Genomic DNA, 144,179 nt, shown 5'->3' with positions numbered 1-144,179 from the left:
GAACTCGTCCACCCATATAAACAAGCTTATCTTACAAAACTGAAAAAAGGAACAAACAATTTTTGAAACGTCAAAAAAATACATCGTAATCAAATTAGTTTTTAATTATTTCAACATTCCAACACAATAGTTCTTGTGTGTTTTCACAAGTTTCGAAAAGAAAAACTATGTTGTCTTATGCAAGGCAGACAGAACTCGTGCGAACTAGGTACGTGCTAAAACTTCCAAACAATAGTCTCTATCGCAAATAGCTTGAGTCCAGTGAAAATCGTCTTTAGACAATCAATTTAACGCAAGATTTTATAATGACGGGTTACTTTACATTCTAAACATGTTGCTGTTGCCAAGTAATTTCTGATTCTCTAGCATTATTAGTATAGTGAACTAATGCTTGAATACAAATGAATTTTGAAGAAGGAAAATGAAAACTTAATGTACTTTACATTGAATGCGGTCTTCTTTCTTCTAAAATGTATAATACATTAAAACTTTGGAACGATATATATACTTTAGACCTGCCAAAGAGGGATTGAAGAAATGTCCATCCACTAAATAACGCAAAGCAGTCTTGGATTCCGGTTTGAAGGGTGGGGCAACTGCTATATGATGAAATTAAAATTTCGACCTCATGTCTCAAGGTGGGTGGCGGTACTTACTTTTGTTGTCTATGATTTCTTTCAAGAAGTAGTTCCACTTAACCCTAGGCGGACTGTACTTCCCATATTTCCCATAAATTATTAAAATTAATAAAATTAATGACCTCAATATACATGTAGATATTAAAGAGCCATAAAAATTTGTAGGTTTGTATGTCACGTACTTCTGGGACCGAAATATTTGTGGCCCGAGGCGCTATGAGCTCATTACGAAAATCATGCAAATATGTCAGGCTTGTTGCGTAAGTATTAGCACGGGCATGAATTTTAATGCGAATACCTCTCATTGCGACAGGTTTAAATGTGCCTGATTTTGACATATAGATGATGTTAGCATAGTATTATTTTAGTAGTATGATCTTTTTTTTTTTTGTTTTCCTTACTTAAGCTATTGGTCTTGAGAGATCATATCAGCGTCACCGGGCGAGTAGTTGAGCTCACGGGGCTCAAACCTAACGTTGTTGCTAACACAAACCCTAGCAAGAGCCATGCTTCGAAATCTACCACCGGATTGGAAACGCGGCCCACTGAGAAGATCCGGCAAGAAACTCCTTGGGCTGTGTCTGTGGGTTAATTTACTCGCCGAGCCCTTCGTCGCAAGCGACGGGTTCGACGAGAACGATGACCGGTGCTTGGGGTACCTAAAAGCTCCGTTAGTGGATCAGAAGGATCCGAAATGATATGAGTATGATCTGTGGCGTTAGTAATATATGGTCTGTGATCGAAATACAATTAATTCACAGAAAATAATGAGTCCTTTGATTTTATTCTGGCTCAACGACAACATACACTGCGTCAGGGTACCCTTCGAATGATATAATCCTTTTACCTGTTACGATTAATACTAAAAGAATGTTAGATAGCCGTCGTGAAAATCTACAGAAAGACGCAAATACGGCACGTGGACGTCGAGTTGCCTAAATTAACCAATTTTGAAAATTCAATACACAATAGAGAGAAGATAAATTTTTTTTATACCTATTAATTGTCAGTCAATGCGTAGGTTTAGTAAGCGGGCCATTTGTGCCTTTAAAAAATCCCTTATTAAAAGATAGTAATTAGTAATAAGGTTCATTGATACTTGTAGCTTTCGACTAAAATGTAATTTTTAGTTTTTTGAATTATTTAATTTTGTAGAAAAATTTATCTCTCTGAGCTCATGTAAATAAATAATTATTTTTATAGTGTTTATTTAAAGTCAACAAGATATATCCAAGTATATGATTCTATAGTTAGAAACGTGTGGTAATCCTATTCCTTATTTTCCAAATGTAATTTTTTTGAAACAAAAATTCAAAGCTCTTAATAATTGTAACGATATGCAAGTAGTAGCATTGCAATTGCAGTTATACCGATGCAGCAAGTGAAAATCAGTGAAAGCTTAAAACTAGCTTTCTAGGGCTAGAGCTTAAAGCTTTCAAATTGCAAACAATCGCGATACGATAATAGCACTCATTTACATATACAATCAGTTATATGAAATGACTACAATTTTCATTTGTTTTTCTTTCTAGTTAAAACGGTATACGTTTGCGAGAAAGATTTTGAATAAAAAACAAATCGGCATATTTTCGTGAGCATATGTGTAGTATTCAAAAGGCTAATAGTAAGTTGCTGTTGCAGTAGCTGGCATAACCTGGATCAATTAACTAAAATTAAATTATTATTTTTTGGTATTCAATTATAGATAAATAAAATTCATAATAGTCGAGAAGGTCGCTGTATTAACACAAAATCGATAACGACTGATCATGTGTCACTCGGGAATAATCGATATCGTTACACAAAATTGCAATATCGTTACTAGCGTGACGTCACAGCTGCAGCCCGTAGTGTGGAAACTTCGATATCACACTTTGACAACTATCGCGATCCGTCGATGAAAACGTATCGGGCGGATCGTCATCTTTCGGCGTACCTTAAATATTTGAAAATACTACGTACCTACGCCGAGAGCGGCCGCTAGCACTAATAAACACCTCGAATTCATATTGCGAACTAAGTCCTGGCACGAGAGTAGTGGACACTGTAACGTTCTAGCACACACTGCGAGCGGGTGAATGGGCGGCTCAAGCTTTTATATCGGGTGATCGGACGCGTCGCTTCGACGGTGAAAAGCGACGTCGCCGCCCGCGCACGCCGCGCTCTGTGAGACACCCTCGCGGGAAGAATTACCCTTGTACCGGGTTAACCTCAAAAGTAATTTTAATTAAACTTTTTTTTAATGTTTAGATGGGTGGACGAGCTCACAGCTCACCTGGTGTTAAGTAGTTACTGGAGCCCATAGACATCTACAACATGAATGTGCCACACACGTGCTTGCGGTAGGCAGTGGCTTGGCTCTGCCCCTGGTATTGCTGAAGTCCATGGGCGACGGTAACCACTCACCATCAGGTGGGCCGTATGCTCGTCTGCCTACAAGGGAAAAAAACACACACCTTAAGATATAAGTTCTAATGTCTCAAGTATAGTTGAGCGTTGAAGAGCTAACGTAACCTACTTGCACGAAATGATACATACTGGCCATCAATAAGCGTTTGTTTTTAAAAGCATGTCTGTCATTAGTATTCCATTGTATTTATTTTAATATGAACGTAATGTCTTATAAAAATTGTAATGGTTGAATGTAAATAAAACAATATTATTTTACAGATCATTTTAATTCATATAGTTACAGTATAGTTGAAATCACTTAGTCTTGAACTGTACTTCAATACAGCAAAAGCTCTTTATGCGGGATATATGTTCCGTAAATATGCCGCGCACACCGAAACCGTGAATATATACAAGCCCGTTGGATACCTACATATTGAAATCCTTTTTATCAATATGTATGTACCGATGAACCGATTAGATGCGCGAATGAAGAAATCTTTAGCCGCGAACACAGGAATTGGGTCGCATTTTTTTAATCCGCGGATAGTGAAAACGCGAATGAAGGAAACGCGAATAAAGAGCTCTTACTGTACTTCTATATGACATTATGATAGCATTTAAGCAATCCATTTCTCTCGTCATTCAAACGAATTAACATCTAATCAATCCTGGTACTTCAATGTCATTTAATTTTGAATTTATTTCATTAATCACTAAAAATGATTCTCATTAATCTTTTAATGTTTTTTTTTTTTTCCACAGGAGAAAATCGCCGGATTCCCACCCGCACGGCAGGTGGGGTATGTGGGAGTCGAACCTCACCAAAAACTCCTGCCGCTCACAGCCGGCGAATCTTTTAATGTTAGTGAACTTTAGTTTGACATTTCCAAACCTTATTGTGTGTGTATTTTATGTAATAGACGCGTGCGTTCGTAAACAATGGAAAAGTCTTTCGAATATTTTTTTTAGAATTCCGTGAAATTGACTATTATGTGAAATGTAAATGCATTTCTTTTAAATACTGCAATATTTTTCTTGATATGAATCAATTATGGACGGTTAAGAAATATTCAGTGTTAAGTTATTAAGATAATTTTGTATATCTCGTATAAAAATCTAGTTAAGTTAGGTTATAAGGTTTTAATCATTTTCTTAAATAGGAGTTTTATATTGTAAGACTTGTACACAAAATTATGAGTATTTTGACCTGCAAGTTGTACTAAGTGTACCTATATTCATGATTTATTCATCTAGTTACATATAGCTTTTCATTTATTAGTACTTTCAAACGTATTTTAATAACGATTATCAAACGGTGCATATGATGGCTTCGTGGTAAGAATAAACAGAACGGCAGTACAGACTCGTGCGGAATCACAGCTGAGGTCCTAACTAAATGGCTTTGTAAATACTGCGGATTTCATTTTTATAAGTTGAACTATTTTCCCTTCTTAATGAAAGTCATTCCTGAATACATGTAAGTTCAAAATTATTTGGTATTTTCTTTTCTTTTTTTTTATTACTACGATGGGTGGACGAGCTCGAAGCCCAACGGTGTTAAGTGGTTACTGGAACCCATAGACATCTACAACGTAAATGCGCCACCCACCTTGAGATATAAGTTCTAAGGTCTCAGTATAGTTACCCTTCAAACCGAAACGCATTACTGCTTCACAGCAGAAATAGGCAGGGTGGTGGTACTTACCGCCTTACCACCAGTTACCACTTACCTTGTGCGGACTCATAAGAGCTCCTACCACCAGTAATTTACATCATCATCATCATCAGGTCCACTGCGGGACAAAGGCTTCTCCAACTGCACGCCACTGAGCACAACCCTCGGCTTCTCTCATCCAGATCTTGCCAGCTTCTTTACTAATTACGAATGACAAGTTGAATACATATTAATGATCAATTAATTTATAGTATATTATGTGAAACAAATATAGACTAATATATCCATAAATTGAAAAAAGTTCACGGTCATGAACCATTTGAAATGACAAGTATAAAAGTCAAACACAAATGTTGCCATCCTGTTAAATGTGTACCGATCTATTATTTGAAATTATAATTACAAAGAAAAATTTAATTTGGTAATTAAATACTCAATACATGACCCTCATATTAAACATCTATTATTTAGCATAATATATTTAGGATGGTTACAAAAACTGAAAAGATTTTTTGGATTGTTCGTGTAGGTGGGCGAACAAACGGCTCATCTGATGGTGAGTGGTTACCGTCGCTCATGGACATCAGCAATTCCAGGGGCAGAACCAAGCCTCTAGCGAAAGAGAATATAGCCCACCTGGTGGCGAATGGAGCCCTCGTGAATATCAACAATGCGAAAGGTACAAACAAGCTACTGTGTATCTACTGCTGGGGACTCTTTGGAAATTAACTCTAAAGAATGTTATTTCATAATGCTCTGGGAGCAACGAAGGTGGATATTACTTGGTAAAAAAAGGTAAAGCAGTTGAAAGTAAAGGCATAGCAAATTGAATGCTACGACTCTAACATTAAATATGAAGTTTGCTCCTCTGACGAAACAATAGTAAACTGGATATTATAGAATTTTGTCAATCAATCACAGATGTACATTTGAAAATAAATTAAATAAAATAAATGATTTTCTTCAGTTTTTTTTTAATTTCTAAAACTTTCAACTATTATTTTTTACAGATGCTGAACTCTGAACCGCCCTTAGAAAGGTATCCTCTAATGCCCATAATCAGTCATACAAGACAAGATCCTGAGTTGTTATCTTCATCTTTAACAGAGATATTGACTCGATACCATAAAAGTACCCAGATATCGTGCTATAGCAGTTTATACTACAATAAGGTTATTGATAACGAAAATTAGCTGATATATCACTATTTTTTTCCTAATATACCATTAATATCCTCATTCAAGAGCCCCCGAAATATACGGCAAGTATAAATGGCATCATTATGCAGAGGCTAGCTCGCAAATAAATTCACTTTCGCTACAAACCTTGATGTCTAGTTCATCATCGTTTGGCAGAACACGCAGTGCTTAAAACTCAGCCGGTCGCTATTCTTGTCAAACACGTTTTTCGTGTAGACAAGTTTATCACCTGTGCCGCTGAAAACGAAAGTGATGAGATGATTCATGCGTTATGTGATCAAGGCAGCATTTTTTATATTTTCAACGAAGACAGTACAGTACGACCTGCAGTAGAGTGCATTTATGGTGTAGATGATTTTCCGGTCGCAGCCCTTCGCATCCGTGATCATCGTTGCTATGAGGGATCTTTTGTGTTATTTCCCAGGATTCCAACTGCTCCATACCGAATCTCATAAAAATCGGTTCTATCGCATAAGCGTGAAAACGTAACGGATAGATATACAGAGCTACTTCTGTTACAACTAATCTTACTATTACTATTATCACCCAACTATAAAGTACATGTATCACGTATGTAATAACGTAATAAAAAAGGTTTTTCGGTCTAAAGCTCATAGCAAAAACTTGAGAAAACATGTTAAACTGCCAAGACAAGTGCCACTGTTGCATTTAATATCCACATTTAAAAAAAAATTAGCTGTCAAATTCGAATTTTAGAATAAACGATATTTTCACTGTAGACATCATTCAAGTTGCAATGTTCTTAATAGGTGGATCGTGAGATCATGCGTCTACAATAGTCAATTACAATAAAACCTTAAACCTTACTAAACGAAGACTTGTAGGCGGCAATGTGGCTGTGCCTCTGGCACTACTGACATCCATGAGCAACGGTAATCAGTCACCATAAGGCTTTTTTTTATTGCTTAGATGGGTGGACGAGCTCACAGCCCACCGGTTACTGGAAACTATAGACATCTACAACGTAAATGCCGCCACCCACCTTGAGATTTGAGTTTTAAGGTCTCAGTATAGTTCAACGGCTGCTTCACCCTTCAAACCGAAACGCATTACTGCTTCACGGCAGAAATAGGCAGAGTGACGGTACCTATCCGTGCGGACTCACAAGAGGTCCTACCACCAGTAATTACGCAAATTATAATTTAGCGGGTTTAATTTTTATTATACGATGTTACTCCGATGAAGTCGTCGTGGCCTAAAGGATAAGACGTCCGGTGCATTCGTTGTTGCGATGCACCGGTGTTCGAATCTCGCAGGCGGGTACCAATTTTTCGAATGAAATACGTACTTAACAAATGTTCACGATTGACTTCCACGGTGAAGGAATAACATCGTGTAATAAAAATCAAACCCGCAAAATTATAATTTGCGTAATCACTGGTGGTAGGACCTATTGTGAGTCCGCACGGGTAGGTACCACCGCCCTGCCTATTTCTGCCGTGAAGCAGTAATGCGTTTCGGTTTGAAGGGTGGGGTAGCCGTTGTAACTATACTGAGACCTTAGAACTTATATCTCAAGGTGGGTGGCGCATTTACGTTGTAGATGTCTATGGGCTCCAGTAACCACTTAACACCAGGTGGGCTGTGAGCTCGTCCACCCATCTAAGCAATAAAAAAAAAAAAAAAAAAAAACTCCTTCACCGTGGAAGTCAATCGTGAACATTTGTTAAGTACATATTTCATTACAAAAATTGCTACCCGCCAGCGAGATTCGAACACCGTTGCGTCGCTCAACACGAATGCACCGGACGTTTTATCCTTTAGGCCACGACGACTTCAGGACCGACGACTTTAGGTGGACCATATGCTCGTCTGCCTACATGGGCAATAAAAAAAAACGAGTCCACGGCCTACTTGATCTCTACAGAAGTAAATGCCCCCACCGACCTTTAATTAAAAGGTCGACATCTGAATTGCATTGTATAATGACTAGCATTTCTTTCTACCTACTTCGCGGCAGAAACAGGATAGTAATATCTATGTTTTTTTTTCTACCTATTCTAGTGATCTCAAGGGGGCTTTAACCTGGGACACTGCTAACACTATCCCTAGCAAGAGAAGTGCTTCGCAGAATCTACCCCCGACCATGCTACCTACTAAAAATATGCGGCGAGAAACTCAGTGCCTGAGCGTTTAATATCTATCAGTGTGGGTTCACAATACAGAAGCAATACAGGAGTAACACTAACTTATCATACAATAACCCACAAACAAATCTTACAAAGAGATTTAATAGAGAGACGTTTCAAATTATTAATTGTTCTCTTCAAAGGAAATTCCCATAACACCAGCTCCTGTACTAGGCCTCAATCAAGGCTTTGTATTGTTTAGAAAAATACAGAAAGTATACAACTGCATGGAAATCATAAACGGATGTATAAAATAATTTATCATGAAATCACGTCTCCATAGCAGAACACTGTCATAGAATCGATAGAGACCTTTGATTTTCAATTCAATTCCCTTTAATTCCCTTTTATTACTTTCTCGTGCATTGTTTTAACTTCTTTTTACTCCAATAATAATTAATGACCCCGTTAAAGAGGTATTACCGGAATATGCAGACACCGCGCTCCTCAAAGAAAATGGAATCTAATCGTAGGCCATCAGGAATCTAATTCCGTTTTTCATCATTCAGTTTTTCCATAACAATCTCATTTGCAGCGTAACGGTATGTTTTTAGACCAAAAATATCCAAATAAATCCAACCAATTTCGTTCTTAATCAATGCAATATCTAACGAAAAGCATTTAATTTACTGTTAATTTATATATATTCTGGATCTGGTTATACTCATCTTATGACTTTATCTCGTTTTTTTTTCCTACGCTTTTCTTACATTTTTTCCTTTCAAATTGTTTTCTAGTTCCTCTTTAATTGATACTGCGTGATACGAGATTTTCTCCATTTATAAAAAAAATCTGAATTATGACACTTTTCCTCTTTAGTAATTAATTTAAATAAAATTTCTCATAATTGATTTCGATATACTTCAGACTTGTAAATCCTTGGAATGAGGTACGCTTCGTTCCGTGTATATACATAATAATATGTGGGACAAGGTGTAAAGAGTTCGCGAGTCGACGACCGTCGTGAACCTTGAAGGCGCGTCGATTCCGAGACGCCAGACGTCAGATACAATACAAACGAGACAGCGATGTTCAAGAAATAATCCCTCAGTGTCATTGTTTTCGTAAAAATCGAATTTAAAGTAATAGCAATTAGGCGCAGTTCTTATTAAAAAATCGGTTGTCTGTAAAGTCGGTTTACTGACGATAGTTGAACATGACAACGTCATAAGAAAATACTGATGGAATGGTTTCATTTTTCAAAAGAAAATTTTAATTTTATTTGTTTGATAGATATTTTGTATGGACAATTGACACCACATTCACTTTTCACTGAACTTCATACTTGACGAAAACATGTAAATGTATTATTGTATAGCAGCTGTCTACGCGGATGCATCGCTCACTCAAGTAGGAGAGAGACAAATGTCGAACGCTGCCGAACGTGGAGGCCGATTTTGAGATTGCCTCTTTGTCGCTCGTTGCGCGCTCTCGCTTGCACTTCAATGGAACGCCTCAATGAGTCATGTTTTTTCGTGCATGCAGCCGGCTCCATCGAATTATAAGACGTTGTCACGTCAAAAACATATTTTATGTAATCCAAGATTGTTGTATGTAACGCTGTCTATGATCGACACCACCGCTTTCTGAAACAGGTCCTTTACGCAACTACATAAAAAAAACCTTCTTAAAGTACTGATCGTATTCTGATATTACCCCGATAATAGATACACGCAGTACAGTGATAGTTGATTCAATACGCCAAAGTGCTATGTTGATGATGTATCTTGTGAACCAAGTCTTTGACATTTTGCCAATTTATCCGTTTCTGCCTTCAATGGACTCTCGTCATGAAGAATAGTTATATCCATCAATACTAACATTTGATATTTAACAAACAAATACACAGTACTAAACTTGAACTATTCTGAAGTGCTTTTGCTCACATTCATATTTACAACATAAATCGCTACTGTATTGTTAAATTTCATTGTAATCTCATGTAAAATATTGTTTAAAAATAAAATGTCACCACATATTCAATCAACTTATTGTTCACGACTTTTCTGAAGAATTACACAAAAGCATAATGAAGCAATAGCTTAATTTATTTAAAGCTGTCGTCGTGATGCTATCCGCCCAGTTCTGGCGCAAAACCCGTGGCACGCGGAAGAAGACAGTGCCACTAAATAAAATTCTGCGGTCGATTTTTATTAAGAAATTGATCGTTAAGATGTTTCTCCATATAAAATGCGGATGCCTGTAGTCTGCTGAAGTTAATTACGTTTTACAGTTGTACGTTTTTTCCACAAGGACGATGTGAAAATTATAATAGTAAAGGCTGATTCAATCTAGTTTCGTTGAACTGCGCATTCAAATTAGACTTGAAAGAAACGTAAACCAATTTATTTTTATTTTATTGCTTAGATGGATGGATGAGCTCACAGCCCACCTGGTGTTAAGTGGTTACTGGAGCCCATAGACATATACAACGTAAATGCGCCACCCACCTCGAGATATAAGCTCTAAGGTCTCAGTATAGTTACAACGGCTACCCCACCCTTCGAACCGAAACGCATTACTGCTTCACGGCGGAAATAGGCGGGGTGGTGGTACCTACCCGCGCGGACTCCCAAGAGGTCCTACCACCAGTGATTACGCAAATTATAATTTTGCGGGTTTGGTTTTTATTACACGATGCTCTTCCTTCACCGTGGAAGTCAATCGTGAACATTTGTTGAGTACGTATTTCATTAGAAAAATTGGTACCCGCCTGCGCGATTCGAACATCGGTGCATCGCTACATACGAATGCACCGGACGTGTTATCCTTTAGGCCACGACGACTTCGACGACGAATAAAGTTTATCATATCTCAAACCATCATACAGTCGATAATAATTCAATATACCGCAAATATGTCAAATCAATTTATGATACACATTAAATGTATCGTAAATTTAAAAACGTACAGACATAAATTATCGATTTATTCATCCGTACACAACTTAAATTCAATACAGTTACTTATTCGTAACTTGCCAACCTAATAAGTTGAAACAAAACGGTACATTACATTTAATATTCATGAACAATGGCAGCCGCGTACAAAATATAGACAACTTCCTTGTAACAATCTCAGACGGTGTTATCACTTGCGTTTAAAACAAACTTATACATTTCCATGACTTGATCAGATCAGATAAGATCCAGACAAATAACAAGAATCGTCATTTCAGTTAAATACTCAACAGTATAATTATGTAGTATACCCATATGTAGTCTTTAAATTATCCTATAATAAATCCAAGGCCAAGAAAAGTTGACTTTAGGTAGGCCGAAATGAAATGATAAGCAATCCTTAAATGACATATTCCAATGTCGACTTCATCCACATTAACTTAGATAGTTTGCAGAAAAATCATTTATTACAATATAACTTTTATAGTTTAAGCTCGTTTTTATTGTTATCCTACCTTTCGAATACTTTAGAGCTTTAATTGTTTCCGATTTGCGAATACTGAAGAAAATACTATAATTGATATAGATGGATATTCTGAGGAATTGTTCAAGATGATTCCGGCATTTTCTTCACACCATTCCATCACCTACCGCCGGAGCAACGCTTAATCTACCTGGATCCATTGCGCATGTCGGCAATACTTTCCAATTTTTTTTTTTGCAACTTACCATACGGATCTGGAACGAACGGATCATCCACAGTGTTTCCTGGACGCTACGATATGTCATTCTTTGAACAAGATTTGAATAGAGTCCTAGATGATAGACACCGGCTCACCTTAATGCCGTAACAATTCGAGCGATCAGACTGCGTGAGTGTTCGAATACCGCAGGCGGGTACCAATTTTTCCAATGAAATACGAACTTAATAAAATGTTCACGAATGACTTCTATGGTGAAGGAATAACATCGTGGAATAAAAATTGAAGCAAAGAATTCGCGTAAATGCTGATGGTAGAGTGTCTTGAGAGCCCGCACGGGTAGCTACCACCACTTTTCCTATTTCTACCGCGAAGCAGTTGCGTTTTTGTTTGACAGACGGGGCAGCCATTGAACTGTAAAACTGAGATTTAGAACTTATGTCACAAGGTGGATATCTGGCTATGGGCTCCGATAACCATTTAACACCTAATAGCAAGTGAGCCAGTCCCTCCATTTAATCAGTAAAAAATAAATAAATAAACCGGTCATTATGATATTTTGCTCACACATGGTGAGCGACACAAAAAGGACATAAAAAGGAGAACCTTTAACCGTACAGAATAATTAAATAGAGAAAAGAAAAAGAGACCTATGTTATTGCGAAATAAAGGCGAAAACTTAGAAATGGTGTAGAACTTATACATACATATATACAACACGTTTACTTGAACCAACTGCTTATTAAATTACAATGAAACACATAACATAATATGGAGCAGCCTTCTAAAATATATGCCTGTTCTATGCCTCAATCGATTGACAAAATCTACATTATCGTGTTCGAAGTCTTAACTAAAAGCTAATATTATTGTATAGCAATGATATGCACACAACGACATAATGACTTATATTACATAAGTGAAGAATTGAAATCGATTGCGCCAAAATAATTACTCAAGTGTTGGCATTTGCTGGAGATGCGACCTCAGTGAAAGGTCGTCGGTACCATGAGCGTACTTTACCTCTGGTTAGTGACCCCAAAAGCTTAGGATTTACATGTATGTTGACATTTTTGTTACATACACAATTTGTTTTCAGATTCATTAATATTATATTATCACATAGATACTCGTACTTATATTAGATTTCATTTTTTTATTTATTTTTTATTTATTACACTTCATGTAAAATTTACATTGGCTGACTTAATGCCTAAGGCATTCTCTACCAGTCAACCAAACCATTTTTGTCAGTCACATAGATATACAGTAGGTGATACAACATCATTTAAATAAAAACATTGTCCAAATATATGCAAGCCAAATATACACTACATTTAATCTGTATACGGAAAATTACACAAATATTTAAATCATAAAGTTTATTTATTACTAGTGGTCCCGTGGTAGTCGAAATTCGACTATAATTAATTGAAATTATAAGTTTGAACATTATTACGGTTTTATTGTCAAATATACTATGACTATATACTTCTATAATCACAGATTTCGCCAACACTACACTTTAGACAAATATTAACAAAGACAAACAATATTTAATCTATTCTCAATTTAACCATAGACTTTATGCAATAAGAAAAGTTTGACAATAAACAATAAATAGTATGCATGTGTGTGTGTGTGTGTGTCAAATACATGGTAGTGTGTGTAATGTTTTCTTTATTGATTTAATGCATCTTTTATGAATTACTTAAAAAAAAAATTAGCATTGTGCACTCCTTCTCTATCTTCTCTATAAGTGTGGGAAATTTCATACTCCGTCCGCACAATTTTTGTATAAAGGGATACAAAGTTTTTGCTTCACGTATTAATATATAGATATTACTAATACAAATTACATTTGTTTCGGAGACTCGCAGCTCAGCGGATGTTAAGTGATGAATGGACATCTATCGTAAAATGAATACTACACATTTCACCCATTTTAGTAAATAAAAACCTTTTTGTGTCTAGAGGTTGTCTAGAGTAGTTAAAATCTATGCTAAATACTTACCTATGCCAACAAACGAAAAATGTGGCGGAAATGTACATAGCGATGTATAGATAAGTCTGCCTTGGGCATATTAAGGCTATTTAATTCTAAAAGCAATTCGATTTTAGTGGAACGGAGTTCATTCCAGAGCCGAATAGTACCTACGTGGTAAAATTGGTTGCTGGAAACTCACTGTGCAAGAAGTGGCTCTAAGTAACTACAACTCTCCCCCAACAAACTTATCCTCACAAACGCATGGTGATCGAATAGTTAAAATTGAATCCCTCAAAGTATACTCATGGAATTATATTATTAAAAATATGATCGATACTTCTCTGAGTCGGTCTCTTCATTGCTGAATGTCGTGTCTAGTTGGAAATGTTGACCACTCGTTGCATTATACTTCCCCACGGCTTCTTGTCCTCGGTGGTCTTTATAGCCTTGGTTATTGGCAGGCCGGTAAGCGTCTTTACCAGATCAAACCAGCGGGTAGGTGAGCGTCCGCGTGACCAACTACCATCAGCTTCTCTAAGTTATCGGGGTCTCTACGAGCGTTGTGACCGAAGTATACGTTGGAAGCAGATAGCGAACAGCCTTGTAGTAATTGTGTGATCGATACTAAGTTATCTCTATAAGTGTGTATATATAAAAATGAATTGCTGTTCGTTAGTCTCACTAAAACTCGAGAACGGCTGGACCGATTTGGCTAATTTTGGTCTTGAATTATTTGTGGAAGTCCAGAGAAGGTTTAAAAGGTAAATAAATATGAAAATTTTGTTTTTCCTTTGATATGTCCCCCGTCGGACGGATTCCTTTTTTTGTTTTAAGTTTATTTTATACAAAAGTTTAGGTCTTTTATTTATCGATTGAAGCACTACGAAGTCTGCCGAGTCAGCTAGTTAAAAATAAAACATTTCACATAATTTTGAGACATGATTTAAATTAGCGTATAAATACTAAAACCCCTGCCCAATTAAAATAGTTAGCACAACAAACACTATTAAAATTCCACAAGAGAAAAAAACGAATTATTGTTAGTTAACAACGATTTTATTTTAATTCAAGATGGGCATACTAGCAATATTGAATTGCAATGAAAACTATGTAAGCTCTTACTCAGTGCATTTACTTTTGAAGCGATAGTAAATTAGTAAATAAATGGTTGATTGTTTGCTAATGTCACAAAGAACCATGGAATTAAAAAAAAAACCCTTCTTATTGGACTCAGACATCCTATCACAGTACCACAACTAACTAATTATTAATTTTAAATAAGTAGGTAGAATGTTTGATTTGCTTGCACACTACATGTTGTTTGATCAAGTCTAAAGTTTTATTAAAGAATGCAGCCGTAAACTACCAAAGAAATTAAGAGACCCAGACTATTTTCATTTTGAGAAAAAACTAAACGATATTCTTATTAGTGAAAATTAGTATCACATAAATGATTTTCTTAGGGACGACTTTCAAAATAAATTGATTTTTTAATTATTTGTTGAACTATGCATGATGAAAGGTAGATTATATAATATCATAATATCTTGCCCTGCACTAAAATTTACATGTCAAATAATGACAAAACATGCACGCTGTTTTTAATTTATGTAATAACTCATTTTCGCTATGCTTAGCGAATAAATGATTTCTTTCATTCTTGTAACTATACTGAGACCTTAGAACTCACATCTCAAGGTGGGTGACGGCATTTACGTTGTAGATGTCTATGGGCTCCGGTAACCACTTAACACCAGGTGGGCTATGAGTTAGTCCACCCATCTAAGCAATAAAAAAAAATTGGTTTAAGTTTCTTTCAAGTCTAATTTGAATGCGCAGTTCAACGAAACTAGATTGAATCATTTTCTAATATCATCTAATATCATTTTCACATCGTCTTTGTGGAAAAAACGTACAACTGTAAAACGTAATTAACTTCAGCAGACTACAGGCATCCGCATTTTATATGGAGAAACATCTTAACGATCAATTTCTTAATAAAAATCGACCGCAGAATTTTATTTAGTGGCACTGTCTTCAGTCAGTCCAGTCCAGACCAGACCAGTTCTAACCGTCCTACCGGTTGGTGGCTATTGTGGAAAATCCTTAATATACGCCAATTGTTGTAAGTAATTTATCATATTAGCATTTTCTTCGCTTTTCACGAAACATCATTAGAAATATTTTTACGGTTTAATCTCGCGTTTTTTGTGCGTGAAATTTTCGACAATGTTCAACTGTTAACGTATAAGATCTTAATTTTCCGTGCCCATAAAAACTGTAAAATATTCGAAGCTTCTAAATTATATAATGCAAATTTTAAAAAATCGAGACTATGCCGTATTAAAATAGTTTTAATTGTATCATCCCATTAAGTATTTTCACGTATGTAAATACAATTTTAAAATCTGCATATAATCAAAACTGGACATGAATTCTTGACCTTAAGCCACGCTCCGAGCAATGACGAGGTGAACATGCCCGATGATATTAATTATATGTAGCATGTAACCTCATTTCACAAATATCACAGATTGATTGCTATTCCGATATGTGCAGATTTATCGCTAAAGTTCATATAAATATAAGCAAACGCGCCGACTTAGGTCAATTACAACCATACACTGTAAGAGTCCACAACAAATGTTCGCGAAGAACCAATACACAAATTCATTTGCAAATCTTTGATTTAAAAAAAAACAAATATCACGTAATGACGAGGTGTAGAAGCACAGACGAAACCGCCGAAATTAAAGAAACAAAAATTTTATATACTACTAGCTGACCAGGCAAACTTCGTGGTGCCTCAATCGATAAACAAAAGACCTAAACTTTTGTATAAAATAAACTTAAAACAAACAAAATTGTTATTTTTATTTAATTCCGCGCATTTTCATATTTATCTACCTTTTAAACCTTCTCTGGACTTCCACAAATAATTCAAGACCAAAATTATGCAAATCGGTCCAGCCGTTCTCGAGTTTTAGCAAGACTAACGAACAGCAATTCATTTTTATATATATATATAGATTATTATATTGACAACTTTTAAATAAAAATGAATATAACCAACATCGCTTCCTGGAACAAAGTATCGGTCTTAACACGCGATTGGAAATCTGTGCTTTACAATAGGAAATACAGTAATATAATAAGATTTATTACTGTATTTCCTTGATCTTCTACAATACGTCAAATAGTTTCAAGTTTAATGAGTTTAAATTATTCAATAGGCATACTCAAAATAACAACATTTTTTGTCTACTCAGTGACGTGACAAAGACTACAGAACTCTTATTTGTGAAGTGTCGTTAGAAGTTATACTAAAAATAACGAAAATTGAACAAATTATAAGAAAAAAGTTTCCTAGAGATTTGTGCAAAAATGTTTACATTGAAAGAGGAAATTATTTTGTCGTTATGTTATTTTTTTATATAAGTGGGACCACTAAAATATATCAGCTGTTTACTAATTGCTTGCAATATCAAACATGTATTGTTTACAACCTTGTGCTCTGACCCTGTCAAGAGGCGGATCACTTTGATATTAGCACTTGCTTAGATCGATATATTTGTTATTATTGCTTGAATTTAAATATTTTTTTGAAATTCGAATTTTTATGTAACTTCGTGGTATTAATTATATAAAGAACCATACATATTGAGACTCTCCAATACCAACTTAATCGAAATGCTTGCACGGGTCATTTAGAACCTCACGGTCTACGGAGTCTTTGTTTTGCTTACATGTTACATGAATAATTCTGTAAATATTGTTTGCATTTCTCCTCTCCTGACAATTTTACTGTCGCACCATTTACCATCAAACCAGAAGTCATCAGGTGGGTCGATCTAAAAATAATTTATCTACCTCAATCATCAAAAAAAAATAATCATAAAGCGATTTTCTAGTACCCTTCTCTGTCCGAATTTATTTTTTTCTTTTCATAATTAAATTGATCTAGGAACAAGAAGCTAAATGTCACTGAACAAAAAATGCACCTTCAGACTTGTACGTTAATACATCCATGGCTTCAAGACCTTAAAGTAAGGTCAGCCGAATGTTATAAAACAACATCTTGTTTGCTACGGAAACAGATATTTATAAGATTTCATAAAATCAGGAAGATGTATCATTTATTGTGTGTTAAAATAATATTAACGATTTTATGTTTGAAGATTTGTCACAAGAATGTTTTTTCGTTACATCCGATTAATCGAACAGAAAAACTCATATCTTACACGATACCTGAAAAACGCGGGCTGAAAAAAGCCTTCGGGTATGATGAAGATACGTATCTGAATTTTACTGAATTAACCACAAAATACAATTACCCGAGTGAAGAGCACACAGTAACCACTGAAGACGGATACATACTCACGATATTTAGAATCTTAGCAAAGTGCAATGCACCTTCAAGACACTATCCAGTTCTTCTGATGCACGGTGTACTCGACAGCTCTGATGGATGGATAATTGCGGGCTCTGAAATAGGAATCGGCTTCGTTCTAGCACGCAACTGTTACGACGTATGGGCAGCCAATCACAGAGGAAACAGCTACTCTCGGAAACACGTGCGATTTGATGCAAACATAGACCCCGAGTATTGGGATTATACATTTGATGAACACGGAAACTATGATCTACCAGCCACTGTTGATTATGTTCTGCAAAATACCGGGAAAGCGAAGATCAATTTCATTGGACACTCTCAAGGAACGACAAATTTTTACGTAATGAATTCTTTAAAACCACATTATAATGAAATGATAAACTTATCCATTCATCTTGCTCCTGTGGCTTGGTTAAAAAATACCGAAAGTATTATCTCAATAATTGCAGCACAAGGCAGTGGTCTAATTAAACAATTTCTCTCCGACATAGGAATAAGAGAATTCCTCGGAAAGAATCACATCATTCACGTTGCTTTTGAAGCATTATGTCAACTTGTACCGGATGAAATATGTGGTACAATGCTAGCCCTTACTGTTGGCTATGTACAGGGGACTATAAACCCCAAACGCATTTCGGTTGTATTTGGGCACGTACTAAACGGAGTTTCAATTAAAAACGCCGATCATTTCGGTCAACTTATAAGGTCTGGTAAGTTTCAACGTTACGATGAAGGAATAAGCGGTAATCTGAAAAGATACGGTAGGCAACATCCTGCCAACTACAATATGTCCTTAGTGACCGCACCACTAGTGCTCGTCAGTGCCAAAAGTGATTGGTTGTCTTCCGTGAAAGATGTTAAAATTTTATGCTCGAAATTACCAAATTTGTTAGAAAATTACGAGATTCCTCTTGCTTATTGGAGTCACCACAATCATTTATGGGACGATAACATAAAAGAGTATCTTTTTCCGAAAATGTTTGAGTACTTAAATAAGTACAACTAATTAATATAATAAATTCATTTAAACAAATTTTATTTTAAGTTTTATGGTATTTTTAAAGACAAAATATAAAGTTTGCGTGGTATGGACATGTGATGCGTAGAGAGAGAATGCATGTGACTAGAAGATGTATGGAAATGGTAGTGCAAGGTTGAGGGGCAAGAGGTCGACCGAAGAAGACATGGATGCATTGTGTGAATGACGATATGAGATAGAGAGAGAGAGAGAGAGAGAGAGAGGAGTGAGTGTTGAGTTGACGGCTGATAGAAGAGAATGGAAGAGAAAATTTTGCTGTGCTGATAAGGTGAAGAAAAATAAGAAGAAAGCCAAAATATAAATGAAACCCGAAACAAAATTTTATCCTATAATTTGTCACGTCCTGCGTTTAGTTTTAATACCACATCTACGAGTATTGTTTTAAATTGTACTAAGTTCTTCTTGCCAATATTATCAACAATTTTAACTGAATATATATACAAAATAATGAATACATGAACTTTCCCGATTTACCATATTATTATATATCAAGAAAAAAATTAAATTCCTGACATCTTCCATTCAGACCATCCCCCTAAAGTCTGATCTACTGTAATAAGCTGATTTATTTTCAACTTTTTAATTATGAAATAGTCTATTGACGAAGTCCAATTTTCTTGTTTTTATTGATTATTTGAAAATAAAAAGTTAGTAAGGAGGATCAAGTCGTTCACCTTCTATTTACGTGTCTGTTATTCTAAATGAGTTTATTGTACATTGAGAATTCATTAAGTGTTTTGTTAGTTTATTAACCTTTACAATTGGCTCAGAAAATGAACTGTATAAGATACAAGCTATTCGAAATAATAATAAAATAATTTACAAGATAGTAAAACTGGACATTTCAGTAATAGAGGAGCTAACTGCACAAAAACACAGAAAAAATTCTGTCGCTGTCGTGCGATCATCATCATCATCTTAAAGATAGAATAGTCGCTACAGAATACATGAAACTTGGATCTGTATCTATAGGTGCTTAGCAGTAATTGTTAAGGATATTATGGGTTCCTATAATGAATATGAGGTATGCCATGACGTATACCGATAGGCTAGATGGTAGTGGAGCTCAGCCTTAAATTAAAAACATTACGACTTTAATCTTATGTTCCAAAGCAAACAGTTGTATTTAAGTTAAATGGTAATTATTTAACATGAGATGGGCCGTAATTTCATCTACTCGCTAATACATTAAAAAGCAGACTTCACCTATAGTTACAATCGAGACCTAACAATTTCTCCGGACTCTTCTCCGCCCGCTTTCAAAGATGAACATTCAATTAATATAATTTTTACTCTTACATACATCAAAAATCGTTAAAATATGTCCCAAACATACCTTGTAACCATGAGCTAACAGTATCGACTACACGCAGTGCATTTCATTAACGCAATAGTAAAAACTCTTTTTATTTTTTATTTGGTAAATTTGACTTCGACTTTCGAGGACTATTTCGATTCAGAGACGTGAGGGTGGAACTCAATAACTAAATTATAATTTTCAAATGATTAATTCTGAATTGTGAATGGGTCTAATGTATAATAGATACATATCTGTGGGATCATTTTAAGATGTCCTTTAATAACGAAATCTAAATAATATATGTTTTGGATTTTATGGATATAAGCTCTACCACAGGCTCAGCCATCCCTAGAGGAGGATTGTATTCCTGTGAGAAATGGTCGGGGATCCTGATATGATAGAAGCTTACACTTTGCGAATCTTGTAACTAGAAATATTCATAATGACAGGTAAAGTGGATAGAAAACGTTCCAGGAGTCGGAACGCGAAAAGATGTAGTAACCATGTCTCTGAGCACCTGGACACAAGACTGGCCGACTTCACTGTGTCACTGACCGACATAAGTGGCTGCAGATCACAGATGCATCATGATGCTCAACAATGAGCGAACAACTAGAGGAGGGGGATACTCTGCATAGTATATTCCTCAGAGCACTGTCCCACCCTGCTCTATATACGACCAAAGAGTCAACTGTAGAGCGGAGACTCCTAACAATTCTCTTCTGTAGAATCTCGGCCCTTAAATTTGTGTCACCGACACCTGACACCGCAATGAGTTTTTTTAATTTGATCAAGTGACCCAAACTAATTCGGTATGGGTCGATGTCACCCATTGTGTGATGTCCATAAGCGGACTGTCCTCGTTCTGACGACACACAAACTCCGTTCTACATAGGGTCCCGATGGGCAAAATGTCATAGTTATATCAGACTAGTGTAACGGAAGCGATGTGTGTGCGGTGCCTCACAACATCGCTAGCAATAACAATATGCACTTGACCTTGTATAACGGTTTTTTTTTTTTTTGATAAATTAAGATTAGGTAATTTATTTGAAAAAGTTCGAACAAAAAAGTTTTTACAAAAAAAAATCGTTATCGTAATTAGATTAAATTACCATTATTATAGGATAAGATAGGGTGTATTGTAACACACAAGAATAGTTACTGCTGTGCGTATTTTTCCTGCAGAGCGATTGATTCATGACTGAAGGTTCCTGATTGAAGGGTTAAATAGCCGTATTACAATAAAAGACACTACTCATATTTCAATACATTCGCGTTTTGATGTCTATGGGTTCGGATAACCACAAAGCACCACGTAGGCCGTGAGCTAGCTCACTCAACCAAGCGATAACAAATTTATTGTGTAGCAACATAGTTTCTGTGAAATGGGAAATATTATACCACATTATTTACGAATTTCTCATTATTAATTTGTTACGTATTCTTTTAACCCTATCTTAAACTAAAACAATGGTATAACAATATATTTACTAGATTTAGAAGCTTTTAAAATATCAGCTATAATTGTAATTTATGACATGCACGTTGTGGAAAATAGCCATTCCAAAATGTAAACTGAAAGATTTCTGAATATGAAATATTTTAACAAATAAAATGTTTTTTTAATATATAATCGTTACTTCGTTTTAATTTTCGTAACACTTTAGAGTACAAAATCATAGTTACATCAAACCCCTAATACAATAATAATAGCATGCAATACAATAAGTAAACCGTATTCAATCACTAAAAAAATTACTACGGATTTGTTAAAAAAATCAATTACAAATAATTACAGAATTATCTAGAAATTAATAAAACTTCAATTTTTGCAGTTAAAACCGAACCCATGTAATGGCGGCATTAACAGCAAAAAGTTATGCGATGAACAATCAAATATCATCCATTAGAAATTATTTGGCAATGTAAAATAATAATCTGTGAAACATTTAATAAGGCATCTATTACAATAATTTATTGTTAAAAATATTAAAATGTTATCGTCGCGTCCTGAATAACATCCACAATCTAGACATCAACCATTTCAATATCCAATTCTATTGTTGTAACTCTGTATTATCTGTGATGTCTCGGTGATTCATCTTGTGTCAGTCAGGAATCTTTAGGTGGGCTCAGTAAGAAACGCTTCTTGGCACCGACCTACGTAGATGTCACAAACATCTGTATTTTGTGTATATTGTTATTCAATAAAGGACTTGTTTACATCGAAAACATGTGTCGTGGTGCAATACTGCAATTAGGTAAGTTCTTGACGCATGCCGAGCGCATGACGTAATATGCCAAACTTTTACTTAATCTAACTTCCGTATTTGGTCAAATTATATTTTTGTCACATATAGATGTTCAACCACCTCTCGATCATCTTTTGTTCACATTAAAAGTAAACTCGTGATCCTAATAATGATAGAATGACGTTTTAGAAACCAATAACACTAATAGATAATTTTCTATGATTATTATAATATTATAATTAACTTATTCACTTTGGCAATGTTCGTACTAGTCCGCACAAGAGCAATAAAAAAACCTACAGTAACCCCTCACATACTGTGGGCGGTCTGCTTATAAAGAACATTAAAAAAATTAAAAACGTGATATGATCACAATATAGTCAATATAGTCGAAGCCATTTAATTATTAAGGATAAATCAAAAACTATTTGGTACTGTTAATATTTTAATGTCCCACATGAGAAGCACAAGCTTTTAAATAAGAAAAAAATCATCAAAATCGGTTGATTTACTGAAATGATCTGAGGTACAACAGAATAATAAAAACAGTCCAATCAATAACCTCATCTTTTTGTGAAGTCGGTTAAAAACGAGTAACATTAAACCATGTAATATTTCTTTTGAAAAATCCTTAATAATAATTCAACCACGCATCGCTTCATATTCGTGTATTTATTAATATAAGGAGGCGGGCCGCCGTAAAAAAAATGCAACAAAAGTAATGAAAATTTTCTGCAATGTTGCTAATCCATCAAAGGGTTGAACTATATATATTATATTTACATAGCCCTAGTAATTTTGCCCTGGTATTTGCATCGAGATATTTTAGTGGTAGGTAGCCCTATCATAGCCGTCGCTCATGCAGTATTGGCTGAGCTAAGCCACTTAAACCGACTACATAAATGTAATTCTTAGTTGAGAACTTGGTTTTCAAATATATATGTTTGTGGTCTACGACGATGGGCCTTATTAGAAAACTCAAAGTCGCTCAAAGAGCAATGAACAGGGCTTGGAGTTTTCCTGCGAAATAGAATCAGCAGGATAATTTCAGGAGAACCAAGATAACTGATATAGCCACAGCATATACATAGAAAGATTGAAGTGGCAGTGGGTGCTCGTAGAACACATGGCCGCTTGAGGCGATAGTACTCGCCTGGTAAAGCTGGCATAACCAACTAGATTACCAGCACAGGTAGCAAAAAAAAGGAGCCGAAAATTTCTCGAGAGGCGATCGCGTACCGTCAGTAAGACTGCCACGATTTGGACTGACGACCTGCTAGAGACCTCTGGAGTCCGCGGGAGTCCACTGGATCCAGGCTATCCAGGTTATTGAGGTGAATCTTGTGGGAGGTCTATGTCCATCAGTGGACGTTTGTGGGCTGTTAAAAAAGTGTGTGTATTAAAATAAAATAAAATAAAATAAAATAAAGTAAAATATAGCATTATTGGTATATGTGTGTGTTTGTATGTAACGGAATCTTTGAATGCCATTTTCAGCGACTTCAAGGCGTCCGATTAACTTCTTTGGACACTCATCAAGACAAACGACAATACTTTAATTTATAACTTTGCTCTTATATTATGGACATACTGTCCAAGGGGGTAAAAAAAGATAAAATTAATTGCTAGTGCTATTTGCTACGTAATCGTATTTCTTATGTATTTAAACTAAACAAATTTTGATTCGCTTTCAGTTTTCGTTCGATAAACACGTTCGTATAGGTCGGTGTAAGTACGGATCTTTTCCCAAATTCACTATTCACACATCTAAATAGTGTATTCCGTAAATAACTATGTTCTTGAAGTAATTCACTTTCACGTATCTGTGTGATATGAATAAATTTCTCGTAAAGATTCTGCCTGCGTACGTAATCGGAACGAAGACTGACGTGCCCGTGCAAAATGTCAACTGGTTTTAATGCGATTTCTTTTGTAGTTTTAGAGAAAAATATGATCGTACGTGATTATTCAATAAATACTAAGCGTACCTATGATTGAAATAAGTGGACGCCGAAGCTATACAATATGTATAATAACATAATATATTTTTGTTTCTTAATCGGTTTAAATTGAATGGTTTATACGGAGTCATTGCATATTGATTTCAGTTAATTTCAATTTAACATTGAAAATATTTTTTTTTATTGAAAACGATCGATAAAGTACTCTAACATACTATTTATGTTATTATACATCAGAACTATTACACAATAGCAGAAAATATTTTAATCAATTTTAATCAATTGAGATGAAATTAAAAAAACGAGATGAATTGGAATAAAAAAGTCTCAGTAAAACGGTGGTGGCTTACTGATTATTTTTTTGTGAACTTTTTAGAAAAACTCGAGAAGTTACGTCCAGCTGATTTGTTTGATATTCCCGCATTTGTGCACTTTCACTGATGCTAAAGAGTCAATGAACCACTGTTATTACACACTTAAAACTATAAAAAAACTAAATTAACAAAATAAAAAAGTTCACAAAATTTCGATGATGTTTTGACGTGTGGCAACATTTTGCGTTTCATTCATTCTTTCAATCTATTATCAGGTCTCAAGCTGACTGTACATTATGGTATTTCTCAGGTGAATCGCTTTTGGGAAAAAAGAAAAATAACTTCTTCGGTACTCCATTTTTCATATTTTGACTTCGATTATACTATTAATTACCGACAATTCGCATCTATTACATTCCACTGAATTTCTAACTATTAATTAAAAAAATTAAAACTACTAATCAAAGTAATGTCATGTCCAAATCAACTTGAATATCATTTTAAGAACCCGTATGTAAACTAATTCCAGCGACAATTTTCACAAAAATCGTGAAACTATTTTATTATGAACGCCTTTTTTATTTTTGCGAAGTGGAATCACCAATTTATATTCAGATGTTTTGATATAAAATCAGATAAGATTCTTTATGCAAAGTAATTTTATTAAGATTCTATGGCGTTGCTGATACTATTCTTTGTAGTGAATATTGACTATGGTGAACGATAGCATCTTGCCCAATGAAATGCAAAAGCTCTACGATTTTATAACATACGATACGATAATGAATTAACTTAAACGAAATTTGTTGTTTTATATATAATTTAATTTTAACAACAGTCTTCTTATAGTTAATATCACTAAGACCTCTCAATCAGTCCAATTCAGAATGTTCTCGAAGAATCTTTTGTGTACGACATTTCAATTGAAATTATTATTATTTTTTATTGCCCTTGTAGGCAGACGAGCATACGGCCCACCTGATGGTGAGTGGTTACCGTCGCCCATGGACTTCAGCAATGCCGGGGGCAGAGCCAAGCCGCTGTCTACCGCTAAATTAGTAAATTAATTAGTCGTGTGCTTATAAAAAATCGTGACTCTTTCTCTCGTGGAAAATGCTTTGACTCTTATATGATTCCATAAGAATGGTAAAAATTTAAAAGGTCAACGACCGTAGTTTGGCTTATGTATGTACGTGAAGCATTGCGTCTTCGTAACTCAGTCTCTTTACATAATACACGAAACACAGACCGTTGCCGATTCAGGCATACGGAACAAGTGATAAATATTTACAATACACCTCATGATTCATGAATAACGGACTCCGACGCGAGAGGATAAATTTCGAAAGGCAGTCGTCTCTCATCGGGAGTTTAATTTTACGAATTTCTTTATTTTTATTTGCCAGCAGTAACAAGGAAAATGTTTTACCTAAATCATACCTGAGTTGAATATGCTCTGTTGTTTGTACACGAATGAGTCAGCCAAAAAAAATTAAATTATTTACCGCGAAAAATTCTTGAGACATTATTTTGCTCACAGGTGACCGAAACTTTTATTGTTATTATCAAATAAAACCAGAATCTATAGGCATCACATGTTCATCTAAAGACATGAATTTCGAATCTCATCTGTATTGTCTAGCGGCAATCTAGCCCGTGAATCCAAAACGCACGGCTGGTTGGAGACAGAAATAGGGAAGACAGCGATACCAATCCGGATGAGCTCACAATATGCTCCACGACTAGCACTTAGAACTTACCTACTTACTTACTTACTTTTGATCAAGAACCGGATAAACAGTAACAATAGTATTTATAGTATTTACTAGTGTATTACAACCGGTCACCGTTCTCGTTAAGCCCGTCACTTGCGACGAAGGGTTCGGCGAGTAAATGAACCCAAAGACACAGCCTACTGAGTTTCTCGCCGGATCTTCTCAGTGAGTCGCGTTCCGATCCGGTGGTAGATTCTGCAAAGGACTGCTCTTGCTAGGGCTTGTGTTAGCAACGGCACCAGGTTACAGCCCCGTGAGCTCACCTCCGGTCCTCGTCCGGTTACGCTAGCATAACCCACTTACCAGCATAGGTAGGGAAAAAAATATATATTACACTAGTTGCAAGGCATATTGCGGTAGGTAAGTACTGCGTGACCTAAAAGATAAGAGGCCCATAGCGTATCGAAGCGATGCTACTATTCCACAGTTCTAATTTTACAGTGCCAATTTTTCTAGGGAAATGTGTCAAAACCTATGTATTAGATAGTATGCAGAATTCTGAGAATGATGAATGATGAATTATCAGAAAATGTACTTTGTATTATATAAGATGAGATTTAGAAATATAAATATTGGAAGTCATCATGGAAGTGAATTAGAATAATAATTGTAAACAGACATGCTTTAACAAAAACCGACTTCAATTAGAAAAAAAAAGATATTCCAAAACAAATTAATATACACCAAAAATCGAATATATACTAATATACACTAAAAATACACTATTATCGAAATCGGTTGACGTGATATTGAGTTATTGAGTTATTCATCTATTTGTCGCGCACGTACTTAATGCAAATTTAAGACTTATATGATTTTCTCATGAAATCATTTCTGATACCATTATCAGAACTGGACTAAATTGAAATGGGACCACGCGAAAAGCGTCAGCTTTCTAATAAAAAAAGAATCCTCAAAATCGATTCACCCAGTCAAATGCTATGAGGTAACAAACATAAAAAAAAACATACAATCGAATTGAGAACCTCCTTCAAATCAAATCAAATCTTCTTTTTTGAAGTCGGTTATAATATAATTCACTCCCATGATAACTTCCAAAAGCCCTCAAAAATAGATGTGTGTTCATTTTGCCCATTTAATAGTCATAAAAAGCAAGTTTTGAAACATTCACGAATTCTTTCGATGCGCGATATTTTGTTGAATATTAATCAGTCAATCAATTTAACGTCGTTTTGCATTCACTCCTTCATTATGTATACGAATGCTTTAATTATGTGTGACCTTGACATATTTAATAGAAATCATTTGATTGGCATTAGAAGTTATTTCAATAAAGCAGTTTTGAACGAAATATAACAAAATGTCGCGTTTTAAAATTGTATTTCGTGTATTTAATATTGCATCTAAATAAAATTAATTATCAATATTTTAAATCTGATCGGTTCGTAGTATTTTCGAATAGCATTTTTAAGGGATATTTTGTTTAATTATATTTATATATAATATATATATGTATATGTAGGATGGAATGACGAAATGTAGTTTAACAACAAAATCTTTTATTTTTTCAGAAAAAAACTATTCGTAACATCGCCATGTCAATTTGATTGTCATTTATATTTTCTTATTTTTAAATAAAATTAGTGTGCCAGTGTGAGTTGACCAAAAAGTATCGATCTTTCCACTTAAATATATTTTGTGATCTATCTTCCACAGGGACTCCGCCGCTGAGGAATTGTTTGAGGCAATCCTCTCATCTCCTTTAACCATGTTCGCCGCGTGAGTTAATTCAAACTATCTAGAACCAATGCGTTCGTCTACATAATCTTCCGGCTCTGGTATGATCTTCCCTCCACGCGTGTTTTTGACAGCTATAACATGTCCTGTCAGGCTGTAAATTTGTGCGATTGTAATTAAGACCACTTGTCTCAAGGTCCTTCAAAAAATATAGGTAACGTACGCCTCAATTCATAACTTAATTATTTTTGTTTGACTACGTTAAAAAAAATCTTCTAAAATCTAAACTTCACCCCTCCAAATTGTCGTTTTGGAGATTTTCTAATTAACTGTGTATTCTGTAAATTCGTTCGAGTAATATGCTGAGAATGGGAAAACGATTTTAATACAATTTGTTTTAACTCGATACTTTTATGAGAAGATGTTTACGAATTGGTACCTACTGCACAAGAAAATAAGGAAGGGATAATACCAAGCAAGAAGAGGAGCGGTGAGAACGTATAAACTGCTAGAATACTGTGATCTAGAAAAAAGACATCAGGAATAGTTTATACCTTTATCAACCTTTACACTTTACGAAAGTAAGTTAGAATAGGCAAACCAACTTCATAAAGAAATCAAATCAAACATTTAGATAATTTTTTATGAGGGTAATAAATAAAGCCAGTAAAGATATGAAATAATAGAATGCTTCCTAAAAGAGAACATTTGAAAACCACAACATACGTATTATAATAGTTATAAATTTAGTACTATTAAATAAACAACTCCTATAACTTAGGTTATATGATCTTAGTCCGTATAGGTTTCATTTCAGTTGCCAGCCAGTTATATACCGTGAAATCGATTACGTTGTTCAATGCTGAAGTCAGAATGACAACTGCAACGGTACCTTAAGACTGGGTTACGTCGTTCTGTAAATTCGTCACATTCGATGTAACAATGTGACAAAGATAGTGTGTCGATTACACGGCCTCGCCTTCGCTGTACCTACGTCGAATCGAACAAAAGTATTCGGGTGCCGAATCTGATGTTTGTCGAGAAAGCTATGCAGACGGCATGCTAAAAAGGTCTTTACGCAACGCGGGAAGGTTGCGTCACCGCTGGGAGAACACTGAAGATTAATGCAAGAGAGTATGGGGTTTATTATTCATTTATCTGATTATTTTTTTTATTGCTTAGATGGTTGGACGAGCTCACAGCCCACCTGGTGTTAAGTGGTTACTGGAGCCCATAGACATCCAGAACGTAAATGCGCCACCCACCTTGAGATATAAGTTCTAAGGTCTCAAGTATAGTTACAACGGCTGCCCCACCCTTCAAACCGAAACGCATTACTGCTTCACGGCAGAAATAGCCAGGGTGGTGGTACCCACCCGTGCGGACTCACAAGAGGTCCTACCACCAGTAAATCGTTATAATCAACATCACCGGCCCTGGAACTACTCCCTTTGGCCACAAATCATTAGTGCGTCTCGGTCTGAAGTATGAGATACCTGTTTTATATTACAAATGATATTTTGTGGTATCTTTGAATATCTGAATTATGGAAAACAGCTGTCAAGGCTATAATAAACAAGGATCCCACATAAGCAAGACTTCTCTGCCAAGAGTAACCGACTATGAAAATGTGAATATCTGTAACTAACAACTAAACATAAGGTGTACCGTCATCTCAACCATCCAGCTACAGTACATCAAAAATGTTAAAACTCTAGGTCTTCTTCAGACACAAATAATTTCAGTGTACAATTCAAAAACAAAAAAAATTAAAGAATTCAAAATGTCACGAATATCTTAACATTAATATTATCAATGTGAAAATGTATCTTAAGAATATCGGATTTAAGTTTTAATTTAGCTTATTATGAATACAGGAATGCTAGATTCTTGCTCCAATTCGTGACGGGCTGATCGCTGGTCAAACGGCTTCCTTGTGACGTCATCGGCTCAAGGCCGACCGCATTGCATTCAGATTATTGTAGTAGGTATGATTCTGTTAGTGTAAAATTTAACGATGTACTTTTTATATTAAAAAAACAAAACTATTTGTGCACACAGTTACGCGGAACCACGTATTTTATCCGCAAGCTATTTCATAATTTACGTGTTATTAATTCCCTCTACTGCACTAGGAAGTGTAGCTAGTCGAATAATTAAATTTTTTTTTATTTCCCTTGTAGGCAGACGAGCATACGGCCCAGATTACCGTCGCCCATGGACTTCAGCAATGCCAGGGGTTGAGCCAAGCCGTTGCTTACCGTTGAGTACTCTCCACAAGCCTCGTTTGAAGAAGGACAAGTCATAGCGCTCGGGAAACACCGTGGAGGGGAGCTCATTTCAAAGCCGGTAGGTACGTGGCAAAAAAGATCTCTGGAAACATTGTGAGTGAAAGTAGTGACCCAGGTAGTATGCATGAACTCTACTCCGGTGGCCGGCGGTGCGATAGTAAAAACTAGATGATGGAATCATCTCAAACAATGAGTTTTGTTCTGAAAATCCACCTCGCGTGCCATAGTGATGTTGCAGTACGCATGACCCACGAGAACGGAGACCACCTGCCCATTTCTACTTTTTTTTTTATTGCTTAGATGAGTGGACGAGCTCACAGCCCACCTGGTGTTAAGTGGTTACTGGAGCCCATAGACATCTACAACGTAAATGCGCCACCCACCTTGAGATATAAGTTCTAAGGTCTCAATTATAGTTACAACGGCTGCCCCACCCTTCAAACCGAAACGCATTACTGCTTCACGGCAGAAATAGGCAGGGTGGTGGTACCTACCCGTGCGGACTCACAAGAGGTCCTACCACCAGTAATTACGCAAATTATAATTTTGCGGGTTTCATTTTTATTACACGATGTTATTCCTTCACCGTGGAAATCAATCGTGAACATTTGTTGAGTACGTATTTCATTAGAAAAATTGGTACCCGCCTGCGGGATTCGAACACCGGTGCATCGCTCAACACGAATGCACCGGACGTCTTATCCGTTAGGCCACGACGACTTCAAAACGCGTGAGACAGATATTACACAGTACGTTGAGACCTCATAAGCTGCCTCCGGTATACACTGACTACCAAGTGGGCTGAGAGCTCGTTTAACAATCAATGCATCAAGAAATCATCATTTTCTGTGAAGACTTTTAATATTCATAACATGCCCGGAGCAATGACATCGTCTTGACACAGATTTCAGTGTCTGTGGTCTAGACTAACAGCTCAATACTGTAATGACAATAGATGTTTAATAACAACAGCTTTACATTAAAATTGGATATGGCTTCCTGAACTAACTGCTTGAAAAGAAATATTAAAGCGAATATAATTTAATTTAAAATAGGTTGGAAATATTTTTACAATGGCCTTTTTTGTTTGTTCGTTTACGGTTATAAAATGTTTTTGGCAAAGATTAAAGATGAGATGTTATATTAATTCGTAATACATTTTGGAACGTAGTTCCTTATCGCGCGTTGTGAAAGGGGGCTAGACGGAAAAAATTCTTACGAAAAGTTGTCACGACACTTTTTAGATCCGTCATTCTGACCAATCAACGTGTAGGCGCTTATCGCGTGACATTGCTCGTATCCGATTGGTCCGCGTAATGAGTACAGTTTCTCGAGATAGCGTTTCAACAATAGTAATTTAGTTCATAGTATTGTTTTTTTTTTCTTCATAATGCCGTAATTTATTATTATAACTTAAAAAAATAATTACAATTCCTTCACTAATTAATCGAAAGGAACTTCGTTCCATCCGGGTGTCCCTTGACACCTCTGAAGTTTTTTTTTACTGGTGGTAGGAAATCTTGAGTCCGCACGGGTAGGTACCGGCCATTTCTACCGTAAATCCGTTTCGGTCTGAAGGGTAGGGCAGCAGTTATACTGTTAAAACTGAGACTTAGAACTTATTTCTCGAGGTGGGTGGCGGCATTTATGTTGTAGATGTCTATGGGCTCCGGTAACCACCTAGCACCAGGTGAGCCGTGAGCTCGCCCAGCCACCAAAGTAATCAAAGAGAAAAATACGAACACGAAAAGAGAAACCTTGTCTTTTTATCTGGTGAACGAGCTCGAAATACTTCTACGATAATCGTGTTGTTAACAATTAAAAAATATATACGTACCATATATTAAATGTACAACATTTAATTTTGCATTCACGAATCCTGATATATTAAGAAAATACAAAATAAAAAAATTACAAAATACCTTTTGGAATAAATTATAATATTTATGTATCAATGTATGCTCATAACATCAGCCCGGTGATGCATTCGCGATGCCCTTGAGATGTAAGGGGGCGCTCGGGCAGCTGTTATCATTCCTTTCTCTCCTGGCTGAGCGCTGATTATTGAATACATATAATGACATACATGAGTATTGAATACATACATTTAACGGCTGTCTGGTGTAGTGATAAGTAATATGGTCACTACACAAGGGAGTCGCGGGTTCGAATCCCGCCAAGGGAAGATATTTGTATGGTAAATATATAATGTCTTTTCCAGGGTTATGGATGTTTATTAAATATATGTATGTGTTTAATAAAAATCTTACATTTATTTCCGTTATCTGATACCTGTAACACAAGTTCTTTACGAACTTAGTACGGGACCAGTTAACGTGGCAAGTAAAAAAAAAAAAAGATTAAAAAAAAAACAACAACAATATAAACTCAGCTAGTGTATTCTACAACACGAATACTATCTCCATGTATCTTTAAAATAAAAAAATATGCGTCTTTCTATAGTTATATGATTGTGTTAAGCTTTTTACAATTTTGTTAGTAATATTCAACACAGTACCGTCAATGGTTCATAGTTTACAAAACATTGTCTTTCACGATATTAAATCTCACGAGAGTCACAAAATAGCATCATTAGAAACCACTATGAAATTCAATATCAAAGTACCTACAAACTTATGTTTTTTATTTGAATTTGTAATTCGTTTTTCCCCGAAGCAAACTCACTAAAGAAGCGGATTATGTTGTAACGTTGAACACTCCCTCCGTATGTCAATAAAGTGACGACATGTTCCGACTCCTCACCACATCAACGCCCTACATAATAATAAATGAATAGACGCCATGGAGATTATATAGTATTTTTAAGAAGCAGACAGTAATATATTACGATTGAATACGTTTTTAAATTCGCATAGAATTCGAGAGACCCAGTATGCGTTCTGTGAGTAACGCGGTTATGAAAAAAATTGTTTTTTTAGCGTCAGAAATAAATCGGATGTTTGGCTACGGTGCACGCGAAGATTTGCAATCATCTAATGTTTCATAGCAGTTTTCTAATAGTTTCTCTCTAAAAATCTGTCACTCTATGAATGAATTTTACATGTAATTGTAAGCGCATATTAATCTAAGAAAACAAATATTTTGCTAAATACCCATATAACACAGAGTACATTAATATCGTAGAGATGGGACAATATTAGCGATATCATATCAGCTTGTTTTACAGACCACATAAGCCTTTACCAAAAGTACTCCTAGTAGTGGCGGGCGGCGCGAGTCGTCATCGAAAAAGCATTGTTCTATTATAAAATGGTATAATAACCTTATAACCTGCTTATAAATATCAAAAATTTAAGTTTAGTTGTGATATTGCTCCAGCTGAATACTACTTATAAACAAACCGCACGGGTAGCTACCACCACCCTGCCTATTTCTGCCGTGAAGTAGTAATGCGTTTCGGTTTGAAGGGTGGGGCAGCCGTTGTAACTATACTGAGATCTTAGAATTTATATCTCAAGGTGGGTGGCGCATTTACATTGTAGATGTCTATGGGCTCCAGTAACCACATAACACCAGGTGGGCTGTGAGCTCGTCCACTCATCTAAGCAATAAAAAAAGAAAAAAAGCTTTTCCCTTCTTCAATGTAGAATACCATAATAGTATACAACGTCCATGTAACCAAAATCCTTGGTTCAGATGCAACTGCTGCATACATTAGCAGCGTGATATTGCATACGCTGCCATTGTTCACCGAACAATGTGTTTGGACACCCACGGACACTTTTTGTGAACTAATGAACGAAGCTCAAGGGAATATACAGCATTGTACATTTTTGACAACGTAGTAATCATGACACTACAGGTTTTTTTTTTATGATTGTGGGCTTACTGGTGGTACGGAGGCCTTTCCAGTTTCACAAGGACAGGTGGGCGAGCAAGGGCTCAGCCAGAAGGGGTGAGATTTGCTAACAGCTATCCGAGCGCCTCCAAGGAAGACCTAACAACTCAATAGTAGCTGCTTCGCGAATGAATCTACTACCGGATTGGAATCCAACACTACAGGTACGTATAATATTTAATCACATTAAATCATTCGTATGTAAAACATACATACATACATATATTAAATAAAAAAAATTACATGTGTGCAATTCACACGTGGTAGAAGTGAAACCTTCCAAAATTAAAATACAATTATCCTAAACGTCTTAAGTATATGTAAAATTTTGTCATTAGTAAATAATTGTAAGGTAGCGCCCTTTGTGAATTGATATTTTAATTTCACGTATAATCCTAAATTAAAATTCACTACAAGAGCTTTCATACACACGTTAGTATTAAAAAATTTCACAGAGATCTCAAGATGTGAGGATTATGTCCCACCACTCTGCTTATGTGAATCTCTTTCTAAATGCGGTTTGCCCTATTCAGGTGGTTTCTTTAGTTACCACAAACAACTTAATACCAGTTTCCTATAAGCTCATAAGATTAAAAACTGTAACATGATTATTAGTTAGAAAATTGTGATCTTATTAAATTTAGGAAAAAAAAGTTTCTTGATTTAAAATTTCTAATATAGATATAGATATTTGCAGATGAGACGTAATTTAATCCAATAGCATTTAAAAATAAAACGATATAATGAAATGAACGTGTAAACTATGAATGTAAAATATAATGGAAGCCTCCTTTGGATATTTGAAATGAATAGTGCTTTGCAGAATCTACCACAGAATTGGATTCGCGACCCACTAAGAAGATCCGGTGAGAAACTCAGAGGGCTTTCTGGCGGAGATATATTCGCTTCATACGAAACGCGTCATTTGTCCCCAACGTGCCTTATCCTGTCTTAATTCTGCCTTATCGTAGTGCTAAAAATTTTCACTAATACTAAATTTACTGTATCTCAAACTAAAAAAACCTATATTATCGAAAATGTCAACTTCATTAAACCTTGGATAGTTTGGTAATGACATTTACTCGTAATATTAAAACCGAAAAAATTATTCACTAAATTGGCCAATTATGATCATAATGAAACTGAAAAGTTCAAATTTTCGACTTAGGAATTCAGGTCAATAAGATGCAAATTAATAAAACAAATTAAATATTATTTTACTAATATTACACTAGCCAAAACATGTGATATATTAGCGGTATTCACTGATGGGAGGCCTGTACCTTGCAGTGGACGTCGATGATCTGACGATAATTATTATGACTGGTGGTGGTGGAGTGTGGTAGTCTGAATGAACAGATATATACCAACATATTATTCCTGCATTAACACCATCCTGCATTCCAATAAGATGGTTGAAACAGCTGTTAAATAATAAAATAAATAGAGAGTAAAGTTGCCAACGAGGCAACGTAGCCAGTATCTTGGGAACTGTGCCTCCTTCAAGCGCATTGGGAAGATCTGTTCTACTGTGTGGGTTGATGTATGTTAAATTATTTTGATTTGACTTTTTGTTAATAATAAACGATAAATGATTATATTAAAATAGAGAGTAATGAAATAAATAATACAAAAATCGATAAGGTATTCTGTTTACAATTTTTAGAACTTTGATTTATTAATATTATATTTTATACGTAGTTATTGGGTGAATGGCGGTATTCACGTTGTTGATATCTATGGGCACCAGTAACCACTTAACAGCAAGTGAACAGAAACAGGAGGTCGTGAACTCGCCCACCCATCTAAGAAAAACCCAAAAAATCCAAAAGCTAATTCATGTACCTTAAATCATCGAGATATTGATATTAATTCGTTTTGCGAAAATAGCTGTTCGTTCACAACTTTGTTTTTGGATTAAATTAATTATTACCCGTGCTCAATTTGATATTAGTCATTCCATTGATTTAATTGTAAACTATCAACTAATGTTGACTCATTATAGGTCTGGTAATAAGAACCTCGAATTGGAAATATCACTAATGATGACAAATCGTGAGAACACTACAATTATAAAACAAATTTTACATTACTAAAACTGTTTCAAACGAGTATATACTCGTGTACGATGACTTTTTTGAAATGAAAACTTTTTTGCGCCTTGTTATTGAAACACAATGAAACGGAAATGACAATTGAAAGTCGACACAGTAAAGAGACAATCTATAAGTCTATAGCTTGCGAAAGAATGAGATAGAATACGTTAACGTTCTATATTTGAGTCGACTATTATCAAAGCCGGCAATGTGACTTTTGGACAATTATTGGTAAATCAGAAAAACGAATTATTGACTTTGTATTCCATTGGCAGTCACAAAACTCTTCTGAACGACATCTTAGACAAATAACAGGTTAAGTATTAACCTTTATTTAATGCAGGTTTTGAACCGTATTCTTTGAAGGAGAAGATTATATTTAAATAAATCTGTATTGACATATCAATAACATTATTTTGTCCAAATGCACAGATTGCCACCTTTGATAATAGACGACTCATTTAACGATTTAAGTTCTATATATATCGACAATATTGCCAGGAAAGACGGAGACAATCTTAAAAAAGTGGTGGTTACTCTAGAAATGGTCGGAAAAAGATCGTAGGGGTGCAGTGCAATGCGTCGTTCTAACCATGTCCACACCACATTCGATTCCACTGTTTACGATGCTTTCAGAGTAGCTTAAGACAAGACGAGATGGCACGACATCTCTTTATTCTTTATTGTACACACAGTTAATACAATATCGTGACATCTCGTGAGGACGAATCTCATGGATTGAGGTAGTCACGACCCTCAGATATAAACAGCAGCACGAGTGAAGGAGGAGATATCGACAACGCAAATACGTAACAAGAAAGCTTACAGTGCTACCTCGAATATCAAACATCTTCAACAAAAAATCAACTCTGATTGGGAATCGAACTTAAATTCCATAATCAACAAATCAATAATAATAACTAAATCAAGGCGATCAAATGATTCATCGATATACATATTTACAACATTCAAAATACAATAATCGATATCCGTTATTTCAAACTATATTCGACCTCTATCTGTCTATGACATAGTCATAAGCAATGACTAACAGCGCAATATTGTAGAATGCTAGTAATTAACAACCCGGAACGCTTTTGGAGACGTTAAATTTTGCTGAACAATAGTCTTTGTTGTGTCCCTGCAATTAGATGCGCAATCGGAACTGTTCCGCCTATAATTATTAACTTTCTTAATTATGCCTTCGCGGTTTTAATTTAAGACGGTGCGTAATATATTTTAAATTAATTACATAGCTTATGCTGATGGCTGAATCTCCCACGCCTTTTCTTGTCTCATTCTCATACTTTGAAGTTGAAACATATTCAATTTCTTTATTAGATTTTTTATTTTTTTAAAGTCATGGCTCCGGAATATCCGGGAGTGGACCGGTATTGCCTCCGTCGAACAGCTGTTTCGGCTGGCTGCTGACAGAAAGGAATACAGGAAGCTAACGGCCAACCTTCAGGATTGAAGAGGCACTGGAAGAAGAAGAGAAGAAGAAGATTTTTTATGAGCGAATTCCAAGCCTAGTTGGTAAATAGAAGTACAGCTGCAAACACATCCAAAAAAATTCTGGGGAATGATTCGCCTGAGATTTGCTAATCACGACAGTAATCAATGAATTAAGTTACTAAATTTTAATAACGCAAATATTTTTCCACTTCTTTATTTATCGGTATTATACTACCGATTTTTATTGAATGCGACGATAACAATTTTTATTCACATTATTAATTTTATTTTATTCTTTATTTGTACACACTGTTAATATAATACAGTTATTGCGATAAGATATAAAAAAAAAATGGCGAGCTTAACTCAACAATTGAGTTATCTACCAGCTAACCGTTCTCAAAGAAGGAAAGCTTTACATTAGTGGGTAATAAGATAAAGAAGGAAAGCTTAATATTGGATTGGCTCTAGTTCCTCTTGGATTTTTAACAGTTTCCAGAGTGCTGCGAGCAACTATTATTCCTGACATTATTTCTTTCACCCAGCTGATGTCTTCCTCTGAAAACGATGATTATGATTTGGAAAAATCCGGATTGATAATTTTGTATCTAGTTCTGACAAAGGCTTCAAGTTCATTAGCTAGTAGCAAATGGTAATTAGCTATGATTTGATAACATAGTTCAGTGCCAAACTGAGTCGTAAGATTATGACTAGAGCAACCAAAAGAGTAAACAGATAAATAGTATTCACAGAAAAATATATGTCTTGTTATTTACCCACTTTTAATAGCTTAATATTTATGTAAATATTGATGTACAAGTTAGTTTGTATGTAAAGGAATCTTTATATATAGATCATTTTCACTGGATTCAAGTCTTATATACAATAATGTTATAATTTCGCTCTAATATCCTGACCAGTGAGACCAATTTCTTAACAATCCATTGAATCATCATGCGGGTGCTGAGTCCATCAAGTAGTAATCAGAGGAATCTATACGAAGAATGCCAGCGGACTTGCAAACCTGGTGTAGGTTTAAGGTTTTTTATTGCTTAGATGGGTGGACGAGCTCACAGCCCACCTGGTGTTAAGTGGTTACTGGTTACATAGAAATCTACAACGTTAATGCGCCACCCACTTGAGAGTTCTAAGGTCTCAGTATAGTTACAACGGCCGCCCCACCCTTCGAACTGAAACGCATTACTGCTTCACGGCAGAAACAGGCAAGGCGGTGGTACCTACCCGTACGGACTCACTAGAGGTCCTACCACCAGTAATTACGCAAATTATAATTTTGGGGGTTTGATTTTTATTACACGATGTTATTCCTTCAATGTGGAAGTCAATCGTGAACATTTTTCAAGTACGTATTTCATTAGGAAAATTGGTACCCGCCTGCGGGATTCGAACACCGTTTAGATACGAATGCAACGGACGTCTTATCCTTTAGGCCACTATGACAAGGGCTTTATCAATCGCTTTCATTGGATTTCTGTATCTACACCCGACTCTTATGATGGTAGGGTAGTTCTAGTAGTAAGCGGTTTCCTAAATACACTGGTACAGATTACTGTGCAGAATGATCGTAACTTCAAACATCCCTCAAGGCATTCAGATTACGATATGTATGGGCTTCAGTGATTATTAAACACCAGACGGACGCCAAGTTCGTTCACCTATATGCAGTAATTGTAAAGTTATTATATTTATTTATGTAGTCTTTTTAATTTTGCATTTAAATACTAACTGTTTAATGCAATACACGCGCTAACGGCTTCATCAAGAGGCTTGCAAATTGTCTACATTATATCATCAACAACTGCAGACTTCCTAGCGTGTATTCTATGAACCATCAATCCGAGAAACGTGAATATAATAATGTCGAACATATTAATATTATATCGTCTGTCGTATAAACGCGAAGTAAAGTTTTCTGTTTAACCACGTAAATCGATTTATTCCTGTGTTATAGGTACCGGAAAAATATACATACGAGATATAAAACTTTTTGATTGCGAGATGAATGATCGAGGTCAGGACCCATCTAGTATTAATTGGTCATATTATGCGGTACATAAACGCAAGTATGTTGTTTAAGAAATGTTTAAACAACACAAAAATAATGCTATTTGTAAAACAACAAAAATATTTACAAATCATATTGAAATACATATATTATTATGAGGTCTGATATTATTCGTAGGGTCTGATAAATTTCAATGACTTTCTATTGTAAATAAACCTCTATGCGTTGAGTGGTTGCGCTAGTTAGGTAACCCTCTTACGTTACCAAATTACATTTTAAATTAAACCCTTTTAGCAAGTCTCAAATTAAAACTGTAAATGCTTACATAACATCTAAGACCTGCGGGTGTCTAACAATATCATCTATGTGTTATTTATCTTTGTCAACGTGGTTATCTGATGCTTAGTGATTACGGAACCCATCATGGTTGCGGAAATTACAACTGAACATCGCTACTCACTCTGAGATATGAGATCGAAGCTGCAATTCTATAATATAACGGCTTCCCCACCCTTAAACTTCGAGGCAGAAATAAGCAGAATGATGGTACTCATTAGAGTTGGCCTTTTTTTTTACTTTTTTTGTCATGTGGAAATCGCTGGACTACCGCCCTCCACTGTGGATGGAGGGTGGGGCAAGTCGGAGTCAAACCGACTAAAACCTTCTGTCGCTCACCAACCAGCATCCAAACCTCGCATGAGACAAAACTCATGAAAAGGTAAAGGGGGGAAAGTGAAGCGTTTAGTGCGGAGCACATCTCTCCCATCAGAGCCGGCCTAGAATACGCCCTACCACGGAAGTAATAAATATGAAATAATAATTAATTTTAATTGATGCAGTCGTATTCAAATTTTGAATGTTTGAAGAAAACTGCTTCCACAGTTAACGAACAAGAATAGGTATAATAAATAGATTAAATAAACTTTTTTTTGTTTCCGCCTCAGAAGTACAGAAACAATTTCATTTTAATCAATAACATGCTCCATATAGGCGCCTAACTGACTCAATATCAAATTCTAATCGATAAATGATCGTCTGACGATTAATTACAAATTCATAGTTTAAGTTCTCGAGATCTGGTATTTAAAAGCGTACCTACATCAATGGAAATACCGTGATAATTTTAAGTCGGTCATTAAATTTTATTGCGACAAATATGCGACTTTGACTGATGGCATGAGGTTATATTAGTCACATAACAAATCCAATAAAACAGTTTTAACAGAATTGAGCAACTTCAGTGTTTCATTCGGATAAATAACTGACTAATGACATCAGACCAATGATTCCATGGTGATTTAAATTACCTCAACTCTACCTACCGTAAAAGGAGTCATGCGAATTGAAACCCAAAGAAAAAAAAAAAAAAAAAAATCACCCTGAGCAACATAATTGAAATTTAACTATAGAAATTGGGCGACAGTTTTAATTTAACAGCAAAGTAGAATATTAGAATGCACGAACGTTATACACGAACGCGCTACCGTTATAACGTGAACAATGAATAGCGTGGTCCCGAAGGAACTCACAACGAATTTTAATATGTCCGAGCAAAATTCAACCTACTGTCTATTCTATTGTTCCACTGATTTATGATACAGTTCGATATTCAAAATTTGTAACCGAAACCGTAATTAGGTATGCCGCGTTCGATGCGTTCCGAAACGATTACAGTACATTAACTGTTTTTATTTTTATGCTAATTAAATTGGCGTACGTTGCGTGTGCAAAAAATATTAGTATTAAATACATTATTTTAATACAAGCTTCGTAATACTGTTTATTAGATTTCGTTATTCATTATAACAATAAAAAAAAATATAAATACTATTTAATATTGCATACGTTATATCTGACAATAGCCACATTACATTAGTAAATAAATATTGAATATAGCCCGTTTTGTTGTGTATGTTCTACCTCCTATTTGAATTTGCAGAAAACACTGCTTAAGATGCAGCTTGCAATTTCTTAATATACGGCAAATCAAAGCCATTTCGGAACTCATGTATCAAGGTATGTGTCGGCATTTACTTTATTGATGTCTATGGGCTCCGGTAATTACTTGATATTTATACTAGATATAATTACTTGACCAGGTGGGCTGTGAGCTCGTCCATCCATCTTACCAATAGTATAATAAATAAATAATAAATATTTACTAACAACCACGCCACGTTAAATGGTCCCATGGTAAGTTCGTAAAGAACTTGTGTTACAGGTACCAGATAACGGAAATAAATGTAAGATTTTTATTATACACATACATATATTTAATATACATCCATAAACCTGGGAAAGACATTTTATATTATTCATACAAATATCTTCCCTTGGCGGGATTCGAACCCGCGACCACCTTGTGTAGTGACCATGTCACTTACCACTACACCAAACGGCCGTCGTATAGATATATATCGATAGTATAGATATATATCTGTATAAAAGTATACAATAAGTTATAAATCGTTTAAAAAAATTCTAATCAATCGCTGAATCAAATTGTCACAAAGCATATCATAAAATTACCATTTCAACGTTTTAAAGCTATTTAAGCTTTTCACTAGAAATAAAAACCAAAAGCTTTAATTCAAGTAAGATTTCTTTTTTTTTTTTTCCTACCTAAGCTGAGAGCCTTGAGAGGCTATATCAGCGTAACCCTAACTTTTGTAGGTGAGCTCACGGGGCTCAAACCTGATGACGTTGCTAACACGAACCCTAGCAAGAGCCGTGCTTCGCAGAATCTACCACCGGATCGGAAACGCGACCCACTGAGAAGATCCGGCGAGAAACTCAGTGGGCTGTGTCTGAGAGTTAATTTACTCGTCGAGGCCTTTGTCGCAAGCGACGGGTTCGACGAGAACGGTGACCGGTGCTTGAAGTACCTAGAAGCACCGTTAGTGGATCGGGAGGATCCGAGATGACGTGTTTTGGGCGTCGTCGACTGCTTTCCATTCTGTCCGCAGGATCGGGAATGGTAAGATTTCACAGGCGCTTTTAAGTGATGACGACTTTACCACCGATTCGTTCGAAATGCAGTTTCGCCATTGCGAAGAAAGAATCCGTAAAAAAAACATCAGGGCTTACTCTTTTCCAAACATATATTATTTTGTAGCTCACACAAAATTAAAAAAATCTACATATTAATACGTGAAGCAGAAACTTTGTATCCCTTTTCACGAAAATTGTGCGGACGGAGGCGTATGAAATTTCCCAAACTTATAGAGAAGGAGTGCAGAATGCTCATATTTTCTTTAAATTATGCATAAAAAATACTTTAAATCAATAAAGAAAACATTACACACCCTACCATGTATCTGATACACACACGCATATATATGTATACCTACTCTTTTGTTTACTGGTAAAGGATGTGGTCAAATTCAGAATAGATTAATAGATTGTTTGTTTTTAATATTATTTTTCTATAGCGAACTCTTGGAGAAATAGGACCATAATTATGTTCAAACTTATAGTTTTGATCAATAATTATAGTCGAATTTCGACTACCAAGGGACCACTAGTATTAATAAAGCCGTATATATAAAAAAGATTGTACAAACTGGAAAAAACAAGTGTACCTACGTTACCGAGCACTGAACAAGGACATTCTCACATACAAATCGTTCGATTGCGCGCTCCTCATTTATTATCCTCACGTTATCGGATTTCGACACACCTATGCGAGACTTTCTGACATATAAGTTGACTTATTACTATCATTATGTTATATGTAAGAAAACTCAATATTAAATGCACATAAACAAAGGTTTTATAAAGCTTAATTATTATTTTTTCACCTTAAACAGATGCCATTTTTGAAAAATTGGAGCAAGACCGGCATTTCAGTAGTTACGACGTAGCTGAAGAACTGGGAATTGACCACAAAACAGTTTTGGCGCATTTGAAAAAAACTGGGTACATCACGAGAGGACTGCCAAAACCAACTGTCGCGGTATTTTAATCAGAAGCCCCAAAATTTTTATAGCAATGGGATCATGTCCCTACCTACAAGATGGCAAAATATTATCGAACAAAATGGTACCTACATACTTTAGTGAAATGTAAATAAACTACATTAAAAAATGTCGCCCATTTTCTTAAAAAAATGCGAAGAAACTTTTTCCCCAACCTTAATGTACTTAATTAAGGTCCAATGTGCCTTAATTAGACAATACAAGCTTTGGTAGAGAAACTAAATCATAATTAATTGTAAAGTGTGTGCCACTTCCTGTGCAACCGGAAGAACCCTACAGATGACGGTCGCCGTCGCGTCGTTTTGTGACATTGCCGCTGTTAATAAATAATTTAGGGCTGTCTCGCAAAGCAATTATTTTTTTATTATTTTAAAACGTATATATCAATTATTTAGCTACTAACAAAACATTCAAAACATGTGATTACGACCCAGGAATTGCTCATGTCATGAAATCGTTTCTGGATTTTGTGTCTGAGACTTTGTACACAGAATCAATTCCATGGGGAGTGCTCTGAGGAATTGTTCAAGATGATACCAGCATCTCGTTTTTACCATCGCACCGCCCGCCACCGGAGTAGAGTTCATTCATACTACCTGGAGCCACTGCGGTCATCCACAGTGCGTTTCCAGAGATCTTTTTTGCCACATACCATGAGCTCCCCTCCACGGTGTTTCCCGAGCGCTATGACATGTCCTTCTTCAAACGAGGCTTGTGAAGAGTATTAAGCGGTAGGCAGCGGCTTGGCTCTGCCCCTGGCATTGCTGAAGTCCATGGGCGACGGTAACCACTCACCATCAGGTGGGCCGTATGCCCGTCTGCCTACAAAGGAAAAAAAAACATATGGCATGTCATTTTATAGCATTTTAAGTATCGCTATAATCCTCATGGCTTGACATTCGAAGCCAGGTGAACATTATGGCTTTTTTCGTAGAAGCCCTTGTCATTCACGTTAAAAATGTGATTTACTGATATTGTGCATATGGTAAATTACGGTTTTGCTCATAAACGAAAATAAGGTATTCGTCAATAAAATAGTTTTATCTGTATTTTACCATCGGTAGCCCTGAAATGATATATAGCAAGGCCAGCCGGACTGGTCTGTGGCTTTGACGGACGAGACCTTACCAGGCGAGGAAGGAACGTATTTAATGTCGTATGTAATATCGGCTAACAGTATTTCCTCTTAAATTATTATTGAAAACTCTTTATGGAAAATTTTGAATACTTTCTTCGGTTTTCGCGAATCGTTAACACAAAAATAACTACTTTTATTGGGTTAACTGAGTTAGTCTATACTATAATATTATAAAGAGGAAAGATTTGTTTGTTTGTTTGTTTGTTTCGAATAGGCTCCGAAACTACTGGACCGATTTGAAAAATTCTTTTTCCATTAGAAGCCGACATTGTCCCTGATGAACATAGGCTACATTTTTTTTATTATTATTTTTGTTTCATGTGTGTTTTAATGTTTCCGAAGCGAAGCGAGGGCGGGTCGCTAGTCTTGTACAATATATAAATGTTGAAGAATAACAAACACCTTAGTGGTTCGTCACCATAAAAGTTGTAAAATATTCGAACCGTCAGTAATATTGACATTATATAATGTCAATAAAAAACGCTAGATTTAACCGTATAATTAGTTTTAATTATGAAAAAGGTCTGATGACGATGATTGTTTTCTATAAATATTTTGTGTGATAACTTTTTTTTGTGTTTCAGTACAAAACATTGGCCGGCCGGATGATCGTTTACCGACCTTTTCAGATCTCATCGTGAATACCACCCTGGACAAAATCAATCTAACAATCGTTTTAATGCCTATACCGCCCTTCGAAATCAAATAACTACACTACTATATCCGATGATTGACAAGCGCAGCAAATTATCTCTTCGTAGCAAGATGACACTCTATAAAACTTACACACGTTCCGTCATGACCTATGCAAGTACCTATATAGTATTCGCTCACGCGGTCCGCATTCCCGTAGACTCCCTCCAGGTCATCCGATCCCATTTTTGCAGGATAGCTGTCACAGCACCGTGGTATTTGAGGAATGGCGATCTTCACGACGACTTAAATTTAGAATCGATACGTATGTATTTAAAGGAATCGTCCGAATGCTACTTTAAAGAAAAAAAAGCCGCTAATTACATATCCGATCCAAACGACGGGGCAAAGCAAAGCCGCCGTCGTACGAAGCATTTCTTAATGGATACCCCGGATCAACTCTCGGTGCTTTTGGGCTCTTCAAAGAGTTCAACGAGCGAACTAACCCATAGACATAATGGCATGGTACGCTCGTCTATCGACCCTCTGAATTCCTCGCCGGATTTTCTCAGTGGATCGTGATTCCGATTCGCTGGTAGATTCTGCGAAGCACTGTTATCGCTAGGGCCAGTGTTAGCACATTCGCTCCAGTTGTACCCCATGAGCTCACCTACCAGTTACAGCGTAGCTTAAATAGCCAATTACTACCAACGAATAAGAAGGGAAATAAAAATGATTACAGAATAAACAAATCATTATTTTTCCTAATAAATAGGTATGCTAAAACAATGGCTTTCAGCCGTCTCATTACTGTGAGTCGTAACTGCTCGATGAGAGATTATTTTTTCTTTGACGATTCTCCTACATCTGTATCTGTCTTTGGCTTCATGAAGAGTATAATGTAGCTTCGTATCGAGGATTGAGATAAATTGATCGGACCATCTGATTGGGTTACAGCCAGTATTTAATTATTATTATTTACTTTAAAAGAACCCAAATCAAAGTCATTGCCAAGCCGTTGCTTACAGCCAAATTCAAAGTGAAATCAAAACTACCACTTCAATAATGCATGTTATACGCACATGTACATATTATGTATATACACAGTAAGATAAGGACGAAAATATACATATAATTTTTATATCGCAATAAACAAACGTCGATAATGTTTAGAGATTGCTTTTTTTTTCAAATAACGAATTTTGAACACAAATACTTTATCACGATTTTCTTCTTGTAAATATACAGGTTGTATTGCTTTCCCGAAAAGGAGACAATGTACTACAAATATCAAGTTTGTTGACTCCCAAATTTTGGTTCGTTATAGTTTGCACGCAACTATTAAATTAATATTTGTTTCGCTTTAGATTAAGTACCTTGTCCCCGTTTCGACTTAGGGAGCCCTCCCAAAACACTCAATACACCGATTAGTAATTTAATAATTCTCCAGTATGAACCTAACAGCGGCTGCCAAAGTTGCGGCTGAAACCGATGTAAAATGCCCGTTACAGTGTCCTCCGAGTAATTGATGATTTTGCTTAGATATTCGCCAAGTTTGCGCTTTCTTTGTTTCCACATATAGAGTTTGTTGAGGGCGATAACCAAAACAGCCTAATGTGGATTGGTGTTCAAGAAGCTTTGATAGCCACGATCGTCGCAGGAACTCGACGTGACCGTCTAATGCGCACAGGCTAACTGTAATAGGAAATAAAGAGATTTGTATTTTTATTGAAGTTCAAACGTGAGCCTTGAAACATTTTAATTTTCAATTCTACTAGTCTTGCAAGCGCCCGCGGGCAACCAGAAACCTGCCCATTTATGCCGCGAAGCAACAATGCAGTTACTCAATACAATTGAGATTTAGACCTCATGTCACAAGGCGAGCGGCAATATCACTTTTTTTTTATTGCTTAGATGGATGGACGAGCTCACAGCCCACCTGGTGTTAAGTGGTTACTGGAGCCCATAGACATTTACAACGTAAATGCGCCATCCACCTTGAGATATAAGTTCTAAGGTCTCAGTATACTTACAACGGCTACCCCACCCTTCAAGCCGAAACGCATTACTGCTTCACGGCAGAAATAGACGGGGTTGTGGTACCTACCCGTGTGGACTCACATGAGGTCCTACCACCAGTAAAAAACCAAATACGCAATTGTGTTGTAAGACAGTTACCTCGCTCTTAAAATAGGAATGAATGAGAGATTTTCTTCTGAAATAGGAAGAATGGTAGTTAGTACCCGTGCAGGCTTATAAAATTTAGCACTATTAAGAACTTCCCACATATTTTATTTTTCTACACCATTAAATCCCATAGTCCTAAAAATGGGATGCGTATAGTTATACAAATACAAATTTCTTCAAACGCTCCAATTCAAAACCGTTGTTTTTATTAGTTATTATTTGAAAATATGTATTGTTCTTTAATGTAAACATACCTTGTTCAAATAGCAGATCTGCAATATTAAAGCCGTGTTGAGCTATAAGCTCAGCTTCGCCGTATGCTATGGAGCAGAATTTGTTTCTTAAGTCGTCGTCTTGTGGCGGAGAGAATATGCTGCAACCGCGCCCATATCGAGCACTCTGCAGAAACAGTAATCTGAAATATGATACATCGAAAGGCCATTTTATAATAACTAGCGTTCGTTCAATAATCAAAATTCGACCTAATAACTGAAACTCCAAGGCTCATTTTAATTATAATTTTAGCATAATATAATATTTTTTATCGTTTTTATTATTGACATTGTTTCTTATAATGTTGGTGTAAATCTGTCACCGTTATCATTAACATTGTAACTCGTAAATGTCTATTATATAAAAAAAGAAAGATAATCGCCTAACAAAAGAAAAAGAAAATGTTAATGAACTGTTTTCTTTTTTAAGTATTTAAATCTAAAATAACCAGCCCCCTACGGTTCCGTCGGCGCATCCATTAATTTTATTATAATAAGATTTACATTAGGTACGTATTAATTCATTATATATCATAGGAAATTTAAATAGATAATGAGTAAAAAATAAATTGTGGCTAATAGCGGAGTCTACGACTAGTGATCAAGCCATTAGTATTTAAGGTTCCGGTTCCGGTATAAATAACGTCCTAATTTTGCAAATTATAATATCCACGGGTTTTATTTTAACATTTATGTTTATCTTATTATTCATTTTTTGGTATTGACAGGGTTTGATTTAAACAAAGTATGTTTTGTAATCATTTTTTGTGATGGGAGGAATATTTTCAAAAGGTTTTCTAGCTTCCAGCGGGCGAACTCGAAAGCTCAGTCAGGAAGAGAAACTTTGGTAGCTGCCTGAAAGCCTGCAGAAGAAATCTAGCTGCTCAAAGACAAGCCTACGTACCTACCGCCGCCACTTAGAAGATCCGGCGAAAACCTCAGGGGGCTAAAAATGATTTTTACCTATGAAGAAGCGCGTAACCAAAGTCACTGCCATTGATTAGCATATCATGACAAACGCCATCAACTTTGCACTTGTGATAATAGTTTACTTTGTCCTCAATATCGCCAAGCGAAGCTATGCAAAAATCTGAAATGGTTAAATTGGTTAAATGGTTAAAATGAGTTAAAAGAATGGACAAGATAAGGAATGAATATATCTGAGGAAGTGTGAAAATAGCCCCGGTAATTAACAAAGATAAAGAGCGGACTGTTAGCGTGGTATGGGTATGTGATGCGTAGAGAGAAGATGCATATGACTAGGAGATGTATGGAAATGGTAGTGCAAGGTAGAGGGGGAAGACAATATGTGAGAGAGAGGAGTGAATATTGTGAAGACGGCTAATAGAAGAGAATGTAGTAGATAAATTCGCTGTGCCGACCCCACTTAGTGGGATAAGGTGGAGAAAAAGAAGAGGTTAAAGTGAGTTAAGTAAATTTCTTTATTCTTTCAGAAATGTTATGCTGTTGATAATGTCAAGGACAGGAGAGGGATTGATGAGGTTGTTTATTTAGAGTGCCTGGTACACCTGGTAGCGACGGTGGTCTCACGTCTCAAGGTGAGGACCAGTATCCTAGGTGTGCTGTGATCTGTTCCAGCCGTTTAAGTAATTAAAAATGAAAACTTTTCAAACAAATTATGATGTTCTTAAGTAACTTGCTTATACAACGGCATCACTTGTATTAATGTAGAAAAAGAAACCTAGCTTAAAGAGACAGAGTACATTTCATGCCTGTACGGCATTTATTTAGGATATAATAAATGGCCGGACTTCGTGGAACTAATTAAAACGGTCATCTCCGAAGTCTGCTTTACCTCGCTGTGTTCGTCACCCGGTTGCTTTGGTTTTCAGACGCGTATAGTACTTACACGTAGTCTTCTTAAGACTTCCTCGCTGGCTCCTAACATTCATCACACGGACCCAACGGGGACTGTTTCGTGAATCAATTGAATGCAATTAGATTGCCAATAAGACATAACGAACTAATATTTTGTTTATAGTTGTACCTGACTGCTTAGGATTCGGTGTCCATTTATCGAACTTATCGATGCTGGCTCTGTAGTCGCTCCACTTTAAGTCCGCGGCTGCGTGTGCAGGATGACGAGACGACATGCGCCGTGTTCTCAACCGCAGTCTCGGTACACGTTGAGACCATTTTTTACAATTTTCGAACAGCTTTGCAACTATAATATTTTTAATACTTTAAATACTGACATTTCCACAGCTGTACACAACATTGAGGATGATTTTATTTAATCAACTAAATTTTTCACATCATAATTAATATGTATCAGGTGTTTTTTTTTCAATATTATTTACCTGGTAGTACTTACAATAATAAATCGTTCTATTGCTTTAAAACCGTTTTTACTTTTTACCACTTACTCTACTTTTCTACTACGGTATTGCCCCAGCATTAAAATTATACAGCACCACCACTGGTAGCATCGATTGGTCTCTAAGCTATTCTTGTAATTATTAACCTATAATGGTTATAGATGGTGGTTAGGACACATTGTAAGCCTGCTGAATACATACTTGTACCACCATAGTTCTTATTTATGTTTCGAAGCAATCACGCGTTCCAGTTTGATGGATACAATACAATTAGAACTTCAAATACATGTTTCAAAATTATTAACTTTGTTTTGTCTATTGGCTAGGTAACTACATCAACCGGGCTGTGAGCTATGTGAAACAATAAAAAGCTTACATTCATAAACATAGAAATCTAGGTATAGATAGGTAAATCATCTTTTATCTCTTTCCGTCTTGTTTATGTTGACAAAATTAGAAAAAGACAAAAAAAAACTGAGTATAAATATATTGATTGGTTACCCGATATAGACATTGACAAAATATTATTTTTTAAAGAAAAACAACGTATGTGAAATATATAATTTATGCAACATCCAATCGAATTAATAACACGACATTTATCTTGGACGAATAAGAAATGCTCACTTGATTTATCTTTACTGTCTTCTATATTGAAATCCGTATCAACTCTGAACTTAAAATATTTCAAAAGTTTCTCGTTTTCTACTAGCATAGCGTTCGTTTCATTGCTCACAGATTCTGTTAAGGAGTTCTGGGATTTGACAGCAATTTTCAAGTTAACTGAAAATTAAGACAATGCCTGTACACGTGTTTATTTGGTATAAATAATTGAGCTTGTAAACTATTTTGAATATTAAGAACAATTTTGATTTCAAACGTATGTTTTTTTTATTTTTTTTTTATTGCTTAGATGTGTGGACGAGCTCACAGCCCACCTTGTGTTAAGTGGTTACTGGAGCCCTTAGACATCTACAACGTAAATGCGCCACCCACCTTGAGATATGAGTATGTGCGATTTTTTCTTAATTAGTGGTTTTCTATTTCTAATTCTAGTGGTTCCTAATTAGTGGCGACTATATCAAAAGCCTACTTCAATTATTTCTAAACAAGTGTTCAATTGTGACATTTTTGGAGATAGTGACAAGTGAGCAAAAATAAACGTAATTTCACTGTAGTTTTTATAGTGTTTTTTTCATTAAAAGCAATTAAAACCATCGCTACTATTCGAAATTGTAAATAGGTTGGCCTCTGAAAATGCTGCAATTATTTTGAAATATTCAAATTAAAATATTTTTTTGCGTTTAAAGGCAAACAAGCAGCATAGGATGCATGCACTACATGGTGCGTGGTGACCATCACTCATAGACATCCACAAAATCAGGGAAAAAGTCCTGATGCTTGGGGCAGCTCTTCAAGCGTCATGTCGTCGACGTCGCCCTAAGCACGTCATTGCGGATCCTCCCGATCCATTAACAGTGCTTTTAGGTACCTCAAGCACCGGTCACCGTCCTCGCCGAGCCCTTCGTCGCCAGCGACAAAACCCACTGAGTTTCTCGCCGGATCTTCTCAGTGGGTCGCGTTTCCGATCCGGTGGTACATTTTGCAAAGCACTGCTCTTGGTAGGGCCAGTGTTAGCAACACTCCGGTTTGAGCCCCGTGGGGTCCCCTATACATCAAGGAGAAGCTGAAATAGCCTCTCAAGGCTATCAGCATAGCCAGGGAAAAAAACGTAATTGAAGAAAGAACGCGTCATGGCTCTCAATAACCTGAGGAGAAACCAAAGCCTAATGGAACGTGGCATAAAATATCACAAAATATACGCAATTGCCCAGTGATATTATTGTGTTAAGTAATAATGTAAATGAAAAGGTTCGTCAATTCATTTATATTTATCTTTATAACCATAAAAAATTGCTATTCGATTTTCGTAGGTACGTGTCTTATTTTATTTTCTACGTTATTAAGAATTCCGAATATGCTTCAAAAATCATATATCATAGTCATATACAGAAATTATTTTAAAATGTATGTTACTTGGACAAAAATAAACGAAACGACTTATCAAACTACCATCACACTAATACTTCAGGAGAATTATCACGCCTAAACATGCTACATAAAATTTATATTAAAATTATATGAGATTTATATAAAAAATAACATACCTTGTAACAAAAACATTCCGAACAAATAATTCAAATCCAAATCCAATTTATGTTCACTCGTGAATTCTATAATTTTTTTCAACGAATCTATGTAATCCTGTAAATCATATTGAAGGGGCAGATCATCGGCTACACCCGCGTGACGCCGTACAATAACTCTTGAACTTGTGCATCGCTCCAATAAATTTATTAACAGATAACATACGAAAATGTAAATTCTAAAGGTCATCGTACAAAAGTCGGAAAGTAAACTCTCCGTTCCGCGCACGAAATGTATTGTTTCAGTCACAGGCTGAAATCGTAATGAAAACTGTAGTTTCCCCGCGACCGCAACGCTTTTTATTTGTCGTTAAATGTGAACGAGATGAATCAAGCCTTTGTACTGTCGTAGACAAAAGGTTGTTTAGTCAAAATATTATAGCTACATTTATTTGACACAAGCTTTTGATATTCGAATGATTATAGATGATTTTATTCGTTTTCATTGTGATAATCTTATATAACTGTGATGAATTAGTGAGCGTTAATTTAGATTTTTTATAAAATAACTAATTAATCATTCATTCTTGTGACTTGTTGGTCAACCGAGACCCGAAAACCCGTAAAATTTCAAAAAAAGTCGCAAATAATAAAAATTACAAACGGGATATTAAGCCGCAGAAGTAGTTTTCGAAGGATACGTTTTAAAAGTTTCCTTTGTAAGCAAAGGAGCATACAACCCACTTGAAGATGAGTATTCACCGTTGCTAATAGATGCCAGCAATGCCTGACGCTATCTGCGGCTGAAAACTCTACGCAAGCCTCCTTTGAAGTTGGAAATGACATAGCACCGCGGAAAAGCCGTAAAGCTAAGTTCATTTGAAAATAGCTGGCCACATGTTTAAATTATCGAATTAGGATAAACAAACATGTAATACTAGTTAATTTAAAATTCCGAATCCTTTAAAAAAATGGGTAGGTAGGTTGCAAAATAAAAAAGACGCACTTATTAATCCAAAAGAGCTCTAATATTGTTGTCTATTTCATATCATCTGGTCTTAAAATACTCAAATGCCGATGAGTAACTATTACTAAACTATTAAGTATTACCCAATCAAATCAAATAAATATACATACCCTGATTCTCATAAATTTAAACCAACTTAACAGTATTCAATATTACTAATAGATAGAAGTCTAAATGTATGTATTAAACTAAAATTGTAATGCAAATTTTAAATACTGTTTCTGTAAATTAATTTTACGGTTAATGTGGCAGTGGATAATAAAATCCAAGTACCTACGCCTAAAATGATAAGTATTTAAACTCAAATTTTAATACAAGTCAGCAAAACAAAAGTTGATTTTAGTATTAATATGATTCAGATAACACATAACATCATTTTATTATTAAAGGTTAATAAAACCACCAGTACAATCTTTCACATAAAAAAAACACTGCCCATTCTGAGAGCTTTGAGTAAATTATTGCCGGGATAAGCCGTGAATAAGCACCGCCGCGGGTGGCGTGGTGCAAATCGTGCCTTGACTAAAATTGGATATTGCTATAAATAATGATTAAGTGTGAAAACTTTCTCGGCTTATATTTTCCCAGCAAATGTCTTGAACAAGAAAAATTGTTTGAAAAACACCACATTGTGAATACAACGGCTAGCCTTGAGAAGTGAGTCTATTACGAGTATTATATGTATTTTATTGCTCAATCACGGGTGGATATTTTCTCACCTTTATGATTACGTTTTACAATGTTCCAAACTCTACGTCGTTGACGTAATGCTGTTTTCATTCGTAATCATGACATCATTGGATATTCGGGTCAAACTTAAACCAAATACCTAAAATTCTCAGAATAAAGGTTGCAATGTTTCTAGTTTATCTTTCTAGAAACTATTGGCTCTGTCCTCAATGGAGGAATCGCCACCGTTTTGCAATATTTATAAGTTTGCAATTTGCGAATGGGCCTCATGTAACATCGGCATACCAAGGACACCCTTAGACACAGACACGTTATAGATTGTATTGTATAAATACTGCACCAAGGCGAAACGCTTGAGTCAAGCAGTTAAGGCGTTACGTCTATAGGTTCCTTTAATAGGCTATTATCGAATGGAGCCACGGCCTCATCTGCCTATGGTTATATACCTATATAAAGATGACACGCTGTACTTTGGTAATCACATTACTTGAAAAATGCTGAACTTTTACTTGCTTACTTTTGCTTTATTAACGATATACCCCGGACGCCGGCGACCCACTTAGCCTTTTTCGCGGATGATACCGCTATCTACTACTCCAGTAGGAAGATGTCATTCATGCATAGTAAACTCCGGATCGCGACCACCAATTTAGGACAGTGGTTCCAGAAGTGGCGTATTGACATCAACGGCATGAAAAGCACAGCCGTGCTCTTCAAAAGGGGTCGCCCTCTCGACACTGCTGCTAGTGTCTCATCACCAATTAGGCGCGGTAACTCCATTCCCGCCATAAAAATATTTGGCCAACCTATAACATGTGCTACGAAGGCTAAGTACTTAAGTGTCACTCTCGACAGGGGTCTTGCAGGATAGCTGTCGGAGCCCCATGATATGTTAGAAATGTGGACCTCCACGACGACATGAACCTAGAGTCCATCAGTAAGTATCTACAGTCGGCATCAATGCGCCATTTCGAGAAAGCGACACGAGAACTCTCTCATCATGACCGCCGGTAACTACATTCCCGATCCTGCGGACCGAATGGTATACAGTCGATGTCGCCCAAAAAACATCATTTCAGATCCTCCCGATCCACTAACGGTGCTTTCAGTTACCCAAGCACCGGTCATCGTTCTCGTCGAACCCGTCGCTTGCGGAGGGCTCGACGAGTAAATTAACCCACAGACACAGCCCGCTGAGTTTCTCACCGGATCTTCTCACTGGGTCGCGATTCCGATCCGATGGTAGATTCTGCGAAGCTCTGCTCTTCCTACGAAGAATGTAGCAAATTCTCTCAGATTAAATAAAAATAGACTTCAGTACCGCAATTTATTTTTCTTCGCTTGCTGACGTGATCCCTTCGTTGCTTTGCTTCGAATAGAACTGACTTTCTGTCAGTATTAGAACATTGAATTTTGAATTTGAATTTGAATTCTCGATAAAACTGGAACATTCGAGAATTTTCTATCGCATTCCATAAACATTTATAATTGTTTCGATATTTCTTCTTGATATTTGACCACAGGTAGCGTTACTCGCACCGGCATAACTTTATTACAGGTCGAGAGATTATTATTTTATTATTCGGAACATCAATAACGTAATCAGTTTACGAAAAGCCACGGGAGCGATTTGGCAATAAAAGCTAGGGGCACTCAACAATTTGCGTATAAAGTTATATCTCATACCTATTTTTTTTTTATTGCCTTTATGTGTGGACGAGCTCACAGCCCACCTGGTGTTAAGTGGTTACTGGAACCCATAGACATCTACAATGTAAATGCGCCACACACCTTGAGATATAAGTTCTAAGGTCTCAGTATAGTTACAACGGCTGCCCCACCCTTCAAACCGAAACGCATTACTGCTTCACGGCAGAAATAGGCGGGGCGGTGGTAGGGGAAGATCGGGAAAAGTGGATACCTTAAGGTATGTAAGGTTATATCAGAGAAGGTATACAATACAAAAACAAAATAACTATCACAAACCAGTCTTTATTTACTGCTCTTACAAATACGAGCATCAGTTACCATTAATATTTAAACAATTATGAACTGCCATTAAAATTTAAAAAAGTACGAAAGTACTTTGCCCGGTACCTCGGGTAAAGCGGATACAGTACTTGGGCAAAGTGAATACCCATATTCAATCTCTGAAAACACAGAAATAACTTTGATAAACTGAAAAAAAAAACATAACTTGACCATAAAATTTGAAAATTAAGATTGACAATTGTCACAAGTATACCCTTGAGTGCCATTAAAAGCAGAACAATCTTCGTGACACCATTGTTGACAAATGTCACATTGAATCCTAAGATTGAATCCAATTTTCAATTGGTTTACCGTTTTCTTCTATTTAATATAATATATTTCACCGCAAAAAATGCATAAAATATCCTTAAATTCTTTTATTTTCTTTGTCTGTTTAACCTGTTTAGCAGTTTTTTTGACTTTTCAGTCAGTCTGATAACATTCTTCTCTAACATTATTAATTTTATTTTTCTCATATATCTGCTTTTGATCTTCCTTGATCGGGGTACTAGTTCATATTTCCGTTTTTTGTAATTTCCGTTTACGAGTAGTCAGTCAGGATTTGGAATAGGTCTTAGCAGCGATGCTGGTTTTTACATTCCTATACAAGGTTGCATAAGGCAAACCATACTTTTACCTGTGATTTTTATTGATTCTCCAGCTTTGCACAAATTAATAGCCGTTTGCATAACATTTTCATCCCACATCCCTTGCTTAGTTTTTTTAATATTTATTCACCATCTGAAACAAATAAAATATATTTTTAGATAATAAGTCACCAATGAAAAATTTCACTTTGCCCGACTAGGTAAGTTTTGAGGTTAAAACATTTCATACAAAAACTAATAATTCTGACTTTCTGTTAAATACACCATAGAAACCTACTTTGATATGTTAACGAATTAAGACATTCCTAAAAATCAAGAACTAATAATACAGGAGAATTGATCAATGTACTTACCTCGTAAAATCAATCTTTTATTTACGAAAACACAAATCTTCACTCCGAGGACGGGACGCGACGCAGACCCTCTCTTCGATGTTTGCCGCGTATTAAACCAAGATGACCGAATGTAACAGTGTTGGCGTGTTGAATGAAAAACGAATAATTTAGGAGTAATGAGCAGTATTCGCTTTGCCCGGGGTATTCACTTTGCCCGGCCTTCCCCTACCTACCCGTGCGGACTCACAAGAGGTCCTACCACCAGTAATTACGCAAATTATAATTTTGGGGGTTTGATTTTTATTACACGATGTTATTCCTTCACCGTGGAAGTCAATCGTGAACAATTGTTAAATACGTATTTCATTAGAAAAATTTGTACCCGCCTGCGGGATTCAAACACCGTTGCATCGCTATATACGAATGCACCGGACGTCTTATCCTTTAGGCCACGACGACTTCATGCAAAAATTATTAATATTATGTTTTAAGTTAACACGTTAACAGTCCGGTGCTACGTATGTGGTACACGGTGAGCGGTTCCGCCGAGTTCGTGTACCCTATGAGGTACACGAGCCGATGTGTTTCTCTACGGGGCCTAGATCCACGGACTTGTCAAATTAGTTAGTGTTTTCTTTGTGGACTTGTGGCCAAGGATCTAATAAATGGAGAAAGTCGAAAACATGTCATATTTTTTTAAAATTCTTAGTATAGCAACACGACATAAAAAAACTTAGAAAAAAAAAATACAAATTTTAATTGGTGAACTAAAAGTTTAGAAAAACAAACGACGCAATATGCGTTTTTGCAAATTTTACATTGCGTTGATACCCTTTTGGCTTTGGCCTGTGCATATGGAGCAAATCGACCTTCATCAAGAAGGTTTTGGCAGCATCCCACGCATCGTCTTCGGATGAATCGAGATTCTTTCTTGCCCAAAAACTCAAAAAAATGTGTTTTTCTCAGCGGCGTAACTTGAACTTGAACGTTTCATGTGCTGCTAGAATGAATGCTTTTCTCTCCTTCTCTCTTTCGGTAAACCTTTTCTCTTTTTATTGACTGTGCCACAGAGGTCTGTATTGCGAGAAAGCATAAATTCTGTCAAAGGGTCGCTCATGTAGTAGTTGTCCGTTATCATGCAGCGACCTTCATCAAGTAAACCTTCTGCCAATGTTACTACCATACTTCCGGAGGTATCCAAACCAAAAACTTGCACATTTTGACCATTGTAAATTTGGTATCCCTAAGTGTTCTGCAGACCATAGTTTATAGATCTTCATGTTATATTTATGTGTTTGAGGGTATGTATTGGCGGAAAAGTAGTTTGCCGCGGAAGTGTACCATCGATATGGTAATAAAATAACCATACATACGTCTACTGGAACACTCATGAGCCTGTGGTACACGTTAAAGGTACCCGGTAATTTAATTCATAAGTCCGTGTACCGCCCGCTGTACACGGGTATATCCGGGGTCAACGACCATATTTTGTTACTTTTAATGCATCAGCCGATAGGTGGACATCTAATAATGACCAAAAAATATATAATCACACTTGGACATATGGCGTGTTTCGGAACGCTTGTATGGGGACTGTTAACGTGTTAAGACACTTGAAAACTTATTCGTCTCGGTATGCAATACCGATTTTAAATTAGACTATAATATCTACTTAACATATAAAATATACACATATACATAGATACACATATATTTGAGATGACCGCGATTCGCGATTTTTTTTTTCTATCCGCGTAGGCAGACGAGCATACGACCCACCTGATGGTGAGTGGTTACCGTGGCCCATGGACTTCAGCAATGCCAGGAGCAGAGCCAAGCCGCTGCCTACCGCTTAATACTCTCCACAAGCCTCGTTTGAAGAAGGACATGTCATAGCGCCCGGGAAAAACCGGGGGGGGGGAGCTCATTCCATAGCTGGATGGTACGTGGCAAAAAAGACCTCTGGAAACGCACTGTCGATGAACGCAGCGGTTCCAGATAATATGGATGAACTTTGCTCCGATGGCGGGAGGTGCGATGGTAAAAAGGAGATGAGGGGATCACCTCAAGCAATTCCTCAGAGCACTCCGCATGGAACATACGGTACAAAATACAAAGGGAACCGAAGTCCCTCCGCAGGCCCAGAGGTTCCAAACGATCCGTGAGAATGAGATTATCGACAATCCGAACGACCCTCTTCTGCATGTAATCAAATGGAAGAAGCTGGTATTTCGGAGCCACGGCCCAGAAATGGGAGTAGTACTACACGCGAGGCTGGACTTGTGCTTTAAAATGCAAAAGTCTTTATTCAAGCGTAAAGTACCGCTTCGCTCTGTTAAGGAATCCCATTGTTTTGGACCAAATGACTCCGAAACTGGATATCGCTCGAAATGTCGACCCCAAGTATCCCGATACACTTGGAAGGTTGCAGGGATACTCCTTGGAATTGCGGCAACTTGTGTCTTTAACGGGTTTAATTTTCATTTTTAATGCACAATAAATAATTAATTGTAGGTATGCAACATGTATAATCTGTAACTGTTAGCTTTCAGGTTAGCCAACAGATGGCACTTAAATATAAAAATAAACACAAATATATAATTTTATTGATTAAAATGAATAGTTTGAATATTATAAAAATAGATTATTATTTCAAAATCATACATTTTAATTATTATCTTTAATAATTTCCATACTATTATTAAGGTAATGATGACGTTGCGTCGTTTAATACGTTGTTCACTTGGAGTCGCTAGCAGTTCCGTTTTATTCGATCTCGACCTCCGTATACTTCAGTGCCGCTTAATACGTTGTGCTGGGTATACGTTATTTTGTATAAACGAAATAAGAGTTTTTAAAATAAATTTCTTTATCAAGGCGCTGCAACTAACTCGAATATCACAATCAAGTGCCACCAAATCAAAATCATCATATTTTAGATAGAATAACTTAAGTGACAAACTAAGTTTACGAAGGCTTGGGACGTACTGTTACAACGACAAAATGGCGTTCAGGACTAAACGCAAAGCATTTTCATTTCACGATAAATTGAAAATATTACAATATTACGACAAAAAATCACAAGATTACAAAAAATCTCAAATAGCAGCTGAACTTGAAATTCCTGTCTCAACACTATCGACGATTGTAAAATACAGGGCTGATGTAGAAAATAGATGCAAAAACATAAGTGGTGCATACTTAAAACGAAAGAAAAATAAAAGCGGTAAATATGTTGAAATTGAGAATGTTTTGATCGACTGGATCGTCAGTATGAACGCCCAGAATATTCCCTTGGACGGGCCAATGATGAAACAAAGAGCTTTAGAAATCGCTAAAGAATTAGAAGTCTACGATTTCACGGCTTCCAGTGGTTGGTACAGTCGTTTTAAGCAGCGCCACGCGTTCTCGTTAAACAATGACTTTGACAGTGATGACGGCTCCGACTTTACTTACGAATCCTATCAAGAACTAGTCAAAGACTATGAACCGTGTGATGTTTTTAATGCTGATGAATTTGGATTGTTTTACAAGCTAATGCCAAACGACATGTCTACTATAGTAGACAAGATATGTAAAGATGGTACAATGCCAGAAGAACGGTTCACGGTATTGGCATGTTCGAATTCTATTGGATCAGAAAAATTACCACTACTCATTATTAGTAATACTGAAAATTCAGATAAAGACTTGCCCTGCCAATATCAAGTTAACCCTAAGTCTTGGATGACAAAACTGGCTTTCACAAACTGGTTATACATTCTTGACGAATATTTTGAAATTCAGGGGAGATTGGTGGTATTGTTCGTTGATGAGAGTCCAGTGCATCCAAAAGACATAATCTTGAATAACATAAACTTGGTTATCATACCCCCTGAAGCTGAACATGAAATGCCTATGTCTCAAGGCATTATTAAGGTTATTAAGCAGAATTATAGGATTAAATTGATTGAAAAATACAAGGAGGGACTAGCTGTTGATTTTAAACAGTGCTTGAAATATCTCACTGATGTCTTTGAGTCCATTAAAGCTCATACAATTCAATCTTATTTTAAGAAATCCGGTTTCGGAGACTATTATGAGGTTGATGACGAGGATGACGAATACAAAGAACAAATATTGATGAAATACCAAGACTATTTGTATGTTGATTATGAATTAGCGACGTGTGAAGTAGAAAAAGGCGTTAACCAAGAATCAACATTTACAGATAATAATATAAAAGAAAAAGATAATAAAATCATCATTAACAATGGTGAAACCATTGATAACAAATCAGTTACGGCGCTTCAAGCGGTCAATACATTGAAGCATTATTTAAAATCTTTAGATTCTGAAAATGGTCTCAACAATTTGTCTGTAATAGAAAGTATAATTTTAAACTCGATTTCTAAAAATAATTCTATGTAGCAGCATTTATATTATGTGTATATGCGTATTTTTTTAATTTTTAGTTAAATAAATCAATAATCTAGTCTCAATTTGTCCAAATTTATTTTAAACTATAATTATGCAATAGATGGGATAAGAATTCAAAATTGTAAGTAGATACTTCCTACAGCTTGGAGGTAATTTTGGATTACTTTTATACAATAATACCACTTTTACACAACACTGAGCCAACGCACGGATTGAGACTGTATTCTAAAAACCGCTTGGCATAAAGGTCTCGTAACCAAGCCATAAAATATTCCAAAAAACAACTTAGAATTGTTGTCGAGTGTGAAAATACCTCACGTAATTGACTATTATTGACCTTTTAGTGCTATGAATTTTGCTTATTAATTAATATTCCAGTAGACTGATGACAATACAGTAATTCGATTACTTCGCTACTGGCTATAGACCTCCTCCAAGCCTAGCTACGACGCCTGGTCCTGTGCTGCCTGCATCCAGCGGATCCCCGCGAAACTCAAAAGTTCGTCAGTCCATCTTATGTGAAGCTTACTCACGCTGTGTCTTTCGGTAGGTACGCGGTCGCCACTCTAGAAATTTTCAGTTCAATCATTCATTTGTTCTACGAGCAATGTACCATGTCCACTGCCACTTCAACGTCGCAATCCTTTAGGCTATGTCGTATACTATGGCTTTCTTGCGAATCTCCTCATACCTGATTTGATATCGCAGGGAACCTACAAGCCTAGCCTCTCTCTCTATTGCTCTTTGGGTGATCTTGAGCCTTCTGATTAGGCCCATTGTGAGCGACCACGTCTCAGTACCATATGTTATCACTCGTAATCTATCGACCGGATAAAAAAAGAAATTAAATGTTAATTCGTTTTGCTACTCAAGCATGATGTAAATCAACTTGAATAACTGATCGTAAATTCCGAGATCTAGTTTTGGTTAAGCAGCACTAAATTCAAGCTTGATCTGTGAATTTCTTGCCAGCTATATAATTATTGTTTCTTCGTAAAATTGAAATGCTAACCGTTATTGTACGTATTGTTACAGGCTCAAAAATCAAAGCTTTTCACTCTTTTTCTAAAAAGATATTGCAATTTGTTTTGTGTTTTTCTCAAAGTTGAGCTAAAAAGTCAAGTTACAAACGGCCGATAACAAAAAAAGCTTTATATGTCAAAATTCAACCATTTTGAAATATCATTCTCGTCGTCAGAGAGACGTCGATATACATAGCCTAATTTCGAGTTTATCAGCACTTCCGATTGAATTTGTTTTAAACCATGGGCTTAGCCACTGTAATTCAAAATGATGCTCATTTCCAGACTGAAATGGCTAACGCTGGAACCAAGTTAGTCGTTGTGGACTTTACAGCAACTTGGTAAGTAAACTTTGATCAAAACTTCGAGTCATTGCCTATTGTATTTGTAAGCTATTTTATTATATTGTTTGTATAGGTGTCCACCGTGCCAAAGGATTGCCCCTTTTTTCGAGCAGCTACCAGCAAAGTTTCCGAGAGCAGTATTTCTCAAAGTAGACGTAGACAGATGCGCCGATACAGCGAGTGCTCAGGGCGTCAGTGCAATGCCCACATTCATTTTCTACAGAAACAGGGTACGTTCTAGAAATATCTAAGCTAGAATTAACTAGCAAGAAAATAACACTTATTGTTTCATTAGAAATGTTCCTCAGTGCTTAAACAAAACTTCGTTTTCATTATAGACCAAAATCGACAGACTAGAAGGAGGCAATACTACTGTACTAGAAAACAAAGTTAGACAGTATTATGGCTCTGATGTTGCAGAAGAAGATGAAGACAATACTGTTGCTGGACATGTTAGTTGAAAATATTTACTCAAATTTCATATTATCTTTCTTATTTATTACAATTCAAAATACGGACTATCCTCTCAATGTATAAGAATTGAGTTAAAACCCTTTCATATAAGTAATAGACAAAAATCTACATACCCAAAGTTAGAACATAAATTAAAACTTTTATTACTATTTTAATGTTTTGTATCACTTTAAAAATATTATGTATCAAATATGTATTATGTATCATGTTGTTCTACCTGTCAAACTTTTAAAAGAGCACATCAGATGAGCTTAAGATCATCACATCATTTTCAACATAATCTTCAGTATGTTGTCTTAATTCTGTAGTACTTTTATAATGATGTAGGCTCAAGATGGGATACATACCTGTGTTTAGAAGTGTTCCAGGTTAGCATCATATATTTCCTGATAGCTTTATGTTTAAATATGCAAGCTTTACAAATGCAAACCTTGAGACATACGCATAAGCGAAAATAATCTAAATAAAAAATGATATAATGATGCCAGATTAAACGATTTTTTTTAAATAATTACTAAAACTCATGAAAAGTGATGAAAATATTATTATGAAATTAACAAAAACATGTAGAATTTTCATTTTACTACTTTTTAAAACATTAAAATTTTTTCAGATGGATCTTATTACATTCATTACCAAGAGTGAGTGTGAATGTTTAAATGAGGCTGATGATCATCCACTTGCCCAAGCACTGACAAATGACAGGGGATACCTTGCTAGTTACTGTGATGAACAATTGATAATCAATATATCCTTCAATCAGGTACTTTATGCATGCATTTCACAATAACAAACAAAGGTATACAAATAAGGAATTTTCACCAATAAAAATTTTTTTATATAAAAAAACAAAATTTGTTAAGTATTACACTATACTTTTTGTGTGCTGTAATAGTACAACTTGGGTGAAATGAGTTAATTTTAAGTCCGTCCATTGAAATATTTGAAAGCTGAGTATGGAACAAATTGTGGTCTTACATTCTCAAATTGTAGGACAATGTCTAGTTTAATCATAAAAAAGTCTAGCATCAGGTCATCATCCAAAGTCCACCAATTTTTTTTTTTTTTTGCTTGTGTTAAGTGGTTACTGGAGCCCATAGACATCTACAACGTAAATGCGCCACCCACCTTGAGATATAAGTTCTTAGGTCTCACGTATAGTTACAACGGCTGCCCCACCCTTCAAACCGAAACGCATTACTGTTTCTCGGCAGAAATAGGCAGGGCGGTGGTACCCACCCGCACGGACTCACAAGAGGTCCTACCACCAGTAAAATATAAACATATCTTGTAATAGTAATAATTGCAAATATATTGTTCCTAAAAAAATAATATCTTCAATAAGTTACTTTATTGTAGTAGAATAATAACATACTTGACAAGAAAACTTAAAGTATTAGTAGGTTTTTAAATTAGGTATTTAAACCGTTTCATATAAAAAATAATAGCAAAAAAACCATCAATATGACCAATAAATATTTATTCATGCTCATTTTTACATAAAAGTCATTAGTTTCCATCTGGTGGTAATACATATTTGCTCATGAACATCAGTAATGGCCAGGACATAGGTAAACTTCTGCCTATTGCTGAGAATTCTTAAATCTCATCTAAAGAAAGAGCTGTCATAGGTCAGGTAGGTTCAGTCATTGACAAGATTTTATTTCAATCTTAAGATGTTTGTGAATGCACTGTGGATTACTGCAGTGGTTCCAGCTGTACAACTAAAGTTAATTCACACCACTCACAGATCTACCACAGATAAGACGTCCGGTGCGTTCGTATCGAGCGATGCACTGGTGTTCGAATCTCGCTGGCGGGTACCAATTTTTCTAATGAAATACGTACTCAACAAATGTTCACGATTGACTTCCACGGTGAAGGAATAACATCGTGCAATAAAAATCAAACCCGCAAAATTATAATTTGCGTAATTACTGGTGGTAGGACCTCTTGTGAGTCCGCACGGGTAGGTTACCACCGCCCCGCCTATTTCTGCCGTGAAGCAGTAATGCGTTTCGGTTTGAAGGGTGGGGCAGCCGTTGTAACTATACTGAGACCTTACAACTATATCTCAAGGTGTGTGGCGCATTTACGTTGTAGATGTCTATGGGCTCCAGTAACCACTTAACACCAGGTGGGCTGTGAGCTCGTCCACACATCTAACTTTCTTGACTTTTGACACAAGATGTGGTGGCCTGTTTCAAAAAAACTGATGACGAGTATACTTTGCCAATCCTCTTTGCTATCGTCGATTAACAGTCTGAGCAGCAGTCGTTCATTTCAACTTTCATACTATTTCTATTCAGAGCTTTGGTGATCCACCTGAAGTCCCCCAGGAATTCTGTAAGCTGGTTATTTGGTCAAAAGATGCAAAGACATTCAGGATATTGAGGCTCACTGCGAGAACTTCGTTTTTGCTCTCCAAAGCCTTAGCCCAATAATGAGTGAGGTACATAGATGTCAGCGACTGAATCTGTATGGTTTGAAAACACCTATGTGTAAAATAGTTGTCATAAAATTTTACAATACACCTACATCATCATTATTCGAAACTAAACATAATATGACAAGCTTAAATTAGTAATTTACATATAACTTAAAAATTTCAGCTAGTAAAACTGCATTCAATAAAGATCAAAGGTCCAGCTGACAAAGGACCCAAATCTATAAAGTTATTCATCAATCAACCCAGAACCTTGGACTTTGATCAGGCTGCTGGTTACTCATCAGTCCAAGACTTAGAGTGAGCTCTTTTTTTATTCTATTATGCTAGTATGGCATAGTTATCACAAGATGAGTTCTGCTACCCACCTTAAAATATTCACAATTCTGATTCTCTACCTTTGTGATGAAAGTCACATGATGTGACTTAAAGAATTGATGGTAGTACTCAGCTATGGAGGATTGTAACCTATAACTGGTATTCAAGAGTAAATAAGTTTGATAGAAAAACAAGGTGAATAAATACAATGATACAGGAAATAGCATTCATACCTTTTTATAAATAGTATGTTAAATAGCTAATGCTAATTGAATCACGTAAGAACAACAATCTGCAAAAAAATGATTATGAAAGACAAGACTGATATCATATTTATTTTCAGGCTAACTCCGAGCGACTTGGAAGGCAATCCTGTACCACTTAAATTCGTCAAATTCCAGAGTGTTCAAAACATTCAACTGTTTATAAAAGACAACCAGTCTGGTGATGAAGTGACAGAAATCAATCACCTTGCCTTCTATGGGTCACCAATCTCAACAACTAATATGGGTGAATTCAAAAGAGTAGCTGGCAAGAAAGGTGAAAGCCATTAAGTTGTTTGCAGTGGTACTATATTTTGGCACACTAGACAATGTTTTTAAAATTTCTAACAATCTGACTTTGTACAAAATGTAAAATCTTATTGAAGACATGGGTATTGTATAGAGACATCTTTTACCCAACATTCTAAAGAAAAGGGTGGTTGAATAAATTTCATTCATAGCAAACCTACCAATGTAGAGTAATAACAAATATTTTATATACTTAATTCCATAAAGAAATGGCCTTTTTATTACTGATTATTAAATTTTGCAATCTACTGCATATAAAACAAAAATGATTGCAAAATACATATATTGTGTAGTAACAGTTCCACTCTGTAATTTAGAATTACAATATTTGAAACAGCATAGTGAAAATTATTCTAAAACTGTGTCAAATAGTAAAGTATGAATTTTCTATTATATAATAATATATTTTACCACATATTTAATAAATATTTTATAAGTAAGGAGGTCATTCCAGAGGCCAGTTGGTTAAACACAATTCTTAACACAAATTTGTATATTTCAATAAAAGAAATGTATGTAATATATAACTTATTTTATTTATTATTAATGAACATTTTAGTCCTGCTTTAGTTCATATATTTGTATATATGCTTCAGTAAGTGTAATCATTTGAGGTAAAATACTGGTAACATGAAGATCTTGCATCTCATACCTGTGACAAAAAAATAATTTTCAATATTGGCAGTAATGTTTTTATTAATATACTGGGAAACACGCTATTCTTGGTTACAACCGTGCCATAGACTATCTTGACTACAATTATTAAAATCTTGGAAGGAGTTTCAGGCCTAGGGTCGCTCCTCCCCCGTCGAAACTAGGAGGAGCATCGAATATGTGGGACTATGACTGAAGAAGTTGATAAGAAAGACCTAACAGAACTTTGATATATTCTAAAATGCAATTTCCTAGAAATATGGGAATAATAGTGAAATTCTCAGAAAATACTTATAAGGTGAATATGTGGTCTTGAAATTATTAATACGGATATTTACAGAATAACCAGCGTGGTAGATACTGACAATAAAATAAAAAACAACCTCTATAATAGGTACCTCTAAAATACTGACGTGAATATTTGTAAGCATTGAAAAATACATAAATTAAAGATGGGTGTGGACGCTTTAAAACCTTTTTTGTGATCAAATATCTTAAAAGACAAGTAAAGTGTTGGCATAATTGTATTGGTACTCCGCATCACTCAAGCGGATAGTGCACCCCTGCCATGAGTAAATATGTAATTACCACTGCTGTGTAGGCTTATGCAACACGTGAGCTCTATACGTCCCTTTCTCAGGTGTTCCATCATGAACAATGTTACCAACCAGTTCGTATATTGTTTTTCCGTTATGTTTCGCCTTAATTTCCGCAGTCAGTATATCGCCAAAATCGACGTTTCTAAAATAAAATAGATTAATTAATTTAGATAACTAACATTGTTGTGAATGATGGACAGTGGACACATTACATTGATTAAAACACTTCTATGGCCAGAACAGAAAAGCGTTGCGTTTTGCGAATAATAATGTTCAAAATGCCAATATCATTAAATTAATAAATAAACGCGATTTTTCAACTGTTTTGATAATTTTAAATTTAGTTAAATTTGTTATTTAATACAAGCTTAAATCAACTATTTTCTATCAAATAAGGTCTGAACAATAATGACTCACTTGACAGGAAAGTTTACAACTGTAGGATTCTTTTCAACGAAAAAAGTATTTTTCGTAAACCTTTTTATGTAAAGAATTAGGTAAGGAGGCAACTGTGTTATTTCAAATCTTTTCAAAAAGTTCTCTTTATAAGTTTTGTATTCTTTTGATGTTTGACCATTGAATTTTGACAAAAGCTGGTAAAGATTTACCTGTAATATCACAAGAATGTTAAAAATATTCAAGCAGAAATTTCAAAAAGTTTTTATGTTAAGTTTTTGGTTTTAAATACTATTTCAGTGGATGTGAATTGATATAAAAAAAACCAGTCAATAAAAAAATAAAAAAAGTTAGTGAATACAATTTTTAAATTGCAATACTAGGTATTTTCACCTGTGGAATAATATTTTCACGGAACTCATCAGTGAACAATGGCGTTGGAGGCAAATCACATGTGAGGTACAAAAATGGAGACTCAGTGATCATTTCATTGTACTCTTCACTGCTAAGATCGACTTTAGCTGCATCATCAGCATCCGGTGGTGGCAACTTTCTGAAAATTTCAGTCTGTTCAGAAATTTTTGACTGCATATAATGATAGATTAAGTGTTAAATACTTTGAACTTTAAAAAATCAGATGCTTAAATCTTACCTTGTGTAGATCCTCATGTGACCCAGAAATGACTTATAAATTATGGAGCTATTTGGCTTCTTTGTACCATTCAGTGCCATGTGTAATGAATTTAGAAACCAAGACAGAAAGTCTATTGGATCACCTGAGCAAAAATATAAATTTGTGTTATTATCATAAAACAATATATAATTAAAATATAAAACTGATCAATCAATATACATACTTTTTAGCATAATATACAGAAATTACACTAAGGAAGCATGTTCGTATATCCAAAAAACTACTAAAATCTTACTCTGCTTAATAAACTGATATCGCTTCTTAGACCACAGCACAACAGCCTGCAACATCTCGTGAGGAGATACGTGTGCTTTAAAAGCACGGGGGTTCCATAGTTTGCGTAATAATTCACCAAATCTTTGTACAAGTAAAAAAGACGAGTCCCCAGGTGGTCTTTTTACACTAGCATAGTTCTCTTCCCTCAGAAAGTAGTTACGTAGGGGACGTACTTGTGACAAACACTAAAATCATAAAATGAATTTAGTATAAAAATGTGACAATATTAAGACTTTGTAGCACTGTGTAATTATTCACTACAAATATACAAAATGGTTAAAACAGAATCAGTTTGACTGTAACGCATCTACTTTCACAGATCGCCGGCAACAAAAATATAAGTCGCATTTACCATACAATAAAAACAGTAACAAAAAACAAAATGTATTTAATAAGAACATATACTGACCTGCAAAATTACATTACAGTAATCATTGGCCTTGATATTATTAAGGCCTACAATGCCAGGCATATACATTGTGCCATCAATGGCTCGTGACATCTTTGTATTAGTATCTATAAGCTTGATCTGTTCAGGTGTGAATGTTGGGTTCAAAACATATTTGATGTCATTCAATGAAGAGTCTAAAATGTGAAATTGTCTTTTTTTATTGCTGTGATAGGTAGATTAGCTCCCGGCTCATCTGATGCTATGTGATTACCCACATCCCTATAACAGGAGTTCTAAGTCTCAGTTTTACAGTACAACAGTAGCTGTCACCTTCACTGATGCACATTATTGCTTCACGGCAGAAATAGGCAGAATGGTGGTACTTACAAATGCAAGCTCTTAAGTCACCCTTAGAACAAATTATAATTTATGCAAGTTTATTATAATCACAAGATGGATTTGATACATTCCTTCACCAAGGAAGTAATTTGTGAATGTGTTAAATTTTTTAAATATGTGTTAAATACATATTTAAAAAATTGGTACCTGCCAACAGAATTCAAACACCACCACAGTTGCACTGCCCAATACAAATGCACTGGGTGTCTTGTCCATTAGACTATTACAAGTTTTAAAGATTTACTGTACTTCTATTCATTGATACCTAAATTTAAGCTTAAAAGTATTTTACATGATTCCATTTTGGTGTCTAAAATTTAAAAAATCAGTCAAATTTTCCTTATTATTAATTTACTTACAAAAATAAAGTCTAACAATTTATTTTAAGTTATCGCATTGGTTAACAACTGTAAAATGCACCAATTCTTAATCATATGTTATAAATATTTTCAATGCACAAAATCAACAATTGACTGAATTCATTTATATCTTATCATTATTTTATTTATAATTAATTTATATCTAACATAAAAGCTATTTTAGCTAACCAAGTTAAAAATATGTAATTTACCAATAACTTCATAATTGTCAGGAAGACAATAGAACTTTAATGTGTTAAGATTCAAAAATACATGGTGTCCATCAGCCACTGAATGTGTGTAGGCATGAGTGTTGGTGCCTCTTCCCTGGAAAGTAGATATATTTTAATGATTTTTTCGCAAGTGAATTAATTCAAATTTATGCCTAAGTCAACATATCACTACAGCAAAGAACTGGAATGAAATGCCAGGAACAACACTGGCGCTCATAAAAATCGTCATCATGAAAACAAGTAACTTGCCTGTAAAAGAAAGTTCAAGCCTCTAATCACCAAAGCCATGACAATTGCATAAATATTTTGTTACCTGAAAATATTTACCGCACACTAAGCAAGCGTAAACATTGATTCTAGTCAATGAAACCGAGCACAATTTCTCAAAGTCAAAATCTAAAACATGCCGATTAATAGTATCCAGGTAAGGACATTGAATTTGTTGAGTTTTCGAATATCGTCCTGAAAATATAATAATACTTTGATTACAAGTAGCAGTAGAGTGCAGAATCATAGAAGGTTAGAATTGCATTATCAAGTACCTTGTTTGTCAGTCCCATTTTCATCAGTTATTTTGCGTTTTCTAGATTGTTCTTCAGTCATTTTATTACTATCATAGACTTTAGACAATGTAGTTAAAGGGAGAATCTGAAATCTAAATGTAAAATGTAAATATTAATCGTTAAATGAACTTTTTATGGGATTTTATGATACGGTAACTAAGACCTTTAGGTCAGGTCTTAATTTAATTTATATTCTTATTTTTATGAAAAATGGTAATACGAAGTGGTATGAAATGAAATGAGATAATATAGTATGAAATATGAAGTCGTCGTGGCCTAAAGGATAAGACGTCCGGTGCATTCGTGTTGAGCAATGCACCGATGTTCGAATCTCAGGTGGGTACCAATTTTTCTAATGAAATACATAACAAATGTTAACGATTGACTTCCACGGTGAAGGAATAACATCGTGTAATAAAAATCAAACCCGCAAAATTATAATTTGCGTAATTACTGGTGGAAGGACCTCTTGTGAATCCGCGTGGGTAGGTACCACCACCCTGCCTATTTGTGCCGTGAAGCAGTAATGCGTGTCGGTTTGAAGGGTGGGACAGCCATTGTAACTATACTTGAGACCTTATCCATCCTCCAAAAAGTTCACTAAAAAGTATCAGTAAATGACCACTATCATAGTGAGATTATATTTTATACCATATCATCTCATCTCATTTCACTTCGTATAATCATTTTTCATAAAAATAACAATATAAATTTTATTAAGAGTTGACCTAAAGATCTTAGTTACCGTGTCATAAAATCCCTTAAAAAATATTTTAGTAGGAGTATGTGTTCTATTTTCGAACTGGAAAGGCAAAAGTATGATACCATACAGCCTAATCTTTCATATTTTTTGCCTATGATAAATGATTATATGAAATGAAATGAAGTTGATTAATTTGGAACAATAATCAATTGGCATGAAATGAAATGTAATGAGATGAGATGAAATATAGTCTCAGTAAAATGGGCATTATTTTCTGAGACTTTTTCAATGGACTTTTAAAAAGATCCCGAGAAGCTACATTTAACGGCTTTGTTGCATATTCGTACATTTGTGCACTTTCAAAGGTATTATACAGTCAATTAACCACCATTATTACGCATTTTAATCTGAAAAGACACTACATAAAATAAATAAAACAATTGACACTGCTACGCATTATTTTGCCAATATTGTAATTGATATGCCTTTGGAAAACATACAGCATTGTATTATGAAGAAGCAGTGTGTACTTAGCTTAAATTCCTTGTCTATGTCCAACCATAGACAGTCAATTTAGTTCCATCTTTAGCCGCTAGGTGCTGCCAGCAAGTATAAAGGAAGCGCAGCCATCTTTGATCTTCATAGCCCGATCACGATGTTCGACCAGCCCATACCGTGGGCCCCGAAGGTCGAATACTTAGGCGTCACCCTCGACAGTAGGATGACATTCCGCCCCCACATTAAGACGGTACGCGACCGTGCCGCCTTCATTCTAGGACGTCTCTACCCGATGATATGTAGGCGAAGTAAAATGTCCCTTAGAAATAAGGTGACACTCTACAAAACTTGCATACGCCCCGTCATGACCTATGCAAGTGTAGTGTTCGCTCACGCGGCCCGCATACACTTAAAATCATTTCAAATCATTCAATCCCGTTTTTGAAGGATAGCCGTCGGAGCCCCGTGGTTCGTCAGGAACGTCGACCTCCATGACGACCTGGACTTAGAGTCCATCAGTAAGTATCTGCAGTCGGCGTCCATGCGCCACTTCGATAAAGCGGCACGACACGAGAACCCTCTCATCGTGGCCGCTGGTAACTACATTCCCGATCCTGCGGACAGAATGGAAAGCAGTCGACGTCGCCCAAAACACGTCATCTCGGATCCTCCCGATCCACTAATGGTGCTTTTAGGTACTTCAAGCACCGGTCACCGTTCTCGTCGAACCCGTCGCTTGCGACGAAGGGCTCGACGAGTAAATTAACTCTCAGACACAGCCCACTGAGTTTCTCGCCGGATCTTCTCAGTGGGTCGCGTTTCCGATCCGGTGGTAGATTCTGCGAAGCACGGCTCTTGCTAGGGTTCGTGTTAGCAACATCGTCAGGTTGAGCCCCGTGAGCTCACCTACTAAAGTTAGGGTTACGCTGACATAGCCTCTCAAGGCTCTCAGCTTAGGTAGGAGAAAAAAAAAAAAAAAAAAAAAAATTGATCTTCATAACGTTGTGTACTTTCGTACTGTGAAGTCGCAAATCCACAAATATTTATTCGACTTCTTACTAATTGCAAAAAATATTTATTTTGTGTTTCTATGAGTGTTATTTTGCAATCATTACGAGTATTATTTACCAATCCTATCATCGGACGCCATGAATCACGCGTCATCTGTTGGAGGTGATGTTGAGTCAAGCTCCATAATTTCCGAGAGGGAAAACGTCCAGGCGAGACGCGATGGAGACGCCTCACGTTCGAACAGCTCGTAAAGCGAAAAAGAAAAAAAGGAGTCTCTGCGTAAGAAACGACAGGATTCAAAGGTAACGGTCGATCTTCGAATCGGCTCGTTATCCCACCAGGTCAGTGACGTTGTAAATCTAATAATGCATCAACTGTGTGTAACAATTGAATGTAACGAAAATTGTTGTAAACAAATTGATCTCGTCAATACGGAAATTTTGACAAAAACACAACAGATTTAAACTAATAATCTTTGTAACATAATTACTGAAAACTTTGGCAAATCGTCTCCGTCGTACAAGTTACCCGTAAAAGCGTTTTAAATTGTATACGGAAAAAGGGCCGTATGGATAGAAATAAGACGTCAAAGTTTAATTTCCGTGGTCTCTAATAAAGTATCCTGTTGCCAACGCACCACTCATTGAGGAATTTTTGTTTGATAATACTAAATTGAAATCTATTCAGTCCCTCGGAGGGCTACAATCCTATTTGTCACGACCTCGTACAAAAGGCAAGCCAAACATTATAAACAATCATAGTCCGTAACATCTGGCACAATCCAGAGGGGGGCAATTGAAGACACCGACGGGAGGCACTGAGTGCCACCAAAATTGTAATAAATTGTAAACCATGTATGGTTACCAAATACCGTAAAAACAAAAAAAAAAAAACAAAAAAACTACCTTTTTCTGCGGAAGAAAAGCGACGGATCAATGCGTCCAATTTTCGATCTTCGAGAGCTGTTTTCGGACACCTCGGTACCAAACTTTCTCCACCCAGGGGACTGGATGATAGAATTGAACATTTCTCAGGAATATTTTTCTAGTATCAGTCGCAAAATTTCGTCGATACTTCTTGAGGATCAGTACCAAGGTACCAGTATCAGCACCTTCAGGAAGGAATCGGTACCTTCTTATGAGTTAGTATGAAATGACATGCCTACCCTTCGGTCTGGCTTCAGAGCCACACCTTTTTGCTTCTATAACATGCGGGTCGCAGAGACCTTGCGTGCAAAGGGAACTCGAGTGCTAGTGTCTACCTAGACGACTTCCTTTTGGTCGACCAAGACAAATCCAAGTTGAAACTTCAGGCTGCAGAAGCTGTGAAGCTTTTGGATTAACCTTTTTTGCTTCCATAACATGCTGGGTCGCAGAGACCTTGCGTGCAAAAGGAACTCGAGTGCTAGTCTACCTAGACGACTTCCTTTTGGTCGACCAAAACAAATCCAAGTTGAAACTTCAGGCTGCAGAAGCTGTGAAGCTTTTGGATTATCTGGGCTGGCATGTCAATTTCCATTATATAGGGTGCTCGGTCGCTCGGTCGCGGAGATATTGCGTGCAAAGTCGAGTGCTAGCTTACCTACACGACTTAATCTTGTTTCACCAAGACAAATAAACGTTTTTGTTCCCATAGCATGCTCGGTCGCGGAGACCTTGCGTACATAGGGAAGTCAAATGTTAACGTACCTACGCGACTTTCTCTTGGTCCTTGAAGACAAATACATCTTTTTGCTTCCATAGCATGCTCGGTCGCGGAGGCATTGCGTGCAAAATCGAAGTGCTAGCTTACCTACACGACTTAATCTTGTTTCACCAAGACAAATAAACGTTTTTGTTCCCATAGCATGCTCGGTCGTGGAGACCTTGCGTACATAGGAAAGTCAAATGTTAACGTACCTACGCGACTTTTTCTTGGTCCATGAAGACAAATACACCTTTTTTGCTTGCATAGCATGCTCAGTCGCGGAGACATTGCGTGCAAAGCGATGTTGAGTGTTATCCCACCTACGCAAATCCCACCTGGTCCATCAAAAGAAGTCCAAGTTGAGTCTTCAGGCCACATAAGCTGTAAAGCTCTTGGATTATTTGGGCTGCCAAGTCAGCCTTACAAAAAAAAAAAAAAACAATTAGTACACTGGTTCAAGAGATGACATGTCTAGGGATTCGATGGAAAATTGCGAGAAATAAAGTGGACACTCAACAACATCCTAGCTCAAACTCTGACGGAATTACATCAATCTATGCTAACTTGCAAATTTTCTTGCGAAGTTTCAAGAAAAAACACCCCCGTAAAAAACAGGCCATCCTGCATGTGTTAACAATTAAATGCAGGGCTGACGCGGAGCCACATGTCAGACATGGCCGATGCACAAAACCAACCATTTCCTGGCAACGGAAGCTTCGGACATGTGTAGGGGTTACAAATGCAGTGCTGACGCGGAGCCACATGTCACACATTGCCGATGCACAAAACCAACCATTTCCTGGCAACGGAAGCTTCGGACATGTGTAGGGGTTACAAATGCAGTGCTGACGCGGAGCCACATGTCAAACATTGCCGAGACACAAAACCAACCATTTCCTGGCAACGGAAGCTTCGGACATGGGTAGGGGTTACAATTAGACAAAATATTAACGTCCTGTCTATGGTCAGCTCAACAACAGAAACTGCTCACCCCCAAAAGAGCTATTTGCAATGGTAGTGACAATCAAAATGAATCTGAAAGTATTTCACTAGCGTTGACCTTTCGATTTTTAAACCTAAGCGATAAGTTCAAGATAACTGTCAGCTTATAATCTCTCGGGGAGATACAACATCGTAGCCGACAGGCTATCACGAGGAAATCAACCTGCGAAATGGCACTTTTTACCACAAGTGACCACAAAAGTTTTTCGAAAGTGGGGTCATCCGGATATAAACCCATTCGCCGACCAAGATTGGACCTTCAGCATACCGTAGAGGATGCAACTAGCATGGAGAATTCCTCCTCTCAACCTTCTCCCCAGAGTACTGATTCACTTCAACAGTGTCTAGGGAACCTACCTGGTAGTGTTCCCAGACTGAACGAAAGCATTTGGGCTTCCAAGCCCTCAGATCCCGAACGCTAGATAACTCGCACGAAATCCAAAACCTTCCTCCTCCACAGGTTAAACATTAACCCTGAAAGCTTAAAGGGGGGGGGGGGGGGGAGGTTGTACAAATAATAGACTGGTCTACACAGGAGAAGATTTATTGAAAATTAGCTGGTGTCAATCCACTTTGTCAGCATACTTACCAGCAACTAGAAGATGGTGCATATGGTGCTACAGCGTTAAAATTGATCCTAAGTCTGCAGATGTTTGCCAAATTCTTTATTCTTTTCCAAAAAGAAAATTTTGCCTATAAAACAATCCTTCTGCATCATAAAGCAGCGCTGTCGACTTTCTGTGGGCGAAATACATGTAGGACAGCAAACATTCTCAAGCTCTCTAATAAAAATGGCTATTCTAAAAAAGCTATCGGAATAGCTAAACAAAATTCAAGTACTTATTACAATTTTACTAAGTGTAGTCCCATTCACATGAGATCCGAGAATAGTTCTAAATTGGTTTTCTTCAAACCCAGCCACCAGATCACGACTCAATGTAGCTTGAAGGACACCAACAACCATGTTGCTGGCTACTGGACGCAGAGTTAATGACCTTATTTTGCTCAACATTTCTAAAGACAGTTTCTTTGATAACAGAGAAAAACATCTTTCTGATACCAGACTTTGGGTCCAAAATTGAAATCCATTTTCGTCAATAATCTGCATAAGTGCTTTCTAAACATGAAACTAAAGACATGCCCAGTAAGATTCGTAAGGACTTTTTTCTAACTAACAACACATGTCACAAAAGCGCCATCCCGTACTGTAATTGGAAACTGGTCTTCGTTCAACCTTACGAGGTAATGGCATCAACGCATCTCTAAGAAGTTGTAGATCAGCAGTACCCTCTGAGATGGATTGATAATGAACCAATGGACGAAATACTTTCTAGAGGCAATTGCAAATCATCCAAACGTTTACAATAATTATTGCCGAATAATAGAGCTTCCTAAAGATCCTCACGATTCTTTTTTTCAAAACATTTACTCCTACATGATGTATATACATCATTTATACAATTTATACATTTTCTTGTATATACAAGATGAAATGTTTATTACAAATTTATAAATATTTTTTAATTATTGAATTAACATGGAAGTTAACAACTGTGTTTTTTCGATTTAATAATTATATAAATTATGAACATTATCATTGCGCTTCATAATTTTATTATGGCTTTACCTATTTCATCATAGCGTTGTGCTTAATAATTTCACCAGCAGATAACAAACACGTCTTCATAATACAATGCTGTATGTTTTCCAAAGGCACATCAATATTACGGTTTTACATAACAATAAAACCGATATTATGTGCCGAGAAGGAAAACATACAGCATTGCAGGAAGTTCTTCCTGGTGAAGACTATGAAGATCAATTTTTTTTTTTTTTTCCCTACCTAAGCTGATAGCCTTGAGAGGCTATGTCAGCGTAACCCTAACTTTAGTAGATGAGCTCACGGGGCTCAACCTGACGATGTTGCTAACACGAACCCTAGCAAGAGCCGTGCTTCGCAGAATCTACCACCGGATCGGAAACGCGACCCACTGAGAAGATCCGGCGAGAAACTCAGTGGGCTGTGTCTGAGAGTTAATTTACTCGTCGAGCCCTTCGTCGCAAGCGACGGGTTCGACGAGAACGGTGACCGGTGCTTGAAGTACCTAAAAGCACCATTAGTGGATCGGGAGGATCCGAGATGACGTGTTTTGGGCGACGTCGACTGCTTTCCATTCTGTCCGCAGGATCGGGAATGTAGTTACCGGCGGCCACGATGAGAGGGTTCTCGTGTCGTGCCGCTTTATCGAAGTGGCGCATGGACGCCGACTGCAGATACTTACTGATGGACTCTAAGTCCAGGTCGTCATGGAGGTCGACGTTCCTGACGAACCACGGGGCTCCGACGGCTATCCTTCAAAAACGGGATTGAATGATTTGAAATGATTTTAAGTGTATGCGGGCCGCGTGAGCGAACACTACACTTGCATAGGTCATGACGGGGCGTATGCAAGTTTTGTAGAGTGTCACCTTATTTCTAAGGGACATTTTACTTCGCCTACATATCATCGGGTAGAGACGTCCTAGAATGAAGGCGGCACGGTCGCGTACCGTCTTAATGTGGGGGCGGAATGTCATCCTACTGTCGAGGGTGACGCCTAAGTATTCGACCTTCGGGGCCCACGGTATGGGCTGGTCGAACATCGTGATCGGGCTATGAAGATCAAAGATGGCTGCGCTTCCTTTATACTTGCTGGCAGCACCTAGCGGCTAAAGATGGAACTAAATTGACTCTCTATGGTTGGACATAGACAAGGAATTTAAGCTAAGTACACACTGCTTCTTCATAATACAATGCTGTATGTTTTCCTTCTCGGCACATAATATCGGTTTTATTGTTATGTAAAACCGTAATATTATAGAGTAACTTGGCAATTTTTGGTAATATTTAGGCCTTGTCCGCACAGCGATATTTCACCGCGCGATTTTTTTATCGTAATTCTGTAACACATTTAATATTATAGAAGTGTCCGCACTGGCGGGAAAGAAATCGCGCGGGAAAAAAATCTGTGACTTGATGCAAATTGAACGCGAAGCGGTGCGATTTATTTCCGCGCGAATATTTTGTATCGTATAAAGTAAGTATGGCTATGTTCGCACTGTGGAATAAAATTCGCGCGTTTCGCTCATAGTCCTACAACCTCGCTATTGAAAAGATGTAGTAAAGTAGTTGTAGTAAATTATCGAATGATATTTTTGTCATTCTGTAATAGCCAAAAAACTTTTTGCTGTATTTTCGCACTCTTGATATTTTATGTAGAAAAAACTTTCATGGGTCTCAATGCCGTAAGTGGGTGAATCCAATTCTCATGAAATATTTTGATACGTTTGTTACGCCATCTTAGCATTAGATAAATTAAAAATTTTGTTCGGTTGTCCATTTTACATGTGCGTCTCAGCCGAGAACTTAAATAAACTGACGAAAATAGTACAAAATTGTATTCGCAGTGCGTACTAGGTGTAATGCCGATCGCGGAATTTAATACGCGCGAATAAAAACCTCGCGGTGAAATATCGCTGTGCGGACAGGCCCTTATTTTATACGGTATAAAATATTCGCGCGAAAATAAATCGTACCGCTTCGCGTTCTATTTGCATCAAGTCACAGATTTTTTTCCCGCGCGATTTTTTTACCGCCAGTGCAGATACTCCTATAATATTAAATGTGTTACAGAATTACGAGAAAAACATCGCGCGGTGAAATATCGCTGTGCGGACAAGGCTTAAGCCATTTATTTTTCTTTGACATTGAGATTGTAGGTAAGGATAATGTGCCGGATCAAGTATCGAGTATAGGAAGGTCGAAAACCCCACTAGAGAAGACGTTACAAACGTCAAGAAAATATTAAAAAATTTAGTGGGAACAAAACAGAAAGGCATTTTGTTCAAACGAAACAAACCGATAGAGAATATCGATGCTTACAGTGACTCTGATTATGCTGGAGACCCATTGACGCGAAGAGGCACTTCTGGTTCCGTGTTAATGATAGCCGATGGACCATCCAAGAGGCAGCCTATAGTAGCGCTAGCGTCGACTGAAGCCGAGTACATAGCCGCAGCCGACTGTTGCAAAGAGGCATTGTATCTCAAATCTCTATTACAGGAAATAACCGGTTTGGACATCAAAATAAATCTGCATGTTGTTCGTGCATGTTGTTCGATTCAACTTGTGAAGTCTGGATCCTTCAACAAAAGGTCGAAGCACATAGACGTACGGTACCATTTTATACATCAACACTTCGTGCATGGATTAATAAATATTAGCTACTGTCCCACAAAAAATCAGTTAGCTGACGTAATGTCAAAACCATTGTCAAAAGTAAAATTTGAAAGACACTGTGCAAGATTAATGCATGTATAGAAACATGTGAACATCAGGAGAAGGTGTTGGAAGGTCGTGATGCTGTCCACGTGTAATTGTCTATGATGCACTATATTTGAATTTGTATTATGTTCCTTTCTTTTGATGTGCGGTGTCATTCGGAATTATATTTTTATTTTCTCATATACAAGTAAACACAATGTGTCAAGTATTTTTACGTTTTAATTAATTGCTATAGCCGCTAGTCCACCCTATCATCCACTCAGTGGGGGTATCTGGAAGAAGAACTGCCCCTGTAAAAAAAATTGCCAAATGTAATCCTTACTTTTAAAAAAGCATAGATAGTGAGAGACTGGCAGTTGGCAGTATTTTAACACTTAGGCATACCTACATCATTGATGAAAAAAAAATATGTATTTGTCAGAAATGTCAAATTCTGATGAAAATCGAAATACTACGATACGTCACTTTCGTTTCAGTAACTGGAGTAATTCAGAACATTATTTGATTACAGTTTCTTCTCGAAAATGGCAGCTTCGGGAGGAAACATTGAATGGGCTAATACAGTGAAACCAATTTTAACAGCTCTTTACGGTCCTTTTTTCGATAAAAACGATGCTGTAGAGATAATTCAAGCAGTTATTAAGAGGTATTGAACAGAATTTTCACACTTTTGAAGAAATCGATGCTTTGGTTGCTCTATTTATTGTGCATTATTCATTATTTTAATAGAATTTTCGTTCAATATGAGGTGTCTTCCATATGAGAATATGAGATGAGTTATTATCTTAAAGCTACAAGAAAATCCATTGTGCTTGTGTTAGGACTACCCGCAATCTAACATTGTTCGAAAATTATTTATTGCTGAATCACTAATGTATTTTTTCCTGAACCCATTTTATCTTGGTGAACTTTACAATTTGTGAACTTTAAAATTTCAACTACTGTATTTATAATACAAGTGAGGCCAGAAAGAGACCCAAAACAAAAATTGACAGTACATGCAATATTTTTTCCAGTGAGAATGAGTTCCAGAATCATGAAGACATGTATGATTTGTTCTACACATGTTTTGCATGTCTTTCTGCACATTTCATCAGTATCAATGCCAATAATTGTAAGTAACAAATTATTGTATTCTTTTATGAAAATCCTTTAAGTACGAAATATTCCTCAAATGAACAACATACTAGCTATTTCAAGCTGAGATTAACTGAATTTCACCTGCTGGACACAAGCCTATCCAAATTGGTGTGGCATCTTGGTTTTTGGGTCCTCATCTACCATTTACTGGTTTCTTTACATATATAATTACTCTGCTTGGCTGCATACAGTCGTGGTCAACGAATTAGGGACATTCAAGATAGTGAAGGGCTATAACCGGTTCTGTACATTTAAATATAAAACCTATTGATTTCTCAGCACCTATTATTTGCATAATGTGGTCCGATTATTATGCTATAAATGGCTGTAAATAAAAGATTTAATAAATAGAAAAAGTATTTAATATCAAAGATTAAACATGTATTAAATATTAAGGTACAATTCTGTAGTGGACATTTAATTAAGGACAGTACAGTATAATGAAAAATACAGTTACACAAAACTTATAATCTTCAGTGTTATAATATCTTTAACAGCTCCATTTTATTACGTGTAAAATCAGTACCCAGTAGCAAAACCATTGTTAGTAATTACCGCTTGACACCGATGTGGCATAGACATTATCAGTTTCTGACATGTTTCGACAGGAATGTTTGCCCATGCCTCACAAAAAGCTTCATGAAGTTCATCCAAATTTGTATTATGATAAGTGGCAACTTTTTTCTTGATTTCGTGCCAAAGGTGCTCAATTGGGTTGAGGTCCGGGCTATTTGCTGGCCAATCTAGCACCGATACAAACTGACTGGTAAGAAACGACTTGACTGAATAGGCGGTATGTTTAGGGTCATTATCCTGCTGAAACGTCCATATAATAAGGAGATGCTCCTCAGCATAGGGAAGCATAGTTTCTTCCAATATTGCCTTGTATTTATGTTGGTCTAAGTTACCCTGAACTTTCCTCACAGGTCCCACTCCACGTCCAGAAAATGAACCCCATATTTTAATGTTTCCACCGCCATGTTTCACCTGTTTTTTTGTGAATCTTGGATTCATTTCCGCTTTTACAGGACGCCGTACTACATATTGCCTTCCATCTGAAGAAATCAAATTAACCTTGGTCTCCTCAGAGAAAAGTACATGTTGCCATTGGGCGTAGGTCCAATGTCCATATTTACGTGCAAATGCCAAACGAGCCTTTCTATGTTCTTTCTTCAACAACGGTACTTTGCGAGCCACTCTTCCGAACAACCCTGCTTCTACCAAACGTCGTCGAACGGTCCTCGGTTTGCCCCAAACACTTCGTGTTTAATTAAAATAGAGCCTAGAAACGGATCTTTCTTAGCTAACCTGGTTATCATCCTATCTTCTTGCGGAGCCGTTTTTCTCGATCTTTTTGTTCTGGACACATTTAAAGCTGTGTTATAGTGCTTGAAATGTTGCACTGCATTGCATAGTTTTTGAACAATTTAAATGTTGTGCTATCCTTCGGTATGACCAACCATGCTCGACAAACTTCATGATAATTTTTCGTAGAGTTGGATCGCAACTTTTATTTTTGCCCATTTTTCTTCAAAATAATTATCAAAACTTAAAATAAAACATCTGGATTGCTGCCAAAACGACCACTAAACAATAAAAAAAGAAACAAAAAAGTATTAAAATTCCAATTTTGAGATTAGAATGCAATACCTCAGTGTCCCTAATTAAATGGCCAGCCAGCATTCTTTGAACCAATAGCACTATGATATTGTATCAGCTATACTGTAAAGAGGTTTAATGTTTAAGAAGTTGTTATTGTTTGTATAATCGCGCACATAAATGACTAATTACACTTACATGTAAAAGATATGGAATATTGCTAAGACTCGTTGGAAAATAAATAAAATATTCACAATTTGGCTTAACTAGAGATTGCCCCTAATTAGTTGACCACGACTGTATGTCCATGACGACCTGGACTTAGAGTCCACCAGTCGGCGTCGATGCGTCACTTCGATAAAGCGGCACGACACGAGAACCCTCTCATCGTGGCCGCCGGTAACTAGATTCCCGATCCTACGGAAAGAATGGAAAACAGTCGACGTCGCCCAAAACACGTCATCTCGGAACCTCCCGATCCACTAACGGTGTTTCTAGGTACTTCAAGCACCGGTCACCGTTCTAGTCGAACCCGTCGCTTGCGACGAAGGGCTCGACGAGTAAATTAACTCTCAGACACAGCCCACTGAGTTTCTCGCCGGATCTTCTTAGTGGGTCGCGTTTCCGATCCGGTGGTAGATTTTGCGAAGCACGACTCTTGCTAGGGTTCGTGTTAGCATCGTCGTCAGGTTTGAGCCCCGTGAGTTCACCTACTAGTTAAGGTTCCGCTGGAATAGCCTCTCTAGGCTACCAGCTTAGGTAGGAAAAAAAAAGCTGCATATGCCTCATACTACTTCTTAAAACACGGGGTCCCACAATGGTTATATCAAAATGAAATGTAGGAAAAGTATCAACAATGTACATCAAATTTAAATGTTTAAAAATTCTCGGTTGTAATTGTTTCAGTACCAAATGACCAGTTAGGCACAGCTCAGGATGCCTTTAAAGTGGTTCTCAAACAAATTTTAAAGAAACTTTCTGAAGCTGGTGATTGCAATGATGAGAATAATCCTACCACCACTGCTGCTCCTAATGTCTCTGTTAAGCAAGTTAGTATTTTATTCCAAGGTGTAATCTTATTATAACATATGTATTTGTAACATACAAATTAATGTTTTAAATTAAACTTTTATTTCTATATTACTTAGTGGATGCAGAACACTGAAAAGTTGTCAAATGATTTTTTTTTATTGCTTAGATGGTTGGACGAGCTCACAGTCCACCTGGTGTTAAGTGGTTACTGGAGCCCACAGACATCTACAATGTATATGTACTTTTTAAGCAATTTGAAATGTTGTATTATAGTTTACAATAGCACAATAGAAGTTCTTGCTGCTTCAATTTTAAATTAAACATGTTGTAAGTTAGTATTGCTCACAATATCCTTATAATCTTATAATTATATTTTTCACTGTGCTAGATGGGCAGCTCAGAGCTTAACTAGCATTAAGTTATTACTGGATCGCATAGCCTTAATATAAGTGCCTTCAGCAATGTTCAGGTTGAAATCAGGTTAAAGTCTCAATTTTAACATTAAACTTGACCTATCCTTCAAACTGGAATTCACAATGTTAATTTACTCGCAAAATTTAATTGTTGACTCATTTTAGGCCAAGTTCCAATCAGTTATAATAATTGAAAATGTAGAAGGTAGTTATTAACCAGCTAGTCTAAAAATTCTTTGTAACTTTAACTTAACTGTTTTAGCTCCTTTTACCAATTGTGGGACTATGCGGGATTGATGGTGGAGGCTACCCCCAATCAGACTTAGTCATATTGACTTCATTACTTAAGAATGCAAAATTACCTGCACATGTCAACGTACCAGGTATTTATAAACAATACAATGTTACTGCAGTTGAAACAGTTCTACTTGATTTTAGTTTGCAGTTTGAAAGCAGTATCTGAAAATATATGTTATATTCAATTTTAATTATGCCATTGTAACACTACAAAAAAATTAACAAAGAACAGTACTTTTTTTTAGTTTAGTAGAGTAGTCATAAAATTCATTAAACAACTTAAGTTTGTAAAATACCTTTATCAATGCAATGAGTTTCATTTATAATTTTAGACAATCAAACAACAAAAAGTTCTGTGATCTCAACACCGATATCGTCTTTGACATCTCAAACTGCTGCATCAGAGAAACAAGCCCCGTCCAGTGCTCAGCGTCGCTCTGATGCATTATTGGAACAGTTGACTGCACCTTTGCGGAATCCCATAACTTCGGCTATGTCGTCCTCTTCCGCCCCGTCTGCGCCACTCGCGTCACCTGGAAGCAAGGACAGTGTGGAAAGCAATAAAGATGGCAATGCTCAACAGAATTTTATTGACATGAAAGTAAGATTTTGTGATATTTTATTGTAAACATGAACGGAAATATAGGTACTTAAGGTAATGTTCAACATGCTGGTCTAGCTATGGGTGTTCCTGACTCTTGATTAAGGGTTCCATGCTGTATTTGCAGTTGAAACACAATTTATTGTTAGCGAGAATCAACACCTGGACTTACTAATTGTTGTCTTGTGTGTTAATAGTATCTACATATTACAAAGTAGTCTAAGTAAGAACTGTAATGTAAAGTAACAAAACAAAATGTTTGTCAGAAATGGATGACATCAACGTGCTCCTCTCTGCTGATGGAGCTGAGAGCGGGTGCTGTTGTGCTGAAAGTGTGCTCATCACTACCGTGTCTACAGCGATACATGAACAGGTGGCAAACAGCCAAGGAGACATCTTTATCACCTCAGTTCACTGCTGATGCTTCACTGTGAGTTTTTTTCAATAAACTGGATATTACATTATTTTGATGTCGTTATTAATACAAAAATTAGAATCAACTTCATTTAAAACTAATTAGAATTATTCCCTTCTCAGCCTTCACTTCTTAGTGAACGAGATTCACGTCTGTCGGCTAGCGTTGTCTCTACCGTGCCTGGAACCGTTCACGGCTGAACGAATCTCGACTCTGAGTGATGTCAGTGTTTCAGCATTGTTCTGCGCTACTGCACAGGTTTGTCACGTCAATACATATAATATGATACATATATCTTTTTGTATCACCAATTGTTTTTTTATATTTTTTATTGCCTTAGTAGGCAGAGGAGCATATGGTCCACCTGATGGTGAGTGTGTACCGTCCCTCATGGACTTCAGCAATCCCAGGGGCCAAGTCAAGTCGTTGCTTACCATTATATAAGTTGATGTCATTTATATCAGTTTCGTTACTAAAATGATTTATTCAGGTAAAATTTATTTTTTTCAACAGGCATCACTTCATCCCAAAGATGAAGAATATGAGCAGCAGATTGCCACATTAGTTGAGAGTGCCCTTAGTCTGTACAACACAGTTGGAGAAACATTCAGACAGTCGACCCGCGCTGGTGGATATGTAAGTTGTATACATACATACATAGTATAATATATGAGTAATGAAACACATTGTTTTTTTTTTCATCTTAACCAGTTTTACTATTAATATTTTATTAATTTAGGTATATCAAAACCACCTCATGATTGGCGCATGGGTATTGCTCTGCGGTCTTCATCACGCGTTAGGTGGTGCACCTATACCTTCCGTCGTACCTGGGAAGAGCCCAGCTAAAGTGCCGTCCAGACCTTACAATCTTACTAAAATGTAAGTTATAATGTGTACATCTCTATTTGTCATCCCTCATCATGGACCTCTGGGGGCTCCACGTCGGGCACCACTAATAACGACGACGAAGAAGAAAAAACAATTACTACTACTACTTCTCTATCCTTTCGTAATAATAAAATTAGGATTCGGAGTTTTTTTTATTTTATTGCTTAGCTGTCTGGACGAGCTCACAGCCCACCTGATGTTAAGTGGTTACTGGAGCCCATAGACATCTACAACGTAAATGCGCCACACACCTTGAGATTCAAAAATCGAAAAAAAATGAGATATACAATATGAACGTGATTAATTAATATATAAACGTAGTAACACATCAAGTACTTCCGAATTTAAAATATGTGCTTACGCGTGGAGCATAATTATACATTCACCGATTCAAGTGATTGGCAACAAAGAAATATTGCATGGAATACCATCGCCCTCTGTGTACAGCGCTTGATTGCTTTCATGCTTTCATATCTTCTTGCAAATACCTATAATGACTGCCCAATAGAAGGCCTAATATCCCCAAGTGCAGGGGAAGTTAACCAAGTGTCTGTCATAATACTATACTGAAACTTTAAAACTCATATCTCAAGGTGGGTGGCGGCATTTACGTTGTAGATATCTATGGGCTCCTGTAACCACTTAACAGCAGGTGGGACTGTGAGCTCGTCCACCTAATTATGCAATAAAAAAAATTTCAAAAATAGTGTAAATCCATAACGAATATGTTGAATGAGGCCTCCCTTGTGGGATTATGGTGAGGTCGGTGGGTGGCTCTACAGTAAGTGTGCGTGCAGGCAACAAGGCGTCAGTGCAGTCTGGGTGGCGCTGGGCGGGCGCTGCTTGGCTTGGACGGGCGCGCTGCTGTCGGACGCGCGGCTTGAGGCGCTGGGCGGGGGCGCGGTGGGAGGCTCGCCGGCCCCGCTGCGTCTGCTCGCGCAGCACTCCGCGCACCAGCGGGAACTGAGACTCGCGGCCGCCGCACCTCTACATCAGGTATTTTATCAAGAGCGAAAGGAACCGATGTACTCACGGTTCACCAACTTTTTGTCCTTAGTGAAACCATCAAAATGGATCTTGTAAAAGTCTTTGGACATAAGTCAAACGTACCTAATCCTAATTTTTGCTTACAAAACAGAAAAAAAAAAACAAATTGGATCAGCCATATCAAACGAGCTGTTTCCAATTGATGCACCATCATACATGTGGAAATTTTTATTCATGACAGAGATTTAAGGGAGTAGAATCAGATTATACACGATTAAAGTTTTAAAACAAACATATTTTGAAATAATGTTCTAAAGCATATGTTTCTGTATAATATATTATATAGACACATTTCTAAATAAACCAAATATTAAAATCTAAATTCTCAATCAATACCTATGTACTTTACAGCTCCTGGTAGCTCTTGGTGTTGTCTGTTATCGCAAGGCGACTAACTTGAAACGTGCCGTGGTACAAAAACAACAACTTGATGCCGATCCTGACCGCTCAGACTCCACAGTATATTTCCAGGATATGATACTGTGCTCAGAGGACTCTGAAACCGATGATGGTATGATGACCAATGGATAATAAATTATTGTTTTTAGCTGTAAGATATGACATCCCTTGATCTGTCTGAATAATAAAAAAAAAGATATATTTTTGCATTTTCTAAAAAAATTGAAAGTTGTTGTTACTCGACTTCACATCATGGACATATTCGCTGTCGAATCGGGAACTATGGTTTTTATTTCTAAAGAATACAAAAGAAGATTTTTTATTTATTTAAAAATATTCCATAATCTTGTCCAATTTTTTTTCCCTAAGAGCCCCATTTGCGCTATTACAAATATATTGAGACCTAAATAACTGAAACAGTATTAGATTTTCATTTTTCCAATAAAAGGTTTCCAATAAAAATGTAATTAACATAAAATATTTTGACACATTTTTTTTTGTTATAGACTTTTCTATATTAACTCTTTATATGTATCAAAAAGTAATAGTAATCATAGGTTCAGTAATGGTAATCTAATTAATTGTTATAATTTTAACAAGTCAACCTATAAAAATATAGTAATTTACTGCTTGTTTTTTTTAATACATATTTGTTGTGTGCATGTTAAATAAGTGGTGATTGGTGATTGACCGTGAATCGTTTGTTAAAATATTGACACCAGCATACTCATACACAGAAGACAGCGAACCTCTGTTCGGTCTGTGGTTCGAGTCGACGCTGGTGGCGCCGGACGCGGTGGACAGCGGACTCGCCCGCGCCTCCACGGACGGAGACGACACCGACGGAAACGGAAAATCTCTCGCTATTGTACCTGATAAAGCAGAACCTTATTCTGTGAGTAACATTTAATTTGGTGAAAGTATGTTTGATTTAATTTTTTTTATTACCCTTGTAGGCAGACGACCATACGGCCCACCTGATGGTGAGTGGTTACCGTCGCCCATGGACTTTAGCAATGCCAGGGGCAGAGCCAAGCCGCTGCCTACAAACCTGATTGCCTGATTGAAAATTAGTGGCTTTAACACAGCTTTGCGTGTTTTATTTATGCTAATAGGAATACTGAATCTTTTTGCAGACTTCATAGTTTTGAATTCAAATTAATTTTCTTATATATTTTTTTTTAGTACATAACATTGGCCACGGAAGTCTTCATACTTCTAAACGACGAGATAATAAGCGAAGGTTCAGAACGTCTTGGGCAGCAGTCACTACAGCTGCACGAGGCTCACCAAGCCCTGCTAGCCGCACTCGCTAAGGATCTAGACCGGGAAACTGCACGTACCGACACAGGTAAGGAATATTCTAGAAGTTTATGATTTTGGTACTATCGATTAAAGGTGACTCACTTTAGTAAAATATAGCATTGAGGTACCTGTAGAAATAATTGCATTTTATATTTTGCAGGAACAATTTCTGCATGCTTCGGCACACGTCTTGGGACACGGTATGCTGCGTTTAGCGCAAGCCTAGTTCGTTATTTACACAATTTGACCGGATCACCCGCATTCTCATCCCTCCAACCTGCGTTACACCAGCAGCTGTTGTCAGGTGGATCTGACAGAAATAACATGACCCCATTACAAGTGAGTATCTGTGCAGTGGATGACTTGATAGACACAAAGTTAATTGAATTATTAATACAGTAAAGTACCAATTAATGTTTTGTGACCGGAATTCCTCATTAGAAATTTATATAAGTAGTATTTACATAGACATTTTACATATTGTTTAGATTTAAAATAGAAATTGACTAATTTACTTAGGTCGGTCCTCGTGTGGTGAAACTTTTGGGAAGCATGATCTTGAGCAAGCCGGCGGCGGAGCGCGAGAATGCTATCCTAGCGATGTGGCACAAGATCGTGAACACACTGCAGGAGTGCGCTCTGCAGCCACAACCCTCACAGGACCACGATTATGAGGGTACGTTAATACATTATGATTAGTTTAAGGGTTTTTCTTTATCATATTAGACAAGGTTATAGGGAAGTTTTCGACTCATAAAGATACCGTCATACCAACATCATAATATAATGTTTACAATTTTATTCAATGACATATTGATGACATTATTGCACCCGAGCATTTTTGTTTTGAAACTACTTTTGAAGTATACAGAAGAATATCTATCTACTCATGATCAAATTAGTGTTCATTTTTAACATGCTTTATTTGTTATTTGCAGATCTGAATGTTGAACACGCACAACTGCTGGTTTATCTGTTCCATTCATTAACGCTAATGCAGAAGAAATCAGTATTGCTTATGACTTCCAATGCAATCATAAAGGTAAAATATCTAGTCATTTCAAATAGTTTTTATAACTTTAAAACATTGTTTAATTTTATTGAATTTTGTGTTTAGGTGGTGGAAACTTTGGGTATAAACGACAGGAAAAAGGCTATGCATACATTGCCGCATCAACTGATGTTGGCCACAAGACTGATGCTGCTACTAGAGTATCTCATGAGACATCTGTATGATGCACCACAGATGTTGTTGCAACAGGTGAATGTTATTTTTTTTGAGACTTTTTTTCCACTTACGGCTTAACACGTAATCTGCTGACTCAAACATTTTTAATCTATGATTTAATTGTGTCTTATCAATTTCCTTATTTTGCCGAAAATGAAAATTAGTATCTTGCCGAAAAATAATTCAGAACGTAATCCTCAACTACTTAGAAGGTCATGGATTCTAAATTATGAAGTTTTGTGAATAACTAACTGGATGATCATTTGACTTTCAGATTGAATGGAACCTAGTGATAGCACCGGGTCTAGCTCAACCAGCCCCGGAAGCCAATGCTAACGGCAATAAAAATACAACCAACGGCCTCCTAAAGGCTCGCATCTACTGCGAAGTGCCTCTTATTGAACAGGCATACAGAAGACTGTCCCAAGACGAGACATCTATGAGACCCAAGTTTTATGCATTAACAAGTGCTGAGATTAATAATCAGGTAAAATACATTTTTCTCCTACCTACGCCGAAAGTTCGATTTTCCTCCCGCTGTACAGGGAAGAAAGTCTTAACTTTTCTACCCTGGGTACGGACAAGTGCGCATGCGCGTTAGTGTCTACGTCTGCTCTCACGCACCTAAAATTCTCCGCCATTGTTGTGCTCGGGTAATTTGCAATATTGTGTTTAGTGTAAAAGTGAAATAAACAAAAGGCAATAAAATTTAATAGTGAAGTATTAAACAAAGACGAGTTCATCAGACAGTTCTTATTCAATTAGTAGTAGTTTATTTAAAAATTAAAAAACAGTTAAATTTTTACATGCGGGAGGAAATGTCCAACTTTTCTCCTTTGGTGCACAATGTACTATTTAAGTACCTATCAGTTGAATTACTTATTTAGTTTTTTGCTAAAAGTTAATACGGTTCTTTGCAGGAAAACCCGAAATTTGATGGTCTGGCGTGCAACTTTGTATTGGGTACTCCCCACAAATTGAAATATCCTTTACTACTCGATGCTCTATTGTCATTGTTGAATTCGGCTTGTGTCTGCGACAATCCGATGTATTTTGCATCGACAGTGGCTTTATCGGCTGCACACTATTGTTTTCAAACAGCTTGGAGGTAAGTTTTAAAGCTGGAACATGAATAGCTAAAGTTGTGTAAGTTTTAACAGCAAATAAAAATGAACAATCGTTACAGGCTGGTCATCAGCATGCCACCCGCCACTCCTCACATGGACAAGCTTCAGGCGGGTACAAACGCTGACTTGCCGTCGCCACTTCCACTCCACGCCATCATATGGGCCCCGCGGGCAGACAACAAGAAAGTTTTCAACCCCTGGCTCAAGGATGCTCTTGTCAAACAAGGAATGTATACTCAGGTAAATTTAATTAATTACAAAAAATAATCAAACAATAATACCAGTACTGCTAAATAAATAATTGTTTTTATTATTTTGAATAGTACGCTGAGAACTTATTGGCCGGTGTCAGCGCATCGTGCGACAATATAAAGTATACAACGTGGCTGGCTTCTGAAACAATAAAACATTTAAAACAGAATATTACAAGTAAGTAATCCTTGCAGATGTCCTTTACTGGTGGCAGGACCTCTTGTGAGTCCGCGCGGGTATGTACCACCACCCTGCCAATTTCTGCCGTGAAGCAGTAATGCGTTTCGGTTTGAAGGTTGGGGCATTGTAACTATACTGAGACTTTAGAACTTATATATCAAGGTGGGTGGCGCATTTACGTTTTAGATGTCTATGCGCTCCAGTAACCACTTAACATCAGGTGGGCGGTGAGCTCGTCCACCTATCTAAGCAATAAAAAAAAAAGATGTTCATATTGTTCAGTTGGGGCAAGTAGCTCACCACCAGCTTTATGTTGAGTGGTTACCGAAGCCAATGAGAGATGAGGTTGAATTATCATTAGTATTGTATAGCGACTATTTCAGCCGTCGAACCGCAACGCATCACTGCATAGCCGCAAAAATGTGAAGGTAATGGTACCCTTGCTGGCTTACAACGCACTGCAGCACACGCAAAATTAGAATTTTTACTGGTTCTATGTTGTTACTTGTTACTTTGTAACCCTCAGACACAGCCCACTGAGTTTCTCGCCGGATCTTCTCAGTGGGTGGACGTTTCCGATGCAGTGGTAGATTCTGCGAAGCACGGCTCTCGTTAGGGTTCGTGTTAGCAACGTCGTCAGGTTTGAGCCCCGTGAGCTCGCCTACTAGTTAAAGCAACGCTGATATAGCCTCTCAAGGCTATCAGCTTAGGCAGGAAAAAAAAAATGTTACTTTGTCGTGGAAGTCTGGGATTATTATGCGTCAAGTACGTATTCCTTTCATTAAAAAGCTCTATTACTATTATAGCTATCGGCTTACCTTCACTTTTGGATGTAATCTCGTGCGACGCTGCACTGGTGAGATTGAAAACGTGTCTCGGTGAATCTGCTGCAGTAGAGGCTCATCAGTTCATGCCGGACCTGTTGAGCCTGTTGGAAACATTGATGGAATGTTGTCGGTGAGTCTTTCGATTATTGTCATTAGTTAGATTATAATAATGGTTATCCTACACCTAAAATCGAAATGGATATGATTGCTTCTGGATAAAAATAGGATATACCAACATGTCCCTGTGCAAGCATGAGCTTGTATATTGCACTAGCATTTAATACTTTTTCTTTTCATTGCTTAGATGGGTCACGGCCCACCTGGTCTTAAGTGGTTACTGGAGCCCATAGACATCTACAACGTAAATGCGCCACACACCTTGAGATATAAGTTCTAAGGTCTCAATATAGTTACAACGGCTGCCCCACCCTTTAAGCCGAAACGCATTACTGCTGCAGAAATAGGCAGGAATGGTGGTACCTACCCGCGCGGACTCACAAGAGGTCCTTCTACCAGTAATTACGCAAATTATAATTTTGCGGGTTTGATTTTTATTACACTATGTTATTCCTTCACGGTGGAAGTCAATCGTGAATAATTGTTAAGTACGTATTTCATTAGAAAAATTGGTACACGCCTGAGATTCGAACATCGGTGCATCACTCAACACGTATGCACCGGACGTCTTATCCGTTACCGGCCACGACGACTTCACTTACCACTACACCAGACGGCATTGTTCTCAGATTGAGCGCCGGACAAGTTTTGGAGAACCTGATGGAGGGCGTCGTGTGCAACGCGCGGTCTGCGTACGTGAACAACGTGCGGCTGCAGGTGTGCGGCACGTCGGCGCCGCTGGGCACGGCGGCCGGCAGCACGCCCCCGCCCGCGCTGGGCGCGTGGCTGCGCGCGCACCTGCCGCCCGCCGCCGCCGCCGCGCTCGACAAGATGGCCAACCCGCCGCCGCTCGTCAACCTGGTGACTCATCTCCCTTATCTGCACCCGCCGCTGCCACATTCCGTAGAGGACAGTAGAGTTCAAGGAGGGCTGTGTTAGATGCTTGGGTTTCTTGAATGAAACGTCCAAATCGATCTGGAGCTTGTATTTTCTTTATACAGGTTTTTCTTAATTTTTGTATTGCGAAAACAAGTTAGCTTGGCACGCCTACGTTTTTTCATATACTTGAATTTTTGAGGCTTACCTAACCCATTTTATAATAATTCCAGTAATTTTCAATTGCTGATTAACACTAAAATATATCTCAAAAGTTAATATTTTAAATTTTACACTGCTTTAGAAAATAATCAGTTTTTTTTCATTTCCTAAACATTTTACATTTTTAGAGATGTGCCCTTTTCGAAATTGCATATTCAATTAAAATGTGAAAATGGTGTAGGTAAACATAAATAAAATTTTGTACATTGCTCCTTAAAAATTCGTAGGCGTTAACAGGCTGGCTGCCTACCTCTGTGTTAAAAAATGTGCGACTGTGCACGATACCGTTATTGCTTCTGCTTCTTGAAGCCACATCGAAAATTGTAATTACGCAAAAAGGAATCGAGCATAATGGAGATTTTGAAGAAAAAAAATAGATTTAAAAAATACTTTTTTTACAAACAGCATTTTGATTATAAAATTTTATAATTTAATTTAAAGTAGTAGTTTAATTTAAAGTAGGTAATAATTCAGATCATAGTCTCAATAGAACACGAGCGTCAATTTGGACTCTCTCTGATCTTTTATTTAATAATTTAACAGCAGAATTGTTTACAAGTTAAGCAACTGTTTATGATAGTCCTCCTTTAACTCTACGTCACTCCATAGCACGGTATGCTATTTGCTTCGTAAAATCCATAAAGCATGTGCTGAAGTGTAAACCTTGCATGTGCTGTGTAAAAGTTCCAGGATTTAAACAGCAAAGGTAGATCTATAATCACTGACACCATTAGACTTAGCTTCAATATATATTTCATTGATTTACTAAATCGCTTTATAAACAGAGCAGAAAAGTAATCTGAATTATTTTGTGTTTACCTGTTTATGTGTATATAATATATACGCGAGCGCAATGTGCCTTACACTTCCATTCAACTCGTATTTTGAGTCATTCTCACATATGCTCAGACTACATTCGACACGCTACATCCATTATACTTCATATAGAAAAAAAAAACCGTAACCCCTACCCACTATAGTAGATCCTATTTCGAACTCCTGATTGATTGAGGTTCAGTTGAGCTAATAACTCATTTAAAACGTTGAATCAAATGCAAGTTGTACTCAGTTGTAGTAGATTAGTTGTGTCTATGTATGTCGTATTGTTGGACCCTATATGCCTATGCCTACCTTTTATGTGCCCTCGTGTAATAAAATAATAAAAATTGTAAATACTAATAAGAAAACTCGTTGCAATTTCGTTTTTTGCTGAAAATTTTTAGAACGCAGCTTGATAGGATCGAGCTTTTGTGCTCGTTAGCTTTTATATAACATGTTAATCGCTTTTATTGTATATTATGTTGAATACCAGTTGGGCTGCTGTTAACAGTCATAATAATATACATTTGTATCCTGAGGTGATTTATGTTAGATTTATTCAGATCGATTTCCGATGCTGTTTTGCAGTTTGGCTTGTCTACATAAATGTTTAAATAGACTCAAAACGACTGATTATATCTAATAGTTTGCTTAGTTCAGTGGATCTTAGTTCCGTGGAGATATCACACGCATCTTACCAGTTCAATCTTACGTGATCTAGCTTAAATTAGTATTTTGTTTTCACTATCATACATTTTCATTTAAAAGACAAAATTATTCTTTTATTCATTAGCTTACAAAGGCAGACAACCTTGCGGATCTTATTATGATGGTAAGTAGTGACCGTGGCTCATGGCTAACGCCATCGAAATGCCACGGACCAATGTAAACCACTTACGACTACTATTCATCTGATTCTCACATTTTTAATATGCGATTGTGTCTAACGTTTTCTTTAATTTTTAGGCATTTTACGCTTCTCACATTATACCGTCTGAGAGCGCGGTCCTGAAGCTAGTGTCGCAGCACTGCGAGTCGATAAGTGCCAACACGAAATACTCTATTGGACTGTCCCTTATGATGCTGTCCTACTCCGCGGCTAAACTACTCGAGCTGGGAGCGAACAAACTGACAGACAGCCTCGAACTTACTAGAAGGACATTGGAGCTAATTGTCCCGGCTCTGGTACGTTTTCAAATTGTCAATACTTTCCCGTCACTACATAGTACTTATAAAACAAAGTCGCTTTCTCTGTCCCTATATACCTAGATATGCTTAAATCTTTAAAACTACGCAACAGATTTTGATGCGGTTTTTTTAATAGATAGAGTCATTGAAGAGGAAGGTTGATATGTATAATAACATCCATTAAATAGTGGAGAAATCAATAATAAATTACAGTTTCCGAAACGAAGCGAGGGCGGGTCGCTAATAAAGTAATTTGATTCTATACTTTGTAATGACATTGTCGATTTTGTTTCATAGACTGACGCTCGTTTGGAATTCATGGCGGAATCACTAGGCGCCACTATCAACATACTAGTGCCACAAGTTGTCAGAGCGGAACAGCTAATCCATGAACACATTTTAAAGACAACATACCCTGTACTTGTCGAATATCTGTTGCCTTCGACGGAAAAAATATTGAAACATATGGTAAGTTTAAAACTATTCAATTGTCTTATTACATGTTTTAGGTTCGATATTGCGATGATGTTTGAAAAATCAAATAATAATATGTAGACGTTGTCAGAAATAACTAACTCTTCAGTCTTATTGGTTCTTGTTCTGTTGACCAGGTAAAGTACTGGGAGAAGATTCTAGACCGACAAGCCGGCCGACTCGCGTATGAGTACGTGTTCTGTGAGAACTCCGGTTATTCTCTGGGAAGAATATTAATATCATCGCCGAATGCAAGGAGTACATATTCCGAGAGAGTAATTAAGTGAGTTTTGATTCTATTACATAAACAATTATTACTGGTGTACTTTTACTGGTGGTAGGACCTCTTGTTAGTCCGCACGGGTAGGTACCAACACCCTGCCTATTTTTGCCGTGAAGCAGTAATGCGTGTCGGTTTGAAGAGTGGGGCAGCCGATGTAACTATACTGAGACCTTGGAACTTATATCTCAAGGTGGGTGGCGCATTTACGTTGTAGATGTTTATGGGCTCCAGTAATCACATAACATCAGGTGGGCTGTGAGATCGTCCACTCATCTAAGCAATAAAAAAAAAATAACACCAGTTTCGTTTTGCGAATCCATGCAAAGCACACAATAAAATGTTTTTTTATGTCACAGACTGTTCATCAAAATATTCAATGGATGTGAAAGCTCCGAACTGAGCAGCAGCTTGTGCGTGTCTGTGTGCCAGTTCATCGGAGTCGCCGACCAGCAGGAGCTAGGTACTCTCCTCTCTCATATCTGTGTGGGAGCGCCAGGTTAGTACGGTTAACGGGGCTCACGTTATGTTTTTTGTTCAGAATATTTTATTGAGAAGATTATCCCTGTTTTTATGTTCAAAAAATTTGACTCGGCTGCTATAAACGACATTTAACCTTTTGACTGCCGTGTAGGTCACCGGTGCACTACGCGGCGCACTGAAGTAATTATGTCGATTTCTGTTACTAAAGCGCCGGGATTGCCTAACTTTGCCTTCTTTTGTTGGTTAATGTATGGTTTAGTCTTTTAAGTTTCTTAGAAATAGATTCATTCTCAGTATCGTTTGGATTTGTCTCTCCCAGAGTCTACTAGATATTCCGGCGCCTCAGTAAGAAGATAAGAAGTAATAGAGAAGAGAATTGCTTCAGTGCGCCGCGTAGGTCACCGGTGACCTACACGGCAGTCAACGTGTTAAAAGACACAAATTATTGTTTTTTTTTGTTTTTCGGTTGCAGTGGCGACAAATGGCAATACGGCCACTGCGAATGGGACTCCGACCGAAACAGAGCTGGCGACGCCCACGTCCTCAGCCCCCGACACGCTACTGAACCCGGTGTCGACGGTGCTGCACAACGCGCTGAGCCGCGTGCTGCGCTCCGCCAGCGACGCGCCGCCGCAGCGCCACGACGCGGACGTGCCCGTCGATGTGTTCGACACGCCGTAAGTTTGCGTCACCATATCAACGATTCTAGTACTAAAATTTTGGTACTTTTTACTGGTGGTAGGATGTGCTGTGAGTCCGCACGGGTAGGTAGGTACCAACGCCCTTGAGCGCGCACTGCGGTACCGTAGATCTGGTGTAGCCGGTGTGGTGGAGCTCGATGGGGTTTACGTTACCCCCCTTGACCGAGTATCCGTAAATGGATTCCTCAGAGTTAAAAAAAAAAGGTACCACCACCCTGCCTATTTCTGCCGTGAAGCAGTTATGCGTTTCGGTTTGAAGAGTGGGGCAGCCGTTGTACTGTAAAAACACTTTAGCGGTAAGCAGCGGCTTGGCTCTGCCCCTGGCATTGCAGAAGTCCATGGGCGACGGTAACCACTCACCATCAGGTGGGCCGTATGCTCCTCTGTCTACAAGGGCAATAAAAAAAAACAGACCCTAGAACTCATGTCTCAAGGTGGGTGGCGGCGTTTATGTTATAGATGTCTATGTGCTCCGGTAACCACTTGACATCAGGTGGGCCGTAAAATCGTCCACCATCTAAACAAAAAAAAAAATGGCTTCAGCATAGTTTCAATTATATTAACTAGAAAAGAAATTTAACTAATTATTTTGGTTTTAGTTCTCCAGCACCGAGACCACAATCAGAAATTGCTCAACAGTCTGGTAATTCGGGTAAGTCGCCTATAATCAATACATAATTTAAGCGTTTCGTGTATACTTATTCTGTGTATTATCCAGGGAATTTAAATACAGATGATAATTGCATAATAAATATTTGAATTATTCATTGGTGAGAACATTTCAATATAGTAACATTCTAATCTAGTTGTTATCTTTTTTTAATAAAGCATATAATGTTTATCAGAGACGAGTAGTTGGTCGGAGGGTAAAGACGGTCCTCCTGCCACAAGCGTCGCGCCCACCGCCTCCGTGGAGACGCCTCCCGCCCCTCTCACCGACGTGGCCAATGACAATGCCACGCTACTTTCTGCTCTCTGCAAACATGTCGTACTGCATTGGTGAGTAATTTTGATATTTAGTCAAAACTAAAGCGCCTCTTAAATATTTATGTATATTATGATCTACCTGCTGTATGCGACTTTCATTCTGTAGTCTTTAAAACAAAAAAAAATTGAGAAAGTAGATATTACTTTATTTCTAAAATTGCACAGATTAGGACAACACGAAAGAGATTTAATAACGAGAGTCTCATAATATTGTTAAAATGAAAATCGGCCTTTTGCCTTAACATTGAGAAATATACATACAGAGGATAAACCCCAAATCACTGAAAATAAATAGATAAAATTTATTATAAATATAAAAAATATATATATCGATCTCATTTTCATAAGGCGATAAGGATAGTGTATTAACATTATTACGCTTACAGCAACGAGAAGGTGAGTGAGCGGATGCTGACCGCGCTGATCAGCGTGTGCGGAGACAGCGCGTGCTCGCCGCTGCTGCTGCGCGAGATGTGTCGGCTGGCGGACGCGCACGCCGGCTCCGACCACAGATTGCTCTTCCCGGCGGCCGTGGGCTGGCTCGCCACCTGGTCAGTGTTACACTCCTTGATGGTCTATTATATATTATTGTTTTCTAAAAATTATCATCATTCATCCTCCTGATAATAGTGATAAATTTTAGTTCTTGTTGTAATCAAAATTTATCATCCAAGTTTGTAAATAATTAAGAATAGGAAAATTAACGTAGACTACAATACTATCCAGTCAGTTTTCAGCTTTAATATTTTTTTTAAATTAAAATTTTTAACAGCGTCGACAACCTGAGCAGTCCGGAAATACTGGAGAAGTTAGAGGAAGGACAAGTGGACGGTACTCTCGCACCGCAGATCGAATCAGCTTGCGTTCTGTTATCCTACTTAACTGACGCCTTGCACTCTATCAACATTTCACCACCGCAATGTAAGAATATATCATTAACTGAAATAAATATGTACTATATATACATATAGTAATTTTCATCTAGTAAACATATAGTAAGTATAGTTTTTAATAAATAAATAACATAATTATTAAAAATAATTTTCAAATAAAAAAAAGCATTTAATTATTATTTATATATAATTTTAGATTTTAATTTTTATTTTAGAATCTGTCAATTAAGAAAATTGAATACTCGATTTTGTTCCTTTAGCTTGGCGTTCAGTCAGTCCAACATGGGAGTCACCTGCTGATCTTGGCTTTGATCTTGATTATACTGACGAGCAACAAGACGAAGACGACACTAGCGCCGACGACTCGGTGAGTTTCCGTGAAACGTATCCTGCAAGTGTTGCCGTTGTGTAAATAATCACATCGATTCCCGAATTTCTTTATAATGTAACGTTACAATTGTTTTTAGGATGAAGATGCTATGCTCCAGTACAAGCTGTGCACGTTCACGGTGACTCAACGCGAGTTCATGAACCAACACTGGTATCACTGTCACACGTGCAAGATGGTCGATGGCGTCGGCGTGTGTACTGTGTGCGCAAGAGTCTGTCACAGAGGACACGATGTATCCTATGCGAAGTTCGGGAACTTCTTCTGCGACTGTGGCGCCAAGCCCGACTCTAGGTAACTGTTCACAACATGTCTTTTTTATTTCTATATACATATACCACCATTATACTGGTGGTAGGACCTTTTGTAAGTCCGCGCGGGTAGGTACCACCGCCCTGCCTATATCTGCCGTGAAGCAGTAATGCGTTTCGGTTTGAAGGGTGGGGCAGCCGTTGTAACTATACTTGAGACCTTAGAACTTATATCTCAAGGTGGGTGGCGCATTTACGTTGTAGATGTCTATGGGCTCCAGTAACCACTTAACATCAGGTGGGCTGTGAGCTCGTCCACCCATATAAGCAAAAAAAAAAAAAAAAACATAGTTTAGATAGTTTTCCTTACCAGAACAGAGTTCTCGAGTTTCAACTAAAATGTCTAGTAAGTTGTTTGTGTTCAGCTTTTAAACACTTGATTGTATCCTCTATGGAGTTTCTTTCTTTCGAACAAGGCTGAGTATTTCACTGCCCGGCGCAATGACTGTAACATAACATTTACTCGGATATGTCTTGCGCTACTCACGCGCGTTTAAACAATAAAAAATGTTGCTTTGATATAACTCCTAAATAAAAGCAGCCATATTTAATTTTACAATATTACACTAATTCCCATTATAATATATCAATAAATCCCATTGACACAGCCCACTGAGTTTCTTGCCGTATCTTCTCAGTGGGTCGCGTTTCCGATACGGCGGTAGATTTTGCGAAGCCCTGCTCTTGCTAGGGCCAGTGTTAGCAACACTCCCGGTCTGAGTCCCGTGAGCTCATCTACTAGCTCGGTGAATCTAGAATAACATCTCGAGTCGATATTGTATGAGTACGTTGTTGCAGCTGTCAAGCGTTGGTGAAGCGTTCCGTGAGCGGCGCCGCGGGGACCAGAACAGGTGCAGAGGAAAGCACTCCGGCTCCGTCCATCCGGCGCCGGCCCTCGAGCCCGGTGGCGCCCGCGCTCATGACTCCGCCCAGACGACCCGTGCACGCACACAACATACAAGGTACTCCTTTATTACTAGTCGACGAATAACACGGGTCAACACCTGTGGCACTGTGTAAACGTAAACACCCCACTCTCATAGCGCAGTTTTCTGGAAAGTATTAAAATTATTTAAAATTTATAAAAAAATTTAAAAATGAGTATTATTACTATAACTATCACAAAGCAAACTTTATACCAAAATAAGGTATTTTATTTTCGTTTTTGTGAATCATTAACTGGAAAAACCTAGTATAAACGCTAGGACAAGAACGAATTTTTTTTTGTAGACTTGTGTAATCTGATTACATTTTTCTGCATTCTACTCCAAAGTAAGATTTTATTTAGTTTTATGTGCATCGAAAGCATATACAGAACAAAACAAGTACTGTCAGACCTCGGATACTAAATGTCCTCAAGAAAGAAGCATTCTCAGTAGTTTCTGTCTACTAACAACTGAGCTAATGAGGTGATGGATTCTATCTCCAAAATAGTAAAAAGCTATGGTATTTTTTGTAATATTATACTAATGCCAGTGAAATTACACGCCATATGTATTGTTTTACATTATGAAATTACATCATGCAATATAATATATCGTCGCTGTCAAACCAAAATCTGCTATGTGCAAAAACTCTATTTTGAATTAACGAGTAAAAACATTTTCGTATAAAATTTTATGATATGAAGGTGAATTTTTAAGAACTATATCAAATGAAAGCTATAGATAAATATTATATAGCTATAGGGACACATAACAGTTTTTTTTATACGGTAGATAGGGCTGTGAACTATACGAAAAGGTCAAAAAGTAAAAATCTCAAAACGTGCACATAGCAGATTTTGGTTTAACAACGACGATATATAATTTTAACAGAAAAAAGTTGAACAATTATTTAATTTTAAATTCGCATTTACTAGATCGGATGCTATTAATTTTATTTTGGTTGACGTACTAGGGTGTCGCGCGTTCCTGTCGTCGTACGGCGGATGGGGCGCGTGCATGGAGCGCGTGCGCCGCCTGCTGGAGGCGCTGGGCGGGGCCGTGCGTGCGGCGTGCCAGCGACACGCACCCACGGGCGCACACGGCCGCGCCATGCGGGCACTCGCGCATCTGCATCTCGGCGACAAACGCTTCACGCACACAGACAACCTCATGCTGCCTACATTAGGTACACCCGCACTATACATATCTACGCTTGAAAGGCAAACGTGACTAAGCGACAATGCGTGAACTTTACAGTAGACTAATTTAAATTTGAAATACCTGAAAAAAAAATTATTTTAAAGAATCTACCTGTAAGATTGAAATCATTTTAATAGACCTAGAAATATATATTTTTTGCGCATCGAATATGATTATTGCCTATCATTTATGTATAAAGCAGTTATTGTCGCTTAGTCACGTTTGCCTTTCAAGCGTCGATATATAGTCGTCATAACGTTCAGAGAGGGCAGGAAAAAACATTTTTTTTTGCGAATTTTTATTTACTTTGTTTTTTTTGTCAGGTTCACAAGAAGGTGCATTCGAGAACGTGCGCATGTCATACACTGGAGAAAACGGACAAACAATCAGGCAACTGATGACTGCACATAAACTAAGACGTGTTGCCATGTGTTGCCTGGCGTCGCCTCAAGGACGCAGGCAACATTTAGCTGTATCTCACGAGAAAGGTCTGACTGTCGCTTAAGACTATATATACTATTTGTTTAAAATAATTAAAAATAAGGAAACAAGTTTTTCTTAGACTGCTTACATTTAGAAAAGCATAAAATATTAAATAAGTAAATACATATATTACAAGTACAATTGCACGAATCGACTTAAAAACATTACTCTTCATAGATAAATATGATTCATTAATTACAGGCAAGATCACAGTTCTCCAGCTATCAACTTTACTGAAACAAGCTGATTCGTCGAAACATAAACTTACACTAACGCGCTTGTCATCCGCGCCGATACCGTTCACGGTTCTAAGTCTGGGCGGGAACCCGTGGAATGAAGATTTGCTCGCAGTCTGCGGTCTCAAGGAATGTCATGTCCTGACCTTTAACAGTGCAGGTAAGAACGTGCGCTTTATCTAATGTCGATTAAAGTTCTTCTTATCAATGGACTAGAACTAGTACCTTTTAAGACTTTCACATTAGATGTTATAGTAGACTTTTAATTTAGGTGCCGTAGCAGATCACCTAGTTCTCAACACCGGTCTAGAGGGTAACAACTATGTCATTAAAGCAATATGGCTGCCTGGATCACAGACGCAACTTGCGCTGATAACATCGGATTTTGTCAAGATTTATGACCTCAGCAAGGATTTGAACAACCCCATGCATCATTTCCTCGTGCCTAGTGGAAACGTGAGTATTTTTATTTTATTTTTTAACTAGCTTGAAATTAACTTAGCATTCTAAAAAATATAGTATCTACTTAAAGTTTGTAATAACGAATGGCCGCTAAGGATTGATTGTAGATGAAATTCGCAACATAATACATTTTCGCAATTAGCAGTGGTTTTATGCTGAGAGCCCCCATGTTATCATCATAGTTCAACTTACTAAGTTAATGGTTCAAAGGGTGACCATTATTCCGATAGCAATGAGACTTTGTTGTTTATGATTTTTATGATCCCCAGAGACTTACCAGAAAACATATCAAGTACATTATAGTTTTATTAATTTGTTTGAATTACTTTGGCTAGCGGACAAGGATAACTATTCTCTTCATGTTAGGTACGAGATGTAACTTTTTTGAACCAAGACGGTGTTATGCACATGCTTTGCATGAGCTCTGCCGGCCACATCTACTGGCAGCCCATGAGTGAAGAATCCAGGGCGAGCCTCGGAACCTTCTACGTTACCAACACTCTTGAAGTACTCCATCCTGAAATACAGGTACTTTTTTTATTTAAAAAAGAAATAACAATAGTGACGTTTAAGAGATAACGCTAATAATGTTTTTCGTTCAGGACGTGGCTGGACTGGTTGGCGGTGGTGGAGTCTCCATATACTACTCGCATACATTGAAAATGTTATTCTTTTCGTACGCTCAAGGCAAAAGCTTCCTTGCTCCGTTGAACACTGTTGAGGAGAGCTTAAAAGGTAATAATTTATAGAAAAAAAGTATAAATCTTTTGTTCTCCGATACCGTACACCATATGCATTAAGCTAGTTTATTTCTTTATATTAGGAACAGCGATGATCACGTTGTCGGCGGCCGCAACTCAGAAGGAAGGGAGCGGTCGCGGCGGCGGCAAGCAGGGGGGCGTGCAGTCGCTGTGTCAGTGGGCGGAGGTGCCCGGACATCCCGGTCTGATCACAGCGGTCATGCAAGCGTCGAACAACCCGGTCGTGCTTATGTTGACACCTACTAACATTTTCGTGCAAGAAATAAAGGTACATATGTCTGAAATATTCACAATGCAATACGGGGTTAACAAAAAAACAGTCCAATCTTCCAGAGTATTTTTTGGTATAGGCACGTATTAGACTTATCTTATCCTGTAACTCATTACAGAAGTTTAAATTAGTTGATTAAAAGCAAATTAATTTATAAAATCCACATCCGACCGCTTGGATAAACGTAAAACGAGTGAAAAATTTCTGTCTCTTAGAGCTGCTGTGGAGCTTATTTGGCCATTCTCTTGGAAATGTCATAGTAATGATAATTTTATGGTTTTTTTTTTTTTTTATTGCTTAGCTTTGTGGACGAGCTCACAGCCCACCTGATGTTATCTGGAGCACATAGACATCTACAACGTAAATGCGCCACACACCTTGAGATATGGTTCTAAGGTCTCAGTATAGTCACAACGGCTGCCCCACCCTTCAAACCGAAACGCATTACTGCTTCACGGCAGAAATAGGCGGGGCGGTGGTACCTACCCGTGCGGACTCACAAGAGGTCCTACCATTTAGGTGAATTATACATTTAAAAAATACTAATTGCATAGAAAAGCTTTTCTCATGATTTTTATTTCACAATCTTTTCAACAGCTGTAAGTACTATCTTTGTACATCATCAGAAACGTATATATTGTTTTTATCTAACATATAAATCAACGTTTGTACAGGTCGTCCCGGCCAAAGCCAAGATAACGGATATGGTGGCGGTGCGCCACTGGTGCGGCGGCGGAGGCGAACAGAAAAGCACGTTGATTCTGTTGTGTGAAGACGGTAGCCTCCGCATGTATGCGGCCAACCCGGACAAGACTGGGTACTGGCTCGCCCCCAGCGTGCAGCCCGCGCACGCGCCGCGCCGCCGCGCCCGCACCAACACGCACCACGCGCCGCGGAAATCGCATCAAGTAGGTCTCTTTCGACCAGTGACGAGTCTTTGTGCGATGATGGTTGGGTGTACATAGACTATGGATTCTTGGACGATTCTTATTTAATTATATCACCAAACACTGAAAATAAGGAATTTGACATATATCTCATTTATTCTTTTATCAGTACTCGTCATTGTAAAAAAAAACATTTTTGTCAAACAACTAATTTTAATCAACATTTATTTACAGGCCATATCTAAGTCCGGTGCCAACGGAACAACTCAGTTCCCTATAGATTTCTTTGAGCATTGTGTTGTAATGAATGACATCGAATTTGGTGGAAACGATCTTCTCCAAGTATACAATACTGCGTTAATCAAACACCGACTCAATACAACTGGTGAGGTTCATACAAGGACTACTTTATTTACATCATTTAATAGTCATTCTATGACTTAAGTACACAATAATTATTTTTGTAGGTTTGTACGTAGTGTCTACCAAAGTGACTGGATTTTCTTTGGAAGTCATAAATTCAGACCCGAATATGGTGATTTGTGGCTTCCGAGTATTGCTGGGCAGTCAAGATGTTACGAAAACTCCCGCCTATATAGAAGTAAGTAATATTTAGTTGAACACAACAATAGAAAGTTGAAAACAATCATAGGACCACTATTAATGATGTTCTTGATACTACAGATACTGGGTCGTTCCTTACAAACTACGAACGTTACTCGCAACCGCTGGTTCGACATGCCTTTGACTCGTGAAGAATCACTTCAGTCAGATAAAAAATTGGTGATAAACTTCGGACCTTCGTCGGACGCTGAAGCTGTTACAATGGTCGATTCTGTTAAGGTGAGGTGTTTGGATTACGAATACAATTTATACGACTTGTATTTTTTGGTAAAATTAAATTTTGTTAATGTCGTAGCTTAATTTTTTAGGTTTACGGTAAGACCAAGGAACAATTTGGCTGGCCCGATGAAAGCGAGGATCCCTCTGCTTGTCCGTCATCTAGCAAAATCGTACAGGTATGTAGGATTCAATCATATAATATATTAAACAACCGAATGATTTAGTTTTTATTTTTTTATGGCTTAGATAGGTGGACGACACCTGGCGTTAAGTGGTTAGTGGGGCCTATAGACATATACAACGTAAATGCGCAGCCCACCTAGAGATATAAGTTCTAAGGTCTCAAATCTAGTTACAACGGCTGCCCCACCCTTCAAACCGAAACGCATTACTGCTTCACGGTACGGCATGTCCTTCAAAAGAGGCTTGTGGAGAGTATTATGCGGTAGGCAGCGGCTTGGCTCTGCCTCTGGCATTGCTGAAGTCCATGGGCGACGGTAACCATTTACCATTAGGTCGGCTCGTCTGCCTTCAAGGGCAATAAAAAATTTAAAAATAGGCAGAGTGGTGGTATCTACCTGCGCGGACTCACAAGAGGTCCTACCACCAGTAAAATTATTAACTTTAATTTCTTATTCCGATGATCAGGAGGCAGAAGGCAGTAGCGGAATGTGGAAGCCGAGCCCTCTGGAGCGGCTCGCTTGTGCGGCCCTGGAGACGCTGGAGCTGGGAGCCGGCACGCCCGCGTCGGTGGGCGCGGCGGGCGGCGCGGAGGACGGGGCCGAGGCCGCCAGGAAGCTGCTGTGTGCGCCCGCCAGCGCGCACCTGCACGCGCGGGCGCAGTGTCTGCTGCGCGCCGTGCACAATGCCAACTATCACCAGTACAAGGTTCATGTTTGTTATTGTTATATAGAACCCGAGTAACGCGGATACGCTCCGTAGTTTTTTTTCTTACCTACCTATACTTTCTACCCATCAAATGTTCCTGCATTGTCGTTACGATGATCTTGCAAACATTTTGAGACTGAAATCTGATAACCGTTAAATTAGATGGAACCCTATATAGTGTTATTTTCCTACCTGTGCTGATAGCTTTGAGAGGCTATTTCAGCGTAACCTTAACTAGTAGGTGAGCTCACGTGGCTCAAGCCGGAGTAATGCTAACACTGACCCTAGCAAGAGCAGTGCTTCGGAGAATCTACCACCTGATCGGAAACGCGACCCACTGAGAAGATCCAGCGAGAAACTCAGTGGGCTGTGTCTATTGGTTTATTCGCTCGTCGAGCCCCTCGTCGCAAACGACGGGTTCGACGAGGACGGTGACCGCTCCGTAGTGACGGCAGCTAAAGTCCACGAAGAACACCCAGTTGTTAAATTTACTTGTCATACGCTTTTGGTACAAAAACAAAAATACAAGATGTGCGAATGCATAGATTACGATTGAAATCAATACATAAATTGAATTTTAGATTATAACTACAGCAAGTCGTTTTCATCCATTCACATTGGCTATTTGTGAGAGTTGTATGTTCATACATACATTTTAGCGTACAGTTACCATTTGTTGTGGTCTCTTATAAAACGCACACAGCTAAAGTATTTTTTCTTTATTTGATAGGATCAAGCCATACTAAAGTACGTATGTACATCACTACGCGAGCTCCGTGACACGGCGGACCCTCATAACATAGACCCGGAGGCGTACTTCAGGCTGGTCCTACTAGCCCGAGGTGTCGCTGTGGCGAGACCAGTTCATCTAGTTAAATATAGCGCTCCTACGCCGCAGAAACCATCTACTGGTAAGAAGATATCTACAACAATTGAAGCCGATTGAATTTTTCAAAGGTAACTTCGTTACATAACTATTAAATGACTTGCTTTTAGGCGAATGGTCTGTTCTATGGAAAAATACGAGTCAAGACGAGAAAGATAAGGAGCCACATTTGTGTGCGTTACTTGCGAGCGTGCTGTGGCGCTTAGCCGCCTGCAAGTCTACAGCTGGGGGACCTCCTGGGATTCTTTCGTATGGTCTTCGACACTCTGAGCTGACACTGCACGCCTTCGCTGATACAATACACGCATTCCAACTGCACGGAGATCATGAATGTGTAAGAGCAATAACATATTAGAATACAGCTAAACTATAAATCAGTTTCAATCGACATAGAAAAAGAGGGTTCTCAATTCGACTTTTTTATGTGTGTTAGAATTTTTTTTGGTGAACCAATTTGGACATTTCTTGTTTGAAAGCTAGTGCTTTTCTTGTGGTTCCGTTTAATTGATATCCTCGAAGTTTCATAAGACTGTTATTAAAGGTAGCGATACTTTTGCAGATCGAATTTGGGAATCAAATTTATCTGTCGCTGTTACTCGCCGAGGATCAAAGCATCAGCTTCGGCACTAAAGCTGCCCTGATGAGAGTTCTGCGACCGAGAGTTAAACGGCGTCGCGTATTCATTCCGTCACCACCGAATACACCCGGTAAGTAAAATGAAATTCACCGACTTAAACCAGCAAGTTCATCACTTTCGTTATTGTTTTTTAGATGGGACCAATTTTATTATTTTATGAATTACAAGAAGGGTCAGCGGACGTCCTGTTCTAAAAAAAAATTATGCAATTTGAACATAACGCCACCTCGTATGTAATGATAAATTTTACTATCCGAGATCCCACTTTGGTGATGGTGATTCAGCTGTAGGGTGCAGTGATAAACACGAATTTGATCATTAAAGATAAGAGCGGTTACATGGAACTCAGGAGTGAATTGAGCCCGAAATTAATGAAATTCGCCCTGAATAAATTTGCAGACTCTATAACAGAAATATAACACAATGAAAATTCCTTATGAATTTAGGTGCTGTATCTTCGGTGACCACAGCTCAGCCGACAAGCTCCATAACGGAGGCCGCGGTCTCCGAGTCAGATCTCAGTGCTAATCGTGACGAACATCAAGACAATCAATTCATGGACGTCGATGATTCGCTCGAGCCTATGGTTCTTCTCGCCCCTGATGGAGGTTGGTGTTTTTTAATAGAAGCATGACTTGCTAATTTGTTTAAATAATTGCCGATATTTCAGCGCTGTAGCAAGCGTTAGAATACTCGTGAGTGTGAATCGTCCAGTTCCAGTGGTAACACCCAAAAACGAATTATATTCTAAAGTGCTCAGTAAGCTAAAGAGTGGTACGGAGGAACGGAATGGCAGATATGGTTTATATAGTCATCCTTCAATTTGCAGTTTTTTTTTCAATATTTAAAATAATAATATTGTTTATTTTTCGTAGGCTTGGAAGCCCTATTGGACATCCCGCCGGACGCAGACGACGACACGATGGTGGAGCTCGCGATCGCGCTCTCCCTCCAGGAGCAGCCGCGCCGCGCGCCCCCGCCGCCCTCCGCGCCGCCCCCCTCCGCGCCCGGCTACAGCGACGCTACTGTCTCACCGCCCGGGTGTGTTACAATTTCACAAAATATTTGTATATATTATGTAATATTAATAATATTAGACCTTAGAACTTATATCTCAAGGTGGGTGGCGCATTTACGTTGTAGATGTCTATGGGCTCCAGTAACCACTTAACACCAGGTGGGCTGTGAGCTCGTCCACACATCTAAGCAATAAAAAAAAAAAAAAAAAAAAAATTAGTACCGGAACCTACTTATAGCCGGTGTTCAATTTCATTTCACGTTACATTACAAATCTTTATTAAATGTGTAACCCACAGACACAGCCCACTGAGTTTCTCGCCGGATCTTCTCAGTGGGTCGCGTTTCCGATCCGGGCGTAGATTCTGCGAAGCACGGCTCTTGCTAGGGTTCGTGTTAGCAACGTCATCAGGTTTGAGCCCCGTGAGCTCACCTACTAGTTAAGGCGACGCTGATATAGCCTCTCAAGGCTATCAGCTAAGGTAGAAAAAAAATATTTAATGTGATCAAAAAGTGTGACATACATCTATTCTATCTATTGTAAAAGTACTTAGCGATGTGACATAAAAAATGACGTATTACATAATTCTCTGCAAGCACTGGTGGGACCAGAGACGATTGTAACTTTGACACTGCTTAGCCTTTTAATCATTATTTCACAATAATATACTAACTGCAGTCAAACAGAATCTGAAGATAAGCGTTTGTGGAAGTGAAGTATCGTAATTTTTTGACACCACTAAAAAGAATGAGAACGAGTTTTACGTGTCTAAATCTCAACATTCCCACTCTAGGGTTTCGACCGGTGGTAGGGCGCCTTGTGAGCCCGCACGACCTATGACCACCCTGCCTATTTCTACCGTGTATCATTAATGCGTTTTGAACTGGCGGGCGGGTGAGCTATCGTACTATAAGAACTGAGACTTAGGACTTATGTCTCAAGGCGGGTGGCGGAATGAATAATAATAATAATAATTTTGGTTTCTCTCCCAATAGTCCCTAACGCTCCGGCCGATTGTTGCCCACCTCGCCGGAGTGTGTCCTGCCGTCTTCCCAGGCGTGGCAGTGCTTAATACACATAATAATAATAAAATCATTTATAGCCTTTCACACAGATTTAGAAATACATTTTGATAAATAAAAGAAAAAAAAACAAAAAGCAAAAGGATGTATGCTGTTCAAAGTAGATGAATCGAACGTCGCCGATTTTCGGTCATCCCCGTTCTCCTTTGGTTTATTGCGCGATTCAAGTCTGGGTACATGTTTAAATATTAACGTGATTAATGTCACCGGTGTGCACCGGTCTTCACTTAACACCATCTGGGTCGTAAGCTCTTCCATCCACTACAGCAATAAAAATAATCTAGAGTTTAAAACTGACTTCTTCGTTGTTGGGATCCAGGTCTGACGATGAAGGCAGCACAGCGGCGACAGACGGCAGCACCCTGAGGACGTCACCGGCCGAGGTTCCGGGCTCCGGCGGCTCCGAGAGCGGCGGCTCCGGCGCGGACAGTATTGGCGGAGTTTCTGGACGCAGTAGCGCGTATGGTCAGTACCATTCTAAAATTGCCAACCTACACACATGATAGTCACAAGTTCCGGTTTGAAGGACTAACCGTTATTACAATACAATTATAAGAAATTTCCAAACGCTTGAAGGAGGTTACACGTGATGCTAAAGCTAGCTGGTACTTTGCACAGAGAGTGAGTCTGGCTGTCCAACCAGGTAACGTAGCCAGTATCTTGGGGACTGTGCCTCCTTCAAGCGCATTGGATGATTTGTTCTACTGTGTGAGTCGATTTATGTTAAATTATTTTGTAACTTACTTGAGACCTTAGAACTTATATCTCAAGGTGGGTGGCGCATTTACGTTGTAGATGTTTATGGGCTCCAGTAACTACTGAACACCAGGTGGGCTGTGAGCTCGTCCACCCATCTAAGCAATAAAAAAAAAATTGTTATTTATTGATATAGGAGTACTTCGTAAGAAAAAAAATACGATTGAGGTATGGGGTTTCGTTGTTAATATTGTGGTCTTTGTGGGCACCGTTAGCCAAAACCCCTTGGGTACGTTGACAGTCTGCCCGTCGGATCTGAAAGACTTGTTAATCATTACGTAAATGTTAACAATTAAATCTGGGCTCGGGATGTCATAGGCAGTAGCGCACTCTATTAATACTTACACCTAAGAAATGTTTCATTTAAGAACAGTTTTATAATAAATGAACCCCCCCACTTCCTACATTATTGTCCTACTCTATGTCAGTAATAAGTCTTATCTATATTGGCCAATCTTTTACAGTTTCTATAAAATCTTGCATCGACTGTTTAGTACGAGTTTGAAAAAACAAGTTTTTCATATACAGTTTTGTTTGTTTCGCCAATTTCCCCAACTTTAGGTTTACAGATTGCAATATTTACTATTGTGTTGACAGATAGCACGGCATGGCAAGGGTTAGTAGTAAAAAATTGTAAAAGATTAGCAATTTAGATGAGATTTATTTGACTAAATTGGAAAAAAGTTCATATTGAAAATATGATACTCAACGAAATTGTTCAATTGTTTTCAGTTATGTACTGTATTCAATTGTTTTTATTTACATTGGTAGTTTATGGTTTTTGGATAATATTGGTTGAATGGGGTAGTTAGATAATATTGATAATAGCTAATATAATAATATTTTATTATAATTAATTTACACTTTTGCATGTTTATTATAATTTTACATTCAATAAAATTTAAAGCATGATGGATTGTTATGTATCCTAAGTTTCCCGACATTAGAGGTATGAAGTCGGAGATTCATGATTTCAAAGTTTTAAATGCATTTCATTGCATTGCATTTCATATTTAGGTATTATTGTGTTCATTTATCACTTTTTCTTTATTATTTATTACTAGAGTCGGTACATTTCGTTAAAATTATTAAAAAAATTGTTAGTCATATTGTATTGTATTATACCTGCGGTCTGTTTTTCAAAATCTCTATGCAAAAAAGGTTATCTGGAACAGATTTCTAGCAAAGATGGTCACTTTACAAATTATACCCGCCTGTTGACTAAGTGTTGCTGTCTCTTTCACTCCGTCTATCTCTCTTTTTGGTTCTAATGTATTACGCGTCATTGTCATGATAAACATTTCTTTACACTAGTGTTCGCCCGACGTTCGAAACTCGATTACAATCACTGATACCCCAAGATTTAAAATAATTTTGTATAATACAGTTCTTTGGTTTCATAATTAACGTTTTGAAAGAAAAACTGACTATTCTATAGTTTTTTAAATTGATTTGATTGATTTGATCTCGTCATCCCAAAAAAAATATCCACGAATTGGTGTGTAAAGATTTTTGTTAAAGGTAGATCTGACTTCACGCTTCTGATGTTGAGATTTAAACGAACTAGTGCTAATCTCTGGTTATTTCGAAGCATTTTGAAATGGTGAATGTTTTTAGGAGACACGATGTCAGCTCCGACGGCTGGGACAATGCCGGCTTCTAACATCGTTGCGCCTGTCGCTGTTACAGGCTAGTACTAGAATGACACGCATAAATTGTCGTATGCTCTTAAACAAATGCTTTCATTATACTTACATTGATTACTTGAGCACGAACACGCGGGCTTATGTTAAAACTTCACTTAATAGCGGAAAACCGAGACTATTAACTATATAAAATACAAATTACAAAATAAGCTACAACTTAATCTATGCTATATTTTTAAATGGTATTAATTTTATGTATAAAATGTGAAACTTGTCTTGATTTGGATATTAAATTTAACTATCACTTCATAGCTGGACCATCGACGTCTTCTTCCCAACCGGTTGCGTCAACCTCAAAGACCGTGGAAGCCGAAAGTGAAAGCCGTAAGCTTCATGCCCTGCGCCTGTCCATGCTCTCGGCTGCTCTAGACGCTCTGCCCACTCTGAGAAATTTGCCTGGAGTACGAGCGATACCATTCTTCCAGGTATGTTCTAAGAAGAATTTTAGTAAATTGTCACGTCTTAGTAATTTATTTTCGATATATCTGTATATTTGTATATTTGAAGTCATAGTGGCCTAAAGGATAAGACGTTCGGTGCATTCGGATTTAGCGATGCAACGGTGCTCGAATCTCAGGCGGGTACCAATATTTCTAATGAAACACGTACTCAACAAATGTTTATGATTGACTTCCACGGTGAAGGAATAACATCGTGTAATAAATAAAAATCAAACCCGCAAAGTTATAATTTGCGTAATCACTGGCGGTAGGACTTCTTGTGAGTCCGCACGGGTAGGTACCGCCACCCTGTTTATTTCTGCCGCGAAGCAGTAATGCGTTTCGGTTTGAAGGGTCGGGCAGCCGTTGTAACTATACGTGAGACCTTAGAACTTATATCTTAAGATGGGTGGCGCATTTACGTTGCAGATGTCTATGGGCTCCAGCAACCTCCTCCTCGCGTCGTTTCCTCACTGCTGAGGGTCGTGACCATTATATGTCGACAGGATTTTGCTCCTTGTAATGTCCCGCCAGCGCCTCCGATCATTGGCCGCATGAAGGGCGTCGTGGAATGGGATCTCTAGTAACCACTTAACACCAAGTCTGCTGTGAGGTCGTTCACCCATCTAAGAAAAAAAATATGATTACGTGTATATATTTTCTATAGGTCGTCCTAATGCTAGCCAGCGACTTGGATTCAAGCTTGGAACGCGATCGAGCCGTACTAGACAGGCTGCTAGAGCTGCTAGTAGCAGAACTGGACATGAAACCTGAAGAGAATGCCCCCACTGAAGACCGTACTGAGCGAGGTGAACTGCAGCTAGCCATCATGCGCCTGGAACTGTTGGTGTCGGAGCTCGACAACCAGGGAGAGGAAACCTTGCCACCGATCCACGAGAGGACCAATCGAAGAGAATTGCAACTCGTCATAATGAGACTGCTCAGTGAGTTTGTTATTCTTTGGAATAATAGATTTGGTAGATAAGAGAAAATTACTATGCATATAGAAATCGTGATTAGAAACGGAGGGAAGAATTATTGTAATATTAAATTAGTAATATTTAATTGATATTGAACTGTTGTAAATTTAGTATAGTACTTCGGTCGCTTTGTAGTTATGATAAATGTGGTTTTTTTTATATAATCTAAGATGAAAATTCAAGTATGCTGAAAACCAGAAAATTCTAAAATGAATTGCCTTAAAAAGTTTCAGGTTTAATTTGAGTTACAGATATATCTATTTCTTTAAGTTTTTGTTACTGACAGTAATGGTAAAAATATATAATGATTTAACCTTATATATGTTATTTAAGACATTGACTGCATTTTATGTCATCGATGATCTACGTAGTGCACTGAAGTAATTATGTCGATTTCTGTTCCTAAGCGAGCGCCTGCGTTTGTTTTAGACCTAGGTCTCTTAGACAGATTCATTCTCAGCACGTTCGGATTCGTCTTTCTTTGAGTCTACTAGATATTCTTACGCCTTAGTAAGGAAGATTGAAGACAAAAATGAATATAATTACTTCAGTGCGCTGCGTAGGGCATCGTTGACTTTCATGGCAGTCAACATGTAAATTTTTTTTTTTATTGCTTAGATGGGTGGACGAGCTCACAGCCCACCTGGTGTTAAGTGTTTGCTGGAACCCATAGACATCTACAACGTAAATGCGCCACCCACCTTGAGATATAAGCTTTAAGGTCTCAAGTATAGTTACAACGGCTGGCCCACCCTTCAAACCGAAACGCATTACTGCTTCACGGCAGAACTAGGCAGGGCGGTGATACCTACCCGCGCGGACTCACAAGAGGTCCTACCACCAGTGAAGTTTACGTTTCCCGTATTGTCCCTCTGGGTCAACCCCTACTAAGATCAAGGTACCGAAAGAAGAAATTGTTTAGCAAGACAAAGTTTTGTGTCGTCAGGTGTACTGATGGCACGTTGGAAGACTTCGACGTCGACCGGTGCGGCGCAGCGTGTGGACGCGGCGGGCGCGACAAGCGCGGCGCACGTGTCGCGGCTGGCGGCCGCAGCGCTGGAGCGGGCCGCCGCGCCTGCGCACTGCTACCGCGTGCTGGCTCATCTGCTGCCTTATTGGAAAGAGAAGACTAACAGTACGTATTCCAGTAAAAGGGCGAGAAATACTGAGACTATTGGATTTCGATAGGCAGCGGCTTGGCTCTGCTCCTGGCATTGCTGAAGTCCATGGACGACGGTAACCACTCACCATCAGGTGGGTATGCTCGTCTGCCTACAAGGACAATAAAAAAAACATTTGAAAATATTGTGCCTTAAAAATAGCAAAAAATAAGGCATCATTATTACACATTTGAATTTAAAGAAATACTAAATTAATAAAGTAAAAATTTTGACATAATTTCTGCCCCTCAATTTCCCACAAATAAGTCCGATCTATTTTACAGTAAAAATTTACTTACAGTAAAAACAAGTAAATATTTCTGTCGCTCTGTCGCGTCCAATTTTGTTGTTTACAGAGATGCACATGTACTTTTGTATAGAGTAATAGTTTGCTAGCATTTAAATGGAAAATTGGACAGACACTTGAAAAAAAAATTCTGTATTTTAAACTTAGTAGTAGTTCACTCTGTCCCTGGAAATATCGGTACGAAATCCGAGCGACGATAATCACCCACAATAAGATGAGCCACGGAGGTTTATCAGTATTCGATGATTATATAAACGTTCCACGTACCTACAGGTGCCGGTGCGACTCCGTCTGGACAGCAACTGCTCAAACCGCAGCCGCCTCAACCATTGCCGGACATGCAACCATTCTTCGTCAAGGACTATGTCAAAAGTATGAAACACAACATTTATTTTGTCATATTCATTTTTAAGTATTTGCTATCGAATTATCTGGTCGTTTCCTAAATTAATAATGTTATTAGGTCATGCTCTTGACGTGTTCGATAATTATCCACAACTACTTATGGAAATGGCCCTGCGTCTGCCGTGTCAAATCTACAAGCACTGCGACCCAGCGAACTTTGACGCACGCTGGAGGACTCTATTGTGTGAATATATGATGAATCAACAAACTCCATTGAGGTGAGAATGACAACAAAAAAAGGGGTTTTTTAATCAAAATTTAATCTTCTTGTTTGTCTCCTCCACCTTACTCCTCTAGGTAGGGTCGGCACAGCGATTTTTCTATTACATTCTCTTTTATTTTAACACTCACTTCTCTCTCAGCCGACCTCTTCTCTCTCTACCTTGCGTTACCATTTCCATGCATCTCCTAGCACATACATCTTCTCTCTACGCATAACATGTCCATACCACGCTAATCGTCCGCTCTTTAATTTATCAATCACTGGGGCGCTACTTTTACACTTCCTCTGATATACTCATTCCTTATCATGTCCATTCTCGTCACTCCACACATCCATATCAACAGGCGCATTTCTGCCGCATATTAAAGTTACTAGCTGAACCGGCAGACTTCGTGGTGCTTTAATCGATAAATAAAATACCTATTTTTTTTATAAAATAAACTTAAAACAAATAAAAGGAATACGTCCGACGGGGGGGACATCAAAGTGAAAACAAAATTATTATTTTTATTGAAATCCGAGCATTTTCATATTTATCTACCTTTTAAACCTTCTCTGGACTTCCACAAATAATTCAAGACCAAAATTAGCCAAATCGGTCCAGCCGTTCTCGAGTTTTAGCGAGACTAACGAATAGCAATTAATTTTTATATATATAACTTTTTATATGTCCAATATAGGAAGCAAGTTCGCAAACTACTGCTGTTACTGTGCGGCACCCGCGAGCGGTACCGGCAGCTGCGCGACGTGCACGCACTGGACGCGCACCTCAGCGCCGCGCGCGCGCTGCTCGCCACCGACACCGCCTACGACAAGCTCGTGCAGCTCATGGACCATCTGAAGGTGTGAACCGCTATACGTAACCTGGGAATCTGACTAGATATATCAATAACATTACAAGCTGGTGTTAGGGCATACTGTGAGTCCGCATGAATAGATACCACTATCTAATCTATGTCTGCCACGAAACATGCATCCTAGTTTGAAGCGTTGAACGACCCTTAAACGCAAGGTGAGTGGACGGTTTTAGGTTGTGATGTCTAGGGGCTCTAGCAACCATTCAACAACAGGTGAGCTGTGAGCTTGTCCTCTCGTAAATAAATTGAAGCAGTGAGAACGGGTAATGAATTACATGTAAAATCATTCCGCACGTCGTAAATCAAACCGCTCATTATACACGAGTACAATTCTCACAATGTGCAAACTTGATAAGAATGCATCTTCTTCTTCTTCTGAGTCGCATACTTCATTGCTGAAGGTCATGTCATGTCCCTGAAAGCCTTTCGTGGCTCTTTGTACCATCAGCTGCCATTTCCTTCGGTTTTCGGCTTCTCTCAGGGCGGTCGCAACAGAGAGTCCAGTGAGCACAGTTATCTTATCTGACCAACGGTTTGGTGGCCGGCCGGCGGGTCTTTTAATCTTTATCAAATATTGTATGTGTAATAATGGCGAGTGATAATCAGCTATTAGTCGTAAATCAGCTAATTCGTCACTTGGCGCACCTGCCTGCGTTCTAATAGGTATACTGTTGTATAGTAGGCAGCGGCTTGGCTCTGCCCCTGGCATTGCTTACGTCTATGAGCGACGGCGACCACTTACCATCAGGTGGGCCGTATGCTCGTCTGCCTACAAAGGCAATAAAAAAAATACAAATCATGATCGGTGGAATAATTGTATTGTATTGTCTTTAGGCGTGTGCGGAGATAGTGAGCGTGCGCACTGGCAACTGGCAGCACACGTGCCTGTCGGAGCGGCCGGAGGCGCTGGGCTGGCTGGTGGCGGTGGCGCGGCGCCTGCACCCGCACGTGGCGCCCACCGTGCTGCAGCTGCTGCAGGCCGCACTCTGCGCGCCCGCCTCCGCCACGCCCAAGCAGGACAACAAGGTACACGTCACCCCATTTATCTACATACTAGCCGACCCGGCAGACTTCGTAGTGCCTCAATCGTTAAATAAAATACCTAAACTTTTGTATAAAATAAACATAAAACAAACAAAAGGAATCCGTCCGACGGGGTACACACCGGTCAACGTTCTCGTCGAACCCGTCGCCTGCGATGAAGGGCTCGACGAGCGAATTAACCCATAGACACACATAGAGTTTCTCGCCGGATCTTCTCAGTGGGTCGCGTTTCCGATCCGTTGGTAGATTCTGCGAAGCACTGCTCTTGCTAGGGTCAATGTTAGCATCACTCCGGTTTGAGCCCCGTGAGCTCACCTACTAGTTAAGGTTTCGCTGAAATAGCCTCTGAAGACTATCAGCTTAGGTAGGAAAAAAAATCTAGTATTATGGTTTCGGTTTATGGAAAGGTCTATCCATTGAAATTGGAACAGTGACATACGTGTTACATTTTTATTTAATGTATAATGTCTGTAGTGATATCATGGTAAATCCGCTAAAAACTGCTTAACTCCGTCGTGCTGAATCCCTTGAGCTCGTCAATTTACTAAGTTGAATAATGATAGTAAAATCTATGCAATGTAGTATATTCCTCGTGTAAAACAAATTACAGCAAGCTGGAACTGATTGGCCCGAGCGTGAACGCAGTGCCGAAAACGACAGTTATACCTCCGACGGCTCCAAGTTCCAAGAGCAGAAAGTTGGGCCGCTCGTCCAACAAATATTGAAACAAGTCAACCAAGACGAACTCAAAATGTTTGTGAAAGCATTCCTTCTGGAGACTAATTCGACCTCTGTTCGTTGGCAAGCACACGGGTTGCTCCTTGCCATATACAAGTAAGTGTAGTTTTGTAATAAATTTTTTAGTAACAATTATTTATTGTCAGGATAATTCATGGCTTTGGTATGTTTCAGCAACTCTTCACAGTCCGAACAAGCCTCGCTTGTGTCGATGATGTGGGGTCTCTGGCCGACCCTGCCGCAGTACGGCCGAAAAGCAGCTCAGTTTGTTGACCTACTCGGATATTTCACTCTGAAGACACCAAACATTGAGACCGAGGTAATTGATCTTACTTCAATAACAAGAAAACACATAAACAAATAGGTAGTATTTTAATTAAACTTTTTAATTATCTGAAACTTCAAATTGCAGAGCTTCGTAGCTAGTGCAGTGGAACTCCTCAGGAAACAGAACCAGCTACTATCTTCTCACGGCAATGCAGCACTGTATGCAGCATTAAGCTCCTATGTGGAGCTTGATGGATACTACTTGGAGTCTGAGCCTTGTCTTGTATGCAACAACCCTGAAGTTCCTATGACTACCATCAAACTTCCGACTATAAAAGTGAGTATTCTCTAAAATTCCTAAACATGTAATCCCAAAGGTGTGTTCATCAAATAGGTTATGTCAAAATATCTATTCAAAAAATGTCAACAGATTGATTCGAAGTTCACAACTACGACACAAATCGTGAAGTTAGTGAACAGTCACATGATCAGTCGTATCAGTCTTCGCATCGGCGATATCAAACGCAGCAAGATGGTGCGAACGATTAATTTCTACTACAATAACCGCACCGTTCAGGCTGTGCAGGAACTTAAAAATAGACCCGGTGAGTAAAAAAACAAGATATTGGGTGAAATAACGTAAAAGAATCATAATTTTTTTTATATTTTTGTTAATTCATAAACCCATTTTCAGTTTATCAACTTGACATTTTTATTTTTCAGGAATGTGGCATAAAGCTAAACGCGTTCAACTACAGTCCGGTCAGACGGAAGTTCGTGTTGATTTCCCTTTGCCAATAGTGGCATGTAACCTAATGATGGAGTATGCTGATTTCTATGAGAACCAACAAGCTACCGGTAGTTTTTTAAATTAATTTTGTTACAAAATTGTTGTTATTTAGATTGAATTGTTTAAAAACTTACTTTTGTTTTTGTTTAATTAAATCTTATGAAATTGTTTATAGGAGAATCACTACAGTGCCCACGTTGTTCCCAATCTGTGCCTGCGAACCCTGGCGTATGTGGTAACTGCGGAGAAAACGTCTTTCAATGTCACAAGTGTCGGTGCGTGTACAGATTTATATGTTACTAGCGGCCCGCTCCGGCTTCGCTCGGGTCACAAAAAATTCAAAATAAAAAATTATAATACACACACATTAACCCTTATATTGGCGTCAGGTTTCTAAAAATAGCAAATTAAAAAGATAGTTTGAATATTATTATTTTAATTAACTTTATTTTCATTTAAAAATATTTGTTTTTATCTATATTTTTATTATTTTTATAAAAAAAATATAGCCTATGTCACTCGGGGATAGTGTAGCCTACAAACAGTGAAAGAATTTTTCAAATCGGTTCAGTAGTTTCGGAGCCTATTCAATACAAACAAACAAACAAATCTTTCCTCTTTATAATATTAGTATAGATATGATTTTTTTTTCAATTTTTTTAACAAGTACATTTACGTTCAGAGCTATAAACTACGACGAAAAAGATCCGTTCCTGTGTCACGCGTGCGGGTTCTGCAAGTACGCGAAGTTCGACTACACGCTGACGGCGCGACCGTGCTGCGCCGTCGACACCATCGAGAACGACGAGGAGCGCAAGAAGATGGTGCAGACCATTGGCGCTCTGCTCGATAAAGCCGATAGGGTCTATCGACAACTCGTCTCTAATAAGCCCGTACTTGAAGTAAGAATCTGTTTGAGCTACTTTATATTCCTAAATAAGTAAAAAAATAATGTTATATGCTCCCTGCCCTAAATTATTGGAGTCGAGTCGTGCTAAGGCCAACGCAATAGCACCAATAAAGAATGTTTCAAAATAGGGGTTTAAATAGCTCCTTAACATTCTATAATTCAAAAATATTTTCACTTTCTACTTAAATGAAGTGGGGGTAAAATTTAGCGTTATGCCAAAGTAACTATTCCATGCGGACGGAGTCGCGGGCAAAAACTAGTTTAAATATATTTTACTAATAATATAATTGGCAAGGCCGACCTACAACATATTTAACGATTGGTATTATTGTTTTGATAGAACAATACATACGGCATTATTAAGATTTCTAACAATGTTTTTTTTCAGTCTCTTTTACACAAGATAACCGAACATCGCCTGGAGAGTCGCACAGGCGACGAGAACAGCAATTCAAGTACTACAGCATTCAGTGGGGCTCAAATCAATCGCGTCATACAGACCCTCGCGCACAAGTATTGTGTGGACAGCAAGGGACATTTCGAGGATTTGTCCAAGATCATCCAGAAGGTGCTAGCTTGCAGGTATATGAGTTGACGTAAATTTGGGTATTATAATATTTTTTGTTGATAATGCAAATGTGACTTCAAATGATTATCTTGCTACAGGAAAGAGTTAGTGACTTATGACCGATCTCAGAGTGAACAAATGAACGGAGAAACCTTGCCCGTGTACGCCGGTCTTGTGCAGAACTATGATGGCGACTTCACCAAAGGTAATTTCAAAATTTAAAAGTCTTAATATGCGTATTTTTACTGGTGGTAGGACCTCTTGTGAGTTCGCACGGGTAGGTACCACCCCCTGCCTATTTCTGCCGTGGAGCGGTAATGCGTTTCGGTTTGAAGGGTGGGGCAGCACTTGTAGCTATACTGAGACCTTAGAACTCATATCTCAAGGTGGGTGGTGGTATTTACGTTGTAGATGTCTATGGGTAACCAACCACTTCACACCAGGTGGGCTTTTTGAGGTCGTCCTACCATCCGAGTAAAAAAAAATCTATACGATATTCATCTTCCAGATAAACTTATGTATTAATGTTGTTTACAGAATCTGGTGGTGGATGTTACGGTTGCTCCCTGGCCTCGGCGGAGCATTGCCTGACATTGCTGCGCGCGCTCGCGTCGCAAGCCGAGCACCGGGACCGCTTGTGTCGCTTCGGCCTAGTGCAGGAACTCGTACAGCACAACCTGCACCGAGGGACCCCGCAGGTACATACGTGCACCGGAACCAACACCGCCATATTATTTGCTATTTGTATTGAAAACAAGCGGCACGCTCCGGGTCTTTAACAAAAATTTCAACGATATTTGATGTTGTTTTATTTTTTTAAATAAAAAAACACTTATTGCGGCATGACTATAATATTTAGAAATATGCTGGCGCGACACTTTTTGTAAATAATAATGTGTACTACAGTCGTAGTACATTATTTTATTCTATTATCAATAGTTTTCGCAGGGCACGCGATATATTTTAGATAATTTTTTTACATCTTGGGTTACATTATTGGAGTTTTAGTAAGGATAATTTTTTCAAAAAAGATTATAGCCTATGTCACTCGGGAATAGTGTAGCTTCCAACAGTGAAATAATTTTTCAAATCAGTTCAGTAGTTTCGGAGCCTATTCAATACAAACAAAAAAACAAACATCTTTCCTCTCTATAATATTAGTATAGATTAATATTTCCTGTTTGTAGTGTCAAGAAGAAGTCCGTGCGTTGATATGCCTAGTTACGCGCGATAACTTGCCTGCAACCGAACAACTCTGTAATCTGCTGACTCAGAGAATCACTTTGTCGCTCATGGGACACGCCGCGTCTCAGGATCACAACAATTCGGTGAGATAACAACAGTGCGCAGAATGTAAATTACAGTATGTAAACGTCATTTTACTATTAAATTAATTGCTTATTTATAGGTACGTCCCTTGGTCGTCCTTCTGGGCTCACTTGTCAAAGTTCACGATTCGGTCGAGTGCTGGGAAGTTAGACTTCGCTGCACAGTCAAACTTTGGGTGTGGTAAGTACACAGTAGTGTTCTAACATTGAAAAATGTAATTTACAAAGCTTCGTAATTAAATTTTGTTCATGTTGTAAATTTTACAGGTGCTGCCCTCATCTCACTGAAGTAACTGGGATACCACCCGCAGCGAGCTCTTTGCTAAAACCTGAAGCCTTAGCTGATATCCCAGGGATTAATACATCGTCCCCTAACTGTAAGTTATTGAACGCAAAAAATTATTATAAATTATATTAAATAAAAACTATTTTGACTTAAGAAGCATTTTGATAAAAAAAAATATTTGATTAACAGCTCATCAATATGCATTGCAACAAGTGGCGTTGCCTTGCCTCAGATACATGCAAGAGCTCATGGCGCCGATTGCGCCGGCCGCGTCCGCTACACCCGTCGAGGGAGAACAACCCAAGGACGGGAATGCCAAGGTAGATAACTAAAACGCACTTAATTTACATAAAAAATCTATATTTCTACATTAAATCTATATTGAGGCAGCCTATTTCTCGGCTTGTCGAGTATAAGATTTTTAAAGTTATACTTCTTTAGGCGCGTTATGAAAAATTGATGAGAGTGAAATTTTACGATGCGTGCGCACCGTGACACAAAATTAACAGAATGAAGTTGCCCATTAAATCGCTCGTTACAATACGACCGACGTAACTGAACGCAGGTGAACTTTCCGAACCGTACCGAGAATTACCGAATTTATACGATGTCAAGAAAGGGGATGTCCAATATGTGTGTTTGAGAATGTTGTTTAATCAATTTTTTTTAAATCGATTAAAATTTAAATTAATACATTTTTTTTTTTAATAAAAATAAATTATAACTTCTTACGCGCTTACATAAGTACACGCACCCTTTTTATAATATTTATTATTGTAAATTTTTGGAATATAGAGAGCTGGGTCTTCTATTGACATGTTTTTTTAATAATACAAAAATATTTTCACCGATCTATAATGTGATTACTTTTAAAGGAACAGAGTCCGGCCCCGAACAACATGTCTGCGACGGCGTTCTCCACGTCCGTGGGCAACGTGGTGGTGGACCTGGCGGCGTGGCTCGCGGGCGACGTGCCGCACGCCGAGTGGCGCCGCCTGGTGTCGTGCCGCGCCGCGCCCGCCGCCCCCGCCGCGCCGCCCCTCCCGCCGCGGGACCTGCATCTCGCGCACAAATACGTCGGCAAGTGGAGGGAGAAGGTAAACAACAACAATCATGTACCGTAAAATGGGGCGATTAGGGACAAATTCCAACTTTATGAGCAATTTTAAGGTAGTTGTTGATGTATATAATGCTATATCAGGATCAAAATGGTTGAGTCTTGGGGGCATCTTTGTTGTCTAATTTAAAATTATGCAACTAGCATTCCAGTTTAAGCAAAAAATACAAAAATAGGTGTAATCCCTATTTACCCGGAAATTGCGGTTAATTGGGACGAAATGAGAAATTTGCTAGGGTTGGCACTACTTTTATTTTTATATATAGTTTTAATTTATTTATTTATTTAGTTGCACCAACAAAGTGATCATCAATAAAAAAAATTGAAAACTGACAAAAGTACATGGCAGACATCACCTCAATTATAGGTGCAATCGACAGTGCATTAACAACAAAATATATATATATTTATTTATACATATATAGTGGGCTTTCTTAGAAACGGTTTATATTTCTCCGTTCTTGGTAAGTACTTAGGGGCTGATATTTCTATCTGGGTTAAGAGATTAGGTGTGTCGGTTATTCCATGGATTAATCAGATGAATACCCCCACTCTGAACAAATATTAAATATTTTATTATGTATTACTTAGACATTTTTGTCCACCTTGAGATTTCATTGATCTTGTTACATGTCTCTGCAAAATCGAATTACTTACATTAAATTGCTTATCTATTTCAACTAAAGACTTATTCCCAATTTCGCTTCGAATAAACCAGATTTTTACCAACAAATTTAAAAAATATTGTTATAACTACATAGACAACCCTACAAACCTGTACCTATTTATACTTAGGTCGTTTCCATTTCACGTATTCTCATCCCAATTGACCCCTTTTTCGTTGTTATTTATACCTAAGACGTCCCCAATATCCCCAAAAACAACAGATTTTTACATGTATTTTTATTTAATCAAATACATTAAAACCAATAACAACGGAGATTTACCTTTAATATATATGCTGGTTCAAATACTAAATAACGTTTATAAATCATAGTCGTCTTCTATTATTATCAAATAAATAAAAGAGAGCAAAGTTTCTAGCACTAAAATAATGACCACCACAGAAAGTTAATTTGAAACGCGATTTTTTATAAGTTAGCAGCTATTATCATGCATATTCAGAGTTGTTTTGTGAACTTTCAACATTCTACTATTAAACTACAAAAAATGGAAGATTTTGCAACGAATATAAAACTTATATTGAGCGTCGAAAGATTTTCCCGGTTTTTTCCCGATTCGCCTCTCAATCCCTAATCGCCCCATTTTACCGGTACTCGACTTTACTCTTTAAGTTAAATATCGAATTGTATAATAGATTCAATATCTCAAAAGTAAGCCATTATGAGGTTTCACTTCTTCTGCTAATACTGATAAAGGAATGCGTGGAAACAACCTATATTATTCTATATGATAATAAAAATGTGTATGTCATGTCTAAATATTTATGCAAAATAACAAATAACCTACAAATTGTCAAATGACAACAAAATATCATCATGGTATAACAAACAAATGAAACACAGCCTCAGTATTAATTTAATTAATATGATTGTCACAGATGCTGTTATCTCACGGCATGCGTCCGCTCTCGCTGGACGACGGCGGCTGGCTTCGTCCGGTGATGTTCGATCCCAGCTCCCGTATCGCCCGAGACACGGCTTGTCAGATGGTCAAGTCGCTGTGTGACTCTTACGACAGAACTAAGGCAGTAAGTTGATATTTTACATCGGGAGACGGAAGTAAAAGTTAACATTAAATATATTTGTCATACAATGTCCATGTTTGTGTTGATTTTGTTCGATTATATTAACCCGTTTTAGTTCTGTGCTTATTTTTATTTAAAATGCAAAAATTGCTAAAGTATTTTTGAAAAAAAGATCTGATAAAAAACTAACATTAAGAAAGTACAAAAATTAATGCTAAATTCACAGCAGAATAATTTTAAATGGTTATTTATAAATATTTAATAACGTTATAAATGCGGGTGCTAAGACACGTCCGTACAGGTTGATATCTAATACCTAAAATCAAACTGCACAATAATCGATATTCCGACGCCCCGCACATTATACGCATTAATAGAAAATCGATCTGTCGACGGTTCGCGCTCAAAGGATGAATAAATAATATCGTGGATATTTTAGAAGAGTTGAACTTTATTAAAACAAAATACAAAACATCCTAGGTACTGATACTTCTGACCAGTTTTCTACCTCAAGTCGGTGACGCCGGAGAAGCCAGTGAACAGTTTTTACAACTATATCAAAGTAAGCTTTATTTCTTTTGAATCCGTGATTTGTTTGTAAAATAATATAACAACTAAAACTCAATTGTTCATTCAGCTTTAGCTTCTGAAGCGCCGTGGAAGCAGTTCCTCGCGTTGCGTGGTGTGCTGCAACAAATAGCTGATCTAATGACCAAGGAGATTGAACAGTTGCATCGTCTTGAAGAGACAACATTAACTTCTGATCTGGCTCAAGGTACCGTTATAGTATATATCTTAGTTTAGTTAGTGATATGAGTGAGACCCAGACCCGGCATTTAAATTATTGAAATATTTTTTCCAAATTCAATTGAGCTAAAAATGTACTAAAAAAATGTATTTAAATAACTTATGTAAAAATGGTAGTGTAGAAGAAAAAGGAATAAAAAGGACCGAATTTGAATGAAAAAGGGATTTATGATGTTGAGATTCACACTTTTGTTTTGTGCAGGTTACGCCTTGAAGCGTCTGACGGAGCTATTGGCGATGTTCCTCGAGGATGGCGGCGCCCGACGCACGTACAAGGGTAGACTGGTGGGCGCCGTGCTGGGCGGCTACCTGTCGCTGCGGCGCCTGGTCGTGCAGCGCACGCGCCTCACCGACGACACGCAAGAGAAACTACTCGAACTGCTCGAGGAGATGACTACGGGTGAGTTGGTTCTAGTCTACTCCCTCTCCACCTGTCAAATATATTTTTATTTATTGCTTAAATGGGTGAATGAGCTCACAGCCCACCTGGTGTTAAGTGGTTACTGGAGCCCATAGACATCCACAATGTAAATGCGCCACCCACCTTGAGATATAAGTTTTAAGCTCTCAAGCAATAGTTACAACGGCTGCCTCATACTTCAAACCGAAACGCATTACTGCTTCACAGCAGAAATAGGCAGGGTGGTGGTAGCTATATGCACGGAGTCACAAGAGGTCCTACCACCAGTAAAATGAAATTTACTAGCCCCTCGGTTGTAGTTTGTCGTTGACTTCGACATCTAACAAACGCTGTTGATTAATCGTTTTAATGTATTATTACCGACCATAATTGAGGAAGTTAATAAAAGCAAAGAAATTACACAGAACTGGCCTAAATATATTTCACTAAATTAACCAAAACTTCTAACAAAGTGATTTCAATCTACTGTTAACCAAAACTGTTAAAATTACACAACAAGCCTCATCAAGTTTTAATAAGAACCGCTACGCACGAACGCCACGCACAAAAAGGGGCGAAGGCAATCAATCGGATTCGTCGTACCCCCTTATGGGGGCACGGAACGGGCCTCGGGGCGAACCCCACTACCGGGGCAGAAGCTCCCTGCCACGTAGGGCAGGGGGGTATAATGCTGTTCGGACATTAAGTGGGTGGGGGGCTGGGGGGGCGAAGGCGCAGCGAGGGCTCGTTTTTATAGTGTAGCACTGGTTTCCGGTCGGGAGTTGCCTGGACTCGGTAATAGTATATTAAATATTTTTAAACAGGAACTGAAGCAGAAACAGCAGAGTTTATGGCCGTCTGTATAGAAACAGTAAAGAAGTATCCGTTGCACGATTACCGCACCCCTGTCTTTATTTTCGAACGTCTCTGCTCCATCATCTACCCGGAAGAGAACGAGATCGGAGAGTTCTTCCTCACACTTGAGAAAGATCCACAACAAGAGGACTTTTTGCAGGTGAATACACTTAAACTATCAATACTTTGCCCATTATTATAGGCTATATATAACGTTCTACAGTATACTATACATTACTTGTTTATTGTCTGCAGGGTCGAATGTTAGGAAATCCTTATTCTTCTCTCGAACCGGGCATGGGACCATTGATGCGTGATGTAAAGAACAAAATTTGCACCGACTGTGAGCTGGTAGCTTTGCTGGAAGACGACAACGGAATGGAATTGCTTGTCTGTAATAAGATCATGTCCCTCGATCTACCAGTCAAGGACGTCTACAAGAAGGTAAATAGTAAACTTGTAAAGCTTAAAATCACAAATCTACTATGATTTTGGTAAATTGTGATAAATAAACTCATAGGTATGGTGCACCTCTGGCGAAGGCGTGGACGCGATGAGAGTGGTGTACCGAATGAGAGGCTTGCTCGGTGACGCTACCGAAGAATTTGTCGAGACGCTAAGCCAAACCAATGCGGAAGCAGTCGACGATGAACAGTTGTACCGCATGGCCAACGTCTTAGCGGATTGTGGTATGTATTAATTGCGAAATTACTTTTTAATATATTTTATTTGAAGGCCTTAAATTTCGAGAAATACAAAGTAAAGTTATTATTCAAATGATTTTTGTTGTTGAAGTGAAACTTCTTTAGAATCGTTTTGATTTCAAACTCGATGAAACGAAAAAATAAGTCCATAGAGACACAAACACATAAATGTATAGGATTCAGCCGGCGAGAGAATGAGATAGAACGCATGGGACATTCTCAGTGTAGTGTTTTTTTAATACAGCATTATCTATGAGATTTTTAAAAGTAACGTGTGTATGAAACCTCTTGTAATGAATTTTAATTTAGGATTGTACGTGAAGTTAAAATATCAATTTACAGATGGCGCTACTTCATACTATAAAAGATGATTTACAATTATTTGGTAGTTTTTCATAGGAGTGGGTGATATAAATCGTATATAGATTCAATATCTATATATCGCAGCAATATCGTTGAATCCGATATCGCCCCGCACGAAATCTATATATCGATATCGGCCGATACACGATATTGCTCGATGTGATGCGCATCGCCATATCGTACCGATTCGTGAATCGAAATCTATATTTCGATATCAGCCGATACACGATATTGCTCGATGTGATGCGCATCGGCATATCGTACCGATTCGTTAATATCAGCAATATTCGTTTGGTTCGGTTCGTATCGAATCGGCCAGAGTGAGTGAGCGCACGATAGGGATATCATGTGATGAATGAAACAGAAACAGGCATTATCCATACAATTGTAAACCTTATATTTAAGTCCATATGTCTGTAGATTATTCTTAGCGTATCAGCAGGATACAATTAAGGAAAGAAGTTTCAACTTTCGACCCTAACTTGAATGCAGTATAGCCTATTTGCATCGTTGAATTTAATTTCACGCGCTTTGACCTTGAACTAGAATTTTTGGACAAGTGTTTATAAATACTTAAAAGTTTTTTGTGTTTGATTTTTAAAGTACACATTTTTCTATTTTTAGTTGAATCCAAATAATTGAGTTTATTTCTTGTGTATGTATTAAACTTTTGAAATCTACACTCTTTTGGTATATTTTGTAATTTTAAATTAAGACACAAAATACTAAAAACTGAAAATAATGTAGCAAGTCCTAAGCCTGGTAAAAGCATGAAGGAAAGTTTTTTTGATATTTTTATTTTCATGTTCTTTTTATTACTGTAAGATCATATTATAAATTGATATCAGAAAACCGACCGTATAACGTTGACTTAAATCTATATCTACTACGATATTATATCAGCGTATCGTTTCAAATCTCAAATATCATGAATCGAGAAAATCTACTAGCATCCATCAATATATAGATTCAGAAAATATATAGATTCAATATCCGATATTGATCCTCGATATATAGTTACGATTCGATACGCGGCAAAACCGATATTACCCACTCCTAGTTTTTCAATTACAGCACAGTCACATTATGCTCTGTAAATTTTACAGAGCATAATGCGATTCAGTGACGCACAATGCTGAATTATACTGAAGCTTAGTTGAGCATTATGCCGCATAATGCGCTCTTGTGCTGTAATTGGAAAACTACCATTTACTAATGACAAAATTTTAAATATACTTAGACATTTAGGATAATTGTATTTTAATTTGAAAGAGTCACTTCTACCACGTTGTACACATGTATTGTTTTTTTGTTTGGATTTATAATGACTGATATCATGTGCAGGCGGACTCGAGGTGATGTTGGAGCGGCTGTCGGCCATTAGTCGCGTGGGCGCGGCGCGCGGGCTGTGCGGCACGCTGCTGCGGCTGGTGGCGCTGTGCGCGCGCGTGCGGCGCTGCGTGCGGGTGCTGACGCGGGCGCACACGCGAGCGCTGCCCGTCCTGCTGCACGCGCTGCACCTCGCCGCCATCGACGAGAAGGATCTGCCGCGCGCGCCACTCGTCTACCAGCTGCTAGAGGTATCGAGAGTTTTACTAGTGATTCTTTACTGATAAAACAATAGCTGGAGCTCGTGTATGAAATGCCATCGTTATTTTTATCGATATTCATTATTACATTAAGACTCCCCGCGCACATAAGCAACCCGGAACTCTTGGCTGCGGCAGCCAATACAACGCGCCTGTTGCACGGCAGCCAGAGCGAGTGTTGGCGAATGTATGTGGCTGCTGTCAGTTCCCGCCAATGCATATTCGTTTTGCCATATGTTAGTTATGACACAGCATGCTTGTACAATCTCTTGTATTTAAAAAAATCGGTCTGGGTATGTATAAACATCTTTAAAACAGTTATAGAATAAGCCTTTTGAATGGCATTCTAGAAAAAAAGGATAATTCAGTGTCTTTTCTTTGCTTTGCGTTTTTTACAAGATAAAGTCCAAATCGCTCAATGAAAAGATCATAAATTGGCGTCGATTGGCTGCTATAACTGGCTGCTCAAATATTTCGGTTGCCGCAGCCAGGCTGCCTAGTGCGCGGGGAGCCTAAAAATATAATATTTTTAATTGATACTGAAAGAAATGATTTCTTCGAGAGAGCAAAACGCACAACGTTGCTACTGATCTGCGGAGGCTCATAATAGATTCAGCCCTGCATCACTGTGTTTTAATGCAAAAATTAAAAGTGTTGTAGTATAGTTAAAATAAAGTTAAATAATACAATTTAAACTTTATACATTTAATGTTACCAAATCGGATACGAAAACAATTGAATTCAAAACTGAAAGCAAACATTTATCACAAATATTTTTTTCAAATCTACAATTGTATCAATTATAACATTCACATTGATAAAAAATAAACCGTTCTTACTTAGTGAGAAAAGTTTTATGGTGTTAGTTATTCATCAACTAAAACGAAATACTCTGATAAATCCTGCAACCATTCCTTCACCTTGAAATAAATAAATAAACCATTTTGCCCTAAAAAGTTGTAACCAAATGGTTGTCGTTTAACAGATTATGGAACGTATTTTAACCGTCGCCGCGAGTGAAAGTCTGGAGTCGTTCTTGCAATTCTCACTCACGTTTGGCGGACCCGAATATGTGCAAGCACTGCTCAACTGCACCGAATGCCCTGGTAATTAAAATATATAATTATTCTACAACTAAATAAAACTATGCTAAAAAAATATGATCAACCCGTGAATTTTGAAGTCGTCGTGGCCTCAAGGATAAGACGTCCGGTGCATTCGTATCTAGCGATGCACCTGTGTTCGAATCCCGCAGGCGGTTACCGATTTTTCTAATGAAATACGTACTCAACAAACGTTCACGATTGACTTCGCACGGTGAAGGAATAACATCGTGTAATAAAAATCAAACCCGCAAAATTATAATTTGCGTAATTAATGATGGTAAGACCTCTTGTGCATCCGCACGGGTAGGTATCACCACCCTGCCTATTTCTATGCCTATGTGGGGCAGCCGTTGTAATTATACTGAGACCTTAGAACTTATATCTCAAGGTGGGTGGTGCATTTACGTTGTAGATGTCTATGGGCTCCAGTAACCACTTAACACCAGGTGGGCTGTGAGGTCGTCCACACATCAAAGCAATAAAAAAAATTGTTTTCTAGGAATACGCAACAATTCAGTAGCCCTCGGACATCTGACTCGTGTCCTAGCTGCACTCGTCTACGGCAATGACCTCAAAATGGCTATGCTGGTTGATCACTTCAAACCCGTGCTGGACTTCGACAAACTCGATTCTGAACAATGGACAGAGGAGGAATTCCGTATGGAGCTGTTCTGTGTGCTCTGCGCGAACATTGAGCGGAATTCGATCGGAGGCACCCTGAAGGACTACCTCATATCGCTTGGGGTTGTTCGTGATGCACTCGAGTATATTGTGGTAAGGTTTTTTTTTGTTACTTTAAAAACATAATCTATGGTTGCCGTTGTATTCAGCTGCTAACTACTGCTGTCTCTGCTAGCCATGGCTGTTGAGAAGAAACTCAAATAACTCTTAATAGGTAATTGTTGTTTACTAGCTAACCAGGCAGACTTCGTAGTGCCTCAATCGATAAATAAAATACCTAAACTTTTGTATAAAATAAACTTAAAAGAAACAAAAGGAATACGTCCGACGGGGGAGACATCAAAGGAAAAACAAAATTGTAATTTTATTTAATTCCGAGCATTTTCATATTTATCTACCTTTTAAACCTTCTCTGGACTTCCACAAATAATTCAAGACCAAAATTAGCCAAATCGGTCCAGCCGTTCTCGAGTTTTAGGGAGACTAACGAACAGTAATTCGTTTTTATATATATAGATTACGTAATTATTTGTCATTTCCAGAAACACGCTCCATGCGTAAAGCCGACCTTAGTGTGCTCTGATTCGGACGATCTTAAAGAGTTCATCAGTCGTCCCGCTCTCAAATATATACTACGCTTCCTCACCGGACTTGCTGCTGATCATGAACCAACTCAAGTAAGTTTTCATCGATTACGTTTATTAGATTGGGTGAATGGAGATTGACTAAGTTCGTTACATGCTTGTCGTATATCTAAAACAAAGAAAACTGAATGTAATGTTAATCATAAATAAAGAGAAAGTTTGTTTGCATTTAAAATATATGTGTTTGTAATTTAAATATTTTTATTATGTTTCATGCAAATATAAAACTTAAGTTTTTTATTTATTTGTATGACAAGGCTATGCCTTGTTTAAGTACATTGCTGCTAAAATTACAATTTGTTCAGATGCTGGTATGCGAGAAAGTTATTCCGATTGTGCATCGTCTGGAACAAGTGTCTTCTGGTGAACACGTGGGATCCCTCGCCGAGAACCTGCTCGAAGCGCTACGGTCTCAGCCGCAGTGCGCAGCCAAAATACAACAAGTCCGAGAATTCACCAGACAGGTCTGTGGTTGTAGAGGGGATTTGTATATATTCGATTAGCTTTAGGATTTGTTTTTATAGTCGATCCTGTAGACCGAATGGTAAAGAGTCGACGTCGTAGTGCTTCGTAGAATCTACCACCGGATCGGAAAACGCGATCCACTGAGAAGACCCGCTGAAAACTCAGTGGGCTGTGTCTATGGGTTAATTTACTCGTCGAACCCTTCGTTGCAAGCGACGGGTTCGACGGGAACGATGACCGGTGCTTGTGGTACCTAAAAGCACCGTTAATGGATAGGGAGGATCCGAAATGACGTGTTTTGGGCGACGTCGACTGCCTTCCATTCTGTCCGCAGGATCGGGAATGTAATTACCGGCGGCCACGATGAGGGTTCTCGTGTCGTGCCGCTTTGTCGAAGGTGATACATGTACATGATTGTATGAACACAGGAGAAGAAACGGTTAGCGATGGCGGTTCGCGAGCGGCAGCTGGGCGCGCTGGGCATGCGCAGCAACGAGCGCGGGCAGGTCACGGCGCACTGCTCCCTCACGCAGCAGGTCGCCGACCTCGCCGAGGAGGCGGGCGCCGTCTGCTGCATCTGTCGCGAGGGATACAAGTACCAACCCACCAAGGTAATCGACGACATGCATACAAATGCCTACATACATAAAATTTGTACATATTAGCGATCATTCCAAAAGTATTTTTAATTTCACATCAATGAAATGGTAAATCTCAAGCGGGCATAGATAATACATTTATCTTGAGAATTGAAGTCTATGTGTTAATTGTATAATAATTACGCAAATAATTTTCTTTTGTGATTTTGACAACGATAAAATTCCTTGAATGCGGTACATTTTCAAGGCTATCAGTTATGTACGTATTTTATTAGAAAAATTGGTGTCCGGCTACGTGATATGGACAGGCGTAGTCGTATCACTTGTTATAAGTACATCAGATATGTCATCGCTTAGACCATGAATATTACATAAATAAATTCGTTAATAGGTGCTCGGTATCTACACATTCACGAAGCGTTGCCCGATCGACGAGTACGAAGCCCGCGCCCGCAAGACGCTCGGCTACACCACCGTCTCCCACTACAACATCGTGCACGTGGAGTGCCACATGGCCGCCGTTAGACTCGCACGAGCCAGGTGATTATATATATACATAAACTAGCGACCCGCCCACGCTTCGCTTCGGAAACTGTAATTTATTATTGATTTGTCCACTATTTAATGGATGTTATTATACATATAAACCTTCCTCTTCAATCACTCTATCTATTAAAAAAAATCGCAACAAAATCCGTTGCGTAGTTTTAAAGATTTATGCATACATATGGGTTATAGGGACAGAGAAAGCGACTTTGTTTTATACTATGTAGTGATACATACGTACATACATATGTTAATGGTTGTTCGAAATCCTAACACGTATACATGTAAAATAAAACATTACGTTATCATTTGAATTAACGTTGCTGGTAAGCAAATGTGTCGAAGTTTAACTTCTGTAGTTATATTTGTGAGAAGTGACACTTCTGTGATTAAGAGAGCCGTTTTCGGTATCTGCGACGTAAACGTTTTATTTTGAATCCTGTAATGCTTATTGTGTTTTTTTTTAATACTGAGAGAGGTCACGTTATAAGTAATATTGATTTCTTTGATTGTAGAGATGAGTGGGAGAGTGCCGCTTTGCAAAACGCCTCGACGCGTTGTAACGGACTGTTGCCGTTGTGGGGGCCGCACGTGCCGGAGTCTGCCTTCGCCAGCTGTCTGGCTCGTCACACAACTTACATACAGGTGAAAATGCGTTTTTAACTGGAATTGGTCCATATACGAGCAGAACTCGCGAAGCTCCGCAGTGCGATACCCACTCGTCAATATCGCTGGTATTCCAGAATTGCACGCCAGCAATTGCAAATAAGCGGAAGTACCTGACCGGAAATGTTTATCTTAAATTACGAAATTCTTAAGATATTATACCGTCGTTCGTAGGCACCGACACAATTGACGTTACTGAAGTCAGTTTGCGATGAGTTATCGCAATAATCATTTAGTTTGCAAGATAGATTCCCTACAGAGCGTAAATAGGTAATTCATATAAACGTAATCTATCTATCTAGCTTCTATCTATATATATAAAAATGAATTGCTTTTCGTTAGTCTCGCTAAAACTCGAGAACGGCTGGACCGATTTGGCTAATTTTGGTCTTGAATTATTTGTCGAAGTCCAGAGAAGGTTTAAAAGGTAGATAAATATGAAAATACTCGGAATTAATTAAAAATAACAATTTTGTTATCTCTTTAATGTGTCCCCGGACGGATCGGATCGGATCCGTCGGACGGATTTTTTTTGTTTTCAGTTTATTTTATACCAAAGTTTAGGTCTTTTATTTATCGATTGAGGCACTACGAAGTCTGCCGGGTCAGCTAGTAGAACCATAATAATTTTCAAACTTATAATTTTAATTAATTATAGTCGAATTTCGACTACTGCGATCCCGCAGTGATTCTCACTGGTATAAATAAATACAGGAGTGCACCGGTCACCGCGACATCAGTCACCTGGGCACGCTGCACGACCTCAAGCTGCTGCTGCTGCGGTTCGCGCGCGGCCGGACCTTCCACGACGACACCGGCGGCGGCGGCCCGCTCTCCAACATGCAGCTCGTGCCGGCCCTGCTCCACATGGCGCTATACGTCATCAACACGTGCGTACTCGCTGTCCAAGAACAACCCCAACCAATATTGTTGTAAATCCGTATTGTCCGCGCGGATAGATACCACCACCCTGCTTATTTCTGCCGTGAAGCTGTAATGCGTTTCGGATTGAAGGGTGGAGCAGCCGTTGTAAGAGACCTTCGAACTTATATCTCAAGGTGTGTTTCGCATTTACGTTGTAGATGTCTATGGGCTGCAGTAACCACTTAACACCAGGTGGGCTGTGAGCTCGTCCACCCATCTAAGCAATAAAAAAAAGACCTGGATCTGCACTAGCACTAGCACTGCATAAAATAACATGTAATTATTTTTTTCTAAGAGAATAGTAGGCAACAAATACAAAATAATCAGATAGAGCAGCCTTTCCCAAAGTGGGCGATAACGCCCCCTTGTAGGCGCTGCAGTCCTAAAGAGGGGAGGTAAGAGACCCAGAAAAAAATGGGGGCGTTGTGTAGAGGCTTGGTAGGCTATTTGTAATTTCATCTAGGAGGACTCTTAGACTCCGACTGAGCTCTCACTATAGTAGTTTTTAAGTTGGTGAAAAAATGGGAGCGCTAGAACATAATCTATTCTCAAAGTGGGCAATAGGCAAAATAATTTTGGGAGCCCCTACAATTTAAACACGTGCAAAAGTAAAATACTGGTAGTTTGTAGTACAATGCTGATGAATGCACGCAGGAGCCGCGTGGCTGCGCGCGAGGTATCTGCGCTGGAGACGTACTTGGGCTGTGCGCCCAGCCGCCTGTTAGAGTCGTGCCACGAAGCCGAAGGCCCGCTCTACTATCTCACACTCATGCTGACGCTCTACCCTCATTCCAAGTAAGTACAAGCGTAAATTATAACAAAATATTTGCCATCAAATCAGCTCTACCAGTGTTGATACGGATTGTCATCCCACATTGGTAGTTACGATTATCTGTCGCTGAGCATTTCGGTTGAAAGGGAGGTGCACCGTCTTAAGCTAAGGGTTCCGGTAATCACTTAAATGGGCCATGAGCTTGTGTTAATGAAATGCTTTTGTTTATTACATTTTATATGTATACATTGGCGGACTTCATGTTGCCAGTCGACCAAAATAAATGTTGAAAAAAGAATGTTAGGTGCATTGATATATAAATTGAACACATAAACACATACACTAAAAGCAATATGAATGTATTTAAATTGAAATAAATAAATAAACGAAACGTGGGAAATACTATAGTGGCTACAATGAACGCAAAATTAAACCGTAAACATAGTTTGAATTTTACATAAACTTAAAAAGAAACTTTAATACCAAATAAACATTATTACTGCACTTTAATGTTTCTACATTGTTTCTCAAGTTGAATTTGTGAATGATAAAGATAATGACTCTGTTCAGATGGCGTACTCAGAAGATCGACCAACTGAAGCGCATGATACTGCTGGGGCAGGTCCGCGCGACCGGGCCGGGCGGGGCGCCGCGCCGCGCGCTCGTCGGCGAGGACCGCGAGCCCAAGCCCTGGGCCGAATACAAACCCTACGTCACCTTCCACGCCGTCGTCGATCTACTCTATAATGTCATGTTCAAGGTTAGTTGCGTGCAGTACTTGGTACGGAGGTAACCCTCATACACAGCCCACTGAGTTTCTCGCCGGATCTTCTCAGTGGGTCGCGTTTCCGATCCGGTGGTAGATTCTGCGAGGCACTGCTCTAATTAAGGTTCGTATTAGCAACGTCGTCAGGTTTGAGCCCCGTGAGCTCACCTACTAGTTAAAGTTACGCTACAATAGCCTCTTAAGGACAGCCTTGAGAACCTTTTTTTATGCTGATAGCATAGGTAGAAAAAGAAAAAAAGGCCAAAGGTCAATTAAATAATAACGTTCACTGAATACGTAGTTAGTTGCATGTACATTTTTATGCTAGTCCCAAAATCGATTGTCAGTTTTACTTAATGGCCACCTCAGCCATGCGAATATGGGCCCGTAATGTGCATTGACATTTGTAAAAAGTGGCAACTGACGTATTATGAAGCGACAAGTATAAAAATATAAATACCCTACAAACAAAAAATAAACATACATTATTAGAAATAAGTGGTAATATATTCAAAACACGCTGTTATTTTTTTTTTATATTCTCAATATTCAGACAGTTTTAAGAAGATGAATTTGATTTTCAGAGCGTATCGGCGGCGACAGTGGAGCAATGGCCCGTCAAGCTAGCGGAATACATCCGCCACAACGACGAGGCCAACGCGAAGGCGGCCGAACGCGTCGTGACCACTCTCACCGACGAGCTGCTGCCCTGCGCTTCCTTTGCCGAGTTCTGCGACGCGGCCGGCCTGCTGCGCGACCTGCCCGACCCTGACGCCTTCATACGGGCCACCATCGAGGAGATGCCTTGAGGAAGGCCCCGGGTCACGCAGTGCCACAACGGATGTATGACCGGCTAACCTTACCCAATGATTCATTAATCAACTTTATGCTGGGGCTACATTAGCGGGCGAAGATTAAGCGATACATCGTGCCGGGCTGTGTTGTGTGCGACAGAGTCGTGATTTAAATACAATTAATTGATTTTCAAGATGGGTGGCGCATTTACGTTGTAGATGTCTATGGGCTCCAGTAACCACTTAACACCAGGTGGGCTGTGAGCTCGTCCACCCATCTAAGCAATAAAATTTTTTTTAATGAATTTCAACACTTTTTAGTTTCTCCACTCCACGGTGTACAAGAAAACAAGCACGTTCGTATCGCATTAAAATCTGGACGACACTGAAGTGACGTAGGTGTAGCCACCTAAGTGAATATTGTCGCGACAAATCCCTTTGATACGCGTCAGTTTACCGACACTGTAGTACATCCGATAGTGCATCGTCTTCGCCCGAATACTACGCAATACAACAATCTACTCGGCTACACGAATATTCGCCGTAGCCCGCTAATGTAGCCCCAGCATTACACAGCATTTCACGCGCGTTCCATCTCGTCACTCAAACATGATCGATTTGATTTCAACTAATATGATTTTAAAAATCACTAGCCGTGAAATAGCTGAGTACGTCCTGAGGTTAGCCTGGTCTATTACGGGCACTGCGTCGACGCATCCATTCTCTGTTTGGTCAGGGACTCTTTCTCTAAATAAAAACATGTTTACTTGTAACAATATTCGTTAAATTAACAATAGCGTTTGAACCAATATAATTGAACCGGCTTATATTCTTGAAAATTAATAGTGTGTTATTTGGGCTTTGAATGTAATCGTTGCTTTTTATATCGCGATCAAATAAATAGTTTCAGCTTGTGGTTTTGTTTTATTTTGATTGTGGAATTGAAAGGAGAAAGACTAGGGGACTCATTTAGCGTGTCTCCTAAACCACGACTGCTTCAGGGATCATATACATATATTATAAACAGTAACAGTGATATTCTCGATAGCTGATTAAAAGAGTACTACGATTTCTTCTTGTTAATTCTTGAATACGAGGAAGGGCTTGGCGAAAAAATGTTTACTGGTGGTAGGACCTCTTATGAGTCCGCACGGATAGGTAACACCACCTCGCCTATTTCTGCCGGTGAGCAGTAATGCGTTTCGATTTGAAGAGTAGGGCAGCCGTTGTAACTAATAGTTACTAACTATCCTGAAACCTTAGAACTTATATCTCAAGATGGGTGGCGCATTTACGTTGTAGATGTCTATGGGCTCCAGTAACCATTCAACACCAGGTGGGCTGTGAGTTCGTCCACCCATCAAAGGAATAAAAAAAAACCCACAGACACAGCTCACTGAGTTTCTCGCCGGATCTTCTCAACTGGTCGCGTTTCCAATCCGGTGGTAGATTCTGCGAAGCACTGCTCTTGCTAGGGTTAGTGTTAGCAACGTCGTCAGGTTTGAGCCCCGTGAGCTCAACTACTTGTTAAGATTACGCTGAAATGGTCTCTCAATACCATCATCACCTTAGGTAGGAAAAGAAACTTGACGATTATAACGAATCGAAGTCATATCCTGACGAATTGAAGTACCATTTTTCTCCTACCTACGCTGCAAGTTCGGTTTTCGTCCCGCTGTACAGGGAAGAAAGTCTTAACTTTTCCTCCCTGGGTACTAACAAGTGCGCATGCGCGTTAGTGTCTAGGTCTGCTCTCACGCACCTAAAATTCTCCGCCGTTATTGTGCTCGGGTAATTTGCAATATTGTGTTTAGTATAAAAGTGAAATAAACAAATGGCAATAAAATTTAATAGTGAAGTATTAAACAAAGATGAGTTCATCAGAAAATTCTTATTCAATTAGTAGTAGTTTATTTAAAAATTAAAAAACAGTTCCATTGTTTTTTTTATGAGTTTTTTTACAATGTCGAACTTTCGGCCTGGTAGGAGAAAAAATAGTATGTGCACCGCGGGAAAAAAGTAGGACATCATTTTACACGCGTGAGGAAATGTCCAACTTTTCTCCCTTGGTGCACAATATACTATTGTTTATTATATATTACTTAAAAGAAAATTTGTAATATCTTCTCATTAACCATAAATTATGTGAAGTTGTCAAAAATCTTTGCACTGAAACGAGACTAATCTCACCCCGATCATTCTCTTCGGCCAAGCTATACCCTGAGCCAGGAAGGTCAAGTACCTACCTGTGAGTACAAGAAGTAAGTCACAGTGGATGCATCCACGAAATTCCGCCCGCATATAAAATCATTCCGCGACCGTGCCGCGTTTATTCTCGGTAGACTCTATCCCATGATCTGTAAGCGGAGTAAAATGTCCCTTTGGAACAAGATGACGCTTTACAAAACTTGCATAAAGCCCGTCATAACTTACGCGAGTGTGGTGTTCGCTCACGTGGCCTGCATACACTTAGATGCCCTCCAATCCCTACAATCCCGTTTTTGCAAGTTAGCAGTCGGGGCTCCGTAGTTCGTAAGGAACGTTGACCTATACGGCGATGTGAGCCTCGAATCAATCAGAATACACATATTCAGTCACAGTCAGCGTCGGAACGGTACTTCGATAAGACTAAGCGTCATGATAATCGCCTTATCGTTGCCGCCGCTAACTCCTCGAATCCTGATCACGCAGGAGCCAGTCACCGTCGACGCCCTAGACATGTCCTTACGGATCCATCAGATCCAATAACCTTGGCATTAGACGCCTTTAGCTCTAACACTAGGAGCAGGCTTAGAGACCCCGGTAACCGTACTCGTCGAACTCGGCAAAGAGTTCGACGCGCAACCTAGCCTAAACATAACCCGCTGAGTTTCTTGCCGGATTTTTTCAGCGGGTAGCGATTCCTATCCCATAGTAGATTCATTCGCGAAGCAATTACTCTTGTTAGCGTTCAGGTAGCTGTTAGCGAATTCCACCCCTCCTGGCTGAGCCTTTACTCACCCACCTGTTCTGGTGAAACTGGAAAGGCTTCCGAGCCCACCAGTAGGTAATCAATCATTAAAAAAATTAAGACCAGACCAATCGTGCGGACGAGTTACCGCGCGTGTAACCACAGCATTATGTCAGAGCCACGCAAGATTTTATTAAAGAATTTAGCGACTAAATATGAAAAACGTACAGTTCATAAAAGATAACAAGTATTCCCACGACCCACGTTCTCGGTCAAGGTTCGTCAAAACTTTGAAGTTGATGTCACAGCTCAACAAACATTTACTGACACGCATCTTTTATTTTACGAGTGCATTACACCTGACTTTAAAAGCTCTCTCGTAAGTAGGTCAAAGCTCACTTGTCGCGCGGCGTGACAATGCTGCAGATGCGCCCTTGACTTGTCAACGAATCATTTTTAACTTTAACAGAATTTGTTGCGAAGGCGCAGCTGCTGATTGTGCTGCCAGCGATTAGACATGCACAGTCACGATATTGCGAAATAAAAGGACATGATTTAGATGAACAAATCTATTAAATGCTTTAGGATTTATTGTACTATTTTTTTACACTGGAATTTTGTAGATAATAATAAAATTAAAATAACACTAGCGTTGTTTTTTTTCCAACAATGACAGAGGAGACCCGCAACCCACCTGATGCAGCGGTGCTGGGATGCTGCTGTCTACCAATTAGTTTCATTTTTAAAGTTTGTACTAAATAATAAACGTTCAATAAAACTGAGTACACTGGTCGCGTAGGTGTTCCATACATCTCGATCACATTAACATCCAATAACATTTCATTAGCCATTTCATTGTTTGTCGCTGTGACAATGAAACAACGTTGCAAAATTACAAATTATACTTGTAAATCATGTGGGTTAATAATTGCAAATTGCAATTAGGTGACAGATGCGAATATTGTTGACTTGTTTAAGGTACGCGCCTGGCAATTAGCATTGTGAATGATTGT

At 38.0% G+C, this 144,179-nt stretch overlaps 7 protein-coding genes across 11 annotated transcripts in view; 4 read left to right on the top strand and 3 right to left on the bottom strand.

Annotated features, from left to right (window-relative positions):
• The window catches only part of Gasp (Chitin binding Peritrophin-A domain-containing protein Gasp), a 16,427-nt gene extending 13,667 nt beyond the window's left edge, over window positions 1-2,760 (bottom strand). For both annotated transcript variants that reach the window (XM_028177684.2, XM_028177683.2), the window contains exon 1: window positions 2,601-2,760. In XM_028177684.2, coding sequence (XP_028033485.1) covers window positions 2,601-2,646 — 46 coding nt within the window. In that variant the 5' untranslated portion in view covers window positions 2,647-2,760. The remainder of the gene's footprint in view (window positions 1-2,600) is intronic.
• Window positions 2,761-17,738: 14,978 nt separating this feature from the next.
• LOC114245462 (lipase 1) lies at window positions 17,739-19,524 on the top strand. Its single transcript, XM_028177634.2, has one exon. It carries the CDS (start codon window positions 17,772-17,774, stop codon window positions 19,041-19,043), a length of 1,272 nt encoding a protein of 423 aa, XP_028033435.2. The 5' UTR covers window positions 17,739-17,771; the 3' UTR covers window positions 19,044-19,524.
• Window positions 19,525-45,972: 26,448 nt separating this feature from the next.
• LOC114245447 (uncharacterized) lies at window positions 45,973-53,278 on the bottom strand. Its single transcript, XM_028177612.2, has 6 exons — window positions 52,821-53,278; window positions 51,280-51,435; window positions 50,322-50,498; window positions 49,277-49,403; window positions 48,296-48,456; window positions 45,973-47,549 (listed from the first exon to the last, which is right to left on the bottom strand). Exons 1-6 carry the CDS (start codon window positions 53,047-53,049, stop codon window positions 47,290-47,292), a joined length of 1,110 nt encoding a protein of 369 aa, XP_028033413.2. The 5' UTR covers window positions 53,050-53,278; the 3' UTR covers window positions 45,973-47,289.
• A 6,930-nt stretch (window positions 53,279-60,208) lies between these two features.
• LOC114245463 (tigger transposable element-derived protein 4) lies at window positions 60,209-61,971 on the top strand. The gene has a single exon (XM_028177635.2). The coding sequence runs from the start codon at window positions 60,494-60,496 to the stop codon at window positions 61,898-61,900; it is 1,407 nt and encodes a 468-aa protein (XP_028033436.2). The 5' UTR covers window positions 60,209-60,493; the 3' UTR covers window positions 61,901-61,971.
• Window positions 61,972-63,080: 1,109 nt separating this feature from the next.
• Txl (Thioredoxin-like) lies at window positions 63,081-67,612 on the top strand. Its single transcript, XM_028177659.2, has 6 exons — window positions 63,081-63,272; window positions 63,349-63,505; window positions 63,614-63,727; window positions 64,363-64,512; window positions 66,362-66,495; window positions 66,857-67,612. The coding sequence occupies exons 1-6, from the start codon at window positions 63,175-63,177 to the stop codon at window positions 67,065-67,067; spliced, it is 864 nt and encodes a 287-aa protein (XP_028033460.2). The 5' UTR covers window positions 63,081-63,174; the 3' UTR covers window positions 67,068-67,612.
• Usp39 (ubiquitin specific protease 39) lies at window positions 67,603-71,791 on the bottom strand. The gene is made up of 10 exons (XM_028177658.2): window positions 71,629-71,791; window positions 71,400-71,548; window positions 71,066-71,180; window positions 70,114-70,289; window positions 69,664-69,889; window positions 69,387-69,510; window positions 69,128-69,287; window positions 68,756-68,946; window positions 68,328-68,480; window positions 67,603-67,737 (listed from the first exon to the last, which is right to left on the bottom strand). The coding sequence occupies exons 1-10, from the start codon at window positions 71,687-71,689 to the stop codon at window positions 67,641-67,643; spliced, it is 1,452 nt and encodes a 483-aa protein (XP_028033459.1). The 5' UTR covers window positions 71,690-71,791; the 3' UTR covers window positions 67,603-67,640.
• Window positions 71,792-81,325: 9,534 nt separating this feature from the next.
• Window positions 81,326-141,129, top strand: poe (E3 ubiquitin-protein ligase-like protein poe). Of its 4 annotated transcripts, none has more exons than XM_089733094.1 (97): window positions 81,326-81,519; window positions 81,890-81,987; window positions 84,519-84,661; window positions 85,320-85,440; window positions 85,687-85,955; window positions 86,222-86,385; window positions 86,493-86,628; window positions 86,884-87,006; window positions 87,110-87,252; window positions 88,059-88,257; window positions 88,660-88,819; window positions 89,445-89,602; window positions 89,893-90,058; window positions 90,173-90,351; window positions 90,532-90,688; window positions 90,951-91,054; window positions 91,130-91,273; window positions 91,515-91,727; window positions 92,161-92,348; window positions 92,427-92,607; window positions 92,691-92,796; window positions 93,606-93,756; window positions 94,373-94,604; window positions 96,454-96,492; window positions 96,627-96,845; window positions 97,146-97,316; window positions 97,460-97,605; window positions 97,962-98,065; window positions 98,558-98,762; window positions 99,386-99,438; window positions 99,632-99,785; window positions 100,160-100,324; window positions 100,546-100,694; window positions 100,927-101,033; window positions 101,134-101,348; window positions 102,164-102,327; window positions 103,265-103,477; window positions 103,815-103,979; window positions 104,176-104,370; window positions 104,482-104,666; window positions 105,039-105,200; window positions 105,275-105,407; window positions 105,496-105,701; window positions 106,379-106,612; window positions 106,826-106,976; window positions 107,059-107,192; window positions 107,276-107,434; window positions 107,524-107,610; window positions 108,083-108,322; window positions 109,053-109,233; window positions 109,319-109,542; window positions 109,768-109,915; window positions 110,292-110,453; window positions 110,721-110,886; window positions 112,265-112,410; window positions 114,319-114,390; window positions 114,660-114,832; window positions 115,515-115,791; window positions 116,774-116,962; window positions 117,568-117,666; window positions 117,758-117,917; window positions 118,603-118,765; window positions 119,614-119,805; window positions 120,434-120,657; window positions 120,736-120,880; window positions 120,974-121,165; window positions 121,259-121,433; window positions 121,552-121,686; window positions 121,794-121,893; window positions 122,301-122,520; window positions 122,917-123,110; window positions 123,195-123,301; window positions 123,634-123,794; window positions 124,284-124,424; window positions 124,505-124,605; window positions 124,692-124,801; window positions 124,900-125,030; window positions 125,586-125,807; window positions 127,389-127,538; window positions 128,016-128,097; window positions 128,173-128,310; window positions 128,545-128,742; window positions 129,567-129,757; window positions 129,853-130,041; window positions 130,118-130,286; window positions 132,009-132,244; window positions 133,239-133,359; window positions 133,859-134,133; window positions 134,583-134,717; window positions 134,990-135,148; window positions 135,578-135,760; window positions 136,140-136,288; window positions 136,810-136,939; window positions 137,675-137,850; window positions 138,539-138,679; window positions 139,227-139,416; window positions 140,007-141,129. In XM_089733094.1, the coding sequence occupies exons 1-97, from the start codon at window positions 81,398-81,400 to the stop codon at window positions 140,229-140,231; spliced, it is 15,759 nt and encodes a 5,252-aa protein (XP_089589220.1). In that variant the 5' UTR covers window positions 81,326-81,397; the 3' UTR covers window positions 140,232-141,129. The 4 variants fall into 4 exon arrangements, with proteins under 4 accessions (XP_089589220.1, XP_089589219.1, XP_089589221.1 ...); XM_089733093.1 differs by having other exon boundaries at window positions 97,962-98,101; XM_089733095.1 differs by lacking the exon at window positions 96,454-96,492 and having other exon boundaries at window positions 97,962-98,101.
• Window positions 141,130-144,179: the final 3,050 nt, after the last annotated feature.

Source organism: Bombyx mandarina, chromosome 15 (genome assembly GCF_030267445.1).
Source record: "Bombyx mandarina strain Sakado chromosome 15, ASM3026744v2".
Classification (NCBI taxonomy): Eukaryota; Metazoa; Arthropoda; class Insecta; order Lepidoptera; family Bombycidae; genus Bombyx; species Bombyx mandarina.
This window is presented reverse-complemented; position numbering and strand designations above follow the sequence as displayed.

Coding starts and splice junctions, on each gene's coding strand:
- LOC114245463 (XM_028177635.2), top strand. CDS start 60,494: ATGGCGTTCAGGACTAAACGCAAAGCATTTTCATTTCACGATAAATTG.
- LOC114245447 (XM_028177612.2), bottom strand. CDS start 53,049: ATGACCTTTAGAATTTACATTTTCGTATGTTATCTGTTAATAAATTTA. Junction 51,436..52,820: donor CGGAATGTTTTTGTTACAAG/GTATGTTATTTT, acceptor CTTAATTTTCAG/TTAACTTGAAAATTGCTGTC. Junction 50,499..51,279: donor AGACAGTAAAGATAAATCAA/GTGAGCATTTCT, acceptor AAAATATTATAG/TTGCAAAGCTGTTCGAAAAT.
- Txl (XM_028177659.2), top strand. CDS start 63,175: ATGGGCTTAGCCACTGTAATTCAAAATGATGCTCATTTCCAGACTGAA. Junction 63,506..63,613: donor TCATTTTCTACAGAAACAGG/GTACGTTCTAGA, acceptor TTTTCATTATAG/ACCAAAATCGACAGACTAGA. Junction 64,513..66,361: donor TCAATATATCCTTCAATCAG/GTACTTTATGCA, acceptor TAAAAATTTCAG/CTAGTAAAACTGCATTCAAT.
- poe (XM_089733093.1), top strand. CDS start 81,398: ATGGCAGCTTCGGGAGGAAACATTGAATGGGCTAATACAGTGAAACCA. Junction 107,193..107,275: donor AAACTCCCGCCTATATAGAA/GTAAGTAATATT, acceptor TTGATACTACAG/ATACTGGGTCGTTCCTTACA. Junction 137,851..138,538: donor GCGCTATACGTCATCAACAC/GTGCGTACTCGC, acceptor GAATGCACGCAG/GAGCCGCGTGGCTGCGCGCG.
- LOC114245462 (XM_028177634.2), top strand. CDS start 17,772: ATGTATCATTTATTGTGTGTTAAAATAATATTAACGATTTTATGTTTG.
- Usp39 (XM_028177658.2), bottom strand. CDS start 71,689: ATGACTGAAGAACAATCTAGAAAACGCAAAATAACTGATGAAAATGGG. Junction 71,549..71,628: donor AAATGGGACTGACAAACAAG/GTACTTGATAAT, acceptor TTATATTTTCAG/GACGATATTCGAAAACTCAA. Junction 69,288..69,386: donor CACATGAGGATCTACACAAG/GTAAGATTTAAG, acceptor TGAAATTTTCAG/AAAGTTGCCACCACCGGATG.